The sequence below is a fragment of the Equus asinus genome, chromosome 4 (genome assembly GCF_041296235.1).
Source record: "Equus asinus isolate D_3611 breed Donkey chromosome 4, EquAss-T2T_v2, whole genome shotgun sequence".
NCBI lineage: Eukaryota > Metazoa > Chordata > Mammalia > Perissodactyla > Equidae > Equus > Equus asinus.
Genome location: NC_091793.1, coordinates 117,216,363 through 117,360,541, shown reverse-complemented (window position 1 = coordinate 117,360,541; position 144,179 = coordinate 117,216,363). Strand labels below are relative to the sequence as shown.

The window sequence follows — 144,179 nt, the reverse complement described above, 5'->3', positions numbered from 1 at the left end:
GGAATTGTGGGTTAGGTTTTTAAAATCTGAAGAGTATACAAAAATTGTCTTAAAACAGACGAAAGGAGCTCAGAGTTCCATTATAAAGTTGTTAATTTGTTCCATTTGTAATATAGTAGAATTTTAGACTTGGGAAAGATCTTAAAAGAATGCCTAGTTCAGCCAGTCCTCTGATTTATAGATGGTGAGACAGAGGCCCAGTTCAGTCAGGTGATTTGTTCAAGATTATTCACTTCATTAGGAGTCTAATGTGGGATGAGCCCCCAGTTCTGATAACTCTCATGTCAGGCTCTCTTAGTCTCATAACTCCCATAAAATAGGCCAGCTATTTTTTTTTTTTTAAAGATTTTATTTTTTCCTTTTTCTCCCCAAAGCCCCCCGGTACATAGTTGTGTATTCTTCGTTGTGGGTTCTTCTAGTTGTGGCATGTGGGACGCTGCCTCAGCGTGGTCTGATGAGCGGTGCCATGTCCGCGCCCAGGATTCGAACTGAGGAAACACTGGGCCGCCAGCAGCGGAGCGCGCGAATTTAACCACTCGGCCACAGGGCCAGCCCCTAGGCCAGCTATTTTTTAAAAATTAAACACATAAAGAGAAAAATGGAAATTCTTCCTTTACTTGACCCTTCATCTCACAACTCTCTCCAGAGTTAACATTTTGTTGCTTTTTTATTTTTTGCCCAGATATCTGTACTTCTCTAATCTTATTCAAAACTGTGTTATTCATCTGTAATTTATTTAATAAACATTCAATGAGCTGACTCTGTGCCAGCCATAGACAATTTGATTCTCTGGCTCTCTCATTGTTCAGCCTAAGGGGAGAGAGAGAATATTCTGCGGAAAGTACTATGACAGAAGTTAGATACAGAACTCGTGGGCCACATTTCTTGAATTGCAAGAAATCAAGTTTTCTAAAAGAGTGAAATCTCAACTGAGTCTCTTACGGGGCAAATAGAACTAAGGCAGATGAATAATGGCTGGTTGTTGTGAGAGCAACACAGCAAAAGCATAGAAGCATGGAAAATATACAGCGTATATGACTGGTGATAGGGAGTAAGGCAGGGAAATTAGTTTGAAGACATGGAGGAACACCACATCATGAAAGGTGTTGTATGCAATGCTAAAGATTTTGGATCTCACATGTTAAGAAGAACCAACTGGCAGCAATGTGGAGAAGGGATTAAAGGGAAAGAAGATAAGAGATGATTGCCGCAGTCCAAGGAAAAAGTGATGAGTGCCTGAAATATGACATGGGAGCAAGAATAGAAGCGGGGAGGCTGTCCTTTGAAGAGAGATGAATGTGGCCTAGAAGTAGGAGGTGAAAGTAAGGATGGAGAGTGGATTGGTTTGGGACTCCTTTTGGCGGTAATATCACAGGGCTTGCTATTGGACTAGATGGTATAGGTGCAGATAGAGAGGAAAGAATTCGAGATAACCTCCAGGTTTCTGGCTCAAACATCTAGGTAGATGACACTGCCCCATTCTAAGCTGCAGAGCTAGGAGACAAGCAGGAATAGGAAAAAACGTGTTCTGGACGTGTTAAGTAAGACATTCAAGAGAATGGCAAGGTTGATTGGATTATACAAGCGTTGACTGCAGAGGAGAGGTGTGGGCTAGAGATATGAATCTGGAAATCCACAGTATGTAATACAGATACTGTGTTTAAAGTCATAAAATGGATGAGATTCTCTCTGGGGAACACGCACAGAAAGAAGAGAAGGCTAAAGACACAGAATATTGAGGGCAGGAAAAGAAGAGGGAGCCAACCGAGAAGACTCAGAGCGGCCTAAGAAGGGAGAGTAATGTAGGATGAGAGCTGAAACGTCTACGGGATTTATCAACTAGGAGCTCAGCAGGGAGGAATGAACAGGAGATGAAGAAAAGAGAGATTCAGGAAAGACAGGAGAAAGAAGGGCAACTCTGGAGCCGGCAGGGAAATACAGAAAACTGGAGGCATGCAGTGTCACAGATAAACCTGACACAGACGGGCAGGAAATTAAGGGGTCATTTCTCCCTGAAAATCCCCTTTTCTCTGTAGAACAGAAGCAAGTTTGTCTTCTGAGGCAAAGAAGAAGGTAGCGTACTTCAAGAAGTTCAACTAGACTAATGAAGATTTACAAATAATGTCGTGGGGAATGAATGAGGGAGCCATCAACAGTGGACTCAGAATGATTGTCGTACACCATTGATGTCCCACCTAAAATGGGACTCCAAGATGTTGAGGGGGCACTGGGCCGTTCTTTACAAACATATATGAGGCAAACTTTGGTATTTAAACAAAGAGCTCATTTTTATAGAGAACGAATAAGCTTCTGGGCTAGTCTTTCTTTTGGTCAGTTACTCACACATCAGGTAAGGAATCAAGCAGTCATAACTCAAAACAGCACTATTCACCTGGCACTGCTGACGCCTGGACTGCCATCTGTGTGCAGAGGAGGAAGTAAGTCACCCGAATCCCATAAACCTGACGATTAAAGGTACCCAAGGGTCATAGCCTTAAGATAATATATTTTGTCAGATTAGACAATTGATATTTTTACCTTCCTTACTGAACACTGTAAACCCAAAATTTACTCACATGAAAATTCTTTTCTGATATTTAAGAAAGTTTCTGCTTGCTTGTTTTTTAGTTAAAACTACACTCAGGGGCTGGCCCAGTGGCGCAGCGGTTAAGTGTGCATGTTCTGCTTCGGCGGCCTGGGGTTCACTGGTTTGGATCCCAGGTGCGGACATGGCACCACGTGGCAAGCCATGCTGTGGTAGGCATCCCACATATAAAGTAGAGGAAGATGGGCATGGTTGTTAGCTCAGGGTCAGTCTTCCTCAGAAAAGAAAAAGAGGAGGATTGGCAGATGTTAGCTCAGGGCTAATCTTCCTAGGAAAAACAAAAAACTACACTCAAAGGACAAAACAGAGACATCAAGGAATGTAATAATGCTATCAGGCATGACTAGGAGGAGAAAAGTAATTGAGAGTGAGAAAGTTCACTTAAGAGAGAAATTTGAGACTGAATAAAAGGAATTCTTCAAATAAGACATTAATTATATTCCCCAAATTAGAATCAAATGTGTCAAAATCAGAATCTGTAGTTTATTGTTTATTTGTATAAGCTATATGACTATATATAGGTATGTTGTACTTATTATACTTCCTAATTACTTTGTAAGTGCTCAATAAATGCTAGCATAGACCTTTGAATTTTTTCCTCCAATTTCCGGATTAAACAATACAGAAGTTCTTATGTGAGAGGTGATATATTTTGAAACAAAGCAGATTAAATTAATTTGAGAAAATACATTGTGTTTATCAAAGAAAATATACTTTGATCTATGTACAAAAGGCAAGTATGCTGTTTCATTGACTCATTCAATATTCAATATTTATTGAGCAGCTACTATGAGTCAAACACTATTCCAGGTGTTTGGCACAGAGGACACATCAGGGAACAAAAATAGATGAAATTTCCATCCTTGTGTAGCAGGGGGAGACAGACAATAAAAAATAAAGATAATCAATGAGAAATTTTAGAGTGGCCAGGCTTTCAGTAGGGTGGTGACACATTTACCTTGTTTTTTAAAAGAGTCACTGACTGCTGTGTAACAGTAGGCCATCAAGAGCAAGAGGAACAGGGAGCCCAGCTGAGGGCTTCCGCTGCGACCCAGGAGGGAGGAGATGAGGCTCAGAGCACGGCCACAGCAGTGGGGATGGTGAGAGGTGGAGAATGTCAGGGTGTCTTTTGCTATTTATATATTCATCGATGAAGCATTTATTGAGTGTCTGCTATTTGCCAAGTCAAGATTGCTAACGGGGGCAGAAAAATGGTCAAGAATGTGGATAGAAAGATACATAGTAAAAATGAGGGTTGCAGAAAAGAAAAAGTGGGAGAACTTTTTTTCTTCAAAGAGAAGAAAATAAGAGAGAGAAAGGCTTACAAAGGCAGTGAAATGTAAAATCATTAAATGATTAGAGAAAAAAGTAATTTAATTAGAAATCTACTCGAATGCTAAGAAATGTATTTATAAGACAAGGAAGGATGCCATCCTGACTCTTTTCAGGGAGGTCTGGTACCACCCATTTCCCCTTACCTTTCAGCTTCTCTATTTGTTCCACTTAAAATGAAACTTGACATTTTACCCCCTCTCATGTCTAAAACATCTGGTTGCAGCATGTGAGTCATTTCAAAAGCACTAGAGTGGGGAGAGCTGAAGTGGGACAAAGGGCAAGACGTAAAGGAGGGAAGATGCGTAAGGAAGAAGGAAAGGAGAGCTACTTGCTGAGGTGGAGAGGCAAACAAAATTCATCCAGTCCCCCCGCCAGGGTCCACAAAACAAGCAAACAACTTGAAACTGCATTTAATCAGGGAGGAAAAGCAAAGTGGCTGTTACAATTAGGGTTAATAGCTACAATGCTTTAAAAGTACATTGTACTAATTTTCACAGACCACCGTAACAAAATGCCACAGGCTGGGTGGCTGAAACAACAGAAATTTATTTTCTCACAGTTCTGGAGGCTAAAAGTTCGAGATCAAGATATTGCCAGTTTTGATGTCTCCTGGGGCCTCTCTCCTGGGCTTGCGGATGGCCACCTTCTCTGGGTCTTCCCAGGGTCTTTCCTCTGCTCAGGCGTCCCTGGCATCTGTCCCTGTGTGTTCAAGTTTCCTCTTCTCACAAGGACACAATTCAGTTCATAACAGTACTTAACCAATTTCACTTAATTTGTTACAAAAATCTTCATATATTCCTTGCGTCCATGTTGGAGTTAAACTTATAACTTTAAAGAGAAGGCAAACTTATTAATGGTACACAAAGTAAAATGCTTTAGTCTTTAGTAGAATTACAACAAAAAGACAATAAACGTTATTTGAACTCACTGCCATTTCAATATTAGGAAACAAAAGTTTGATTAGCAAAGTGAGCCTTCAGGCCCTGAGTTACAACCATAAGCTTTTTCAGGTAAAATACTTAGGTTAATGAGCTCCTTCTATTGTTCTGTAAATAGAACAAAGATACAAGACCTATTTTAACTCAATTTTAACGATATTATGAATCTATGCATAAATCATGGGAAGCTAAATGCGTAAATCTTATTACGTGCAATGTGTTCAGTTAGGTTTCAGTTCTTACATTTTCTTAGGATAAAATATTTTAGACATATAATTAAAGAAGAATTTTCTACATTTTTGGTTTTAAAAATTCTTCACTGCTTGAGAGTAATAATTATTTGTCCATATTAAAAACTGGCTGATAGCGGCTGGTCCAGTGCCATAGTGGTTAAGTTCACATGCTCCACTTTGGCTGCCAGGGGTCTGCCAGCTCAGGTCCTGGGCACAGACCTAGGTGCCATTCATCAAGCGATGCTGAGGCCACATAGAAGAACCAGAAGACATACAACTAGCATATACAACTAGGTACTGGTGCTTTGGGGAGAACAAAAAAGTTGGCTGATAAATGGGTTTGGAGGGATGTTATTTTCTACTAAAACCAAAAGCAAAAAAGTTCATTTAAATACTGTGAGAGACCGCTTCATATTTCTTATCATATTTCACTCTTTGTGGAGCAGAGGAACTCTAGTTTGGGCTAAGTTCTTAGGCATTTATTACATTTCACGGAAATGGAAATGTGTGTTCGGGTATCTATTATATCTTCCGAAACATTTTTGTTCAAGTGCAAATAAATATCTCTCTCTCCAAATGACACTTGTTTCTCTTCCTCTGCCCTTCTTATTGAAGAAAATATAGATCACTGAAGATAAAGCAAAATCTAATGCTTTGACTTCACAGCTGTTGGAATTTCAGTCTCATAGCTGTCCTGTGCCCCTTTTAAATGTTTGCTCATAAAGATGTGTTCAGGAAATGGCTGCTACCATATGTTAATTTCACAGTGGGCCATGCTGTCAGTCAAGCAGATTGCCCCATTTTCCAGCCTATTTTTTCAAGCTGCAAATTCTAAATAAGTAATCTGTTCAATGATTTCACATAATTTAAAAATAGCATGTCATTACCATCAACCACCAAGTAGAATGATTTAATTTTAAAGCCTTTCTCCATTCGCTTACCAAAGAAATGGTTCTGTGATCAATTTGACCTTTTAGCAGCATAATTGCTAAATAATTAACAACGATAAATGATTGCCATCTGAATAGTTTTAGCTAATAGTTAAAGGACGGCATACATTTCATATGAACCGGGAACTATATATTTTCTATAAAATATTAGAAATATTTATCTCATTCATTCAACATACACTTATGAAGTGCCTACTATGTGCCAGAAACTGTCATCATGGAGTTTATATTCCTAAACTAAATAAAACAAATAAGTGATACACTATATTAGAAGGTGTTAAGTGCCCCAGAAAAAAAAAATAAAAGCAGGGAAAGAGAACTGGGAATATGTACGTGGAAGTAAGAGGGTACAATTTTAAATAGGATGGTCAGGAAAGATGACATCTAAGCCAAAACCTGAAGGAGGTAAGGGAATGAAGCATGTGGGTATCTGGAGGAGGTATAGGTGACCAACCACCCTGGCTTGCCTGGGACTAAGGGGTTTCCCAGGATGCAAGACCTGTGGTGCTAAAACCAGGGCAGTCCCACCCAAGGCAAACCGGGACAGTGGATCATCTTGGGAGAGTTCCAGATAGAGGAAACAGGGAGAATGATGGCCCTGAGAGGGGAGCATGTCTGGCAGTTTCAGGAACTAGTAAGGAGCCCAATGCACCTAGAGAGGGGATGAGGACAGTGATATGAAGGGGTTCCATCATGTGAGGCCTTGTAGTCACGCAATGGCATGCCACCCAAACCCTCTCCTCAGGACTGTGGCACACATCTCTAGTTTCTGTCAATTAGGCTGACTGTGTGTCTTTCCATGGTCCTGGCCCTTGGCTGCAGAAAACTGCCTCCCCTAAGGTTTCATCCCTTTCAGGGAGCAGCCCATGATTAATGACAAGCTAATGTGGGAATACAATGGCCCTGCCTGCTTCCCTCAACTTGTCCACTCCAGCTTAGACCTCCCTTTAAAATTGACTGGGGTCTTATTTGTAACCAACTGTAGTTCAGCTTTTTGCTCTGCCTTTTTTCTTTACAAGTATATTTTCTGAGAGCACTTGCAAGTAAACTTTCCAGATGCACCTCTCCATCTTGGTATCTATGTCTAGGGAACTCAAGCTAAGAGAGCCTTGAAAGTGATTTTGAGAGAGATGCAAAGCCTTTGAAGGGTTTTGAAAGAAACTAAATCCTAAAATAGCTTCTCTCTCTCTTTTTAGGCATAGAAAAATATAGAGCTTTCTTAGTTGCTTATTTCAGATTATTCTTCTGAACTTCATTGCAATTACTACATAGGACAAGAGAATTGGACTATAACCCAACAGGAAATTTTAAGTCTGCTGAATAGTTGGCATTTCCCCTTGTGTCTTAAGATGTGGGCAGTGCGTGGACCTACCCTTCAGCTCATGCAGGGAAGTTTGCATGTTCCTGGTTGAATTGCATCATATATTGAATTCCATTGTGTTATTGGGACTCCAGTTGTTGTTTTAAATAAAGTAAGTACATGAAAGTGCAACAAACAAGAGGGAAGTCCCTGCCCTCAAGGATTTTATTCTACTCTTCTTTGAGCCATTTTATGGAAAATATTCAATAATAAACGGCTTACTCCAGCATACCTCAGGACTTTAATTTCCTGTGGGAGCAGCATTTGTAGGTAGCGGTAAGGGAAATGAGGAAGCCTCAGATGGGAAAACAACCATCTCCTTCTTTTGAGTCACACACACCAACTTAAATGTTCAGCTACCCAGGACACATATCTGCTGCATTTAATATGTCCAGCATTTGCATATTTCAGGCTTCACTGAAGAGTTTCTAAGCAAACATTGGACTCCAAATTCGTGTTACTTAGGAGAACAATGAATAGGAAAATACTAAGTAGGTGGTAGGTCCACTCTTTATTATGTACATGAAATGGCTCTTTGTCCCTCTGTTCAAAATAGTGGTTTTGACAAACTCTTTCAGTGTAAAATTCTCCCTGACATATGAGCTTTTTCTGAATTTTCTATATGATTAAAATTTTCTAGAGACTAATATGATTAATTGTGTGCCTGTGTGTACAGTCTTAGCTGTTCAGATTCAGAAATTTTAAGAAAAAAAGACCTTTTTATTTGACAAAAATATTTAGGAAGCTGTGGAACGTATAGTGGTTTGAGAGTAAGTAGGTCTCAATTTATTCCTGACTCTAACACTGATTCCTGTGTGGACTAGAGTGACAGATCTTGGTAGGGGAGATCTCAGAACATGATGAGGTTCTAAAAGAGAATTCTATATGGACTTAATTTAAAAAGTGGATGGTAAGGGGCATGCAACTCTGAATTCTGGGGCTCACTGAACAATTTCACAGCCTCCAGTAAATCCCTTAATTCTTCAGAGCCTTGACTTCCTTATCAATGAGAGGGGATTGCTCTCTACTCTATCTCAGACCTGAGTACATGCATTAATAGATGTGAGCAAGATTTGAAAACCAGAAAGAAGTACAAGGTGGTTTTTTTGTTTTGCTTTTTTGGTGAGGAAGATTGGCCCTGAGCTAACATCTGTTGCCAATCTTCCTCTTTTTGCTTGAGGAAGATTGTCCCTGAGCATCCATGCCAATCTTCCTCTATATTGTATATTGGACATTGCCACAGCATGGATTGACAACCAGTGTATAGGTCCACACCTGGAACCTGAACCGGTGAACCCTGGGCTGCCAACACGGAGCACATGAATTTAACTACTGTGCCATTGGGTCACCCTTATTTTTCAACTTTTTAAAAAAAAATTTTCAAATGGAAATAAAAGCCACAAAATCTCTCCCCACATTAGAGCATAGTTTTGAAATTAACTGATGCAATATGTATGTAAAGTACTTTTAGAAAACATTTTATATTCACATAAATTCAAATGCAAATACACACACAGGTAAATATATCCACTAACAGAATCCTGTAACGTGCAGAGTGCGGCACATTTTAAGTGCTCAATAGGTTTTCGTTGAATGAGTGAGTGAGGGTAAAAAGCAACAGAGGATTAACACTTCTATTGTACTAAATCACGTGGCATTTTTTTAATGTATTCAAGCCAATAATGCCCACAAATAATTAACTGATTTTAATTTCTATAGTTATATTTAAATCTTATTGATGTAGCTTTACAAACAGAAACCTGGACTCACTCAGTGGTTTCAACCAAGTATCAGATGCTATTTAAATTACCTAATGATAATTCTTCAAAAAAGATCAAAAGAATTACTAAATATTATAAATACTTGGTTATGGAATTCGTCATTTTTCTTCTGCTTCAGAGATGAGGCTTCATTTCATGGTTGTCTTTTTCCCTCTTCCAAAACCAGACAGATCTCTGTTTACAGTCTTCAAAATATATCACAATTTCTCCTGATACCTGGGCCATCATCAGACACATTCCACTTTATCTTGACTATAAAAACATTAATTCAATCAATATTTCTCCATTTTATTGTCTTAAACGCTTTAGGAAATACAAAATCATGTCAGAATTGCTTAACATAATAATAGCTGTTAATGAACCTTGCTATATATCAGATGCTAGACCAAGAGGTTTATATGTGTTATCTTAATCCTCACAACCATCTTATAAGGTAGGTATGATTATTATCCTCATTATACAAAGAACATAAGGTTCAGAGAGGTAAAGAAGCTCCCCTAAGGTCACATAGCTCATAAGTGATAAAGTCATGACTTGAACCCAGGCAGGCTGGCTCTAGAGCCAGTGCTAAGCTAAAAATCAATTCTTATTGCTTTTCATCTACAGGGCTTCATCTTCTTAATTGAGTGTGTCATTCTTCACTTGCTTGGAGCTGCTCCATATAAGCCTGGAAAAAAGTCACATCTTACCAAACACTCTTGCAGATACACTACTAGGCATCTGCAAACTTTTTCAGTAAAGGACCAGAGAGTAAATATTTCAGGCTTTGTGGGCCATTCAGTCTCTGTCACAACTACTCAAATGTGCTGTTACAGTGTGAAAGCAGCCATAGACGATGCAAACAAGTGAACGTGTAAACCAATGGACGGGGCTTTATTCCAATAAAACTATTTATGAAAGCAGGCTTCCTGCCGGAATTTGCCCGTGGGCCATCATTTGTTGACTCCTGTTCTATCTTCTTACTCTCTTTCACTAGCCCAAGGACGTTGAGGACAGCTTTAGTTTAGCAGGAGATGGCTACTATTCCTTCTGGCGTGCCCAGAGAGCTCTCAGAAGAAAAAGACTCCTGTTTAGTATGTTTCTTATTCCACAGACTTTTCTTTGCCTTTCTACCCAATTCACTGTCCTTGGTTTAAACCCCCGGGTGTCAATTGCCCCTTCTCTTCAGAAAGGACAACCCATTTTTGTTAGCGGAGCTTCTAAAAGAAGCATTAGCTGTTGTCAGACATTTTTCTTCTCCACAGGTGAAAGAATACCATTTTGCTGCCTCAAATATAACAATGATTCAGAAAATGATCATCAACTGGACATCATCAGATAAAGAGCTGTTGAGGAAGAGGATAGTCACTGGGTCTCAAAGTATGACCCACAAGGAAAAAGCTTTATGTTTTAGTACCTTTCATAGCACTTTTTTCTTGCTTTTTCAACAAAGGGCCCTTTATTTTTATTTTGTTCTTTGCCCCACAAGCTGTGTATCTGGTCCTCAGTGTGTGTGTCTGTGTGACAGAGATAGAGAGTAGTAGAGAAGAAAAGAGAGAGAAGGCACACATCCAAGTGTTTCAACTCAGATGACATTTATAGACCCACTGTGTCCCAGCACGTGACCCTGTACTGGGCACTGCTAAGATACAAACCTGAAGAAGACAGATGGCACTTTGGCTAATGGAGGATGATGAGTCATATTTAGAATTTGTTGAGTTTAAAGTAACAGCAGAACTTTCTAGTGGAAATATCTAAAATACAGCTGCACATGTATTGTGGTGCTTCTAAAAGACATTAAAGTAGAGATATCAATTTGAAAGTGATTTGTATCCAGATGTAAGATGTTATGGTAGCAACAAAAACATGAAATATGTGAGAATCAACTTTAAGATAAATGCACATCATTTATACAGAAGAAACAAGAAAAGCACTGCTGAGGGACACAAAAGAAGACTTGAACAAATCAAAAACACATTATGTTCTTGGATAGGAAGACTCAGAATCATAAAGATGTCAATTCTTCCTAAATCAGTCTGTAAATTTAACTTGATCCTAATAAGCTTGACAATAAGAATTCTTAAAATTTAGAACTAGATATTCTAAATTTTCTGAAGTTCATATGTAAAAATACATAAGCAAGAATAGCCTGGAAAAATTCAGAAAGGAGAAATAAGAAGGAACTTCCTACTATGTAATATAAAATTGCAGTAATTAAAATAGGTTGGAGCATGTTCATCAATAAAACAGAATGTCCAGAAATTAACCACAAAACATAAGGAGGTGATAAAAATGGCACTTTATATTGAGGAGGAAACAAAATCATCCAACATAAACTAAAAATTAAGAAATAATATTTACAACATAGAAGCAAATTCTTATAAATTAATAAGAAAAAAGACCAACTATTCAATAAAAAATAGGAGGAGGGGGTCAAAGAATATTAAAAACATAGTTTACTAGAAGGGAAACACAGATCACTGTTTAATGTATAAAAAAGACACCAATCCTCACCCAATTATATACGACACTGAGATCCTATCTTTCACCTATCAGACTGTCAAAATCCAAAAGATTTTATAACACAATTACTAAGCATTGCTGGAGGGGCTGTAAATTGGTACGACCTCACTGAAAGGCAATTTGCAATAATCAATCATAATAATAAATGCACATATTTTTTGACCTAGCAATTCTGGTCCTAGGTACTTATCCTAAAAGTACAAAATGACGTCTATAATAGATTGTAATAGACTTGAAGCAGACTAGAGAGACAAGTTTAAAAAGTTATGATATATTCAAATCATGAAATATAATGCTGTCTCATGTGCAAAGATCACCAAAATCTATTGTTAAGTGGAAACAGTAATGTGTAGAACAGTGTACATAACGTGTTGATATTTATGTGGGGAAAATTATACATATACACCATCTCATATATTTATAAATGCATAGAATATTCTTAGAAGGCTCTACAAGAGATAATAATAGTGGTTGCCTCCTAGAAGAGAAATCAGATGGTTGGGAGTCAGGGAGAAAAAGAGATTCATTTTTCACTGTATATTATTTTGTACTTTTGAATTTCATACTATATGCATATATTACTCACTCAAAAATATTTTTAGATTAAGAGAGTCAATGTTTAAAAACACTGAAACCTTGGGAATAGATGAGATCTCTGAGTGTAAGTACGTTGACATAAACAGACCAAGAACTATGACAAATGTCTCTATTTGAAGGAGGAAAAAGTGTCAGCTAGACACCATCGTGAAATGGACTGAGAAATAGGACACGGGATAAAACAGTCACAGGCAGTGAAAGAGAAGCGTTGGCGAAGGAACTCAATCTTCTAAAGGAAAAGCTAAATACATTTAGCTATAATAATTGTAAAACTTTGTATATCAATATTTATAAAAAAGCACGGCAGACCAAAAAGATCAGTATACTTAATATATAAAAAACTAATAAAAATTAAGAAAAAACAACATTCTAACAGAAAAATGATCAAAGAAAATGCAAGGACAATTCCCAAAACAAGAGCATACAGATTTCCAATAAATGTATTAACCTGTAATTCAGGAAATACAAATTAAAAGAAGAAATCTTTGCCTACACACTTAGAAAAGAAAAAAATTTTAATGCAATTCTCAGGGCTAATGGGAACATCAATTGAGACAGTATATTTGGAAAGCAGTTTGTCAACATGGGACTTTATAATTGTTCATAAACTTGACACTGCAATTTCACTTGGAGGAATGTCTACCAAGGAAATAATCAAGGTGATCTAATGTTATATGCAAAGGTGTTCATCACAACGTTATATCAGATAGCAAAACAGAAGTCAATCTCAATGTTCATCAGTAGGTAAATAAAGTGTAGTTCATCCATAGGGTAAAACACTATACAGCCATTAAAACTCTATGTTCAAAGATTATCTCATTATGCAGAACAGTGCTCATAGTATACAATTGAATGTTAAAAGCAGGATACAACATTCTATGTAGGGTATGAAACAATTTTCTACAAATGTGCATATGCACATGGCTCACACTTTCAAATTGTTCTATGATCTCATTACCATCAGATCACTGGTGGCTTTTCCTACTCTTCAACATGTTTCAAATTATCTGCAATGAAAGGTATGTATTTTAAAAGGAGGAAAATGGTCAATACTATAAAATCAACAAAAACCAAGAAGGCCAAAAAGTAATTAATACATGGTCATCAATTTGAGTAGACAGTTTTTGGGATGTCCAACCAGCCCACACTCCTCATCTCTAAGAACATCCTCTTAAAATTGCTCCTCTCTCTCGTGATGGGACTGTCATCTGTCATTCGCCCGGTTCACCATCTCTCACACCTACCTGTCCCCTTCTTACTTCAGATCCTTACCCTCTCACTCAGAACTTAAAAGTTTCCCGAATGGTCCTTCCTCAACCTCTGTAGCCTTCCAATTAAGCCTGTATCTTCCTTGAGGAATGTTATTTCTAATTTGCAAATATAGTGAGAAGGAGAAAAAAAGGAGCCTTTTAGGACTTCATGTAGTGCCCATAAGATACAGTCCATACTCCTTTGAATGGGTTCAAAGCCTTCCATAATTGTTCACAGCCTTTCATTCTAGCCCCAATGCCCATCTAGGTTCTTTTGTCCCAAGCATATTGAGCTGTTTGCAGTACCCTCAACCACACCTGGATGCTTTATGCCTCTTACCTGTGCTTTCGTGCTTCATCTGCCTTGAATGATGCCATAGTCTTTGTGCATCTGCCTGGTCAACATGCACTCTCTTTCAAGAAAACTCAAGTTAAAGCCTTTCTGACTCCCCCAGGTAAAAATGGTTATTCCCTCACTTGTGGTTCCACTTTTTCTTGTAGTGCTTTATTTCACTTCATTGTGCACATGTCTTATTTCATAAGTAGACTGTAAACTACTTGATATCTGAGAACTATCTTATCTTTTCATCTCCAGGGTCTTGTTCAGAGACTAGTAAAAACTTAACAAACGTTTATTAATTAAAAGAAGCATAAAGAGGGAAGAGAGGAAGAAAATTCATTGAATACAGTAAGTAGTTATTGTTAGCTTTGAAAGAACTGTTTCAGTCAATGAAGTAGGGAGGCAGCAAGAAATGAATGACTGGTGAACAAATAATCATTTCAAGTCCAGAGGATTTTTTTTCCCCAAGAAATTTGTCACTGAATGGAAGGGGAAGGAGAAGATAATAGCTTGAAAGGGTGCTTTGAATTTTGGTTTGTATAAATAAATAGAAACTTAAGTATGTTTGTAGGCACAGAAGAAGAAACTACCCATAGGACAATTCTGATGTCATATGGCAAGGTGGGTTTACAGGAAGATTTTGGTCCCGTCTTAAACCATGCACGTTGTAAGTAATTCCACTGTTTATGCCTCACATTTATTATTGGTAACTAGGACAAAGAACTTCTGTTGGCTCTGCCATTTTCCCAATCCCCTCCCCAGCTTCCCCTAAAGGAGGAAACACTAATTAGATCAATCTAAAATTTGGTGGCACCTGGTCAGACTAAAGGTTGGTGTGTATGAACCCTGTGGGTTGTATCTTCTTCTCACCTACTCGGTGCTAGGCCTGTGGAGCAAACAGGCTTTCTCTTTCCCTCTTCCTAGTGATCTCATATGACTGTCGTCATATCAGTTAACTTTTCATATTCGCCATCTGCTTATCTTCTGTAGTGCATTCCGTATAATTTCTTCAGATCTGTCCTCTAATTTATCTTTATTTTTATGCAGCTGCAACTAATATGTGTTATAACCAATCAATTGAGATTTTTTTTAACAATTCTATTTTTTATTTCTAAAGATTTATTCGGTTTGTTTTCAAATATGCCTGGTCTTATGGAGAGTCTCATTGCTTGCTCATCTTTTACTTCTTTAAACATTTCATAATGGAGAGGATGTGGAGAGAAAGGAACTCTCATGCACTGCCGGTGGGAGTGCAAACTGGTGCAGCTACAATGGAAAACATTGTGGAGAGTCTTCAAAAAATTAAGAATAGAACTACCATATGACCCAGCTATTCCACTGCTGGGTGTTTATCCAAAGAACATGAAAATATAAATGTGTAAGGACACATGCACCACTATATTCACTGCAGCCTGATTCACAACAGCCAAGACTTGCAAGCAACCTAGGTGCCCATCAAGGGACGAATGGATAAAGATGATGTGGTATATATACACGATGGAATACTACTCAGCCATAAGAAACAATGAAATCCAGCCATTTGTGACAACATGGATGGACCTTGAGGGTATTATGCTAAGCGAAATAAGTCAGAGGGAGAAAACCAAATACTGTATGATCTCACGCATAGATAGAAGATAAAAACAACAACAAACAATCACATAGAGACAGAGATTGGATTGGTGGTTACCAGAGGGGAAATAGGAAGGGAGGACAGAAGGGGTGATTAGGCAAGATGTGTGGTGATGGTTTGTAATTAGTCTTTGGGTGGTGAGCATGATGTAATCTACATAGGAATCAAAATATAATGATGTACACCTGAAATTTATATAATGTTATAAACCAATGTTACCACAATAAAAATATATATATAAAAAATTTCATAATAATTTTTTCATATTCTTTGTCTGATAACTTCAATATTTGAAACACATGGGGACAAGATCTGATGTTTGTTGTTTCTGTTACTCTCATGAATTTGGTTGCTTATATTTTTTATACTCTTTGATTATGAACTTTCTTTTAGTTGACATTAATCTGTGGGAATCTTGCAGACTTAAATTGAGGATGTGTTTCTCCAAAACTCGTCTTCTGTGTGGAGCCGCATGCCCCATTGGGGACCTGGAATCACTGTCAGACCTTTTCAGGTCTCCAGCTTCATGAGAGTTCTGCTCTCCACTAGTCCCCATCTTGCTCCTAGGTTTCTCTGTGTGCTGGCAACCAGCATCAGGTCAGTCCGCCCTGGTGGCTTACAGCCCACTACTACATTTACTTTCCCCCATGTCCTGTGAACCCAGATGTGCATGGCCTTTTCAGTTTGCAGCAGAAGAGGCCCACCTCCCATTTTCTAATGGACCCCTCCCTTCCAATCAAGCTTTCTTCTCCCACCGTTCCATCAAAACTGTGCTTCCTAAGGTCACCAATATCCTCTATGTTGCTAAATCCAATGGCCACTTCTCAGCTTCATCTTACTTCCTGTGACAGTTAATTTTACGTATCAACTTGGCTGGGCCACAGTGCCCAGATATTTGGTCAAACATTTTTCTGAATGTTTCAATGAACATGTTTTTGGATGAGATTTACATTTAAGTTGGTAGACTTTGAGTAAAGCAGATTGCCCTCAATCATGTGGACAGGCCTTATCCATTCAGCTGAAGGACTGAATAGAATGAAAGACAGACATTTCGCCCAACAAGAGGAATTCTGCAGCAGAAGGCCTTGGGACTTGAACCACAGCATCAATCCTTCTTGGGTCTCCAGCCTGCTGGCCCATCCTGCAGATTTGGGACCTGACAGCCTCTATAATTGCTTGAGCTAATTCGTTAAAATAAATCTCTTTATGTATGCGTGTGTGTGTGTGTGTACATCCTTTGGTTCTGTTTCTTGGGGAACCCTAACTAATAAATTCACCCTCTCAAAAGCATTTGACAGAGTTGATCGCTCCCTTCTCTGTGAAACACTTTCTTTACTTGAGTTCCAGGATAACACATTCTCCTGTTTTTCTCCAACCTCTCTGGCTGTTCCTTCTAAGTCTCCTTTGTTGATTCCTCCTCATCTTCCCGGTCTCTAAGTGGGGGGTGCTCTGGAGCTGAGTCCTCAGCCTTCTTCTCTACACTTGCTCTCATTAATCTTACCGAGTCTCAAGGCTTTAACACTACCTGTACCCTGCTACACCAACAATTTCCAAATGTACATTTCTAGTTTAGACCTCTCCCTTTAACTCCAGACGCATGTATATCTGGCTGCTTATTCTGAATTTATGTTTATTGTCTGCTAAGTATCTCAAAGCTAATATTTTCAAAATCACATTATTAAGCACCCCCTTTTCTATTCCCCCAGCCCAAACTGCTCTCCTTCCCACAATTTTCCCCATAGTAAATGGAATATTACTGTTCTAATTGCTCAGACCAAAAACCCCAGGTATCCCTGGACTCTTCTTTTTTTCTGATACCCCACATCCAATCTGTCAGGAAGTCCTAGTGCTCTATCTTTAACATATAACCAGAATCTAACTACTTCCTCCCACCCCCACTGCCCCCACGCTGAGCCAAGCCACCTCGTGTCTGTCCTGAGTAGTAGCTCTCATCTTTCAGGTGGTCTCTGCATTTCTTCCCTTCCCCCAAGGCCTTCGGTTCTGCACACAGCAGGCACCGTGAGTGTTTGGCCTAGTGCTTAAGTTTGTGGCACTCTGCTTTGGCAGCCCACGTTCAGTTCCTGAGCACAGACCTATACCACCACTCATTGGCGGCCATGCTGTGGCAGCGACCCACATACAAAATAGAGGAAGATTGGCACAGACGTTAGCTCAGGGCAAATCTTGCTCAGAAAAAATAAAAAGTGAGTTTTAAGACTTAATAGTCAGGGGCCGGCCCAGTGGCCAAGTGCTTAAGTTCGCATGCTCTGCTTTGGTGGTCCAGGGTTCGCCTGTTCAGATCCTGGGCAGGGACCTAGCACTGCTCATCAAGCCATGCTGGGGCAGTGTTCCACACAGAAGTAGGAGTACCTACAACTAGGATATACAACTATGCAGTGGGGGCTTTGGGGAAGGAAAAAAAATAAAAGGAAGATTGGCAACAGATGTTAGCTCAGGGCCAGTCTTCCAAAAAACAAAAAGAGGCTTAACAGTCAGAACTGGATATATTTGGTAAAATAAAAGTATATTAAAAATAATAATAAAAAAATAAATAAAAATACAGACCCCCACCTATCACTCCTCTGCTCAAAACCATTCAAAGCTTTTTCAATTTTCTCAGAGCAGAACCCTCAGTCTTTCCAATTCCCTAAAAGGGCCTACAGGACCCCTTTCCCCCTCACTCCACTCCCCTTCACCTCCCTGCCCAGGCAGGTATGATCTCACCTCAGGGCCTTGGATTTATCATTTCCTCTGCTTGAAACGCTCTTCCCATAGATGTCTGCATGACTCCTGCTTTCACATCCTCCAGCCTTTGTTCAATGGTTACCTCCTTCCCCATTACTCTAAAATCCAACCTATCTCCCATTCCCTATTAGTTTTCTTTCCTTTATTTTCCTCCATACCATTTATCTGACAGCTACACATTTTATTTATTTATTTTGTCTGTCTCCCCCTCACTAGAATGTAAGTTCCATGAAGATAGCAATTTTTGTTTTATTCACTGCTGTATCCTCAATTCCTAGTGCAAATACCTCATAATAGAAGGCACTCAATAGATATTTGTTTAATGAACAAAAAATATTACTGTAGATACCCATTCTTGGCAATGGTGTGGGGAAAGAGGCAATCTCCCAGATTTTGGGAGGTGAGCATAATTTGGTGCAGTATTTTTAGAGGCTTTGTGCCCTCCAGTGAGCCATGGCTCAGGCAGTCACAGCAAATGCATTTGCACCTGGACCTGCTCAGCTTCAATCATTTTCGTTGGCTGCAGTAGGTTGCACTGGCTCCTGCAGGCTGTGGAATTTTCCACCCCAGCCCACAGGTTCTTCTCATTTTGATCTTCCCTTGCATGAGCCTCTCCTCATGTAGCCACAGCGAGAATAATCAAAATTCTCCTCCAGGTAGCATGTTCTGAGTACTTCTCAGCCACTGTATACACTCTTTCTTCTGCTTTTTCTCCCTTCTCCCAGCCTGGACAACGCCAACTCTTTCTTCTAGATTTAGTTCAAGTGTCAAACCTTCCAGGAAGCCTTCACTAGACACCTGGCAGTGACTCTTCTCTGGGTCTCCGTACCATTTTGTGTAGAGTTTAATGACAACTCTAGTAGGTACCACGTTGCATTGAGTGTCTGGTACTCATAATGTCCTCCTTGTTATCTCCACGTCTCTGGAGCAATGCTGGCACTACATTTTCAGTTGCATGAACAAATAAATCATTGAAAGATTTTCCCATGATTCTGTTCACTCTCACCTTTGTTCCAAGTAAAATGCTTAAAAGTTGGTCATATGACATTAAAATGACACATCTTCCTGGTTACAGCCAGGAACACAGAAACTCCAAACGCTGCTCCAGAGTAGAACACTCTCCCTAGAAAGGATCTAGGGACAATTTCTGTACAGATACGACCTCCAGAATTGTTCCTCGGGAGGGTAAGCTGAGCAGCAGCAACGGTTCTTGCCCCAAATTTGCTGACATCCTTTAAACGGAGAAGTCTAGACTATAATTTTTTTCATCTTTAGGAATGGTGATAGAATATATTTCTTGGTTTATTTGCATAATTTTTTATACAAAAAGTTAAGGTTTTGGAATAAAATGGTCAACTAGGGCCTACTTGGTGGTTCTCTTTCTTCAAGCATCCAAAGAGAAACACGATTTTCATTCGTTTCCTTCCCTAAATCTCAGATCGGATCAATGAGGCATGAAGCTAGCTTGTGTCCCATGTTTTGAGCGCACTGATCTACAGTGCCGGAATCAAGTAACTCCACACCCTAAGAAGTGGCTCTAACCCAGGATGACACAATGTGTATTTGTCAAATTGCCAATTTAAAAAAGAAAGAAACTGTTTAAAGGCTCTTTGTTACATAATAATGTTTTATTCAGAAGGAGAGGAAAAGTTGGACTGATACAAAAGGCAATTCTTTCCATTTTCCACTTTATCCCACAACCAAATCAGTTCTTTGCTTTTGTGTTGCTAGTGGCCCCTCCGGCTTTGTGCAATGGGACTTGTCCTGAGCGCCCATTCAGCTGAGGGGCACACACCTCTCCAGAGCAGCTGGAGAGAGTGACAGGGTGGAAGGAGCCTAGCAATGGGTGGGGATTATTCTTAAATGTAGTTTGTCCCTATTTTGTTCAAGAACACAAGATTTTTTAAAGATGTAGATAAACAAGAGAGCCATTTCTGACCACGAGAGAATTGGGAGTAGGAGGGAACACTTTACTCTCTGGACTCAGATTTTAAAAGTCGAGAGCAGAACACAGTGCTTGATGGCTGAGGTAAATGTTCTTGACCTTTGTATTCAGGCTGATGACTGGAACACATTGGAAAAACAAGAGTAAACCTTATGACTTGGACTAAGCTTGTTTTTAACATTCTTTTCTGTCTTACTAATAACTAGGACCTAGCCCCATATTGAAATACTGTGGAACAGAAACTAAAGAACTTTGTAATTTAACTGATAGCTTTAAATGAGACCCGAATATTTCACTATGCAGTCTGAATTTGACAATCAAGTTCTTTTACCTCTTCAGCTTTGAATAAAATATTTTTAGATCTAAAATTTTTAGACCTATAATGCAAGTAATAAGTATAAATGCTCTGATCAAGCAAAACTGCATTTTTCTATCATAATCATGAATAAATTGAAGGATTTTTCTAGGCTAGGGTTTTAAAGGAGCATCAACAAACCAGCAAAAAGGTACTTGAGTGTAGGTTTTTAATATAAAATGATGAGACTAGAGGTAATTTACATTATAATTTTAATATTTGAGTGGGTAATAAAATATTTCATAAAAATTGATTTTCTGGCATGAGGTTTCGAGAAGCATACATCTTACAGTGCATATCTATTGTTTTTGTGGGCCTGGTGCCCCTCTCTCCCCTTTTCCTGGTAATACTCCTCTCTCCTTTCCTGGAGACTCCCTCCCACCATGGGAACTGCCAGTTATGATACCCAGTCCTCCAGCCTCCAGGCCAATCTTGTTCTATTGTTCCAAGTGTTTGAACATTCACGTGACCCAAAATATCAGCCACCCCTGATATTTTTCTACATGAAATACCCATAAGCTGGAGAATGTACACCCAGCGCTCCCTGGGGCTCTGCTCCTTGTAGTAAAACAGACTTGTTTGCTGTTGGACAGATTAAAGACAAGTGAGAGAGACAGGTTTGAGACTTGGGTCTCTGGTTCTGATCTCTGAGGTCCCCAGAAATGCAATTCTTCCTTTAGGGCTCTTGAGCCACCTCAGTATTGTTTCAGAAAATCCACAGTATTGTTCCAAAAAACCCATCATCCTTCCACCCCAATCCAGTTCAAATTATTTTGGTATTTGCAACCAAAGAGTTTTGACTCAAGAACACCAATTTGAGCATATATCGTACTAATATTTAATGATACTTACTGGAAGAAAATTTATTGGAGAGAACTATAACAATTGGCATAGCTAGTTTACTGTACTCTATTATGTAATGTATTGTATTTTGCCAGAAGCATTTAAAACAATTTGCCTTTAACTTGGCCTCCTTTGTTAATCTCTATTACAAAGTTTATATTAATTAGGAGTGACAGCAAATTGATCGCTTATGAAATTAGGGACTTTTCCTTAGTCTGAAATTTTATTTCATTTTCTATTTTCAGAACACTTTTAAAGCACTATTGATGTTTAAGAGATAAACTTGCATTATGCCTAAATCATGCACCACATCTATTTATGCACATGCAGATGATACTGCAAATATTCATATCCTTTCAGCTTATATCAACTAGTATTCAGGAGGCCTGGATTCTAGCCTTTGATTTTTGTTAACTAATTCTAGAGTTGGGTATATTGCTTAACTTCTCCGGGTCACAGGGAAACAAAGATGTTGGAATAGATGGGGTGTATTTCAGCTTCAAAATCCTATTATTCCACAACTAGAAAAAGAAGTTAGTTTTGTTAGAAAAAACATTTTGCTGATTTCACAAAAAAATCTAACACTGCTTTTGCTCTTTCCTTTGGCGTGTTTACCAAAACCATTTTGTGAAACTGTGATTGGGGGCAAAAAAAACCCACCTGACAAGTGAATGCAAACTATGTTGGCCTTGGAAAAAGTCCTGTTGTCTAAAGGACTCTAAATACATCGGCCTAGATGATGAACTCATAGGTGGCCCAAAAAAAACCACACCCCTTAAAAGTTTTGCTTGTATGATTTCAGAACCGTAAAAGTATATTTTTTTAAAATACCAGATCTTTTCAACTGCCTCAGTGAAAGAGAATTTTTGAGCTTACAATTAAAATGTCAACTGTAAAAACTGATAAGTTGCATACTCAAGGTAATTTTAAATAAAATTATTAGATATTTTTCTTAAAAATTCACTAATGTACTAAATGCACATTATTAAAAGAAATGCTACACACTTTTAGATTTTAAAGTACAGCACTTTGACAATTTTGTCAAATACTGATTTTTGAAATGTTAAATACTCCCAAATTTCCATTTTTGTTTTGCCCCTAAAGGCAAGAGTTGCAGAATGAAGAATACCCGCCCAGTGCTCCAGTTTTGGCACCACCGTCTCACAGCTGTGTGACTGCTGTATATTAGGCAATTTTGGTTACAAGATATAGAAATTCAAACATGTGACCTCAGGGAATAGGGTGTTGGGGTTTGGTTCTTGTTCGTTTGGTTTGTGAACAATACACATGTAAATCAGAAAAACCGAAATCTCAGCCGTGATACCAGGTTTCCCAGCAATAACGGGAAAGTGGAACAACCAAGCCTCCCAGGAGGAGAGGAATGCAAATCGAGTTGGGCTTTCTGGAACAGACTTTGAAGGATGTTCAGAACCCAGGGCATCAGTAGGAGTCTGTGGATCTTTCCTCCAGAGCAGGAGTTCTCATCCTGCTGGGACATCCCAACCAGCTAGGGAGTGTTTTAAAAATACAGAGTTTGAGGCCCCACTGGCAAAGGCTCTGGTCCAGTACATCTGGGGATGTGCCTGGATCACTTTGTTTTCAAAAAGCTCCCAGCTAGATTGTGAAAGCCCTTCTCTAACTGTTGCCTGATTTTGCTATTCTCTTCGTGTCTGACTCGTGATCAGCCCGCTACCAGGGGGCTCCCTCAGCTTCTATTGTAGGTGTCCTTTCTTTACCACAGGCTCGCTGCCTCACCTACTTCAAGCCTTAACTCAAATGCCACCTTGATTTACTTATTTATTGCATTTATCGCCTGTCCCATCCACCAGAATGCAAGATCCATGAGGTAGAATTCTTGTGTAATTTGTCCATCCTGTTTCCCCAGCACCTAAAATAGAGGAGATGCTTCATAAGTATTTGTTGAATGAATGGGTGAATGGATGTTTCCTGCTTAGTCATTGGCCGACACTAACTCCTTCTAACTGCCATCTGTCAGAGCCCTTCTTGCCCATGGCCACCCTCTGTGCTTCCATTTGGATTCAGCTTCTCCAGTTGCTTGTCTGATTGGACCAGCTTTTCTGGAGTGAGTTTTTTTCCCAGGTCATTTTCGAATGGGTATGACTTGGTCATTTATAGATCAGATGCCTTCCCAGGGATAATCAGAAGTGATCCAGGGATTACACAGCACTAAAGAGTACTGCCTGGGGCCACCCTTCAACAAGAGCTATGGGTGGGGCAGTTTCTCCAAGAAGCAGATTCTGGTGCAGAGCAAGCGTTCAGCAAATTACCTAGCCCTGCCAAGTTTCAGTACAGTGGCATTAACAACACCTGTCTGTCTTTTACTAGACTTATGGTAGAGATCGTTTCGTAATGTACATAAATGTCGAATCACTATGTTGTACACCCGAAACTAACATAATATTGTATGTCAGCCATATTTCAATAAAAAAAGAAAGAACAATACCTGTCTGTCTTACCTCAGTGAGTTCTTCAGAAGTTCCTGTGAGCGATGTATGAGAAACATATGCACATAAAAGGTGTTTTCAACATTAACTTATAAAAATAAAACAAGATGAGTGTGAGAAGTTATATCATTTTGGATAAATACGTGCCTTTTAATAAGAAACCTAAGGGAAGTTGTAGGGGAGAAATTAGGATTTAGGAACTTGTTGCTTAAAGTGCCTTTGGGATCCACCCCCACCCTGCCACCCCTGCACACTCCCGAATGTTTTCTAAATGTCTTTCTCATTTCATGTTGATTTCTATTGGGCAGGGGCTCCTGGTACATAATTTCCAATATATATATTTATGCATTTTTGGTGAAGGAAGATTGGCCCTGAGCTAACATCTGTTGCCAATCTTCATCCATTTTTTTTCCTTCTCCCCAAAGCCCCAGCACGTAGTTGTATCCCAGTTGTAAGTCATTCTAGCTCCTCTATGTGGGATGCTGCCACAGCATGGCTGGATGAGTGGTGTGTAGGTCTGTGCCCAGGATCCGAACTGGAGATGTAAACCCTGGGCCACCGAACCTGAGCACGTGACCTAAACCACTCAGCCACAGGCCGACCCCTCAAAGTGATGTTTAAGATGAATAAATTCAGAGACCTGCACTTAGTCTCCGAAAACAAATTGTACAAATACAGGTTGGAGGAGATATTGTTTTATAGCTGTATATGTGTTAAAGACTTAAAAAAGATGTGGGGGTATTTTTCTTTGCTTTTATTTGTGAAAAACATGGTATTTATGAACAGTGTGAGTTGGCAGAAAAATATTAATGTGATATCAAGATGAATTTTCATAAAGGATGCAGAAAATTGTACTTCTCTATTCCTCTCCTTATACCTGGACTGTTGGACTCATTTCTAGCTGCTACATTTTAAGAGGTACAAGGGTATGTTTAGGGGCTGGCCAAGTGGTTAAGTTTGCATGCTCTGCTTTGGCAGCCCAGGGTGCACTGGTTTGGATCCTGAGTGCAGACCTACACACTGCTCATCAAGCCATGCTGTGGTGGCATCCCACACAGAAGAACTAGAATGACCTACAACTAGCATATACAATTATGTACTGGGGCTTTGGGGAGGAGAAAAAAAGAAAAAGAGGGATGAGGGTATGTTTAGGTGAAAGTGGATGGAGGAGAGGCATGGGGCATGCGAGGGAAGGGGGTGTGAGGAGGCACATGCTCTGGTTGCTAACTTGAAATGTTTACAAGGCTATGTATGGAAGAGGAACTGGCTAATCTGCACTCAATACAGTTAGTACTAGATTCAGATTCACTGGGCACTTCAATACACACTGTGTTAAGGTTTATCATAATGACTTAAGGTACTACTAGTATTATTTTCCCCTTTTAGAGTTGAGCAAACTCTGACTTGGAGCTGTTTTGTTCTTGTCCAAGGTCAGACAGCTAGGAGTTATAGAACTGGGATTTGCCACACCACTTTGGAGTTTAAATCCAGTGGTGTTTTCTACCAATACCATAGCTACCTACCGAATTTATAGGGAGGCACATTGCAGTTCAACGTGGGGACTAGAAGGACTGTTCAAGGATCAATACCATTGTGAGCTTACAAGAAGGTCCCCGTCCTTCAGAGTTCAAGCATTTGCTGGACAGCTGCTTTGCCAGGATCTGGTAGTTCCCTAAGTTTACACATAATAAAGAAGGATATGCTTACCTTAAACACAAAATATTAAAAATGAAGGTTAATTCTAGAGCCAAAGGAACTCCAGAGGTGAGGCCTAGTGAATTTAAGTGGCTGAGCCATGTACATTTGTTCATACTGGAAAACACGGCACCCCAACTTCGTTCTCTGCTTTTACAGTCCGATGTTTTCTCTGTAGCAGCAGTTACGCTTATCTAATAACTGGTTAAACAGTGTGGAACTAGAGGGTTTGGAAAAAGGAAGGGCAGGGATGTTTGGTGAAATACTATAATGGATTGCTTGGCATGCTCTTGCTTTATTACAACAAGCAAAGAATGTGAGTGGTGGGAGGAGAGGGTTTAAAGCGATAAACAGAGAATGCCACCTAGAAAAGGAAGAACGGAATACTGTGGAAGGCTAAGGAAGGCAGGGACGGTGGACTGTACCGTATTTCCCTCTTGCTGAGTATGCGCTCAATATCTATCTGTTGGAATGAATAATGACATCAACACTTCAACAAGTATTTAAAGAGAAACTTCTTAGTGCTGAGCACTGCGCTATGACTGGGAGCCAAAAATGAACTAGACAAAAATCTCTATCCTTTTAAGGAACTCACGGTCTAGTAAGAAAAGACCACCAAGCAAAGCAATGGGAAAAAAGAAAGGATTATCATAAAAACTAAGGATTATCACAGAGAACAGATAAAAGGTTCTATGAAAGCAGAAAGGAAAGATAATTCAATTCAGCCTTAAGCCTGTAGGGTGAGGATGTGGGTGTGGTGGAAGGAGGGGATGTCAGGGAAGAGTCCAAAGAGGAAATGAAGCATTATCTTTATTATCTTGAAGGGTAGTAGGAGTTCACCTGGTTAAATGAGGGATGGATTTCAGATGGGGGGAAATATACAAAGGCACAGTACAGAGCCTGTTGAATCTGAGTGCGACGTTTCGGAAGTTAGAGCTGGAGCTGATGAGCTCTAGGGATCAGATCATAAACGGCCTTGTATCCCATGGTAATTGGCTAGAGTCTGGTTGTCCAGGTGGAGAGCCTCTGAAGGATTTTAAAGAGGGAGGCTCTGTGTTTGGGGAGCATTCTCTGGCAGTCACATGGAACAGAAGCAGAAGTGAAATGAATAAGGCTTGACCAAAAGAGTGGCGGAGAGGTTGAAGCAGCAGAGACAGATTATTAGTTACAGAATTAAGAGAAAGAATTCATCCGTGGAATTTTAAATCAGAGAGAACTTCAGCAGAGAGAAATTTGGTTGCCTAGTTGTTGGAATGGCAAGATTTTATTAAAGGAATTAGGTGATACCGAAGCCAGTGGTGGAGTGAGTAATATGGAAGGCTCGGGATTAGGACCACATGGCTGCCCTGAGCTTGTGTGTATTAACTGATGACTCTTTTGAACTGAATTCAGGAAATGACATAAAAATGATTTGCGCAATAAAATAAGAACGAGGACTCTGAAGTCAGTACATCTGGAGAAAAATAACTAGGGTTGGTGAAGATGGGGAAGTAGCCATTATCAGAGGACCATTTGTGGATACATTTTGGACTGTCCCAGGGAAAGCTCTCCGAAGAAAAACAAATACCCTGAATCCAGCCCTTCCTCGCTACAACCCGTTCCCCTCCAGCTGCCTTCATTCTTCAGCCACACCACAGACTTGGGGGAGAGCAATCTCCAGTCATCTCCTGACACTGGGTACTTGGGGGCAAAGGAATCCCAACGAACCGAGGATGACAATTAGAATTTTGAAAATCTTGGAGACCATATATTTCAGGATGAGGACAGAGAGGACAAACGACTCGCAAGACGTCGAGTAACGGGGTCCTTCCTGACTCTAGGTCCAGTGCTCCTCCCACGACCCGGCACTGCCTGCGGGTTTGGGAGGTCGGAGCTCTGCGCGCGGGGAGGCTCGCAGGGTCTGCGGGGGCGTGGGCGGCCCCCTCCTCGCCCAGCCCCCACGCCCCAGCCCCGGGGGACTCTCCGCCCCGCCCCGCCCCCTTCCCGGCCGGGTGGGGTCGCTGCGCCGCCGCTCCCCGGGCGCGCGCGGGGCGGCGCGGACGCGGGTCGGGCCGCGGGTGGCGGGAGGTCGCCGGGCCGCCCGCGCCGCCGTCCCTCGCCTGACGCACGGAGGGGCCAGGACGCGATTTGAGCGAGTGACTGGAGCCGCCGCCGCCCGGACCCGCTCCGCCCCCAGCCCGCCTTCCTCCCGCCTCACCCTCCGCTCCGCCCGCGCCTTCCCGCGTCCCCGCGTCCTCCCGGAGCCGCCGGCCGCCAGCGCCCGCGCCAGCACCAGCCAGGTGAGTGCGGCCGCCGCGCGGCCCGGGCGACCCGGGCGGGAGGAGCGCGCAGGCCCCGCGGCGGGCGGCGAGGGCGGGCGGAGGCGGCGGCGGGCCCGGCTTTCTTCGCCGGCGCGGGCCGCGGCGCGGCGGGGCCGCGCGGCTGAGGGAGGGGCGCCCCCGCGCCGCCGCCGCCGCCGCCGCCGCCACCGCCACCGCCACCGCAGACAAAGCGCCGGAGGTGGGAGCCCGCGGGCCGCCCCTGCCTCCGCGCCGCCTGCCGGGGTGGCCGCGGCCCGCGCCTCCGGTCCCGGGCGTCCTTGTTCCTTTCTGGGTGAAAGGGACCCGCGTGGTGCAACAGGTTCGGGCGTTAATCCTTATTTTCCGGCGGCTCTCGTCCTCGCGGCGTGCGGGGACCAGATGTGGCTCCCGGCCCGGGACGAGTCCCTGCGTCCAGCGCCCGCGGCTGGTCCTTTGTGTGGCCGGGGTCCAGCCCTGCCCGGTGGGTGGGGGACGCCGGCCCGAGGCCCCCGGGCTGCGCCGAGGCTCCTGGCCGCCTCCCTCGCGGCGTGAGGCTTGGCTTTCCGAGGGCCTGCAGGATGTTAACATCCCTCCAGCCTTTGGAGAAGTCACAAAGGGAAGGGAGAAAGGGCTGGGCAAGGATCTCTGGTTATGTATTTATTTTTTCTATGTTAGGTAGACTTATATTAGAAAAGAGCCACGCACAGTCTGGCCAGCTCTTGAGGGTGCGGATGGGATTTCTCCCTGAGAGGCACGATTTGGACTTGCTGCTGCTGTGACAGCCCCCGTGGTTCTGTTGGTGCTTTGACATCTTTCTTACACAGACATCACCCGAGAAGTTGGAGGTGCTGTTGAGGGAGTAAGTCGATAGCAGCTGTTTGACAGGTCACCTCTTTCTTCACATTTTGGCTGTGCCCAGTACACCCACCGTGCATCCTAGCATAGGTTGGCAAACCCTCAAATTAAAATTGCCACTCAAAATACCCCCATATTGGAAAATATTAGTCCATATGGTTTTCTTTGGCTTGATAAACCTTATTTTCTTAGATGTGAGAAACTTTTTTTTCCTCCCCTCACAAGGAAGAACGCATAATAAAGAACAGTTTATCTTTGTTTACATACCTTGGGTCACGCTGTTACCTAGCTGGTTTCATTGGTATGCTATTTTAGTATAACAATACTAAATGGAAGGAAAATATCTTCCTTTTGCTTTGAGCAATAAAATGCTTCTTTGTTCTAGAACCAGGAAGCTTTTATACATAATACTTTGGACGAAAGTTGGTGACTGTCTTTACCCCATGACCAAATACATGAGAAAGCCCTGAAAGGACTCAGAAAGCATTACACAACTCTATAGATTGTTTTTCTATCTCAAATTCCAGGAAATCATTTTGCTGCATATTTATTCAGACAATCCACACTAAATTTAACCTTCAAAATTGGGCCTACTCTATAAATTCCCCAACATTAAGGAATGAATTGGTTGTATTTAAAGAGTTTACCAAGCATTTTCACCCCTGTGAATAGTAATTGGATGGAATAATTGATGGATGAGATTAGAAGCTGATGGTGGACCTGGAGATCTGGTAGCAGAATGCAGAACGTGGAAAGTGGTGGAGGTTGCAAAGTTCCCATCTGCATGGATTTTAGTTGGTTGACCAGCGTATCTGAAAACTAAATCACTAATTACAAAAGCAGATAATATTACATTTTGACCTGTTTTTTTCGGGTACTCTGTAACGACTCCTTGAAACTCTTTCTACTCCCTAAGAACAAACTTAGTATTAATAAGGACTTCTCTTTTGAAGAAATAAAATTATACCAAATTAATCTGACCTGTAGAAGGTTTCTCTGGCATAATTAGTAGTTTTACTTTGTTAAAAATACCATTCATCTGTGTAACATCTAACTTCAGAGAGCTTTCATAGCTATTACAAGCAACAGGAACAACCTCTTGACAAAAGTAGGATATTTAATAATGAAAAGTAGCCAAAACTTAGATTTCTATAATAGTTTTCTTTTATTGAGATATAACTCATATACCATAGAATTCACTCTTTTAAAGTGTACAATTCAGTGGTTTTAGTATATTCACAAGCTAGTGCAGACATCATCACTAATTCAAGAACATTTTTGTCATCCTGAAAAGAAATCCCATACCCGTTAGCTGTCAGCCCATTCCCCCTCCCCAGCACTTGACAGCCACTGATCTTTTTGTCTGTGGATTTGCCTGTTCTGGACATTTCGTATAAACGAAATCATACAGTATGTGGCTCTCTGTGTCTTTCACTTAGTATAATATTTTCAGGGTTCATCCATATTATGCATGTATCAGTACTTCGTTTCTTTTTATGGCTGGATAATATTCCATTGTATGGCTGTGCCACATTTTGTTTATCCATTCGTCAGTTGGTGGACCTTTGGCTTATTTCCACTTTTTGGCTGTTATGAGTAATGCTGCTATGAATGCTCATTTACAAGTTTTTGCGTGGACATATGTTTTCAGTTCTCTGGGTGTATACTGAGATGTGGAATTGCTGGGTCATATGACGACTCTGTTTAACTTCTTGAGGAACTGCCAAACTCTTCCATAGCTGCTGCACCATTTTACATTCCCACCAGCAAGTAGGAGAGTTCTGTTTTCTCCAGCATTTGTTAATATTGTCTTTTTGATGACAGCCATCCTAGTGGGTGTGAAGTGGCATCTCATTGTGGTTTTTATTTACATTTCTCTAATGGCTAATGAGGTTGAACATTCTTATTGCCCATTTGTATATCTTCTTTGGAAAAATATCTATTTAATTTATAGTAGTTTCTGAGTTTATGTTTTTCAAATGTATCTTCTCATTTAGTCTTTGCAATAATCCTGCAAGATAAATTTATCCCTGTTTTACTGCTAGGAAACTAAGCTGCAAAGAGGTTAAATAATTTGCTCACTTTTTAACCTTACAGGAGTAATAAGAGTCAGAGTCTGAATGTAAACTCAGGTCTTCCGACTCTGTTTCCTGCATTCTTTCCAGTTCATGAGGCATACAGAAGTTAAATTGTGTTTTCAAATTTGCTTGGCTAATTATTGACAAAGTAGGGGAAAAATAAATACGTAAAAAATTAAACCAGATAACAAAATAGCAAGCGTTGTGGCCACACTGCCTCATATTCACCAGATTTTGTTACGCTTTTTCAAATAAATTCTTTGTTTTCTCGTATCCTAATAATAATAATAATATCATTTCCATATTTCCTGTGGGGACACGGAGCAGTTAAACCCAGTAACAGCTTCTTAGTGGCGTAGCCAATCCTAAAACTCACTGTTCACTGAGATATTGTGCTTTCTAGTTCCCTTCTGCTTCCATGTTCTCTGCTTCCCCACTAATTTATTCCCTTTAACCTTAAAATAATTGAATAATTTAACATTTTTCATAAACATTAAAATTTTTCTGGATTAAACTTAACTTTCATTTTTGGACAGGGCAGTTTGCCAATTTCGTTTTGAAGTGCAGAATTACTAAGGTACTTATTTTGGGTTTTATGTACTTGTCTGTATCAGACATAGCACAGATGTAAAATTCTCAGCTCCTTGGTGGTAGGTAGAGGCCATATGCTGTTTGTTCATCTTTACGTGTCCATTGTCCAGCATAGAGCCTGACACTTAGCAACTATAACCTTTGTTGAATAAATGAATACAAAGACCTTTTTTTAATTGCAAGAATAAATAAAAATGACTTGGTACTCTTTTTAGAATAAAAACAGTACAAATTTCAGAAGAAATATATTTCTTATTCCTGGCATACAACCTAAAAAATAACAAATGATATAAAATAAGAACTTGACTTAAAACTCAACGCTATATTTTATGGAAGGAAGTAACTGTTGTTCCATCCTGGGTTTAAAAAAATAGGGTCTGCGTGTCCAGTGGCTGGCACAGGTGCTGGTTAGCTCGGTGCCTGCACATAGGAGTTGTGTCCTGAGTGCTTATTAAATGAATGCCCAATGAGTGAATAAAAGAAGTAGTTTTCACTATAACAAGTAGAGGAAATACGAGAAATGAATATTTAGGCCTTTTCATTTATATATTTTAATTGTCAAACATGATACATGTTAATTATAAAAATTCAATAATACATGGATATACAGAGAAAAAGCTGAAAATCTCCCTTTACTTCTTGTTGCCTTCCTTTCACTCTTAAGACTACTCTTGTCTCAGGTAAACTATTGTTAACAGTTTGGGGTTTATAGTTCCAAACCTATATCTTTGCATTTATGTGTAGGTATGTACAAATAGACATTTACATATCCAACTGTACCTACATACATACGTGTGTTTTCACAGTGTTTTTTTCCCCCACAAATGGGATCATACTACATATATTCCTTTGTTTTTCACTTAAATATATTAAGACTTTTGCATCTGTAGCCACAAAGGGTAAACATTATGTTTCCCTTTTAGTTTGCTGTCTTTGCCTGGTTTTGGTGTCAGGATTAAGCCAGCCTCTAAATGAATTGGGAAACTCTCCTTTTTTCCCCTGTGCTCTGGGAACAGCTTAAATGTCTGCCTTGTAAACATTTATTAGAAATCACCTGACAGCCTTGGGGGAGGAAAGATCTGAGACAATCTTTCTGATTTTTCCTGTTGTTATTATTCTATCAGTTTTCTGCCCTTATTTTCTATTACATTTTGGTGAAGGAATCCATCCACACACACACTTCCCTTCCCCCAGCTCTGATGAGTAAGTTAACAAAAGCAAGTGATTAAATGAATCAATGGATGCAGGAGTATATGTGCTTTTCTGTGAGAGATCCAGGCTAAAGTTCTACACTTAATAGTCGTGTAACTTTAGGCAAGTTACTTACCTTCTTCACACTTTGGTTTTCTGATCTGTAAAATAGTAATGATCCCTACCTCATCGAAGTCTTGAAAGTATTAAATATGAGCTAATATTTGAAAAAACCTCAGTAGTTGTATCTAGTAAAAATGAAATAACTTATAATGCTGAACTGTAACATGCTATACAAATGTGAAATTTGTCACCATAGTCATTATAAATTGTTTTAGCCTAACAAGAACAAATTTAAGGAGAAAGGATGGTGGAGCTAGGGACGTTTCCACTAATAAGTTGAAAGGATCTATAAAAATTTCTGGGCCATTAGAATTTAATTTTGACGGACAGTCATTTCTACCTCTACACTTTTGAGGCAGAATAGTAGGGAAAAGTAGTGGAGCACACCTGGATTAGTCCTGCATTATTGCCTTGTGACTTTGGACAAGTTAATTTCTCTTGGTAAAATGGGATAAATACACCTACTATATAGGATAGCTGTGTGGAAAGAGAGTAGTGTAGTGCCTGGCATCTAATAGGTATTCAAATTGTAATTTTTTTATTTGCATGTAATGAGTGCCCAATAGAGACAAACGTGACGTGTTGGGTGCTGCTATTTTAAGGCTGCCTGGTGTAATGGAAAGAATGTTAGGCCCTAAGTCAGTGTTAGCCTGTGTGTTAGACATACTAGCCATTGGCCTTGGACAAGTCACCTGCTCAGCTCCTTCTGTTTCCTAACTTATAAAAAGGAAGAGAATTGGGGCTGGCCCCGTGGCCGAGTGGTTAAGTTCGCGCGCTCCGCTGCAGGCGGCCCAGTGTTTCGTTAGTTCGAATCCTGGGCGCGGACATGGCACTGCTCATCAGACCACGCTGAGGCAGCGTCCCACATGCCACAACTAGAAGAACCCACAATGAAGAATACACAACTATGTACCGGGGGGCTTTGGGGAGAAAAAGGAAAAAATAAAATCTTTAAAAAAAATAAATAAATAAAAAAAAAAAGGAAGAGAATTAACACTTATTGAGATTCTATTTTTTTGTTTGTTTCTTTTTTGAGGAAGATTAGCCCTGAGCTAACTGCTGTCAGTCCTCCTCTTTTTGCTGAGGAAGACTGGCCCTGAGCTAACATCTATGCCCATCTTCCTCTACTTTATATGTGGGACGCCTGTCACAGCATGGCTGGCCAAGTGGTGCCATGTCCACCCCCGGGATCCGAACCGGTGAACCCTGGGCGGCCAAAGCGGAATGTGCACACTTAACCACTGTGCCACTGGGCCGGCCCCGAGATTCTATTTTATATGCATTTACAAATCTTACCTCATTTAATTCTCTCAATAATCCCAGCAGATAGAGATGATTGTCATCTCCCATTTTAATAGATGAAGAAACAAAGGCACAGGAATTGGATTTTCTGAGGTCCGTTTGTGGACTCCCCCAGTCCTGCCCATGTTCTTTCACTCATTACCACGATCCCCTCCTGGGGGTGATAGGGTGTGCCCTGTGTACAGGGAATACTAAGTGTATAAAGAACTAAACCAGTGCAGGATGAGACTACTTATTTATTGATTTCCATTAATAAAATACAAATAGAGGATGGTTAATGTATCCTAATGCCTATGCTTAAAAGTAGTAATTTAAGTTTTTTAATACTTGTGTTTCTCATAATCGCTTTAGCTAAATAATTTATTTGGATTCATTGCATTTCCAGTTTGACCAGGTAAAGAAGAGAGGGCATAGGTAGTGGCCATAAAAGGGAAAGCTTGTTTGATAGTGGGTTGTGTGCGTATGCGCACCTGTGTGTATGTGTGGAAGAGCGGGTAAGTACAGTTCTTTGGCAGTTTGGCATTTACAGAAACTAGATTCTTGGAAAGATGTAGGGAAAATCTGCTTTATAATTCATTGTCTTCTAGCAGACTTGCAAAGTCATTTAAAAAATGAACCTGCCTTTGTCAGCTGGTTTGTAAAGAGATATTGATTATATTCTTGGAAGATAGTAATGTTGTCTTTCTTTTGGTAGGGGTTGCCAAAGCTTTTGCTGTGGGTTTCATTTTATTTGATCGGATTCAGTGATATTGATTTGGCATTTTTGCAAGCCTTGTGCTAGGGGTATGCAAAACAAAAAACGCTATTGGGACATCACAAATTAAATTGTGATTCAGTAATACTATAGAACGTTTAGAAATTCTATCTATGAGGTGAGGCTTCAGTTACCATTTTTATTCTATTTAGTAAGAGTGGCAATTCCTATGTTTAGGTTAGAGAATTTTTATCAGAGTAGGCTTGAATTGCACTGTGTAAATTCTCACTGATATTGAAGGCTGCTTTTTTGCAGAATGCAAAGCATCGTGAGCTATATGTAAGAGTTAGAAAGCATGCTTCTTGTCTTCAAAGAGTTTATTTATATTTAGTTAGGAAGGCAGTGCTGGAGGAAACCAAGGAAAAGGACACAGCGATTCTTAAAGCTCGTGCCTGCTCTTTGTAAAATAATTTTGCTGCGTTGGGCTTTGTTAAGATACCATAGGTCTCTCCTGATGGATACTATCAGAAACAACCCAGCCCTTTGAAAACTGGTAGTTGTGTGTGTTGAATGTCTTATTCATTCTATAGTGCTCTCTTTGCTTTATAAAAATTACTGTTTGGTCTAAGTACCAAGAATAGTTCCTCTTCTGAGTACTTTTCTGTTTATCTCCTGTGTGTGGCCTGGGTTTTCGTTGTGTGATGGCTACTGGAAAGCCAGAGCCAGATTTGTGGCCTGCCCGGAGCAGGCATACAGGTATTATCTGCACATTTTTTAGCCTTTTTCTTGGCACCATTTTTGGTGTTTTCTTTGTTCTTTTGCTTTTATTTTTTAATTTATTAACTTTTTATAGTTCCTGTATTCTTGTAAGTCTCATTAATCCTTTTCAGAACAAAATAGGAGTATATAAAAATAAATATACATTAAATCCTTGGAGGAAAATATCAGGGCAAACAGATTAATATAGTAGAGACCAGATGTGGCAAACAGGTTTTATTTCATGGGCCAGCTTTGATTGATAATGGTGGCTGCGTGGAACTTTGCGTTAAGGAGTAGTTGGAGGCAGTGTGTGGATTTAGAGGGCAAGGCTGCTGTGATCATTGAGCAGTGTTGTTGTCATGGGTGTAGGAGTAGTGATGGCATGAGTGCCTGTATTTGCCATCCCTGTTATAGACAAAATATGCGGGATGCTGAATAGCACAATAGGTGGGTGGCTTTTTAAGTTTAGAGCTAGGTTTTGCTGGGAGAGAGGTGGATTTGGGGAACCAGCTGGTAACTTGTTGGGGTTGGCAGTCAGATTGGTTCAACTAGAATAAAGTGTCTGCAGTGCGTTAAGGGGAAATGAGGTTGGTGGAAAAAGTGAGGAAGGGGGTATGGGAAGCCTTAACAGATAGATGGAGGTTAGATTTTCTTTTTTATCTCCTAAAAGTCTCTCTGATTAATCCCCTATATTATTTCCGGTGCTTTGCCTTAGTTCAGGTCCTTGTCATCCTTTTCATTGTAAAAGTTAACTATTTTTTGAGTAGGTAATACATCCGTGTGTTTCAAAATGAAAAGGTGAAGGAGGACACATTAAAAAGTCTTCCTTTTATTCCTCTTCCTCAACTACTGAGTTCTCTCCGTCACCAAGTCTACCAGTGTCAGCAGATCCTTATATATTCTTCCAGAAATATTTTATGTATGCATATGTACTTTCTCATCCATTTTACACAAATGCTATTTCTATATCTGTGCAGATACTGTTTCTTCCATGCTATACATACTATGCCTAACCTTACGTTTTCCACTTCTTGGAGATTTTTTTTATATCAATACACAAGAGCTTTCTTACTTTTTTAAAAATAAGATTTTTGCTTTGGAATAATTTTAGATTTACAAGAAAGTTGCAGAAATAGTACAGAAAGTTTCCATGTACACCTCATTCAGTTTCCTCTAACGTTACTGTCTTCACTGTGGTGTATTTGTCAAAACTAAGAAACCGACATCAGACTTTAAACTCCAGACTTTATTTGGATATCACTGGTTTTTTTGTTATTGTCCTTTTTCTGTTTCATGATCCCATCCAGAATACCACATTGCATTTGGTTGTCATGTTTCCTTGGTCTCTTCTGACTCTCAGTCTTTTTTGTTTTTTATGATCTTGACAGTTTTGAGGAATATTGGTCAGATATTCTACAGAATCTTTCTCAACTTGTGTTTGTCTCATGTTTTCCTCATGATTAGAATGGGGCTGTGGGTTTTTGGAAATAATACAGTTGAGTTGCTCATCTCATCAAGTCGTGTGAGGGAGTACCTGATATTTACGTGACATCACTGGTGATATCACCCTGGTCACTTGGTTAAGGTAGGGTTTACCAGATTTCTCCACCATAAAGTTACTATTTTTCCCTTTCTGTGCTTTGTTTTTGGAAGTGAGTCACTAAGTTCAGCCTACCCTCAAAGTGGGAGGGGGAATTAAAGGAGCTTTCTTTTTTTTTTTTTTTTCTTTTAAAGATTTCATTTTTTCCTTTTTCTCCCCAAAGCCCCCTGGTACATAGTTGTACATTCTTCGTTGTGGGTCCTTCTAGCTGTGGCATGCGGGACGCCGCCTCAGCGTGGCTCGATGAGCAGTGCCATGTTCGCGCCCAGGATTCGAACCAACAAAACACTGGGCCGCCTGCAGCAGAGCGAGTGAACTCAACCACTCGGCCCCGGGGCCAGCCCCTAAAGGAGCTTTCTTTTTAAACGTGTAATATTCCTTTAGATGGGTGTCCCATGTATTTTGTTCAACTGTTCTCCTGTTGCTATCTGTTTAGATGGTGTAGTATATCGTGATGGTTCAGAGAACAGGTTCTGAAGCTACACTACCTGGGTTCAAATCCTGGCTCTGCACTAGCTAAGTGATCTTGGGCTACTTTTGCTTGGCCTCTTAGTTTCTCCGTCTGTACCATGGGGGTGTTAATAGCACCTACCTCATAGGATTGTTGGGAAGATTAAATGAGGAAATGTAAAGTGCTTAGAACAGTGTCTGGCACCGTACCAAGTGCTAGATAAGTGTTTGCTTTTATTGTTATTAATTTTTTGTCCTTACATTAATACTACAATGAATAACTTTGTATATGTTATTTCACACACACTGGTGGGGCAGGAGGGTATATTATAAGGTAAATTCCTAGAAATGGATACTTGCATTTATTATTTTGATAGATATTGCCAAATTTCCCTCCATAGAGATTGTACCATTTTGCATATCCACTAGGGATACATGAGAACGTCTGTCATCTGTGTTCCTGTATCCGTGTTACCAAAGTATTTGATCTTTGCCAGTCAATTGGTGTGTATTTTTTTTTTCTTTTGAGGAAGATTAGCCCTGAGCTAACATCTGCTGCCAATCCTCCTCTTTTTGCTGAGGATGACTGGCCCTGAGCTAACATCCGTGCCCATCTTCCCCTACTTTATTTGTGGGATGCCTGCTGCAGCATGGCTTGCCAAGCGGTGCCATGTCTGCACCCAGGATGCGAACTGGTGAACCCTGGGCCTCCAAAGTGGAACGTGTGCACTTAACCGCTGTGCCACCGGGCTGGCCCCTGCTGTGTATTTTTTATTATGAATTAATTTGAGCGTCTTTTTGTTGAGCCATTTGAGTTTAGATTTTGAAGCTGCTTTTGTGAAGCAACTTATGCTTCATCAGCTGGGAAGTGATAAAAATGTTATTTGGGGTAAATAATTATAGTAACTAGATAAGGAATAGTTTGGACCTGGCAAAGACCAGAAGTAGTTGTTTGGTTGCAAGATGGACAATCTGACAAGTGACACTAAGTTTCTGGCCTCTCTTCCGGTGTAACAGCATGGTGTCTTGGTAATTGTTTTTTTAAAAGTTTGAAGAGGAATCATCCTACATTTGCAGCTAGCAATGAATGAAGCTGCAGGGGTGGAGGTTGGAAGGAAAGGATGCGGCTGCCTTAAAGTAAAACTGAAAGTTGATCTAACACATCTTTTATGATGTGCATGTTTGTTATGTTGCATAACAGGCGGAAATTAAAAGCACTTCACATATATAATTGTAATTAACTTTAAGATCCAGTTTTAGGCGTTCTCTAGTATGTATAATCATTGCCAGTTGGTAGTTTTTTTCTGATATCATGTATTATGTACTGTTTAACAGTTTATCATCGTTAAACTGCCCCGCCCCCAAACTCCCCCAACTACACTGTAAAAAACAAAAGTTCTGAATCTTACTTTATATTGGCTGGATGGGGTTGGTAGTAGGGGTGATGGTGTTTTGCTGTTTACCTTAGTTCAAGAAGCCATGAGCTCACCCTAGCCACTCGTGAGGTACACACACCCTTCCCCCCAGACCTTCATAGTTCCTTTACCCCTCACATGCTGGAGGCTACAAGAACTCTGGGGCATGAGAACAGGTTGCTGGGGGTTGGAGGGCAGGAGGAGATGCAAAATGACCACCATTTTCAAAGAAGGAAAGGGATACCAAACCAGGAGAAGGATGTAGACCTGGAAAATGGAATCTGAATTCTTGGCTTCCGAATAATTAAGGTTAAAAGAGTGGAGGGGGCAAAGGGGAGTGCAAGTAACGTATTAACTCTTGACCCAGTTCCCCCAGGCGTGGTATTAGTACTAAGCACTTTTCCTGGTGTACTCAGTAAAATAAACAGACAAAGCTCCTGCTCCCTCAGTAAACCATGTCATCCCAAAAGGTGAACATTTCTCTTCGCTGTCTTGAACTACAAGTCTGTTAAAAGTGTGAGTCTGTTAAAAGACTTGAGTTTAATCCTTGTTTAAGTCCTTTTCTGTTTTGATGGGGGAAGCTGGAAGAGAGTCGTCTGCCCGGAGCAGGAGGTATCAAGCATGCCCTGGGGGTGGTAGAGAACTCAGAAGGCAGGAGAAAGGGAAACTTAGATGCAGCTGAGAAGACAAACGCAGATTTTTACAATTTTTCACCGGATTCTGGATTATCTTACAGACAAATAAAAGCTCTATTCCAAATATTTCCTCCCATATAGAATGAGCAGCTAACCAGACAGACGTCTTGAGTTATGGGAAAATGGAAGCTACTACTACTACTTTCTAATTTAAGATTTCTGTCCAATTTACTTCCAAAACACCTAAGAACGCCAAGATCAGAAATGGGATGTGGATGCTTTAGGGCATCTGAATTGAACAGATGACAACACTAGGACTATAGTTTAATTCTTTCTTAAACATACAATTTCTGTTAAAACGCCTTTCAAGTTAACCTGCTTTTGTACAGTGTGAGAATATTTAAGCCTACCAGTTACTTATACCTTAGTGTGACTCATTTAAGCAGATAATTATAGCTTTTCTCATTAATAGTTGGCTGAGATCAGATACTAAGGAAATAAGAATGTTGGTAAAAGAGGAGAGGTAATTTTGTAACTTCCATCTTTTGTGCCGCATCATGCTAGACATTGCAGTTGTTAACTTTGGGTGACTTTTTGTTGTTGTTGTTCTGAGGAAGATTTGCCCTGAGCTAACGTCTGTTGCCAGTCTTCCCCTTTTTTTGCTTGGAGGAAGATTAACCCTGAGCTAACATCTATGCCGATCTTACTCAATTTTGTATGTGGGTTGCCACCACAGCATGGTTGACGAGTGGGTTAGGTCTGCACCTGGGCTCTGAACCTGCGAACCCGGGCCACTGAAGCTGAGTGCACCCAAATTAACCGCTAAGCCACATTGCCGGTTCCAACTTTGGGTGATGTTTAAGAATTGAGTGCAGCCTGGTGAAGGGAAGCACAGGTGCTGGAGGCAGGATAAGTCTGGCTTAGCACAGTGCCTGGCCCTCCTTAATCCTTCCACATAGAGTAACTAATATGTCCCTATCCACCCCTATTTGATCATTCTTCTTCTAATTTATTATAGAGCACATCATTCAAAGATTAGGAAGTGGGAAAAGGTTTCAGCCAAGTTTCCCACCCCGTGTGTAGCAAGATATGAAGAGTTTCCTTTTGTAGGCACACCTTCTTCTTCCCACCTACTCGCTTTCTCCTTAACCCCTGGCAACCATTAATCTATTTTCCATTTCTATAGTTTTGTCATTTCGAGGGTGTTATATAAGTGGAATCTATAATATATAAACTTTTGGGATTGGCTTTTTTCATTCAGCATAATCATCTGGATATTCATTTAAGTTATTCCACATTTAGATAGTTTGTTCCTTTTTAATTGCTGAGTAGTATTCTGTGATATAGATGTACCACAGTTTGTTTAAACATTCATCCACTGAAGGACATCTAGATTGTTTTCAGTTATTGATAATTATTACTAAAGCTGCTGTAAACATTTTGTATAGGTTTTTGTGTGAACATGAGTCTTCATATTTCTGGGATAAATGTTCAGGTGTGCAATTGTTGGGTCATACGGTAGTTATATGCTTCTTTTCTTTTTTTTTTGAGAAATTGCTGTTTTCCAGGTGGGTGTACCATTTTACATCCCCACCAGAATGTATGAGCATTATGGGCTGAATTTTGTCCTCTCCAGATTCATATGTTGAAGCCTAACTCCCAGTACCTCACAATGTGACTGTATTTGGAGACAGGGCCTTTAAAGAGGTGATTAAGTTAAAATGAGGTCTTTAGAGTGGGCGCTAATCCAGTTTGACTGGTGTCCTCCTAAGAAGAAGAAATTTGGACGCACAACCTGGAGGGACTTGCACTCACAGGACAGACCCTGTGAGGACGCAGTGGGAACGTGGCCATCTGCCCGCCAAGGAGAGAGGCCTCAGACGAAACCACACTGGGTGACGCCTTGATCTTGGACCTGCAGCCTCTAGCACTCCGTTGTTTCAGCCGCGCGGTCTGTGGGGTTTGTTTTGGCAGCCCTAGCGGATTAGTGCAGTGAGTCATCAAGTTTTTTTGCATCGTTGGCAGCAGCTTTTTTTTTTTTGACTTTTTAATTTTATATTCTGATAGGTGTGTGGTGATGTTTGATTGTGGTTTTAATTTGCATTTTCCTGGGGGCTAATGATGTTGAACATCTATTCATGTGCCTATTTGTCATCTGTATGTCCTCTTTGGTGAAATGTCTGTTCACGTTTTTTCCTGTTTTCTATTTCAATTGGGTTGTTTTTGTTTTACTGTTGAGTTTCAAGCATTCTTTTATATATTCTTGATACTAGTTCTTTGTCAGATGTGTGGATTGCAAATATTTTTTTCTACTCTGTAGTTTGTCTTTTCATTCTTTCAACATGGTCTTTCACAGAGCAAAATTTGTAAATTTTGATGAAGCCCAAATTTTCTGTTTTTCTTTTTGCGGATTGTGCTTTTGGTGTTAAGTCTAGCCTAGCTCTAGATTCTGAAAATTGACTCCTAAAGTTTTAGAAAACTTTTTTCTAAAAATTTTAGAATTTTCTATTTTCTATTGAATTCCATGATCCATTTTGAATTAATTTTTGTGTAAGATATGATCAAACTTCATTATTTTTGCCTGTGGATATCCATTTGCTCCAGCACCATTGTGGGAAATGCAGTCTTTTCTCCATTGAATTGTTTTTGTACCTTTGTCAAACAATTGGGCATATTTGTGTTTTATTTCTGGGTTCTCTGTTTTGTTCCATTGATCTGTGTTTATCCCTCTCCCAATATCACAGTCTTGATTACGATAGGTGTGTAACAAGTCTTGAAATCTGGTAGATTGATTCTTCCTACTTCGTTCTTTTGCAGAATTACTTTAGCTGTTCTAGTTTCTTTGCCTTTCTATAAAAATTTTAGAATAATCTTCTCTATAACTACGAAGAATCTTGATGGCAGGGATTTTGCTAGGAATTTCGTGAAACCCATGTATCAGTTTGGGGAGAATTGACATCTTTACTATATTGAGTCTTCCAATCCACGGCCGTGGTGTGTTTCTCCATGTTTTATAGATCTTTGATTTCTCTCATCAGCATTTTGTAGTTTTCATCATGGAAGTTTTGTATATTTCTTTGAGATTTATACTTAAGTATTGCATTTTTTGGAGTGATTATAAATAATATTGTATTTCAGTGTTTACAAGTTCATTGTTAGTATATAGAAATACAGTTGATTTTTGTGTGTTATCTTGTATCCTGCAACCTTGCTGAACTCATTTATTAGTTCTAGGAATTTTTTGATAGATTCCTTGGGATTTCCTGCATAGACAATTATGTCGTCTGCAAAGAGGGGCAGTCTTATTTCTTCCTTTTTGATCTTTATGCCTTTTGTTTCTTTTTCTTGTCTTATTCCACTGATTAGAACTCCCAGCACTGTATTAAATAAGATTGGAGAGAGTAGGCATACTTGCCTTGTTCCTTTTCTTAGGGAAAAGCATTGTCTTTCACCATTAAGTATAATGCTAACTGTAAGTTTTTTTATACAAGCTCTTTATCAAGTTGAGGGAGTTCCACTCTATTCATAGTTTTCTAAGAGTTTTTATTACCATTGAGTGTTGAATTTTGCCAGTTGCATTTTCTGCAACATTTAATATGATTATGTGATTTTTCTCCTTTAGCCTGGTAATGTAGTGGATTACACTGATTGATTTTCAAATTTTGAACCAGCTTGGCATCCCTGGAATAAACCCTGCCTGATCGTTTTGTGTCATCTTTTGTGTATTGCTGAATACTGTTTCCTACTATTTCATTAAGGATTTATACTCATGTCTTTCGTTCTGGTGTCAGGATGCATCAAATTCTAGCTTCATAAAATGAATTGAGACGTGTTCCCTCCTCTTCTCTTTTCTGGAATAGATTCTGTAGAGTTGATATTAATTCCTCTCTAAACATTTGATAGACTTCTCCAGTGAGACTATGTGGGCTCAGAGATTTTTTCTTCTTTTTGAGTTTTATAAATTATAAATTTATTTTCCTTGGTAACCTTTAAAGAGTTATTCATATTATCTGTTTTATATCCAGTGAGTTGCGGTAGTTTGTGTTTTTAAAGAAGTGTCCTGTTTGGGGCTGGTCCGGTGGCGCAGGGGTTAAGTGCGCACATTCCGCTTCTCGGCGGCTTGGGATCGCTGGTTTGGATCCCGGGTGCAGACATGGCACTGCTTGGCAAAAGCCGTGCTGTGGCAGGCGTCCCATATATAAAAAAGTAGAGGAAGATGGGCATGGATGTTAGCTCAGGGCTAGTCTTCCTCAGCGAAAAGAGGAGGATTGGCAGCAGTTAGCTCAGGGCTAATCTTCCTCAAAAAAAAAAAAAAAAGTGGTGCATTTAGTCTGAGTTGTCAAATCAAAGTGTGCAGAGGTGTTCATAGTACTCCCTGTCCCTTTGCTCTCTGCAGTCTGTAGTGATATCCTTGTTTCATTCCTGATCTTGGTAATATGTGTCTTCTCCCTTTTTTTTTTTCTTTGCTCCTTTTTGCTTCTGCCAGCTTTGGATTTATTTTCCTCTTCTTTTGAGGTAGAAGCTTAAATTATTGATTTGAGATTTTTTTCTCTTCTAATGTATGCATTTAGTGTTATGAATTTTCCTTCACTGCTCTGTGTCCCATATTTTTTGATACATTGTATTTTTATTTTCATTCAGTTCCAGTGTATTTTTTTAAATTTCCGTTGAGACTTCCTGTTTGACCCACGGCTTGTATAGAAGTGTATTACTTAGCTTCCAAATGGTTGAAGCTTTTCCTTTTATCTCTCCAGTAGTGGATTCTAGTTTGATTCCACTGTGGTCAGAGAAGATACTCTGTGTGGTTTCAGTTATTTTGAATTTGTCAAGGTGTGCTTTATGGCCCAGGGTTTATCTTAGTCTATCTTAGTATATGTTGCATGGGCATTTGGAAGGAATATGTTTTCTGATTATGTTTGGTAGAGTGTTCTATAGATGTTGACTAGATCCTGTTGGTTGATACTGTTGTTGAGTTGTATATCCTTGCTGATTTCTGTCTAGTTCTTTTCACTTATTGAGAGAGAGATCTTGTCTTCAGCTATGATTGTGGATTTGTCTATCCTTTCACTTCTTGCTTTACATATTTTTCAACACTGTCATTTGGCACCTACACATTTAGAATTGCTATGCCTCCTTGACAAATTGACCCTTTTATCATTCTATAGGATACTTGTCTGTCTCTGATAATTTTCTTTGCTCTAAGTCTACTTTATCTGATATTAATATAGCCACTGCTACTTTCCTTCCGTTAATGATTACATGATTTATTTTTTTCCATCCTTTTGCGTTCAACCTGCCTTTATAGTTATATTTGAAGTGAGTTTCTTGTAGACATCGTATAGTTGGGCCATGATTTTTAACTCACTCTGCTAGTTAGACTTAATGTATTTAGACTGTTATATTTAATGTAGTTGTAGATGTATTAGGGCTTAAGTGTACCATTTTATTTTTTGTTTATCTCTCTTTTTCTTTTTTCTGTTTTCTTAATCTGAGTTACTTGAGAAGATTTTAGAATTCCATTTTTGATTTATCTATTGTGTTTTGGATGTCTCTTTGTATATCTTTTTTGGTGTTTACTATTGGTATTACTTTATATATACATTATTTATTACAGTCTACTGTTGGCATTTTACCAGTTTGAGTGAAGTATAGAAACCTTACCTTCCTTTATGTCTCTTTACCCTTCCTTGTTTGTAATTATCTGAAAATGTTTCCTGTACATACATTTAGAATTACATCAGACAGTTAAAACTTTTGCTTCACCTGTCAGACATAATTGAGAAAACTCAAGAGGACAACGAAAGCCTGTTGTATCTACCCATTGTTTTGTTTCCTGTTTTCTTTTTTCTTTCCTTCTACTCAAAAAGTATCTTCTTATCATTTTTTTTTCTGTTTAGAGAACTTATTTTTCTGTTATTTTTGGGTATGTCTGTGGATGACAAATTCTCTTACTTTTTCTTCATCTGAGAAGGTCTTGATTGATTTCCCCCTCATGACAGGAGGATATTTTTGCTGAGTACAGGATTCTGAGTTGACACTCTTTTCTTTCATCACTTGAGTTATATTGGGCCACTTCCTTCTGGCCTCCATGGTTTCTGCTGAGAAATCACTGTCATTTGAGTTGTTTTCCCCTGTGGGTAGAGTTTTGTATTTTTCTGAATGCTTTCTTTGTACTTAGTTTTCAGAAATTTAATTATGATATGACTTGACATAGATTTCTTTGGGTTTATCCAATTTAGGGTTCATTCACCTTCTTGAACCTGCAGGTTTATGTCTCTTGCCATATTTCTTCAAGTACTTTTGCAGTCTCCCTCCCTTCCTTTTCCTTTACTTCTGGGACTTTAGTGACATGAATGTTAAATCTTTTGTTGTAGTCTCACAGGTCCCTGAGGATCTCTTCATTTGTTTTTAAGTCTAATTTTTTTTTTAGGGGAAGATTTGCCCTAAGCTAACCTCGATTGCCAATCTTCCTTCTTTTTTTTTCTTCCTTTTCCCTGCTCAAAGCCCCAGTACATAGTTGTGTATAGTTGTAAGTTCTTCTTTGTGAGCCACTGCCACAGCATGGCTGTTGACAGACAGGTGGTGTGGTTCTGTGCCTGGGAACCAAACCTGGGTTGCTGAAGTGGAGTGCACATGCTAAACTTTAACTGCTAGGACATCAGGAATGGCTCTTTAAGTCTATTTTTTTCCTGTTGTTAAGATTGGGAAATTTCTATTCTCTATCTTCTAGCTCACTGTTTCTTTCCTCTCTCCCCACCGTTCTGCTTTGAGTCCATCTACTGAGCTTTTTAATTGTTATTGTATTTTTCAGTTCTAAAATTTCCATTTGGTTCTTCTTTATATCTTCCTTTTCTTTGCTGAGATTTTTCTGTTTCTTTGTTGAGGCTTTCTATTTTTCCATTTGTTTCAAGAGTATTCATAATAGCTCATGGAAGCATTTTTGTCATGGCTGCTTTAAAACTTTTGTCAGATAAATTCCAACATCTTTCCATGTGGTCTCACTGACGCAGCAGGGATAGGGGTTACTAGTATGTGGGAGCTCAGTATCAGCTGAAAGTCTTGGCCTTCTGTGACACCACCTGCTGGGGGTATTGGTGTGCCTCATTATATACTTGTGACGGTGGAAGTCTAGGCTCCCTATTCAGCCTTCCCTGGTATTGGTGGGGGGTGGGGTTGCAGTTTTTTGTGTAATGTTTGGTTAGAGTAGTGCAGTTATTGTCTAAAAGTTTTCTGTCTTGTTCCGCTGCCCTTCCTGGTCATTTGGTTAAAGAGAGTAGGCTTTTGTTGGGGCCTTTTGTCTTTGCCTGTTGGTGTTTAAAGGTTGCCATCTTTTCACTTGCAAGTTCGAGATATAAGAAGCAAAGAGAAAACCCAGAGAACTCACCAGTGAGTTGTTCCTTGGGTCCTGAGGTCCCTAGCCAGTCTGCCTTCCTCTCTGCGCCTTTCACAGACTTCTTATGTTTGTTTTATGTGTAATGTCTAGGGTTTTCAGTTGTGCTTAGAGGGAGGAATAGGATAAAGTACATGTACTCTGTCTTCTCAGAAGTGGAACATCCTGTCATTGCTTTTTAAAGAACCACCAGTGACTCTCCATTGCCTGTAGACTAATATCTAAGTTTCTTAGTCTGTCATTCAGAGACCATCTCAAGCTATACACAGTCTTAGCTTTTCTCCCCATTTCCAACTACTCCTGTTTGTCTCCATCACACCATCATACTAAATTTCCTCCTCTGTTCTACAGATTCTGCACTTCTGCTGTCTCTATACCATGGCCTTGATCAATTTGCTCTTTTGCCTGAAATGCCCTACTCCTTCATCTCAAATCTATAGTTCCCATCACCTTGTAACTTGCAAGCTCTGTTAGGTGTTTGTATCATCGTTTGTTTTGGAAGATTTGAAGCTGGAATTTTTGTAAAATGTCACAATCATATATTCTGTACTACGTTAAATGCCATATTCCTTGTAAAGGAAGGTAATCATTATAATTTTAATTGTTAAAATATCTGTATCACCAGCAAACGATTGTGGAGGATCTACTCCTTGTTGAGTAATGGACTTAAACACTGGAATACTGCTTGGTAGTTTAAAGATTTATATGCGGTCAAATGACAGTTCTTTATTCGGGTATTATTAGTGCTAAATGATATCTTAACATTTAAGTCTCTGTTAATAAATGTAAAGACGTGGCCAGTCATTTTGAATCCTAGCTGCACGTTATGGTCAGCAGGGGAGCTTTGAAACAATTCCTATGTCCAGGTCCAAACCCCAAGATTCTGATTCAGTTAGCCTGGAGTGGATAAGTTTCAGAAGCTCCCCACGTGATTCTAATATGTAGCCACGTTGAGAACCACTGGTCTAGAATTAGACTGTCAAAAAATATAAGTGAACGGGGCCGGCCCCGTGGCCGAGTGGTTAAGTTCGCACACCCCACTGCGGCGGCCCAGGGTTTTGCCGGTTCGGATCCTGGGCAGGGACATGGCACTGTTCATGAGGTCATGCTGAGGCAGCGTCCCACATGCCACAGCTAGAAGGAGCCACAACTAGAATATACAACTATGTACCGGGGGGATTTGGGGAGGAAAAAAAGCAGAAAAAAAATGTATAAGTGAACACCAGTGATTGGGGGTGCTTGTAAGGTTCTGTCCTAGAATACTTCCAGCTGTGCAGCTTGGAACTTTGTCTTTCAAAATTTTTACCTTAGCAGATTGTTTAAAACCATGTTGTAAATCCTGCAGATGACTCACCCGTGTGATTGTAGCATGAAACATTATACGAAACATGATCTGGTTTGCAAAGGGAAGACGACATTTTGTGAAAACATTTCTTTAGGCTCTTAAAATTACTAAGTCTAAGATTATTCTTTTGAAGAATTTTTTAAATTAGCTATTGATTTTTTAAAGATCATTGTAGGAACAGTATAGATATTATAGCATCCTAGTATACAGTCTATTTATGCTATAATTTTTTGTTAAATTAATAGTATTAATCTGACTTTGAGTTATTTATTTTTCGTCAAACATTATGATACGTAGTAAGAATGCAGTGTCGTAACTAGTTGTAAACAAGGAATTTGCTACTAGAGCAGAAAACTCAGACGTTGGTAGTGATTATAAGTACCGCACTCTTGAATGTCTTATAATAAAACTGGCATAGGCATTCGCCGTGTAAGTAGTTAGTGTATTTAACTTAAGGGGTTGACAGGACTTTTAGTTTTAATAATCAAAGTGGTTAGGGCTAAGGAAAGAAGGGCAAGTCAGAGGAAGAAAAAAGAAAAAAGAGATCAGTTAATAGAGAATGCAGAGAAAAAAATAGGATCAAAGGCAAGAATTCAATTAACTTTTGTGACAGTAAAGCGTTTCCTCTGAGGAAGAAGAAATTAGGTGCTCTAAATTAGGTACTCTAGTTTGTTCTTTGTTTTAGGGACACACTTTCTGTTTGGTTTATTGTGTATGACCTTTATAAGCAAAATACACAAAGAATTTGAAAATGACACTGACTTTTTTCTACAGTCAGTAATTTATTAGGTAAAGTTTCTAGCTTCAGATAGAAACTGGCCTGACTGAAGGGACTACTTCAAAAGAACTGTTACTTTATATTCAGTTAATTTTAATGAATGATGGTGAGAAAGTTATTGGATCATTGTCAAATTTTTCTGTTTTTCTAAATGTAATGTATGCTGTAAGTATAATGTTTTATTTAATATGTGTTTTTTATGGAATCTAAGAATTTTGAAGGAATTTAATTAATGATCATAGGATCTTCTAAGGAAGATCAAGAGAAGGCATTAATTTTTATTATGTCAACAGTTTCCTTGGGGCTTATTAGTATCAGTATACTTCTAGATTAATTTCAAAATTTGTATGCCTTGGTTGTATCGCTGTCCTTCTGGCAGGAGATAAAGGTGCCACATCCCCTAAACTCTTGTCTCTGGTGAGCAGGGTCAGAGGAAGTCTCTGTGCTCCCAAACATTGAGGAGAAATTTTGAAGTTACCCTTTATGCTACTAAAAGTAGGCCTATTGCCATTTTTTGCACACACATGTGATTACCAGTGCTTATTCTGGAAAATAATCACTTTCTTTATTTCTAAAGAAAATAAACTAAATCCTTATAAAAATTACCACTTAAAATATCTCCAAACTAACTCAGCCATTTGTCTTATATTCATTGTCTTATGTTCCTTCTCTGCTGTAGACACTGTACTTGGTACTCGAAGGGAAGGGGCAGACATACAGTAGAAAGTAAAATTGGCTCATCCCTGACCCTCTGGGAGCAGATACTTTTAACAGATGCTGAATTTTATGCTTGGAAATAGAGGCTATGAAAGAAACATGTAGAAAGAGCCAAGTAAACAAGGGTCAGATACTCGGTCCCTCAAAAAGTCTGAGACAAAGTAATCATCAGAAAGCCATCAGAAAAACTAGGAGGGGTAACAAAGGCATCAGTAACAGGGCTAATTTGTATAGTTATGATTTTGCATATTTGTATGTGATAGCATTTTCTTCATGGAAGCTTTCACATGGATTATTGTTATTAATCACTTAAGGATCTGTTTCTTAAGTTTGGAAAATAATTTTACTTATCCCTGTTGTGTATATATTGGAAAGAAGGGCAGGTGTAAAATTTGTAGTAGTTTCCTTTAAACTTTTTTTCTGATAGAAGATTATATAACGGGCTTAGTTTTAGATCAAGAAAATAAGATGAGGCTGTGATTAGATTTTTTGTATAAAATTCAGTTTAAATCAGGAATTACTGCTTTTAAAACACTTTGACTAAAAACAATGGTTCTTGTACTTAAGTATTATAAAATAAAACTACTTCTGGTTTTGTATTATATCATGTACATAAATTTGTTTTAGTTTTAGTTTATGATTTAAAAGCCTTTGAACAACATAGTGTTCTTAATTATCAAACTGTAGAAAATAAAAATTGAAAAACTATATTAGATTGTTTTCTAAAGATGAGTGCAAAAAGTTAAGTCTAGGGCTTTCTCTAACATATTAAACAACAAACAAAAGCATTTGTCATCTCCCTTGTGAAATGGGTATTGGTCTTAAAACTATTTTTTCATTTTCTTATCTTTTACTTTTCAATATGTAGATTGAGGCTTTCTTAACATTTCTCTACCCTTTACGATATGGTTATATGGTATATGTGTATGCATAATTATTCACACTATTTGAGGACCTGTTGTATTCTAAGTAATTCAACAAATAAATTTGAGTTGGTTCCTTCTGTCATTGAATCCCTATTCACCTTAGAATGAGAGATAGTTATACTGTGTTAAGTGTGTTAGAGACGGTGTCAGATAAAATAGTAGCACCGAGGAGGAGGGAATGGTTACTCATCCTCACAGAGTCTTGTGTCCGGAAGGTTTCACAGAGAAGGTGAAGCTAAGATAAGGTTTAAAGAGTAAATAGGAATTTCTTTGACTAGATAGATATCCATATTTCAGCAGAGATAGAAGCATTCGCCAGAGCACAGACAATGAAACAGCATTTCAGGTTCAGAGAACTGCACTTGGTTTCCTGCTGATGAGAAGGACACGAAGAGGAGAGAGGCAGGGGCATGATCTGGAAGAGACTTCAGTCTGTAAGAAGAGTTGGCCATAGAGGACTCTTCGGGATTTTAAAGTAGTATACTGAGGTAGTTAATTTTGCAAGTGTGTGAAAGAGGAAGTCTGGAGTCAGGAAATCTAACAGAGGTTATACAATAATTGAGTCAATAGTGCTGTTGAAGAGAAGAGGATAGAGTTGGCAGGTTATGTATTTGTGTAGAGGATATAGGAAGAGAATAACTTGAAGGCCTCTCTTAGGCTTTTTGGCTTTGGTCTTTATATGTGTGTGGGTGCATGCATATGTTGGGGAATAATGTAGGAAAGCTTATTATCAAATACTATTGTAATTTTACCTAATTTTGAAATAATTTCAGACTTACAGAAAAGTTACAAAAATAATTCAGAGAGGGGCTGGCCCCGTGGCCGAGTGGTTAAGTTCGCGCGCTCCGCTGCAGGCGGCCCAGTGTTTCGTTGGTTCGAATCCTGGGCGCGGACATGGCACTGCTCATCAAACCACGCTGAGGCAGCATCCCACATACCACAACTAGAAGAGCCCACAACGAAGAATATACAACTATGTACCGGGGGCTTTGGGGAGAAAAAGGAAAAAATCTTTAAAAAAAAAAAATAATTCAGAGAATTCCCATATACCCTTCATTCCAGATTCCCCAAATGTTAGCTTTTTGCCACATTTGCTTTTCATAAAGCAATAAATAAATATTATTTTTTTTCTGAGCCATTTGAGAGTAATTTGCAGATATTATGGCCCTTTGCTCCTAAACACTTCAGTATGCATTTCTCAAAAAACAAGGATATTTTCTTTTACTATAACCACAGTACAATCATAAAAATCAGGAAATTAATATTGATATAGGACTCTATTGGCTTTATTCAGATTTTGCTAAGTTTCCTAATATCCGTTTAAATAGAGGAGAAAGTTTTTTTTTCTGGTATAGGGTCCAGTCTAGGATCATGTGTTACTTTTAATTGTCATACCTCTTTAATCTCCTTTAATCTGGACACTTCATTGGTCTTTCTTTGTGTTTCATGATGCAACATTTTTGAAGAATACGGGTCAGTTATTTTGTAGAAATGTTTCACCATTTGGATTTGTCTGACGTTTGTTTCCTGCTGCTTAGATTCAGGTTATGGGTTTTTGGCTAGAATGCTGTGGACATGTATCAGTGTGTTGAAGCTGGAGGCCCTCACTGTTGTTGCTCCATGACAGGTGGGGTAAATTCTTACCACTTGGCTATGGCGGTGGCCTCCAGGTTCCCTCCCCACTGTAAAATTTCTGTTTTTTCTTTTTAGTTAGTAACTATCTTTTGGGGAGATAATTTGAGACTCTATAAATATCCTATTTCTCATAAAAAATTTTTCTCACTAGTTTTAACATACAATAGTAATTCTCAGCTGAATCAGTCTGTGTTGTGTTGACACGTCCCCATAAATCTTTGAGGAGTTCCTTCTATTCTGGCAACAAGATGTTCCAGAGTCAGCTCGTACTTTCCCTGCCCAGCCTTTGAATCTGCCAGTTTTTCAAGGAGCCTCCATTGTTGTTAGTGACTGAGATCCGGGCGGTTGTGCTCATGAGTCTTTTTTATGAGCTGTATTAAAAATCACTTTCTTTTAATGACTGTTGAGTTTCATTTCAATTCTGTCATATTATTTTATAGTATGTGTGGTGTGTGCGTTATATTTTTCTTTCTTTCTTTATGATGTGCTTTCTTTGCACTTCATTTGAAAAAATTTCTTTGGATGTTTTGGATTTGTTGTTTTTTGTTACTATTGTAGTAGCTGTGTGTGTACTTACACCTTTTTTAAATGTCTTCAGTTTCTTGTTTTCTTATTTAACTTTCTGCTATCCTTTATTTTAGTTTTTAATGGTGTGCTTTGATTCTCACCTATTGCTATTTCAACAATCAATGAGTTTACTCTACATTCTTCTTTTTCTCTTTCTCCCATGTTTTCAGTTGCATTGTATCTACTTTATCTTCAAATCTTAACTGCAACTGTTTGCTCTTAGTTCTACAATTAAATATATTAAATCTTTACCATAATCCTTTGCTGAAGTTTCCCAGACGCCTACCGATTATTATATATAGCTCAGTTTTTAGTAATTTCTTAAGAAGAGTTCATGGCAGTTTTCCCTGAGTTCTTGCGTATTTTTGTTGTTGGCGTTGTTTTCTATAGCCTTGATACTGCAAGGACAGCTTGGTCAGAAATAAAATCCTTGGTTATGCTTTCTTTCCCTGTTTACCATCTGGCCTTGCTTTATATGTTGTTTTTGTGAAGTCTGATGCCAGTGTTAATTTTCTTGCCCCTCTAAGTTATTTGATCCTTTTGCTTGGAATTCCTGGTTTTATTGTCTCTTTTATTTTTAAACTGTGATAGTTTTACTGAGATATGTATTAGAGTTTATTGTAGCAGGTCAATTTTTGCTGTTACCTCATGGATCCTTTTAATATGTAGGCTTGGGTCTTTTGTTTCTGAAAAGGTTTTTTGGATTATAGTTTTAAATGGTAGTTCTATTCCAGTGTTTTTTGTTTTGTTTTTCAGGGACTCCAGTTATCCATATCTTTTTTGTCTATCTTCCATTTCAAAAACTTTCTCTCTGCATATTTTTACTTCATTATCTCATTGCCATTCTCTTGGTTCTTTGACTGTTTTCTTCAATACCTTTTATTAAGTTTTTATTTGAGTTTTTTCTTGAGCACCTTGTGATTTAGTCTTCAATTCTGATGATTTTATCTTTTTCTTTTATTTATTACCTGAGTTCGGTCACTTCTTCCTCTTTCTTTTTTGCTTTTGTCAGTTCTGTTTTTAGGTTTTAAATTTCTGATCCAAGGTGTTTTTTTCTTATCCCAAATGCTTGCTTCAAGCGATACAATTCAGTTTGGAATGTTTATTGAAGTTTTCTGCTTTGCTGTTGTTTTTGAGGGATACTTTTCATCAGCTTAATTGTTCTGCTTTCATTTTTTCTAGTAGTTTTATATAGATGAAGATTGCTTATGCCTCTACATTTCTGGGAGCAGGGCTGATGTTTTAGGGGTCTTATGAGAATACTAATTCTAGAGTACACTCCTCTGTCACTGTAGCAAAGTAGTTTGTTTGTTGGATGTCTTTATTGCCTCTTGTTGGGGAAAGGATTGTGTATCTCCCGTTTGCCTCAGTGGTCGATAGATGCCAGTAGATTCCTGGGATGGGGAGGGTCCATAGGGAAGGGGGTCAGAAAACATGATCATCTTAGCTCTAGTCTCTTTAATTTTAAGCACTAAAGCCATTGCAATTAGCTTGAGCTAAAAGGGATTAATGAAAGAATTCTGCCGTATCACCCTCCACAGAAAGGCAGCTGGGCCCTCTGAAGGTGCTGAAACCAGGGTGAGAGGTACAGCAACTTGCTTAAGGTCACACAGCTAATAAGGGGCAGAATTAGGATTTGGCCCCAGGTCAGTCTAGCTCTAGTCTTAATCGTGACCCCCTGCTGCCTCTGCTTGTTTCCAGGGGCTCCACAAGCAGTGCAGAAGTCATTACAAACGGGAGGTGCTGCTTCGGTGCCTCCTGCATAACTGGTATTACGTACTGGAAGCAGTGGCCATTTTAAGAAAGCCCTTTTAAACTTAAATCATTTTCTTCTAAAGTAAACAATTGCCATAGTTTCTCATTTTAAGAAATTTGATTTTGTGTGTTGCGTATTCCTACAAAAAATATTTTTTCTAATCGCGGTTGCCACAGTCTCACTTCTAGAATATAGTATTAGTTGATGGCAGAAATGATATTGCCTCAATTATTAGAAATACTTGCCAGCAAAAACTTACTTTTGGCTGTCCAGAGGAATCCCAGAGTTTCCCCTGTGGTTCTCTTGTGGATTCTAAAGATCAGATAATCTGCCGTGTGAGATGTGTGTGCTAGAGTCAGGAGCCATCTAAGTATGGCAGGAAAGGTCTTGGGGCTGGAAAATATTTGTAGATGGTGAAGTGAGAAAGTGAGGTGGAGGAGCAGGTGATGGTGAATACTGGAGTAAAAATGAAGATTTAATTTCAGGAAACAGAAAAACGCTCGTGTTAAAAAGTGACTTTTTCCAAGTGTTGAAATACAGATAATGAAGGCTCACTTAAGGCTGTAAAGGTAGGAGAGTTAAAAAGCCATTTCTAGAGCCAAAGTTAGAGTTGGCTCAGCACAAAGAAGGCTTTAAAAAATGCCTCTTTGCATTCATGATCCTCATGGGCCAGGTCCCAAGATGTTTCAGTAAAGGTCCCTGAACTATGTAATTTAATATTCTTTCAAAGTAAATGCCTGCTCTGTTCGTAGTGCTTTGTCAAGTTTAAAATTATCTAAGCTTGTTTTTCCTTTACTTTTTCTCCTGCTTCCGAATTATTCTGCCGAGTGGCACCTCACTGAGGAAGCTGGCAGGATCCTAAGAAGGGAGTTTATTCAACGAATATTTATTGTGCATTGGTTGTGTGCCAGGCGATGTCCTATTCAAACAGAAACATTCAAACGACTGAGCCAATGCCTGCTTTAGATTTCAGAAATAACTTTTTTGGCTCTATTGACTATATAGGTAAAATAAATTGTTACTAAATTTGGAACATGTTCCTAAGTGTTAATATGTGTTACATGCAAAATCTTTGGATTCTCTTTTCTGGGTCAAAGAATATGATACTCAGTTGATTCTTCACCTAAGAGATCCGCCTGGTCTTCTGACCAACCACTCCTATCCACACATCACAGGGAATGCACTTTGTGGACCTAAACTTTGCTTTTCTTAGTAATTTAATCACTTGAAAAAGAGTATTATGTGGTGATACTGATAGAGTGAGAGGGAGACTGCTGAGAAATTGACACCTAAAGAGACAGGGAACAGAGTCGCCAGCGCCAACAAAGCGGCCAAAGCAGGGCCCCTGCCTGCTCCTGCTGCCTTTTATCCTGTGTCACTGTGGTTGTCAGCACTGGTCTCCTCCCCAGCAGTCTGCCATGGGGACCAGATACTCAGATCCTTCTCCAGAAAGAGGCTTAGAAATGGTGGTGAACATCTGACTATTTTAGGATTAGATGTAGTCTATTTCCTTTCTCTTCTTAATTTTGAAGTAAAGAAAATATTGCTAAATGCAAAATAATTTGAAGGATTTTAGCTCCCTCTTTTAGATATTGGTATATTTAAAGATTTAGACTTAATTTTATCCTGGACATTTTCAAATATACAAAAGCAGAGAGAATAGTAAAATGAACCACATTTACCCATCATCTTCTTTCAACAGTTATCAGTATATGGTCAATTTGATTCCACATATATCCTCCCCTCCTCATTATTGACACCAGTCCCAGGCATTTTTCATTTGTAAATATTAAAGTATATGTCACTAAGAGATAAGGAACTCTTCTTAACAAACATAACCTTGATGTCTTTATATCTAAAAAAATGAACAGTTCCACTCGAGAGATGTTAAAGACCTTTATTATTCGTATTATAATAAAGGTTTACTACATTGAACCAGAGCATGAGAAGTAAGGTAACGCAGGCGTTGACTCAGCCTTAGGTTTAAATGCAGTTTTTCTGCTTATGACCTATATGACCTTGGTCAGGTTAACCTCTCTTCATCTCACTAAGCCTCACTTTCCTCAGCTGTTACACGGTGACACAAATTTCTAACCTGGGAGGATTGTTGTGAATTATAAATGAAATAATGCACTTGAAGTGATTAGGATCCTGCTTTATACATAGAGCACTCTCAGTGATGTTATTCTTATTTGGACGTATAAGGAAATATATAGATAATTAGTTTGAGATTTCACCTCTTAGTGTAGGGGACGTTTTTAAGTGATTTGCGTCCAATGATCCTCTAAGCCTTTGATTTTTAGAGAATACAGAAGTCAGTCGTGTTTTAATTGAAAGACACATTTTATACTCTTTTCCAAAGGCAGACTTGATTTGTTTTAAAACATAATACTAATTGAAGAAATAAATATTTAATTTTTAATCAAATCTTGGATGTCTCTGTGTGTTGGTATGAAAACTTTGAGATATCCTAAGATAAGACCTTTATTTATAAATCTCTCTATAGGTTAAAAATGAAAAGCGAATGTTAGGTCCCTTTGTAGGACCGATTTATTTAGAATGATAGTTTGGGCAGCTATGAACATAAAAGTAGTATCCACGTTATTGCTTATACTTTCCTTTCTTGCCTCTATTTACTCTGGTGAATCTTTTTTTCTTATTGTTTTAGCCCATCCAGAATGTACAGCTTTGAAAGAAATTTGGCTTTGCAGCTGAAGTTCTTTCGTAGCAGTGTGTTCTAAGTAGTGAAAGTCAGGGGCATAAATTGCTCAGCATGTGCAATCCATTTTACAGACTTTCTGAACGTGCTGCTTAGTATTTTTAGTTTTTATTTTTTAGTACTTAAAGTGCACATCATTTTCGTCTAGATTTTCCTGATTTACAAAATGGGCAATTCTGTTTATTTTTAAAATTATTTTTTGACAGCTTTATTGAGGCTAAATTTACATGCCATAAAATTCACCCATTTTAAGTGTACAATTCAGTGATTTTTAGTAGATTTAAAGAACCATCACCACCATTTGACTTTACATTTCTGTTCACTCCAAAAAAGAATCCTTGTGCCCATTACCGCGCAGTCCCCATTCCGACCCCAGCCCTGGACAACCACTAATCTACTTCTGTCTCTATGAATTTGCCTGTTTTGGATATTTCATTTAAATGGAATCATACAACACGTGACCTTTTGTGCCTGGCTTCTTTCACTTAGCATTGTATTTTGAAGTTCATCTATGTTGTACTATGTATCAATACTTCATTCCTTTTTATTGCCGAATGGTATTCTATTATATGGACGTACCAGGTTTAGTTTATCCATTCAAAATTGATGGACATTTGGGTTGTTTCCATATCTTGAGTGTTATAAATAATACTTCTATGAACATTTGTATATAAGTTTTTGTGGGGCATATTTATTTATATAGAAAAAATTATTAACATGTATGAAATAATTGTTCTCTGCTATTCATGTATTTTTAATTTTGATTTTATTACTTGACAACATAATATAGTGGAGAGAAACACTGTGCAGAGTTTTAGGAGCCTGAGTTTCATCTTGTTACTGTCTTGCCTCTGCAGCTTTAGGAGGGTAGATCCACGTCTCCAGATCTCAGCTTCTGCTCTAGATTGAATGTTTGTGTCCCCCCCCAAATTCATATGTTGAAAACTAATCCCCAATGTGATGGTATTTGGAGGTGGGGCCTTGAGAGAGAATTAGCACTTTTATCGAAGAGACCCTGGAGAGCTCCCTTGCCCCTGCTGCAGTGTAAGCACACATGTAGACGATGCCTTCTGTGGACCAGGATGTGGGCTCTCACAGACACTGAATCTTGATCTTGGACTTCCTAGACCCTGGAACTGTGAGAAATAAGTTTCATAAGCCACCCACTCTATGGGGTTTTTGTTATAGCAGACCGAAGCGAACCATGACAAATAAGTTTCTGTTGTTTGTAAGCCTTCAGTCTGTGGTATTTTTGTTATGTTAGCTGGAATGGACTAAGACAGTTTCCTTATCAGTAAACTGAAAAAAGTTGGAGTAGGTATTCTCCATGGTTCCAAGTCTGTGATTTGTAAATCCCTTAAGTTCTGCATGACCTTGGGCAAATTACCTAACCTCTGTGTGCCTCTGTTTTCTCATCAGAAAAAAATGGAGCTGTTAATAGAATTGTTGTTTTGAGGATGAAGTATTGTTTTTGGAACATTAAAAAATGCCAGGATGTGTTGTTACTTGTAATAAGGTTGTGACCATTTTAGTATGTTGGACCAAGAAGGCTTTAGTGGGAATGCTCTGGCCGTGGCCTCAGTGAAGAATCAGTGGTAGTAAATCAGTAATTAGTGGAGGAAGGAAAATTTAGCTGCTAAAAACAGATGCTATGTATTGAGTGCTTACCATCCCGGAGTATACTAAACACTTGACATATATTAGCTCACCTAATCCCCGGTCCTGTGAGTTAGCTTCAGTGATTATGCCTGTAAAAGAAATTAAAGGAATTGCCCAAATCACCTAGCTAGTAAGTGTCCGCCTTGGAGTCTCACCCTGGCTCCAAGGCCATGATCTTTACCACTGCACTAAGCTACCTTTCAGGGGGAACAGCTCTTTGGAACAGAATCCCATGGCAGAGAGGTCTTCAGTGGGCAGGTCTTTGCGTGGGAAAGATAGCTAGTATTGCTCTTATGAGGGATCATTCTAGAAATAGTTTTCCATGTGTCCTATATTATTTTGTCCCATGTGATAGTGAAGTGACGTTTCAGTTACTGAACAAGTTAAAGGATTTGCAGTGTGTTCAGTATTGTTTTTGAAGTTTTACCTCAAAAAATACGTTACGATACACATTTTTTTTAAATGGGACTTTTAGTCTCATGGAAACTAACTCTCTCACATGTTCCACTAGCTTCTTTCTGCATACTTTAACAATTTCCATTTTTTGAGCAATTTTCCATCTTTTTAGTTGACTTAAATATTTTTTAATTGTTTTTTTTTTGGTGAGGAAGATTTGCCCTTAGCTAACTTCTGCAGACAATCCTCCTCTTTTTTTTTTTTTTCTTGAGGAACACTAGCCCTGAGCTAACATCTGTGCCAGTCTTCCTCTATTTTGTATGTGGGATGCCTCTACAGCATGGCTGGTGAGTGGAGTTGGTCCATGCCCGGGATCCAAACCCTCAAACCTGGGCCACTGAAGCTGAGCATGTGGAACTTTAACCACTCAGCCATGGGTCCGGCCCCCTTTGCCTTTTTCTTAATACTGTTTTTTACTTTTTTTCCAGTGTGGTGTGTGGTACATACCAAATATTTACATTAGATAAATAAAAAAACTTAGTGCCAAAATCACAATTCATGTTATATGTGTGTTAGCTCATTTGAACAAAAGAATTATTTTATAGATGTGTGGTATCCAACATATAAACAATTGGATGCTAAAAATATTGGATTTAGTCTGAGATCAGCTCAATGGAAGGCATGTGTGTCTTTGCCAAGGATAGAAGAAGAACACTTCTTTCTAGGATACAAATCAGGAGAGAGGAGGTTTGGTGATGATCCAGAGAAATTCTGAGATGAAGAGGAGGACAGAAGACACCTACATAGCAGGTGAAGAGCTTTTGAGATCTAGAAATTAGACCAGGAATCTGTAAAGTTATTATAGCTGGACCTTCTTCCTCCTCTGGTGAAGGAGGGAGACCTCAGCAGTCAGGTGAACTCAGTGACACATCCATTGCTCTGGAGAAGGAAGTGGCCCAGGATTCCTGGAGCTCAGTGCAAGACTCAGATTGCAGAAGCCATGCAGGTGGAGAGCTGGTCTCAGAGAGCTCTGCCAGCAGGTGAAGAGGCTCTAGCCATGAGGCACTCTACAGCTGAGGATATCTTTACCTTCCTGGAATTTCATAAGCCTGATTCATTTCTGTGAAGCAGTATTCCCTTTTCCTTTTGCTACCCCACTTTTGGTGAAGAAGCTGCCAAACTCCTGAGGATTTGTCAATAAATTAACACAGACAAGAAGAGCCAAAGAGTTGAAAAATTCATATAGTTAAGGAATTTTTGAAACTGGACCTTCAAAAATGGCAGTTAGCAGCTGCTAAGGGTTTGGTAGAATAGCTAGAGGGGTGTGGAAGTCCTTAAGGAATTGACTTCCCTCTGCTTCTGACTTTGTAAATATCAATGTCTGTGGCTCATGCCAAGAAGGGGCAGGGAAGGAGGGTGGTATAGAGGTAGTTGCTTATATTGTAGTTTTTGAAAGGGTTTTTAAGTGGTGGACTGTCATTACCATTAGCAGTAGACTTTTGAATTTTTGAAGTTTAAATACAGTATAGGACTTTTAATGTCCTCCTGGATTCCTTAATATAGAATTTTCTTGTCTGTAGATCATTGATATTTTCATAGAAAAGTCAAAGTCTTTCTCTTTCCCTTTCTTTTCTCCCTCCCTCACTAAATAAACTAGGTCATGATCCATCTGTAAAAATGATATAATGTGGTGATGCTTTAGCTTTGAATTTCATTTAGAAGAATTACAGTTTGGGATAGATCTGTGTTGTGGTAAAAGTTAACTATTTATCATTTTCATTTAAAATCTATCAAAAAGGATTGTTCTTTCATTAAGAACTGCCGATATTGTTGTAAAACCAGATTAATAATCATAGGCAAGCACCTGCACTAACAAAAAAATTACATAAATTTTCAACTGTTGATCTGCTTTACTTATGTATTATTCTGAAGTTGAGTAATGTTCATTTCTGTGTAATTTAATATATGGATGTGTAGAGTGATGAACCCAGTTATGTAGTAGTGAGTACGTGTATATGTATTCATTTGTTTTAATCTCTAAGATTGCTCTTACTTCGAAACAACAGTTGAAGGTATTTCTGACCTGAATTTAAGGACAGCTATAGTATTTCTTCTGAAAATACGAAGCTAAAGAGCCTGCATTCTGATTTTGTTCATTGCCCTTGTGTGTCTACATGATGTAGACTTATTAGAGATGATTGAGTTAGCCTCAGGCTGTCCTAATGGGTTTTCACTGGTTGTTAAAAATGCTCTTTGAAGAATCTAACTAAATTTTCCAAATAAACTGGTTGATTTATACTTACTGAGAGAGGAGTTCCAGTGCACCCACTCATATCATCAATTACAATATGTTCTGAAGTGTAATTTGCCTCGTGTTGATTAAAAGGCCTGTAATGATCTTTTCCTGCTGCTCAACACATCCTCTGCTGCCCTCTAATGGCTGCCCATTGGTAGCACCCATGGATGTCCATTTTACTACTGTCGGGGACCTGCTTTTCTCCGGCGTCCAGCCATTTATGTAGCTGCTGGGTCTGTGGGAGACTATCCCAGTAGAAAGAAGCTGGGAGGAGCTGCTCTGAAGGAAAAGCTTCATGTGATCCTATGATTGCACCACAAGATGTTGACATCAGGTAGTTGTGATAATGTTAGGATTCCTAGGTAAGTGTTTTACTTTACTGTGTCGTATGTTTGTTCATTTGTTCGTTCATTTATCTATCCATTTATTTATCAGATATTTTTTGAAGGCCAGGTATGTCCAGTACCTAGCCTTGCCTTGATCTAGTAGGCTCCTTATGGCTTTGTTAAATGAGTGAATTGATGAGTGAATAAATACAAAGATAAATAAGACTTAATCTCTGCTCTTGGGGAGACTAGATACCAGTTTAACTACTTGGTTGCCTTAGTTGTCCTCTGACTCTGTAAGATCTTGAGAAAGATGTTCAGACTAGAAGATGGTTACAATGTCAGTTGAAACCTAGCCTCCCCATATTGCTAGTCCTCAGAATTGATCATCCCTAACTGTAGAAGGGCTCTGTTTTAGGCAGGATTTATTTTGTACCTAGAAATGATAATTACTTTGGTAGTTCTTGGTTTTGGTGGAAGGTAACATGCAGTTATGGTTGCACATTTTTCTTTATATTCTCCAGTCTCCAAGGCAGTGCATCTGCTATAAACTCTGGCTTTCTGCCTCCTTTACATTTAATAAATTGTGACTTGAAATAGGTCGTTTTAAATGACCATATATGAAATATGATGTTTTTGTTAAGCATGTTTTGAATTGTGTAATTCTTCTGCTCGTAGCCTGCTTTACTTGGCAGGTTTTTTAAAAAGTAAATTTTCCCTGCCACTTTTCATTAATTAATATCAGGTAAATCTCCATCGTTGGCTTCGTTCCTTGTTTGAGAATGTAATCCACTTAGATATATTTAGTTTGAATAAGTTTCTTCTTGTCAAAAACAGTGATCTGTATCTATCCCATGGGAGAGGAGCATGAGTTGGTCTTTGTGTTACTTAGCATTTTATTATGGTGATGGTAATGGATGGTTGTATTTTGCAAGATTTGTTTTGTACATTATTTTAACTATTCTATGAGATATGTAAGATAACTAGAGATAAGCAAATTTGTTTTTTTATGGCTATGCTAACAACTTGAAAAACCTAAAACAAATAACTTTTGACAAACTAGATGTAATTGGAACTAGTGGTACAGTAATCATTATTTTTTATCACCCGTCTCTTTTATGACAACAGTGAAAGAGATTGATGGAAAGGAGACTCTAGAAGGGAGGAAGATATAAAGAGTAAACATTACAGCTTTCATTTCTTCATTGCTTCATGTTTTACCAGTCAGTTCTTTTGATCTTGGCCCACACACCCAAAAACCTATGTTTCTCATTACTTTAAGTTACTTTTTCATCACCTTCAAGATGTTCTTAAAAAAAAAAAGCTGTTGGATTAAAAAAAAAAACAATTTAGTGTTTTGCTGTGCTGAAGTGGTTCTGTAAAGTAATGGGAAGTTTGTATAGAGCATCTGTCCCTCAGGAGACAGTGAATAGTATAAGATTGCTTCTGGATGTCATAGTTTGCCAAGGTAAGTCTAGACCGGAGACCGAAGCCATCTCCTTTTTTTGCTTTATGTGGAGAACACAATGGTGAAAAATTTGGCACTTTTGGCATAAAGTCAGTAACCTGATGTGTAAAGCTTGTACAACACAGATATCACTCCAAGGGTCATGTGCGCTAATTTCTTATGCCTTGAGGGATCCTGGGAGTTCCAGATGTTCTTTTCTCTTGGGTGCTGGCTAACTGGGTTTTATTGTGGCAAGGCTTCAAACCTGTGTGTTGATGGGCATTTTCATTCAGAATAAGTGGCAACAGGTAAAAGAAAGAAGCAGCATTAAGTGATTGCAGACACGATCTCCTAAACTCTAAACTGCAGCTTTGCTTCCTATTCCAGTCAAGTTCCTCCACTGCCTAAAGAGAAGCCAACTCCAACTGAAGCAGAAAAGGGATATATTGGAAGGATGTTGTATAACCCACAGAATTGATGAGAAGGATGGAGAAGTAGGCTCAGAAAATAGGAAGGAGCCGAAGGCAGTTGAGAATTTGTCCTCATACCGTAGGAAGAGTCTGGTTAGGAAGTCTGTTCTGTTTCTATGACTAAGTTGTTCTTGTATCTGCATTACTCTCTCAAGGTTGAAATTCTTTTGTGAGAGCATCCTATTGACAGCCTAGATCAGGCAGTTCTCTTGTTTTTAGATTTCTGGGGGACTGTGAGGACAAAATTATTTTTATGGTAATTCTTAGGTATTATTTGCACCGATGATGCAAAAGCAATGGTGGGTGAAAGTGGTGGTGCCTTAAGCAGGAATCAAGGCAGTGGCTTGTATACATGTGTATACTCTGCATGTTGTCATTTTGCATATAGTCTAGGGCCCTGTCTTGTTCAGTAGGCCAGATGTCACTGCGTATTTTCAGAGCTGTTTTGTTGGTAAGCCAATAGTGCCTTGTGAGAACATCACTGCTGGAACAGATTGCCTGAGTGTAAATCCTAACTTCCCCACCCACTAGCTGTGAGATGCTGGGCAACATTTAACCTCTCTAAGCCCCAGTTAACTCTTCTGTAAAATTGGGATAATAATAGTACTTACCTTATAGAAATATTGTGAGGATTAAGTACGTTAATACAAATAAATCATTGAGAACAGTACGTGGCTTGTAGGAAACACTTAGTACATGTTAATTTTCATAATCATTATCATCATCATTATCAAGCTTTCCAATCCAGTCTCTGATAAGCTGGTCACAGGAGAAGGGACCATAGACGTGAATCTGAACTGTCTGGTTCTTGTAGAGCCGGATAGCAAAGTCGTCAGATCAAGGTATTGAGATGGAAACATGAAGTGCTGCTGGTTTTAGAGTAAAAATGTAAGATGTGCACTTTTCCCTCATGCTTCCTACTAATTGTATGTTCGCCCGGGCTGATACAGAACAAAAATGAATGGCCAGATTGCAAACAAATATTCAAGTATAAAACTTGAATGGGATATATCATATTGAGTTTGACAGCACGTTTTCTTTGTAGACAGGTGCAAATAGCGGTGATCGTTTTTTTTTAGTTGTATACACGAAAGCTGTAAAATAGTATACTTGTTTCAGTAGTCTTGCTTTGTCATTATCTGACATATTGAGACTACATCTTTTTTTTCTTGATAGCTGGGTTTTTTTGGTTTTTCTTTTTAAAGAATACATTTTTTTCAAGGCAGGGCTTTGACTTGAGTTTTTAGCTCTGGCTCACAGAGCCTGAAATCGACAAGGTTCATAGTAAGTGTTTGCTGAATAATATACTTTCATATAGAGTCACATTTTCTGCTCTGCTGGAAAATTATTTTTAAGGAAGTATACTTTCTGGTGACTGTAGTTAATAATATTATATCGCATATTTGAAAGTTGCTAAGAGAGTAGGTCTTGAAAGTTCTCCTCACAAGAAAAAATATTTTTGTAGCTATGTATGGTGACAGATGTTAACTAAACGCATTGTAGTGAGCACTTTGCAATGTATACAAATATCGAATCATTATATTGTACACCTGAAAATAATATATATACATTTCAGTTGTATCTCAATTAAAAAAAAGAGGCTGTTAAAGAAAAAGAGAGTATGCTTTCACTAAATACAATGCAGTTTCATGGTCTACTTGAAGGAATGCTCGCTATATTATAATGGGGGGTGGGCTTGAGGTGGGACGGGAGAAGGAGGGATAAAATGTGGTGGAGAATACTCTCTCAGACATGAAACTAAGTATAGGTGGATAATATAATTAAACATTTGATTTTCTTGTTTTGTTTTAAAGGTCCTGCTCTCCTCAAAATCCCGTGTTGGTAATATACTGGGCTGGCCAGGCCTTCAGAGGCCTGCTGTGCTAAAGCTCCCTTCTCAGGGAAACTGTCTGCCTTTAGCCCTTGCTGTATGGATAGTTCCGTTTTGTATTTAGCCATAACCCTTCCCTGTGGCCGGGTGGGCACTGGAAAACCAAACTAAGAACAGTGAATTATGGCTTGATACAAAAAGATGAACTGGGTTAATCAGATTTTTCCCTGGAGAATTTGAAAATACAAAATGTGGTGAGATGGAGGCAGTTACAGCGGGGGCAACTAATGAAACAGTCTATTAGGAAATATCTTGAAGCAAACATGAGGACAAGATATGTTACCATATGTCATGGAGAAGCAAAAATATGAGAAGTCAGAGAAAGCCATTGGAGTAGTGGAACTGAAAGAATCAGGTATTTGGAATTAAGCTGTGTAATCAATAAGGAGAGCAAAGGAGAGAAGCTTGCCTGTTTGATTGATTCCTTTACTCAGCAAATAATTTATTGAGTTACTGCTATGTACCAGGCACTGTTTTAGCCCAAGAGTATTGCTCTGAAAAACAGTTAAGCCAATGATTCGCAAATGGCTGTAATTTTGCCTGCTAGAGGATATTTGGCAACGACTAGAGACGTTTTGGTTGTCACAGTTCCTTACAAAAAAGAACAGTTAAATCCAACTCAAAATGTCAGTAATGCTAAGATTGAGAAACCCTAGGATAAGCCATCGTAAGTATGTATTTTCATAGAATGATTATTATCTTGTAGTTGACATTTAACTTTCTGTTTTCAGAAGTGAGGAAGTTTGCTGGAATAAAATGGAGGCTTCAGTGATATTACCCATTCTGAAGAAAAAACTAGCCTTCCTTTCGGGTATGTTTTCTTCTTAAAATTGGAAGTGTTTGATGTGTGAACTTGTTTAAACTTTTTTCTTTGATAAGTTTGACAGAAACGCATTTCATTTTTCTTTGAAGGTTTTGTTTCAAAGGTATTTCTGAGATAAAAATTTTTTACTCAGAATGGATGGTGATGTGAGCCAACTCTGTCACTGTTGGTACTTGGCCAGCCAATTTTTATTCTGTTCTATAATTTTATTAAAGTGACCTTTACAGGGTAGGGGTCATGACATCTCACTTCTTACATAAAAATGAAATAATTATGGGGCCATCCCAGTGGCATAGTGGTTAAATTTGCACATTTGCTTCAGCAGCCCAGGTTTTGCAGATTTGGACCAACACACCACTCATCAAGCCATGCTGTGGCAGCATCCCACATACAAAACAGAGGACGATTGGCACAGATGTTAGCTCAGGGCTGATCTTCCTCACCAAAAGAAAGAAAAGAAAAGAAAAACAGATAATTGGGCCAGCCCGGTGGTGCAGTGGTTAAGTTCGCATGTTCTGCTTCAGTGGTCTGGGGTTCGCCGGTTCGGATCTTGGGTACGGACATGGCACCACTTAGCAAAAGCCATGCTGTGGTAGGCATCCCACATATAAAGTGGAGGAGGATGGGCACAGATGTTAGCTCAGGGCCAGTCTTCCTCAGCAAAAAGAGGAGGATTGGCAGCAGCAGTTAGCTCAGGGCTAATCTTCCTCAAAAAAATAGAGAAAGGTAATTAACGCAGGCTAAGAATAATTGGCTAACTGACGTCTAAATAATTGTTTCTGAATTATAGATTGATTAGTTTTTGTGATATCCTGCATCATAGCTTTTGTTTTCCTTCTTCCTGTGAGAAAGTTTCAGTGTGCTAGAGCAGTTATGAAATATCAGTTACATGGTTTTCACTTTTAACTGTTTGAACTTAGTTATACAGGCTTGAATTTACCTTCAGTTATTAACCCAAAGTCTGTATCAGCTAAAAGTCAAAGAGAAGCTGCAAGGTATTTTACTAGAGTGAGAGCAGTGGCCTGATACCTTGGGGGTAGCAATTTTCTGGAATTTTAGATTATTGCGTAAATTTGCACATGCTTTAGAATAGGTACTGTGGCCTGCCTATTTAGGATTATTTGCACTATATTACTTTGGTTTTTCTTCCTTATTCCTGAATTGTTTGATGTTTAGGCTACTAATGTCTTTTTTTCAAAGTATATTATATCTCCTTAAATTGGCATGTTTTTCTAGTGTAGATTTTAAGGACAAGTAAGGTATTGAATTCCACTAGTATTATTGTCTCCTTATTTAATATGTGTTTCCTTTTTTAAAAAACGTCTTCCCTTACCCATTGACACTGACCTTTTCTCCATTATTTTCTTGTGTGAGTGGTGAAGTGGTGTTGTAGGAAACCTTATTCGTAGCTTTGTGCATTTTTTACAAGTCCAGCAGTATATATTCCTATAAGTGAAAGTGTTAAAGAGAATTTACGTTTAAATTTGTGTTAGGTTTTGTCAGATTGCCCTCTAAGAATATTATTTCAATTTCCGCTTCTCACACCAGTGTATGAAAATACCTATTTACCCACACTGTTGCCAAGAGTAGGCAATATTATTCTTTTAAAATCTTTACCAGTGACATTTTGCATTGTTACAACACTTGTCCCTGTGCAGCACTTGACCTTGTTGACCATACCTGTCTTGAAAGTCTTTCTCCTCTTGGCTTCTGCCCTCTTTTGCGTTTACACTGGTGATTATGTTATGGTCCCTGTGGAAGGTGAGGGCACGAGGTTAGATGTAGTCCTGAATCTTAGACTTGGCCTCTAACGACAATTCCACAGTGGGTCAGAATGTGACAGTCCAGAGAGAAACCTTTCTGTGGATTTGGTTTAATGCAGGCATAAAGCTTAGTGATTTTGAGGAGCAAATGAAATTTTTCTTAGCCTACTCCTCTTGACTTCTTTTGTTGACTGTTAATTATTTCAACCAGTAATTTCCAAACTTTTTTAGTAATAGAAAAAATCTTTTCAAAGCAACAAGATCGGGGGACAGTTTGAAAACTATGGTGCAATCCATTTAACAAAAAATAAAAACCTAGGGGCTGGCCGCATGGCGTAATGGTTGTTTGTTGTGCTCTGCTTCGGCAGCCCAGGTTTGTGGATTTGCATCCTGGGTGCAGACCTACACCACTCATTAGCCATGCTGTGGCGGCAATCCACATATAAAGTAGAGGAAGATTGGCACAGATGTTAGCTCAGGGTGAATCTTCCTCAGCAGAAAAAAATAAATAAATAAAACCTATATTCTAAACAAAAAATATGCAATTAAAGTCATTTATCTATTAAATTGAACCATTTAAATTGCTATTTATTGAGACTAAATAAAGTGGTTGAATATTAGTCATTTATATGGTTAACTGAATGAGACAGAAGATTATGATTAGTACATCATGAATTGCATTCATGTCACTCATAGGTGTTTTTTTCACTTCACACCTTTCAGTTTTTGGCTAAGATTTATAGAGATCATATAGAATTGTTCCTTTATTATTTGCTGGTTTTTAAGCTTATAAAATTGTCATAAATGTCAGTTGGGTCAGAAGATGGGCTGCAGCGTGAAAGTCCATCATGTGGGGAACTTTCAAAGAAGCTGTGTATAAAATAATTAGTTACATTTTAATGCTTATGGAAAATTGAAGAGGACTTGAACATACATGTGATGTAAGTGCATTCCACTACCTGGCTTTCAGGCTTCATTAGCTGGGATCCATAATCTCAGCTTTCTCTTTATTGCCTCGTGAATTAGAATGCCTCTCTGACCTTTCTGAGTTAATTCAGATCTTTCCTTGTCACAGAATGCTCTTTTGACTTGGTTTATAAATTCTACCCATTTTTCTTATGTCTTAACTTTTCTATAAAACTTCTCACATTTATCACAGCTCTTATCATTTTCTCCATTTTCTTTTTTTTAATTATGTATCACTCACTGACAGTGATAGAAGATATCTTTCTTATTTTTTTGTTGTTATGGAAGATTGGCCCTGTGCTAACATCTGTTGCTGATCTTCCTCTCTCTTTTTTTTTCATCCCCAAAGCCCCAGTACATAGTTGTATATCATAGTTGTAGGTCATTCTAGTTCCTCTTTGTGGGATGCCACCACAGCATGGTTTGATGAGCAGTGGGCCGTAGGTCCACGCCCATGATCTGAACTGGCAAACCACTGGCTACTGAAGCAGAGTGTGCAAACTTGACCGCTCGACCATGGGGCTGGCCTGTTCCATTTTATAAAGCCCTTTAAATAATATTTTATATATTTTGTGCAACAGTCTAGAAAATAAGCTGTCATATTTCATATTGTTATTTCTTATAACTTAAAGCTTTTCTTCTTAGGTGGATTGGAAATTTATTTTACTTGTAAATGCTTATCGTGCTAGGCACACAATAGGTGCTTGATGAATTGATTATATTAAGAAGAGACTAAATGGAAGAAAATTAAACAAAATGATAATTGCTATGTTTATGTGTAAATTTCATGGGTGAAATTTTTCTTATTTTTTCAGAATTTTGTATGAATTTTTTCAGAATTTTCTATACTACTTTTTTACATTTACAATGTATAAAATAACATTTACAATATATAAAATAAACAACCATTAGTTTCTACTGATGTCTTAAACTTGTAATTGTTTTAGTAACATTAGATCTAAATATATATTATTCATTTAGTGCTTTACTATCTATTATGTGTTAAATTTATATATTTTTTCTCTAATAGGAGGAAAGGACAGACGAAGTGGCCTCATTCTGACAATTCCATTATGCCTCGAACAGACAAATATGGATGAGCTGAGTGTCACCTTAGACTACCTACTCAGCATTCCAAGGTGACTTTAAAGGTGTCTTTTCTTAAGTCTCAATATGTTTTCATTCACTTACTAATGATTCCTGCTATTGTTAAAATATACTTTGCTATCTTGTCTGCTTTTGTTAGCAGTGAAATTATAATTAAAAACTCTGCAATCAGTAATATGTGCTACTTATTTTGTGCTCTTCTTGCACTGAATAGCAAAGATACAGATTTCCAAAATATATCTACAGTCAATTTTTAAGGAACCCAAAGATTGAGCATCTATATACCATGCAACTTGAGAAAAGTTAATTCAGTAGAAAGCATCTTTTATTTATGTAGCTGTTTCACTAGATATAAATATGTTTGTAGATTTTAATATATTGAGTGAAGACTATTAGGAGTTTAAAAAATATTTTTCTTTTAAAAATGAAAAAAATGTTTGTATTTTAATACAAAGGTCTTGGATTTTTAATTTTTCTATTTCTTGAGTCAAGACAAAACTTAAACCCCTCTGTTTGCTCAAGCTGACTCATCACTTCAACAACCAAAATAAAAAGCCCCTCCCTGACTTCTTCTCCCACATGTGATATTTGGGGGCTGAAGTGTGACTGCACGGGAGAATCATCTGGGAATTTTTTTCAAAATCTAATGCTTGAGATCTGCCTCCAGAGAGTATGATCCAATTGCACTTGGGAGGCCTGCTCATCAGACTTTTTTTAAAAATCCTTTAAGCTTCCCTGATAATCTAATATGCAGCCAGATTTGCACACCACTGCAATAAAGCATGAGAATGAGGGCAGGTGTTTTTGTATGTTTGTAAAATATAAAAGTGCAAAAGGAACAAAAATTATCCTTTATGTAATGCTCTTAAGTTCCGGAGAGTAAATTTTAAACGTTTTAGTCAGAGCAAACAATTCTTTGTGTCTTTTTATTATATTTGCATTTTGTTGACATGATAGATTATTTCATCTTATTTTTATTTTATGTTATTTATTTATTTATTTTCAGGGGAAGATTCACCCTAAGCTAGCATCTGTTGGTAATCTTCCAATCTTCCTCCTTTTTTTTCCCTTCCTTTCTCCCCCACAAAGCTCCAGTACATAGTTGTATATAGTGGTAAATTCTTCTGGTTCTGTGTGAGCCACTGCCACAGGATGGCTACTGACAGACGAGTGGTGTGGTTCTGTGCCTGGAAACTGAACCTGTGCTGCCGACGCAGAGCATGCCAAGCTTTAACCACTAGGCCATCAGGCTGGCTCAGATTATTTCTTTTTAAACCACGTTGCAAAGTGCAGGGTTAAAACTATATCTTAGAACAATTGACTTTAATCACACCTACTTTCAGTATTGGTCTATAATTTAATGATTCTTTTGCTGATTCTGTTTTTCAATATTGGGGAAGTAGAGGCCTTCAGGGGAATACTTTCAACTTTTTCACTTTCTGGAAAGGAAAGATATTAGACCTCACAGTGTAATGGTTTTGAATAAACTTGCTAATTCTCTGAGCTGCTGATGGCTAATTTGTATTATTCACCATTAGATAACAAACTGCTATTTAGGTGAATAAGACTAGCCAGACATATAGTTAACAAATTGTGGAAAAAAAAAAAAATCACGGGTTTATAATGGTTACATGTGGTGAGGGAACTTAGAGACCATCTGAACCACCTGTTTTATTTTATAGTTGAGAGAATTGAGACTCAGAGGTTAGACTTACTTGCCCAGGATCGCACAGCTAGTCAGTAGAAGAGCTAAGACTAGAATCTACCATTCCTGACACCAATCCAGAGCTTTTCATACTTCAGGTGAACAGAGTATAGTGTAGTTGCATCTTGTGTCAAGTGAGATTCTGAAGTTAGAATGTAATGCAGAAATTATTGGTAGTCAAAATTACCCTTGAAAAATGCCTAAGGAAGGATTAGAGACTCATGTACTAGTTTCCCATGAACATGCTAGATTTTCCTCCAGCATTGGAACATGTCATTGAGGCTAAGGTCCTGAACACAGTTGGCTTGTGCTTAGGTTTGTTGTGAGAAAATGCACGCTTGTATATACTAGAATCATGCTCAGCCCAGCAGGATACTCACACTGTGAGAGTCACTGGGTAACAGGCAGGCTAAGAAATCAGAAGTTTCACTCACGTCTCCTGTCTGTCCACTCTGGGTGTGCAAGCAGGAAGTAGTACAGTGGAGGGCAGAATAGCCTACACTACTTAAATTTTCTCTCTCTCTCTCATGTAAATATTCATAAGATGCTATTCTAGTGTAAATTGTGAATCAGTTTCTGCATATCCCCAAGTACCTGCCAGCCATTAGAGAAGATATAAGTTGAAGCAAGATGACAGAACTTATTCCAGCAAGGCAAAATAGATACCTGGATACTTTATTTTTGATAATTGTTTAAAGTTTGGCCTTATCAAATATTTGTAAACACTGAATTGTTAGCCTTCTGTTTTCTTGGATCACCTGCCTATATCTTTAGCATTTAAAAATGTTGGCAGCTCTGTATCGGTAATTGCTGTTTCCTTAGAGAGCTAGAGTGTTTCTGAGCTCTTCATTGCAAATCTGGGGAGCAGTTTATTAGGTGTGGTGTTACCTGATTTTTCTCCTTCAGAATGTCTACCATTTAAAACTGCTTTTAAATTTTAATCCCCCCCCTCAACATTTTATTATGAAAATTTTCAGATATACAAGAAGAAGTTGAAAGAATTGTACAGTAAACCCCAATATGCCCATCACTTAGAAGTCTGCAACCAGCATTGTACTTTATCACGTATCTATTCATTTATCCACCCCTCTTTCTGTCCTAGAACTGTTTTTAAGTTTACCCTGTCAGTTTGGGCTCAGCATGTGTCTAGGAGGTTTTTGCTTTTTTAGTGTGTTCATTTTTTTCTGTAACCTGCTTGTGTCTCCCAATCTCCTACTGTTAAAGTTTAGCTCCTCCAGCTGTGAATGTCTCTGGACAGTTCTAGCAGTGTAGTTAACTAATGTGGTCTCTAATTCCTTACGGGGATGTCCAAAAGTGGTCTCTTTTTGCCATGAACATGTTAACATTTTCAATATAATAATAGCTTTTTAAAAGTTATGTAGGATGTGAGGGTGATCTGGCTGTGAGATCTGTCACCCCATTGATTCCAGGGTTGATTCGGCTGATCTGGCTGACTAGATGGGTGTCCGCTTCCTCCCTCACTGCTCCATGTATGTCCCTCCTGAAGCTTCACCCTTGGTCCAAGAAGATGACCTTCCCTGATAGAGGAGGCCTGTTCTTCAGTCAAGGGAATACGAAAGCTGCGCTCCCCTGCTAGCACCTCCAAACAAGCTCTCACGGTCCCTTTGTAGGAGAACGGAGGGTAGTCAAGCTTCCAAGACTCCAGACACGTCCAAACAAGGCACTTTACGTGGCAGTCTGCCTTGCTTGTAGAAAAAGAAAAAGATAAAAATAAATAAAACTTATGTCAAAATGAAAAGGAACTATTTAGTTTCTTATCTGTACGTGATGCTTACTTTTAATGACCATGGACAAGGAGTGATATGTACCCATTATACATGGGTAACCCAGCACCGTTGGGAATGGGGGACTTCCTGATTCCTTTTCACAGAGGTTGGCCCTAAACTTGTTTTTTGTTTGAGATTCTTGAGTAGAGCGCTGAGAAGAAAGGAGAGGGTCAGGTTAATTGTAGCCTGACCTGAATACTGAGTTTATGTTCAGGTAACTCCTCATGTCCAGTCCTATGTGGAGTTCAAGACTAATCATTGCTGCCCCATTTTCTATAAAGGACCCGTCATAGGTTTTAATAAAGAACAATAAAGACTGACAAATTTGGGCCAGCCTGAGTGTTAAATTTTAGGAGAGGTAAATGAAATTTTTCTTTTGTTTTCCCAGCTATTGTTGTACATTTTAGACATAAACAACAGGATCAGAAATTATGAATTGATGATTCAGAAAGCAGAATCAAATTCAAGATTTCCTTGTGGAGGTAAAGACAAGAAATATAAATTAATCTACAAATTTTTTGGTTAAAAAACGAAATACTGAGATTAGCACTAGCAAAAACCTCATGAGTAGGTCTTTATCTCATTTTATTACATATTTCAAAATTTTAAATCAGGAGCATATCCACATTCAATGCATAGAATGAGATTTGATTTCAGTCTATTACATGAAGCGTGATTATAAGATATTGAGATGACCTGCTTTTGAAAAACACGTGGCAAAACATACGTCACTGTTTTTCAACCTTGTCTTCATTATTACCTTCGTGAGGAACCCTTTTAGACAAGTTTTTCTATTCACTTCCACTAGGTGCTATAGTAGTTTATGGTTGAATTTATGAGGTCCTTGAATGCAGAGCCACATCTTATCTGCATATCCACAATGACAGTAAAAAAGGTTTGGAGACTTTGGATGTTCATTATATGCATATTGAAGGAACCAACCAAACTTGGCAACAAAGTCATAGAATTGACCTAAAATATATCATGAAAGGAAATATAATAGCTGTGTAGTTCTATAATTCTTTAAAATGGTGAAATTATCGTTTGAATGTGATACACAGTTTTGTAACTGCCAGTATTCAATAGGTAATATTCTAGGCATGAGTATATTGAAAATATTCTATATTCTGTTTGTTTAGAATTTTTAAGTCTATGGGCATCTTTGTTCAAAGAAAATTTTACACAGAAGTCAAATACAGGTGGTCCTTGACTTAGGATGGTTCAACTTAGGATTTTTCTACTTTACAATGGTGTGAAAGCCTTCAGTAGAAATGCTATTTCGAATTTTGAATTTTGCACTTTTCCCCAGGTAGAGATATGTGGTAGGGTACACACTCTTTCATGATTCTGGGCAGTGGCAGCAAGCCGCAGCTCCCAACCAGCCACGTGATCATGAGGGCAAACAGCCATTCTGTTTCACTTACCTCCATTCTGTACTCATACAACCATCTGTTTTTCACTTTTAACACAGTATTCAATAAATTACACAAGATATTCAACACTTTATTATAAAATAGGCTTTGTGTTCAATGATCTTGCCCAACTGTAGGCTAATGGAAGTGTTCCGAGCATGTTTAAAGTAGGCTGGGCTAAGTCGTGATGTTTGGTAGGTTAGGTGTATTGAATGCGTTTTTGACTTAACGATATTTTCAATTTGTGACGGGTTTATCGGGTTGTAACCCCGTTGTAAGTCAAGGAAGATCTGAATATAAAACAGAGAGAAGTGGAGCCCCACGGACATGTCTGCTCATCCCCATCTTCCGTTCTCCTCCACCGTTAAGGAGCCTCTTTGGAGCTTATTAGAGCGGTTAGCAGATAATTTGAATTTGAATGTAACAGCTTTAGTTGCTCTGATTTGTCTTCTTAGACTTCAGAAGGTTCAGTATAGTCAGCGAGAGTGTGACTGGGATGGCTGTTCTCTGGTTTTTTTTTGGTACAATCTTCCAAGGAAGTCTGAGCCGGTGCAATTTTTCCTTCTCAACAAATGCACTTTCAGCAAATGGAGGGATAATTGCATTGACCTTAGAGTTACTTCAAAGCACTGTAGTAAGTGCTCTGAACGTGCTTCATGCTGTTGACAAGTGATTTTTAATATTCATTTCATTCGTTCAACAAAAATGTATTGAAGATTTATAATGTGCCATTTAAAAATGTGACAGCTAAGCAGTATTTCCTTTCTCTGCTGTGTGTTTTTTTCCTGTCCTTTCTGTTCCCTTTTCATATGCTTAAGTTCGTGTTGAGGGATGAGTGAGTTGTCAAGCTGAACTGGTACAGCAATAGCCATGCTAATTTCTCCGTCCCCATGGTCTCCTCAATTTGCACATAAGTTCAAGAGTAATTTTGCTAAAACAACAGTTCCGTCATCCCTAGTTTTCTGTGACCTCCTCTCCTTCTTTGTACACAATGAATTCAATTCAGTAGCCATTTATTTTGCTAATCCTAAGTGCAGATGCTGTACATTGTGCACTCTGAAGACAAGAAATACTAGGTCTTTGCTCTCAAGGACAGTCCTTCAGCCTTCCTAACTGCTGTGCCAAGAGCTTGTATGATTTGACTCATCTTTTTCAGTTAATATTTCTTGAGCACTTATCATGCAAGTCACTTAGTTTTGAGTACTTGTATTAACTCAGTCTTCAAAATAACTTGGTAAGGTAGATACTTTTATTTTCTCTATTTCGTAGATGAAAAGGTGAGGGCAGAGAAATTAAGAAACTTTCCCAAATACATAAGTAGTTGGGGGTGGGGAACTGGAGGCAGCCTTCCCTTTTGCCTTAAGTCAGCCATCCTCTAGTAGGCAGGATTCTAGTGGAGGGGCATCGAGAAGGCGGGGGCACCTTCCAGAGCCCCTCCCCTCTCTGATTCCCTGAAGTCTGGCCCTGTTGGCTCTGCCACCACCTCGCCTGTGCTTGTCCCCTACCTTGAATACCTACCCTTTCAGACTCCCTGAGACCTGCATTTCTTAGTCTGGGGAGAAAAGCAGTGGTGTTTTAGGCTCCAAATGCTGTTTTCCCAGGAGAGTAAGTGAAAGATGGTACTGCGCTGCAGGGATGGGGTGGGAGAGCGTGCCCAGCAGCGCCACCCTCTGTGCTGCAGGATCCCCAGGCTCTATGAGCCAGTTGCAGGATTTGGTGCTTCAGAAATGTAACTTTGCTCATATTCTTCCTTTATCTGTCCTTTTACATTAAGTTGCGTTAGCTCCTTTATATAGATAGTTCCCAGATTCCTCCAGCTGTTCTCTAGACTAATAGCACTTGCTGTTTCTGGCTCTTTAGGCATGTAATCGTGATGTGCTTAAGGATAATTCTTGAATTTTTACATTTATTGTTTGTCTTACATGTTTTAAATTTCAAAGGTGTGTGTTGTTTCTCTAGTAACAGTAATAAGATAACGTCTGTGAATATAAAGCAGACACTAATTAAAATACTTTTTTCCCTACCTCTTCACCTTTCTAAATGATGCTAAGCTCCTTGAGGGGAGAAACTGTATCTTATAATTTGTGTTTTTCATAGCCCCGTGCAGTTCCTCATACTCAGTGATCAGAAGTCATGGGTGTGGGTTTCTGCCCTTTGTTTTGTTTTGCTACTTTAGTTTCTTCGGAGCTCTGTGTGCTCAGATGTGGGCTGACTGAACCTGGTAACTGACCATTCTCAGAGCATCTTAGATTTTGTTGGAAAATCAAATAAACATACAATGTTGCTGGCTTAGTAGAAGCTGGGCTTGATTTCCTTTTAGGACTTTAAGTTCAAAATGGACCTGAGATTTACTTACGGATGATGATTGGGAGGCATATATTAAAAGAATATCCTATATTTAAGGAAATAATAGATAACATTAAGTCATTTAATTCTCATAACAGCCCTGTGAGATTCGTACTATCATCCTTATCCCCATCTTATGCATGAGGGAACTGAGGCATAGAAAGAGTGGGTAATTTAGGTATCTTGACCAAGAGCATGTGGCAGACCAGGGCTGGGCCAGGGGTTTGAACCTGTGGTCCAGCTCCAAGCCTGTGTTCCTAATCACTGCATTGCAGCCACCCCTCTTATAATCACAGTGCCATGTCTAATGATGACTCCTAGTGTTCATTCACATTTAACCTGGATCTATCACAGCTGATAATTGACATAGGAAAATAACTCTGGTGAATATAGTATTATCAAAGAAATATTGAAAACTTTTTTTATGTTTTAACATTTTCTTTCAACAGTATATTTGTGTTGTCCAATTATAGAATCATGGAATGTCAGGATTGGAAAGTACCTTAACAATCATCTGGACTAACCACCGTCTCCATTCTTAAATCCACTTTATAGAAATACTGCCAAATACTTGCCCAGATTAATCTTGATCAGATTATTCTTGATTCTATAGAGATTCAGTATTTATGGAAGCTACCTTTGCATTGTTTTCAAGTTTTGATTTTTTTTTAATTCAAATTTGGATTTTAAGTCAGTTCTTCCTAATTGTAGAAAAACTCATTTATGTTATGGAAGACACATCAGAATGCAAAGGTTTAATGACTTGCCAAAAATCACACAGACATTAAGGTCATAAGTTTTCACTAACTCTGTAAATACATGAGATCCTATGATAAGCTCCTCACTGTTCTAGGTGCTGAGGAAATGAGTGAACAAAGCAGACCCAGTTCCTGCCCTTATGGGCCTCATACCCTACAGATCAAACAACTAGTACAAATAAACACCCCGTGTATTGGATGTTCATGGGTGCCACGAAAATAGAGCATAAAAAGAGTCGAGAGAGGGGCTGGCCCCGTGGCCGAGTGGTTAAGTTCGCGAGCTCCGCTGCAGGCAGCCCAGTGTTTCGTTGGTTCGAATCCTGGGTGCAGACATGGCACTGCTCATCAAACCACGCTGAGGCGGCGTCCCACATGCCACAACTAGAAGGACCCACAACGAAGAATATACAACTATGTACCAGGGGGCTTTGGGGATAAAAAGGAAAAAACTCAAAATAAAAAAAAAAAGAAATTCTTTAAAAAAAAAAAAAGTGTCAAGAGAGGGATGGGGTGTGAGGTGTGAGGGGGTATATGGCAATATTTTACAAAATGATAAGATAACATTTTACCTGAGATTATTGACGTGTGTGCCAGGCCTTACAGATACCTGAAGAAAGGGCATTCAAGACAGAGGGAGCAGAAGGTGCAAAAGCCCTAAGCATGTTGTGGTATCAGCAAGGAGGCTGGTGTGGCTGCAGCACTTTGAGAAAGGGACAGTTCTGGGAGAGCGAGCAGAGAGGGGCTGGAGACAGATCATAGAAGACCTCATGAGCCGTGGTAAAGGCTGGGATTCTGAAGAGGCAGGAAAGCTCTTGTCACATTCTGACTGAGAATGATGTGATGTATATAATTTAAAGCACTGTGCTAGAAGCTGCCAAGATATCAGTAAAGTAATATTCTTGCTTTCTGGAATCATGCTATCTAATGAAGAGAGATGGTAAATAAGTAATTATAATAAGAACATAAGTGAAATTAGTGCCCTTATGTAAGTATAAGCAGAGCTCTGTGAGTGGAAGAGAAGGACCCCTTGGTTGTAATCAGAGAAGTTAGTGAAGAGCTATAGAATACCGAACCCAGGAAATCCATTGACAGTCTGTTTCTAGTCAAAGTGAGAGAGCCTATTAAGGAGACTTGCTTGTTTTACATAGCTGTTCCCCCTCGACCCCAAGTTTGGCCGTGAGCTAACATTTGTTGCCAATCTTTTTTTTTTCCCTTCTTCTTCTCCCCAAAGCCCCCCAGTACATAGTTGTATATTCTAGTTGTAGGTCCTTCTGGCTCTACTATGTGGGATGCCACCTCAGCATGGCTTGATGAGCAGTGCTAGGTCTGCGCCCAGGATCTGAACCGGCGAAACCCTGGGCCACCAAAGCAGAGCATGCAAATTTAACCCCTAGTCCATGGGGCCGGCCCCTTAGGTAGCTGCTTTAACTCAGCACCCTCACCCTTGAAAGGCTCTAAGGGAGTAGCAACAAGGAGGCAGGGTCTTCATAGATTTCTTTATTGGTTATTGTTCTGAAAATATAATTATAAACATTAACAGTAGTATAGGAATTTATTAATATAGCACTTGAGCTCCTCCAACATGCCCTTTATGAAGGGCGTAACATGCTTCTAAATTAATATGTTATTGTTGTTAAAGACAGTTTAAACCATCACTCCACTTGTAGGAATGAAGGAAAAAACAACTATTCCTCTCAAGTAGTTGAAAGACCACTTGGTCTTGCACTTGTCAAAGAGTATCTTTAGATTGTGTATATTTTCATTATCTGGCTTAGTAAAATGTGAGAAAATTTTGATTAGTGGTGTTTTTAAGTACTCTTGCAGATAAATTTAGAGTTATTTTATGCCCTCGAGATCACTGCAGATGATATTTTCAAACTTCATTAGTTTCTTAGTCTTAATGTACAGATTAATCTAATGTACAGATTGATTTAGTGTAAAATTTCTTTGTTCAACAAAATGGTTGTATAACCTGTATCTCAGAGAGGCACATGCTGATGACCTGAAAGTACCCAATTGTGGGGATGGCACACTCTCTTGGCTTTAGTCCCAGTCCACGGAAGGCTTTCCACTCCACAGCTCTGTGTGTCGTAGTTCCCCCTCCTGCAAATTTCCACAATGCATTGCGAGAGTCCCTGAGTTGCTGCCATTTCCCTGAAGACCACTCAGTAGCAAACTAGTCTGCTTGGGCTGTTCTATCTTGGGCTTGTGTCCTGCCTAAGTCAGAGGGGTCTTCCTAGATGTCTTGTTGGGGAACTTCAGGAATTTCCTCCATACCTGAACCCACAACTAGCAATTAGAGGTCAGATTTGCTTCCCCCAGCAGGTCTTTATATGCTGTTTCTAATCCAGAAGCCATCCTTGTATTGCCACCTCATTTTTTTAACCCCAAAGAATACTTAGTGGATCCTTTATTTTATAATGCAAAATCTAAAAATAGAGTACTTAAACTTTGTTGTTAATGAGATATAATTTACGTACCTTAAAAATCACCCTTTTAAGGTATACAAGTGGTTTTCAGTATATTCATACAACGTTCTGTGACCATCATGCTCTCTAATTCCAGAACATTTTCATCAGCTCAAAAAGAAACCAATATGCCCATTAGGAGTCACTCCCCATTCTCCCCTCCTCCCAGCTCCTGGCAACCACTAATCTGCTTTCTGCCTGTATGGATTTGCCCATTCTGGACATTTCATATAAAATGGAATCATACAACGTGTGGCCTTTTGTGTCTGGCTTCTTGCACTTGGCATGTTTTCAAGGTTTATCCATGTTGTAACATGTATCAGTTCATTCTTTTTTTGTGATTGAATAATATTTCATGGTATGGATAATACCACATTTTGTTTTTACATTCGTCAGCTGATGGACATCTGGGTCAGTTTGACTTTTGGCTGTTGGGACTTAGGCTGCTGTGAACATTTGTGTGCAGGTTTTTTTGTGTGGACATATGTTTCAGTTTGAACACTTGAACACTTCCCCGTTTTCTTTGGAAGCTCAGTTTCCCTCGCTCCCGCAGAGGTTGCATGTTCTTCCAAATCTTTAGCAATATCATTCTCATTCTTGTGACCTCCTTGTTCCTCGGTAGAATTGGATGTCACTTCTCCAAGAATGCTGTTGAGGCTAATGGGAATGCTTGCAGGGAGGCGGGGAGGATTAGTAAAATCCCCTGGTGCGCTGGAGTTAACTCCCAGGAAGAGGTCTGCTGTTTCTCTTTCCTGCGATTCACGCTGTACGTAATGGGGAGCACTTTGAGTGGGGGAGGTTTCACTGCCAAGTCCTCCCTGCGAAGCCCAGCTGCAGTTCCTTCCACTTACCGGAGGGCGGGCGGTTGAGATCCTTGCATTAAGTTGATTTTATAAATATAACAATAATAGCGATGTGGTTTTCATCTTTAGGATGGAGTTTTCCCATATAGTTGTTGGATTTTACTAGGGTAGGCTTCAGGGAAGTGTTTCATCAATACTTGAATGACTGAACATAATATATAGCAATAACCCATTTTCCAAACACTCAAGATAATATTGTGCTGATCAAGTGACTGAGAATGCAAAAGTGAGAGCAGCAGTGGGTCAGACGTGTGTGCACCAAATGCTACTTCATCTCGTTAAATTTCTCCCCCAAAACACCAAGAAGCCCATTTTCAGTGGTTATTAAGCTTACTTTATTTTCTACCTGTTTTAAACTCTTCCTTCACAAGCCTTGTACTTCTGTCAGGAAAGAGAGACGAGAAGTCCAGAAGCGCTTTGTATCACCTGGGGTCCAGGTGAAGAAGTGGAGAGGCTGAGACCGTTGGAATGTTGCTTTGATTTCTTCTCTTTCTAAGGCATTGACTTTCCCTGTTTCTACAGCAATTTTCCTGCCAAATTAGCTTGTAAATTGTCAACATTTCCTGAAATGAGAAAAACAAATTGCTTGAGAAAACTGAAAGGATACTGTGAAGAATTTTGTTTATTGACCAAACCAAACCAAGTGAGATTAATGCTACTCCGCATATGATTAAGCTATAAACCCTATTTATTTAGAATTATGAAGAATAAAATATCAAACTTGTTTGATACTTTGTTTTAATACTTTGTAATTTTGTTTTGTTTCAGTGAAAAGTGTAAGGCTAGAGGATTTACCGTGATTGTGGATGGCAGAAAATCACAGTGGAATGTGGTCAAAACAGTAGTCTTAATGCTACAGGTAATTTTATTTCTGACTATGAGGATGTGGTTTTGTTTTGCAGCAACAGATCAAGATGATAATGGCAAATGCATTTCCTTTATTGGGCTGTGCTCAAACTTCTCAGCAGTGGCTAAGCTTTGAAATGCACAGATCACTATTAGATTGTTTAAATTCAGTTCTTATAGGTTTGAATTTGAGTAGTAAAAATAAATTTCAGACCTATTCTAAAGGTCTGTAAATGATTGAAAATAATACATCATGTGTAAGTAATCTAAGCCAGTAGGCCAGTGAGTCTAAAAGTGTGAAGGCAGACGTTATCGGGCTCCCTGGGAGCTTTTGCATGCTGCAGTGTCTGCATGTCCCCATGCCGCCCCATTCTGATGCTGCGGGAGCAGGACTGGGTAAGTCTAGTCTGAAAAAGCTTCTCAGGCTGCTCTGATTGGTCTCTCTCGTCTGTTATCCTTTTTCCTCCAAAAAGCACCAAGATTCATGATGGTCTTATTTATTTCTAACCCAGACGAAATTTACTAACAATTGTGTCCTCAAGCACTTGAACAACTCACAAATTAGCATTTAATAAACACCTGAGATTACAAACTCCTTGATCTGATCTCAGGCTCGTGTTTGTATTTCCTTGTGTTCCTCACAGAATGTTTCTGTGACCCCTTGCATGTAGTAGGTACCTAGTAAACATTTGTTGATTTGTTATAAGGGTGTTGAGGATATTATGATCTGAAATGAAACATTTGAGTGATTGAAAGGGGGCATATTGCTTACATCTTCTTGGGTTTCCTTAGAAGGGCTTCTAGAGAAGGTAAACGGAAGTTAAATAAAAGAGATTATCTAATTTAAATGAAAGAAAGTGAAAGGGCATCTCTGGCAGGGACACTGACTCAGTGATAGCTTCCAGAACTGAAGCAAACACACGGAAGGGAGCTGATGGCGGGCCAGTTAGGGGAAAATATAAGTTGGCAGTTATGTGGGATAGTGAACATTCAATTAGGTAAATATCAGTCATATTGAAAGAACAAGAATTTTAAATGAGGGGCGGGCCCCGTGGCCAAGTGGTTAAGTTCGAGTTTCACCAGTTCAAATCCTGGGCGCGGACATGGCACCACTCATCCAGCCATGCTGAGGCGGCATCCCACATGCCACAACTAGAAGGACCCACAACTAAAAATACACAACTATGTACCAGAGGGGCTTTGGGAGAAAAAGGAAAAAGAAAATCTTTAAAAAAAAATTTTAAGTGAATTTGAGGAATAATTGGTAGCTGCTTTAGGGTTTTGAGGAGAGGAGTATATTTAAAAATTTAAATAACTAAGAATAATTCTTAATTTTTATCTTTATTTGGGATAATTAGGAAAAAGAGATTTGAGGGATGGGAACAAGGTGGTAATTTTAGTTTTTAGTTTTAGTGCTTAACGTGGTTCAGGTACTCTGCTAAGCTTGCTGTATAAATTGTCTCATTTAATTTTATTTTCATAACCTGGGGAAGCAGGTTCTCTTATCCCCAAAGGTCAGCTGAGGCTCAAGGATTTTAAATAACTTAGTCAGGTTCTCGTAGTGAACATGACGAAGAGTCAGGATTGGAGCTTGGCATGGCCTAAGTCCCAGGTCTTGGCTTTATCATTAAAAAGTGTGTGTTTACCAGTGGGATATGTGAGTTGGTCCCCAAATGATCTACCCATTACCTTATTCTTTCTAAATGTTTGGCCTAAACTTTTGATCATTAGATCACTCTTTTGGGTTGGAAAGGATATAGCCTCCAGAGGATCAGTTTTTAAGGGAGCACAGATTGGTGTCCCATAATAACTTTTTCTGTCAAATATGTTCCCAGCGCTTTTATATTCCAAACCCTGAAGATAAACTCTTCTCTGTAAAAGTTGTTAAAATAACTCTTAGGTGAGAAATCCATTAATTATGTCCTTGTGTTCTTCGTTTCATCCTGTCAGTCAACTGTGTCACAGGTGAGCTATTTGGGACTTGCTGTTTGAACTGGATTTTGATCAGTGGCAGTTTTGAAGAACAATCAATGGATGATTTAATCCCCTCTTGTGATTTCTTTTCTGATAGGTATTTTAACAACTTTTGGATTTATTAATAGTTAATATTTTCAGAAGTTGCAATGGCCTGTTGTTACTCCTAGTCAAACAGTTTCCACATACAGAGTCGTCATTGCTTTTATTTCAAAGGTACTGGTACCAGTCGTTTGGCAGCCCCGGGCTTAGTGCTGCCTCTGCCTATAACTAGTGTTCTCTAAAATGAGTGGCTTGATTTCTCTTGTTTCTCACAGCTTTAATAAATATTCAGTGCTTTTGAAATAATCATCTTTCATAAATCAGTGTATGAATCAGCCTCTATCTACCCTAAGTTTCCCAGCACCTCTGGTAAAAGTTTTGACACCGTTGAATTTATTTTACTTACCTTATTCACAGCCGAGTCATTGTAGGGGGCACGAGGTTTGTGATGTGCCTAGTCAAAAGGTTTTCTGTTTTCCCCTAAATAATAATAGTAATAATTCGGTTGTGCCCTTTATGGTCTAGGACAGTGGTCAGGCCCTAGAGTTTGTAAATGAAGTCTTACTGGAACTCAGCCACGCCCATCATTGCATTGTTTATGGCTGCTTTCACTCTACAACAGCATAATTGAAGGAGTTGCAATAGAGACTGTAGACAAGCCGAAAATATTTATCGTTAGACCTTCAGAAAGAATTTACTGACCCCTGGTCTAGAACGTATGAAATGATGTGGTAGAACTTTAGAGTCAGACAGACCAGGTTTCTCTTCTAGCACCATCATTTTTTAGCTCTGCTATCTTGGACCAGTTACTTTAGTTCTCTGAAGCTCAATGTATTCTTCTGTAAAACTAGGAAAAAGAGATCCACTTGTGAATACAAATTCATTTATTCAACAAATGTTTATGGAGTGACTTCTATATGTCATGCACTGTCCTAGGCACTGGAGATATAGGAGTGACATGATAGATAAGGTACCTGCCATTGGGAAGGTTATATTATGTTTGAAGAGTCAGACAATAGGCAGTTAAGCAAATTAGTAAATAATATAACATCAGATAGTGATAAATGCTATGAAGAAAAGTACAGTGGTAAAAGGAGACTGAGTCAGAGGGTGCTACTTTAGATGGAGTGGCCGGGGAAGGTCTCTTTGAAGAGGGAATATTTGAGTAGAATCCTAAATAAACTGAGGGAGCACTTCTAGGTGTAGGCCTAAGAACATTCCAGGCAGCAAACATCAAGGGCCAAGTCCTGAGATGGGAACAGAGCTCTCGCCTTCTAGGAACAGCAAGGTCAGTGTGGCTGTGGGAGAGTGAGCTAAGAATGAGGTCTGAGAGATCGGCGGGGCCCTGAGTTTGGAGGGCCTTCTAGGCCTAGGTAAAGGGTTTCAGTTTTCTTCTGAGCATGAAAAAAGATGAAGCAGGAGGCCTGTTAAGAGGATATTTCAAAAGACTGACTAGTTTGGGGATGTTAGCAATGCAGGTGGTAGAAACTGTGAGATTTAAGATGTATTTTAAAGATATATTCTACGGGACTTGCTGATAAAGTATACATGGAATATTTATTAACTCAGTAAATGTTCATTTCCATTCTTCTTCAGGTAATATGAATAGTCATATCTAGTAAATCTGAGATTGTGTTTGTCAAAGATTAGCTTTGTCCTTTTCTTCAAGTTAATAGTCATGCAGAATCTTGACCTCTTTGTATAAGGGCTAAGAAACTTATTTTGTGGGAAAATTGATTTTACATTATTTGAGGAGATTCTCCAGGATGATTGTATTAGAAAAAAATTTTTCATGTCATAGAAAAAGCAACCAAATTAAATAATTTCTCAACTAAAAATTGTCTTGTAGTTTAATCTAAACATATTCCTAGTAGAGAGACTTAATAAAACACAAAAATATTCACCTGTACTGTTCTGTATTTCACTGTTTATTTGAAATCTTTTCTGAATCAGCTTGTGTTTCAAGTATTTCTTTATTGCCACGTCTGTTTTGAAGTTTGCATTATTTCTTATAATTTATTATTTTAATTCTTTTCCAAAGGTCTCTTGATTACTCAGCCTAATCATGAATATCTAGTAATTTATAACTTCAGTAAATTATTCACTTTACATGTATAATTTGTAATTATTTTTCTGTATTTTATAGAACGTTGTTCCAGCGGAGGTTTCCCTTGTTTGTGTGGTGAAGCCAGATGAATTCTGGGATAAAAAAGTAACACATTTTTGTTTTTGGAAAGAAAAGGATAGACTTGGCTTTGAGGTAAGTAAACTCTGTAAAAAAACAGAAGTGGTGTGTTACATCTTTAAAAGTAGCATTTTGCTGGTATTATTTATTTGTCAGGCATTGGATACTAAGCAGTGCCAGAGCAGTGATTAGTACATAGCCGGGGTTCACATACTTGTTGAATGAATTGTTTCTTTGTCAAAGACTGCAAACACTTCCTTGTTTTCATTTATGTCATTCTTTGTTAACTCCTTTGTATAAGTGGAACTTTTTTATTTAAAAAATTTTTATTGCATTCCTAGGAGGGCATTTAAGTAATACTGGGAAATCCTAGACATTTTGAAATTGACATTAGAGCCTATTTTGTGATCTGTCATAATTATTTTTTAGTAGCTGATTTAGTTTTGATACATGAACACAGTTATCCATCCTTTTCTATTGACAATACTCTCTCCCTCCCACTATTATTCTGTGAAATTGTGTCTTATTGTAGATTAGAAAGAAGTCCTAAAATGGAATACTAATTTAAACAATTCTGTTATTTATTGCCCTCCAAAACCTGTGAATCCCCGCTTCCCAGTAGAAGAGTTGATGATTCTAACCTTTAGATTGGTTAATTAAAGTGTGAAAGCATTGAAGGGTATGAAGGCTAACCCAGCCCTGTAACATACAGACCTTTAGGATGCTTACAGGAGTCAGCCAGTGTAGATTCTTTTTGGAGCTTGCCGTACTAGAATTAGTCACTTTCATTTTCAATAAAGTCAATGTCAGTGTATTTTTGGTATGGAGGACAGGTCACCAAGGTGTAGAAGATAGAAAGATTTAAGAAAGCCTGGTTTCTTAAGTGAGGTAGCTTGAAATTTTTTCTTCTAGATGACCTTCCTCCTGTCCACTTCTCTAATGTTTTTCATCAGCCGTTGAAAATTCACCTCTCGTTACTAACCTAAACATTTCTTCATGTGTCCTTCCTATCTCTGAAATAAGTACCTACCTGTTCAGTTTCCTTTTTAGCAATTCAGTTACATTCAAGTACTTTCTCTCCTTCAACAGCATTATACCTGGTGACTTTGATAGCTTTTTCTGGTTAGATGATAGGATCTATAGTCTATGTAATGATGAGATAAAATTGAAGTAGTACTGGCGTTAATCTTGGCCTCAAATTGAAGACTAATGATCAAAAGGATCTCACCTTCTCATTCTCTCTTGTCACTCATGAGAGTAAAAGTGTGTTTACTGGTAATGATAACCAGCCACCATTCTAAATTGTTTTCTTCTCTTCTCTATTCTTCTTGTTGCATATGACCCTGTTCTTTTTTGAGGCTGTACTAATGTTAGGATCCAGAGCCAAGGACTTCTTTCATGTTCCTCTGTCAAGAACACCTCTGGCTCCATCTATTTTGACTTCTTTCCAGTTTTTGTGGAAAGTTATTTTCCCTTAGTGAGAAATATTCCCCAACAAAGAGATACAGACAGACATACACCTTGAAATAGTATGTATTTAAACACATAGACATATGTGAATTTGTACTAAGCATGCAAAGAAGCATTTTCATTCCAGATCTTGCACACACATTCTTAGCATAAATCAAATAAAAAATAAAACATCTGAGTGCTTGCAGAGTGAAAGGTTCAGTGTTAGGTTCTTTGGGAATGTTTTATTAGGAAAGGATAACTGTTGTAGTTATAGATAGCAGAGTAGGAGTAAGGGAGAAACAAGTTTTGAGTTTTTCTATGTTAGATTCCACACTAACGAAAACATTTACAAGTGTTTTGATTGAAGACCATATAGTAAATATCTTTCTCTTCAAACTTGTTGAACATTGGTATGTGCTAGTTAATAGAATATTATGGTTTAGTCACTTAGTTGTGGTAAGTCATTGTTGTCTTAGTCCCTCTAACATATATAAAATAAAGGACAAAGTAATATTTATGTAGGCCTTTATTATTTATTTATACTATTTTTTAATTTTTAAAATTTATTTACACTGTATCCCTTATTATTTATATTATTGAAAAAATTTCATAGTTTTTATTTACTTTGAAAGGACTTGACAAAAGTTTGAAAAAAACTCATGTAGGTAGTGATTTTTTTTTCTTCCTTTTTGTAGTTCTACTGTTTTATTCTGGTTCCCTTTGTGGTTGTTATTAGGTTTCACATTTCCTTGGAGATAGATCTGAAATTTAGTTTTCTGCTTAGTAAAATGATAGCTGCTTTGAATGTAACTGTGATAAGCCTTTTCTTTCAAAGTTTAATGGTATCCATACATATTAGAATATTCAGGGAGATGGATATTTGAAAATAATTAACCATTATTTAGTTAAGTTAGATAAAGATCAGACTGTGATCTCCACCATATTCCTGAGTAGATAAAGCCTATGAAGTCATGACTGCTGTGCAAATGTAAAATAAGTGTAAGTCAGACATACTGTGCGCCTCATTAACTAATCAGGTTCTCAGTGATTTGTGAGGAGTGGTTCAAAGAGCATTTGAGGAATTTAGGATTTTTATAGGCAGGTAAGATTGCCGAGTTCGATACAAGACTGGTTGATGTCTTACAGATTGATAAATTCTAAATTTTGAGGTTGCTTGTTGCTCCACCGGATGAAAATTTATCAGTTCCACTGGTCATAAATTATTTGTTTCTTCTGGATGAATTTCTCAAGTTACCCTCTGCTCCTGCAGAGCTTGGTGCCTAGTGATTAGTCTATAGAAAGTCCTTCAGAGGTGCAGCCAGCACTGCATGAAAGAACACCCAGCAATGTCTTTTGCGCATTCCTAAGATTTAGATAGTTATTCTGACACATGAATTATACTTTTTATAGGATGATATTTTTGTAAAGTTTGAATTTGGACATTAATGACATAGTGAACATTCATATCACTGCAGAATTATAGAAGCTATTTTCTGAAGTTTGATATTTTGATTTTCACATCCGTCTCTCTTTAAGCTTTGTATTCCAAGCCAAGACTAGTGTTTTTTAGTGTTTTCCTTCATCATTTTCCAAATTGTTAAGTCCTTAAAGGAAGAATCTTTTTAAATATTCCCCTTTTAAAAAATATAAGCAATGTTTTTTCACTGAAAAATATATTAGTTTAAAATCTTTTTAATATTTATCAGTTGACTAGTTAGTGGGAGATCTGTCAGTCACTGAAGATTTATCCCTCAGCTAGAAATCATAACCACTATGATGATTTTATTTCAAATGAAACACTGGTCAATAGAAACCATGACATTCACTGCTCCTTGATATATAACAACTTAATAAGGAGCATAAGAATGATAATAGTCCTGAAAATTTGCCTCAAGATAATTATCTCCAGATGTATAAATTGTACTCATTTCATCAGAATTGTTATTTAGCATATCATGATGTCTTTAGTACTCTAAAAATTGTGGTAAAAAGGTAGTATATAGTGTGATTAAATCAAATTTGGATCTTCATTTATAGAGAATAAAAGACTTTCTACACAAAGATTTGTCTACCAAGCCAGGCTTGCAAACCTTTTCTCATATATAGTTGTTTAAAAAGAAATGTAGAAATTTTAAAAATAAACCAGTTGGGTTTTTTTTCAAAGTATAAAAGTTAAAATTTCAAAGATCAGATTATAAAAATAGTTTTTCCCCTCTATTTTTGATGGCATAATACCATTTTTCATCGTAATTTATATGTAGTCTTAAAATCCATCATGAAAGATAATTTTATAAATGATTTATAACTCATTCTATCTCTTAGATAACGATTTTAAAATTAAAGATCATGGATGCCATTTGTTAGATGGGAAAAGTCAAAATTGGTCTTTCTTTTTACTTTGATATAATTATGTTAAGATGATATTATGAAGTTTACCTTAATTCAGTATTTTATAATATTAATAGTTTAGTAAATCCTTTTTTTAAATTTAAAACAAGCTCATCATGAACTACTTCTATGTGATATTCTAGGGAAAATGATCAGATGCTGTAGGATGTTATAGAGAGTATTCATGAGATTTCCGTAACTGTTTGGGAAATACTTCTTTAGAGTGATGCAATGGGCAAGTCTAAAGAAATGCGTGAAACTTTTGGAAAAATGTACTTTTTTAAATATTTTTGAGAAATGAAATGTTTAGTTTGTGGTTCCATCTTCTCCACAGGCACGGAATTGTTTGATTTTTAAGAAAATTTGCTTTTAAGCTAGAGTGTGGTCTTTCTATCAATCACTTAATTAGAATAGGTGACAGTGTCGGTAAATATTTGAAAGTTTTGCAGAAGATAATAAAGAGCTGACTATAGTATGTTTAATTAATATTCTAATACAATTATATAAATCTGTGTCTTTTTGTACTTTTTTTGTTTGTTTGTTTACTGAGGAAGATTCACCCTGAGCTAACATCTGTGCCAATCTTCTCTGTTTTGTATGTGAGTTGCTGCCACAGCATGGCTGCTGGCGAGTGGTGTAGGTCTGTGCCCTGGAACCAAACCCCAGCTGGCAAAGTGGAGTGGGCTGAATTTAACCACTAGGCCACATGGCTGGCCCCTGTACTTTTTAATATTTTTGCTCTAATTCACAGTTCTTTCTTTCTTTCTTTCTTTCTTTTTTTTTTTTGGTGAGGAATATTGGCCCTGAGCGAAGATCCGTTGCCAGTCTTCCTCTTTTTGCTTGAGGAAGATTGTCCCTGAGCTAACATCTGTGCCAGTCTTCCTCTGTTTTGTATGTGGGATGCTGCCACAGCATGACTTGACGAGCAGTGTGTAGGTCTGTGCCCAGGATCCAAACCAGCAAACCCCTGGCTGCCGAAGTGGAGCATGCAAACTCAACCACTATGCCACCAGGCTGGCCCCTCACAGTGTTATTTCTTATTCATTAAATAGTCATTTGACAAAAGAGTTTGACAGCTTTTTCTATAGCTTTGGAAAATATTTCTTTAGAATTTTCAGCAATATGTCCTTATTTCTCTGTTTTCATATTTAGAATCAGAGGATGAAAAGGGATCAGACATAATACATGCGACCTAAATATGATGTTTGGGACCATATTTTCTAATTTTGCTTTTAACTTTGGTGATGATTGCTTTTTGAGACTGGACTTTTTAAAAAAGAAATTGATGATTTTTTTCTCTTTCCCAAGTAATAAAACATTTCCCGTAAGATAAAATGACCCCTTGATTTGCATTGCTTTATATTTGAACTTTCATACAGGTTTGCTATATTAGTGGTCTCTTTAAGGACTGTAACAGAAAGGAATGTAGGAAATCTTACCAGTATTTTGTAACTTGAGAAGCTGTAATGAGTACTTCAGAGAAAATCGCCTAAGGTGGGATTCTAAATTTGTTTTGCCACATTGACTCTGAAATATGCCAGTTTTCTCTTTTTTTCCTGTAGATTATTTGCATTCTAATCTGTTTCTGTGCTTTTCTGTCTTCCAGCAATCTCCTTCTCTATTCACTTTCCTTTTTTAGCACTCCAATTTTACTTGAGGCCTAACTCCCCCACTCTCCCATCCCCAGGAAAACATGGTTTCTTATTTTTGCTTGTGCATTTGAATTTGTTCTTTTTGTGAAATCATATCCCTCTGTGATGTTTGCCATCACTGGAGTGGAGTTGAACTGTCTGCTCCTTCAAACTTGGTTTGCCCTCTGAGAAGCAGTTGTCTGTAATTTTTATGTTGCGTTCTGGCAAATGGTGTTTTCCAAAGACTGGGCAGTTACTCACGTTTTGAAACAGTGTCCTTTTGCTGTGCGCAGGGACGAGGGCTTCTCTTTCCTCTTAAGGGTGCTGCTTCTACTCACTTCAAAAGGTGATTCTCAGGTGTATAGCATTTTCATACAGGAAGATTTTCTCCTACTATTGCAAACTCTTCTTAGATGTTTTTTCCCTTCAGTCTTTTTGAACATACATTATCTAATAAAATAGAAACAATTGTTGCTGTTTTGCCAGCCTTGTCTCCTCTTTCTCCTTGCCCTCACTCTCTTAAGTGAAGATGAGATTATTGCAGTGGGAGTGGAGTTGTTTCATGACAACAGGTAGTTCTCTAAATTGTTAATTTGAGACGATCATGATTTTGAGTCTGCTGATTGTTCAGACTTGCTTTTTTTCATATGTATTATTTAGCTTTGAGATACCTTTGGTATAATATAGTTCTGTATATTTAGATGGTAGATCTACTGTTTTCACTTGAACAGCCATCAGTGAATTTTATAAGTATATAGATTCCATAACATGTTTTATAATGGAGAAAATGAGTTTTATGCAGGTCTGCATAATTGTGACATTCCCTTATCAATGTATGTTTTGCATAAGTAGAAATGTCCTAACGGGAGTAATCTCAGCTAATTTTTTCCTTTAAATTGTTTACTACTAAGTGATAGTATACTCTTAAATATATTTTATATCATAAAAAAAGTGAAGCTGTACTATTTACATTTAGGTTGATTTTAGGAAAAAGCTTTTAAGAGAACTATTCAAATGCAGATAAAATGTTGCCACATATAACTGAATAACTGCAGATTTTCCCTTTGGCTTGTTAAACTTGAAATTTGTTACCAATAATTTTAATGTATTTAGGAACTGCAAAATGTAGAAAGGTGTGTGTGTGTGTGTGTGTGTGTGTATAAAAATAATATAACCAGAGTAGGTGGCAAGTGACAAGTGCTCTTCTTTGGGCAAGGCAGGTAATATGTTAGAGAGAGTGGCCCAAATTAAATGTATAGGATGACAACTCATTAGAATTATGTCCTCTTAGAGCTTAAGGAGACATCATAGATAATTCAACGCAGCTGCCTTCTCTGGCAGATTGGGGAAATAAGCCTGGAGCGAATTCCTTCAGGTCGTGTCTGCAAGGTCAGTGAATTTGTGGCAGAGCTGGAACACAAACCTGGAATGATTGGCTCCTAGCTCAGTATCCTTCCAATTATAATATAATGATGTTTAACCTAAGAAGGAAATTTGGAAATCATTTGATATATTCTGGTGAAGCTTTTGGCTCTCTGTGCTATTATGACCTAAGGGGCAACAACGTTTGGGTTTATTTTGAGTATTTTCATCAAAGGCTTTAGAACCAAACCAGAAAACTTTAATCTACTTCTTTTTATGAAAGCGTTGCACAACTGTCTCTAGAATAGTACAGAAACAAAAAGCTCGTTTCCTTTGTAGAAGCATATCTTATTTATCCTTATATTCCCAGCACTAGAACACACAGCTTTTAATAAATAAATTTAGCTGTTCTTTTTATTCTAAGATGTTTATTTTAAATTAGCTCCCATTATTATGTAAACAGGAAAACAGTGAAATTGAGATATGCTAAACTCCTCATGTTAGGGATAGCTTTAAATTGCTGTTTAAAATAGATGGGCATAATAAGTTTGCTGTTATTAAACTAACCAAAAATGTTATTTAATGTTCTGTCTTATTTTATTTTTTTTAATGAAGAAAAGAGATGCATGAACTCCCTCAGCTTCTCTGTCTTTACCACCTCCAAATGTCCTTTCTTCTCCCTCTGACCCCCTTGCGTGCTGCCTCAGAGTTACCCTCTCTTCAGTCTGAGGTGGAGATCTCATTGTGCCCCTTCTGTCAGTCATTCCCTTCTTTTGATTTTTTTCTGTTTTTAGTTCTTTAATATGGTGTTTGGTACGTATTCTTTAAAAATGTATGTGTATACATGAAGCTTAATAATAAAACAAACTCTTGGGTACCCACTACCCAACCTAAGAACCCAAGTATCAATACCTTTGAATAAGTCTGAGAGCCCCTCCCTGATCCCTTCACCTACCCCTCAACCCTTGACACCTAATTTACTTGTCTTTATCCATCCTTTGTTCGTGTTCTCAATCTGTGTGTATGTGTGTGTGTATTAAAAACTTAAATGTGAAAGATGAAGTCTTTAGAAGAAAATAATGGTGTGTTTATCTTTTATTATTCTTTTATATCTATATCTGCAGAGTTACCATTTAGAGATATTATTTATTCCTAAAGAATACAGTTTCACTTATTTTCTGAGCTTTATAAAAATGGTATTGGGGCCGGCCCCGTGGCACAGTGATTAAGTGCACACATTCCACTTCAGCCGCCCAGAGTTCAAGGTTCAGATCCGGAGTGCGGACATGGCACTGCTTGGCACGCCATGCTGTGGCAGGCGTCCCACATATAAAGTGGAGGAAGATGGGCACAGATGTTAGCTCAGGGCCAGTCTTCCTCAGCAAAAAGAGGAGGATGGGCAGCAGATGTTAGCTTAGGGCTAATCTTCCTCAAAAAAAATGTTATGATTTTTGTCTTCACTGACTTACTTTTTCTCACTCATCATTATATGTCTAAGATTCTTGGAGTAGATATAGTTGATTCATTCTCCCTGCTGAATGTTATTCCGTTGTGTGATTTAAGCAGTTTAATTATTCCCTTGTTGATGGACGTTTGGGTTGTTTCCATTCTTTTGCCGTTATGAATGTTCCTCTAAACATTCTTGCATATGTCTCCTGATAAACGTGTATAAGATTTTCTCTGTTTGTAGAATATCCAGGCATACATTATAGAAATGTTCAAATTTACAAGATAATGCCAAGTTGTTTTCCAAAGAGGTGTTCCAATTTCTGTGTCCACTTGCAGTGTATGAGAATTCTGGCTGCTCCATAGTTCTTCTAACACTTGATGTTTGCTAACACCTGATATTTGCAAGTCGTTATGGTCTTGTCTTTTCTCACGTTATCCTTGGTATTGGTGTTGTTAGAGTCTCATGAAATGAGTTGAGAGCGTTCTCTACGTTTTTGTTCTCTGGAAGCCTTTGTTTAATTTTGTTTTTTAGCAAAGCTTCTTAAGACTGTCAAGCTCAGCAGGAAGCTTATAGATCATCAGGACAAATGTTCTGATTTTACAGAGGAGGCCATGGAGCTCCAAGGCCTTGTAGGACTTGTTAGAGGTCTCAGGGATAGTAAGGGGCAGAGCCAGAACTGGAACTAGTTTGAGGCTAGTATACCTTGCACCATGACACACAAACTCTCACAACATGATGAGTTCATAAAGAATTTTTCAGATACTGAAAATCTCTTCTTTGATTTTTAAAACTCACTTGTAAACTGCTGCCCGGTATTTTCTTTGTGGGAAGATTTTTTTTAAAAGAGAGATTTATATATATATATATATTTATTTATTTATTTATTTATTTTAGATATTTACTGGTTTTGTTATAAAGAATTATTAACACATAAAAAAACAAACAGAATATTATAATTAACTCCATGTATCCGTATGCCCAGTTTTGACAACCATTAACCCATGGTCCATTCTGCCCCATCCTTACCCTTAACCACTTTCCCCAGGGAAGACTGAGGTTATTATAGTGAAGGAAATTGAAGACATTCAGTTTATCTGTAAATATTTTACTATGTGTCTATAAAACATAAAGATTCTTTTTAAAAAATGTAACCAATACCATTTTGCCTTAAAAAACATGGTTCCTTAATATCAAAGAGCCAATTGATTTCAAATTTATAATTATTTGATAAATGTTATAAAAGGATTTAGTTATATAAAAATGTTACATATAAATATTTTAAAATTTACTTGTAAATTTATATATAAATTATTCACACACAGATTAATTGATTTGAATCAGGATCTAAATAATGTTCACTCATTATGATTGGTTGAGATGACTTTCCAATTGGATAGGGTTTTAAAATGTTGTTAATGATTTCTGATTTGACTAATTATTGATTTCTGACTTAATTTCACTCTGCTGATAGACATGTTATCAGTTAGTTCCTTTGAAATGTACCAAGGCTTTCCTTATGGCCTAATACACAGTCAAGAGTTTGAGGTTTTCATGGTTGCTTGAAAAGAATATGTAATTCTCTTATTCTTGTTTGTAGGATTCTGTATTAGTCCATTAAATGAAGCTTTTTAAAGATTTTATTTTTTCCTTTTTCTCCCCAAAGCCCCCCGGTGCATAGTTGTATATTCTTCGTTGTGGGTCCTTCTAGTTGTGGTATGTGGGACGCCGCCTCAGCGTGGTTTGATGAGCAGTGCCATGTCCACGCCCAGGATTCGAACCAACGAAACACTGGGCTGCCTGCAGTGGAGTGCACGAACTTAACCACTCGGCCACGGGCCAGCCCCTAAATGAAGCTTTTTAATCTTAATTTTTCTTTCTCCTTTTTTCTCCCACATTTTTTTCTCAAGGTTACTAGGTGGTTTCTATAGAGATTTTCATAGTCTGCATATTGCAGAGAGCATCCTTATGGTGTAATTTAACCTATTCTTGTTAACATATTAACATAGTCTTCTGCCTTTTCAAATTCTGTATTTCCATAAATTGATAGTTGGGTTTAGACAGTTGGTTAGATTCAGATCTGATTTTCTTTTTCCAAGGCTCTTTATTGGTGGTGATGTGTGTGTTCCTTTTTTGTGATGTTAGCAGCCGTGAATGTTCAGTGCCTAGATCTCTTCATTTATTAAAGATTTTAAATGGTGATATTCTAGTTTTATTATTCTTTCTTCTTTCACTAGCTAGAATATTTCTATAATGAAGAACTTCCCTTTGTTATTTATTTACTCAGTGGTACAGTTTGTATATGAAAGATGAGATAAACGCCTATTTCCCTTTATTTGCTGGTTTTAAGTAAAGTAAATTTGTTCCCCAGCATAGTCCAATTGTGATCATGTCTTTTGTATTAATATGAGCTCATTGAATTAAAGGTACTTCATATTGTACAATACGTCATTTATTATTCTTATTGATAGCAAATCGTTACATTTTTGGCCAGTGGAAGCCTTTTCAGGACCTTTGGGCACAACCGTAGCAGTCTTTGATGGTTTTCCTGATATGTGGATGGGAAGATGCTCCAAGCTCATCACGTGTATTTCCAGCCCCAGACCTGGAATAGGGCATTTCTCCGGGGACCCTTGATTCCTTTTAGTGGGGAATGGTATTTGGAGATAATTTGAATGCTAGCAGTGTGCTTTTCTACAGAATTGGTCATTATTTCTAAATGTTTCAGTGGACAGAACTAGAAAATTTATGTATGTGAGTATGTGTGTTTTTATTTGAAGATGAAATACATCATGAGTTTAAACTGTTACTTCCAATTCAAATTGAAGACCAAAAGGGTAACTTTTTCCCTCTCACTTCTTCTTTCCCAAGAATTCCATTTTCTCAAGGACATCAGGGATGGCAGAATTGGAATATCCCATCTTAATCATTTGCTTTCTTCCTCATCAAGTAATCTCAGAATAGCAATACTATAACTACCAGTAACAGTATGATTTCTGAAAATGGAAAGAATCTAGTGATCCACTTCACTTCATTGATTATAAGTGTACTGTTTCTTCTTATGTCAGTTTTGATAAATTACAATTTTTATAGGAATTTGTCCATTTATTCTAAATTAGCATAATTATTGGCACAAGATTGTCCTGTGTCCATATTATCTCTTAAACCACTGCTATCAAATGTAGTCGTGTTCTTTAGTTCTTACTATTATTTGTTTGTGCCTTTTCTTCTTCTTGCTTTATCTTATCAGAAATTTGTTGATTTCATTTTAGTCTTTTCAAGGAACAACGTTTTCAAATTTTATTTTTTATTTTTTTATTTTTTTGAGGAAGATTAGCCCTGAGCCAACATCTGCTGCCAGTCCTCCTCTTTTTGCTGAGGAAGACTGGCCCTGAGCTAACATCCATGCCCATCTTCCTCTACTTTATATGTGGGATGCCTGCCACAGCATGGCTTGCCAAGCGGTGCCTTGTCTGTACCCGGAATCCGAACCGGCAAACCCAGGGCCGCCAAAGCAGAATGTCTGAGCTTAACTGCTGTGCCACCAGGCCGGCCCCAGGAATAACTTTTAGCTGTATTAATTCCTTAATTTCTTACCTCCTTTCTGTTTTCTTTGGATTTATTCCATTGTTTCCTCCTTTTCCCACCCCCCAACTTTTTAGGTATGTCCTGTAGCTCATTATTCACCAGACTTTCTTTTCTAATAGAAACATTTAAGGCTCTTAATTTCTATTTAATGTATTGTTATCTATAGCAATTTGTTATAAACTCTAATTATGATAGGATCCATTGGATCCATTTTTATCTGATAGTTTTATGAACTTTTGATACCATGTTTTTGGTATCTTCCTAAGGATGATTTTTACTGCTTTTAGCAAAACAGTTTTCAATCTTGGTCATTTGCTCTCATTTATTGTTTACATTATAACTTCAAGTATACTGTGGCTGTATCTAGTTTAGCATATTGGGTGTTTTCTTTTCCTTTTTTCTTTCTCTGGTAGTTCCTCCACAAGTCCTCCTTATTTGTTTTTCTTTTTTTTTTGGAGTTAGATTTATTGAGATATAATTTACCTGCAGTAAAATTCATCTCTTTTAGCTTACAGTTTTATGAGATTTGACAAACATAGTCATAAATCCTTCACCACAGTCAAGATATAGAAGAGTCCCATCATCCCCAAAATTGGCTCGTGCCATCTTGTGTCGCTCCTTCCAGCCTTCTCTCTGGTGCCTCTCTCTCTTCACTTTCAGGCTAGTTGGTTTCTCTGTGACCTCAGCTCTCTGAGGAGTTCCAGAAAAGTTTTAATTTTGTGGGTTATCTGGCCTTTGTTGTTGTTAGAGTGGCAATAGTGCTCTTCCCAGCTGGACACATTTTTCTTATCAAGCCATTTTTTTTTGGTAAATTCAAACCTACATGTATCATTTTTGCATTAACACTACCATTTGAATATCTGTGCCACAGCTGTATTTTCTTTTATAGTCATGTATATCTTCACTGAAATTTTATTTAGCTCTACAATGGTCTCTTAGGTCTTTCTATGATTTGTATTTGAAATCTTTTAAAGTTTAGAGTTAAAAGATTATCATTTTAATATCTAAATTTCAAGTTTATGAATTCTCTGACCTTCTCCCCACTTTTTAGTTCTGATTTTCAAATTAAATATTAGTATAAGTTATTCTGAGTTTTACTCTACTATTAGAGGACATTTTGTTAATATATAATCAAAGGAATGTTAGAGAAACTTTGTGTAATTTTTTGATTGTCATATTTATTATTCAGTTGTGCATATCATTTTAGTGTACCTAGCTAGTTTTAAGGCCATATGAAATTCTTTGCTGAATGCGTCATTGTATTAAAGAAATTGATTTTTATTACCAAGAAATTATTGATCTTGATAAAATTTGGAAACTATTTCAACCGAGCTGCTAATATCTCTTGTTTTTTAAAATGTGGTATTATAAATGTTTTACGATAGCTTATTTCCAGCAGATATCCACTTCATTGATTTTAAATGCTGTTTTAATTAAATAAATGGTAATATATCATGTTAGAAACAATATTGCATATTTAACCTGATTTTACCTCCTCATTACTTTAATGGACATTAACAGTGGCTTGCTAAATGTTTCTTTTCTTTTTACTTTCATAGGTTATTTTAGTGTCTGCCAATAAGTTGACTCGTTATATAGAACCATGCCAGTTAACAGAAGATTTTGGTGGGAGTCTCACCTATGATCACATGGACTGGTTAAATAAGAGGCTGGTTGGTATATTACAATGAGATAAAATGTTATTACGTATAAATAAGACATTTTGATTATCATTTTAATCGACTAAAATGTGGATTGTTTTCCTTTTTACAAAAATGAAGTAGTATAGTGTATGATGCTCTAAGGCAAATACTCTGAAGTCAGACACTCAAGTATTGGCTATTACTTTTGTCATTAGTAGCAGTATTACTGCTAGTCCAAGTTGTAAATCTTTTAAGAGAATAACAGAGTAGCATAATATCTTGAGAGGTAATCTAGTTGATGCACCAGTTTCAGAGAGGATATTTAAACATCATCTCTGAAGTTGAAGAGCAGTTTGACAGGTTAAGATTTTCCTTTCTGAAAAATGTATCTTCTTTGTCAGACCAGACTTCTGAAATCTGCTACTCTGTATAATCTGACATTGTTTAATCAAATTGCTGGGGACTGAAAGAACAAACTTCACATGAACTCACTTTAGATAATATGCTAATTTTTTTGAAGAGTGGTGAACTTTTGGTTATTTCAGAATGGATGAGCAATTCTGTTTCCACTGTATTTGAACAATGATATCAGACAAATGAGTGTCCACTTTATTACTTACGTTTAAACAGACTTGCCCAAATCCCTTTTTAGAAATATTTTAATAACTCATGTTAGAATTATAACTAATATATTTTTATGCTACATGCTTGTGTGTAAAACTCTATCACATGCAACCAGTGTGGAGTGGTGATAGAATGACATAAAGAAATGTTCTATAACTGGTAGAGGGTTAGAACTGGTCTAAAAACATTCTTGTAGTTAAAACTGTTATTGGTGCAGATGTTTCTCAGAGAAACACAGGAATAAAGATAAAGTTGGCTGAATGAAGAATAAAGATAAATTCTTAATGTATTTAAACTTTAAAAATTTAAAAATTATCCGTTGAAACTATTTATTGTTTTAGGAAGCGATTTTGTCTTCTCTCGTGTACACTGTTGTGCTCTGGTGCTTGAATTGTACTAAGTGACTCCCAGAGAGGGAAAGGGAATTCTGCCTCGCTGATTCTATTGCTCTTAACCGAAAATCCTTATGTACATATTAACTTTTAAGATTATCCTTAATATGTTAATAAAATCTCATATTGTAGGTTTTTGAGAAGTTTACAAAGGAATCTACGTCATTATTAGATGAACTTGCTTTGATTAACAATGGAAGTGATAAAGGAAATCAGCAAGAGAAAGAAAGGTAGGTGACTAGTTCATCTAATTTTACTCTTGCACAGCTATGATTAATCTGATAAAAGACATCTCTATTGTTAATACAAGCTAAAAGAATTAAGGTGAGCAAGTCTCCATTCAGTCAAACTTGACATACAAAATTGAATTAAAGTCATTTTTTAATTTGTGAGATATTGATTTGAATCAGAATTTCTTTATAAAAGACTTTTTTTGGTACATTTACCTTTTTCTGACATTGTGTAAAATATTCATTTACAAGGACATGTTTTCAAAATGAAACAATTTTCTACCTTAGAGTTCTACTTCGCTTGTAAAGATACGGAAAAGGTTGCAGCTTGAAGGAAAATTATTATAACCTTTTTAAAATACGTTAGCACTTAAATGCCTAGCTTGTAGAACTCCTCTTGTCCTTATAAAATATGTGATATTCATGAGTTCAATTTGGAGAATTTAGTGTTTTATGACACTGGATGAAGTAATTATTCAGTTGTATTACCTAAATGTGACTACTAGATTGATCCTTTTAACAGATTTCCGTTAAATTTTACAACTTTATCAGTTTCATGTTTCTGTTGGTAGGCCAGGTCCCTCTTTCCAGGTAAAAAGCACTTTAGGAAGCGAATTAACCCTTTCTGGTCTCTCAATAACAAAGTAGTCACTAGAACAATAATTTTTCATTAGGAAATTTGAAAGAATTAGCACTCATCCTTGTCTATGTCTTTTGAATCTGACCTTAAAAGTACAGTGAGGGGATTAGGTTAAGGTGGTCAGAAGGTAAGGTATAAACTTCTAGTTATAAGATAAATAAGTACTAGGATGTAATGTACAGCATGATGACTATAGTTAATACTCTTGTATGGTATATTTGAAAGTAGTGAAAGTAAATTTCATCACAAGGGAAAAAACCCATCTTTTTTCTTTCTCTTTTTTTAATATCTATATGAGATGATGGATGGTTAACTAAACAAATTATTGTGGTAACTATAGTATGTATGACATTGTACTCAAATCATATTGTACACCTTAAAGTTATGGAGGACTTTATGTCAATTATATCTCAATAAAACGGGAAAAATAAAATGGAACCTTGATAAAATGCAACTTGTTATTCTGTGAATACACATATAGTCACATATCAATTAAATGAGCTAATAAAGTAAAGAGGGATATGATAAGGTCATAGTGTAACACCAAATCTTGATTAAAACCAAGTAAAAATGTGAAAACAAATAGTTTAAATGTAAATCTAGTTAAAGTTACAACAAACGTTTAGGAACATAACTATCCTATAGATGCTATATAAATATGGAAAACGTTAAAAATTTACATATAAGTAAATATGGGGGTGTGTATCTTTGTAGATATCACATACACTTATATGCTATGGTTTAGGAATTGAAAATATTACATAAGTTACGTGACAAAAATTAACTGAACCTCTTGATTTCTGAGTAGTCCAGCAGAGTAGGTTTGATGTTTCTTAAAGTCATGTTCCTTGGGAGAGACATCCTAAACCTGTAGAATATGAATTCATGGTCATAGAGTTTAATGCTGTTCACTGTGTGTTACCCTCTGTAAGAATGACTCTGGACATTTAAAGATTACTTCTGAGAAAGCATTGCGGTAAAGAAACTGTTTAATTGCTTCCTAAGAACTTCTATACTTAGATGCCAATGGGACCCCTTTTTCTCCATCTAATAATATTTTGATCAGTATTTTGGGAAACACTTTGGGAAATGCTGGCTTGTATGCCTGCATGAAGTATCAGATAAAGTCTTGTATTTGCCATCCCTCCCCATGGAACTCAAGTGTTAATTGTTTAGGCTCTTTTAAACCTCAGATGATAACGTCCCTTCTCTTGCAAATTTTCATCACCTTCTTAATGTCAATTCTCAGGAAGCATTTAGGCTACTCAGAGGTGAGGGCCTAGATCAATTGACAAGAGTGAAAGATTTAGAGCAAGACCTGTCAGTTACAGCAGCATGGATGATCCTAGGCTTTGATTTGCTGTGTACCCTCTTTCCTTTGTCTTCTACTTCCCATATGTGTTTATGAAAATAAAGGCCGTAGTCCAACTGCAAAAGAAGCATAATTAGTACAGGGAAGAGAGTACAGCTGCTACAGGACTTGCATACACGTGCGCGCAGACACACGAATATCAGAGAATACTTGCAGCTCTCAGAGGCTTGCTGTAGAGACGTAAACTTTTGATTGGAGGATGGCTGCATGCATTTTCAATGTTTATTTTCTGGGTTCTTATATAGTTTCAAATTTCATTTTGAAACAGATATCCAGTGGAAAAATACTGAAGTGGATTTCTTTGATATATCTGAAATGATATTATAGTTAATAATAATAAACTATTTTTTCAAGCAGTATATTTTGTAATTTATCATATAGATATTTCTTTGGCTACTAGTATTTAATTATCTCTGATGGACTTCCTAATGCTTAAGAGAAATTAGCATGGTAGAATAGTATTCTTCAGATTTTCATACTTGTGTGCCCCTCTTTTGATATGTATATATAAAGAATTTTCTTAAGTTATGTGGATAGAAGTATAACTTTTAAAAATTGCTCTTTTGACGCTTTCCAGGTCTGTAGATTTAAACTTTCTTCCATCGCTTGATCCTGAAACAGTTCTTCAGACAGGTAAGACCAAAAAAATGTATTTATCAGTGATAATCATAATCCAGTAATCATAATCCAATCAATATGATGTCCAATATATGATTGGTTTATGAAATAAGCATTGATTGAGCAAGCATTACTTGGTAGAAACTTGAGGGGGAGTTTTTCAAACTGCTCTTTGATTTAACCTAACAGTGTGTTAATGTACTCTACAATATAAAACAAAATATTAATAATGATAAACTCTCTCTCCCTTGAAATACTTGGATTTATTTCTTTATCTGTGAAATGGAGATAAAAATTTCTATTTCGTTGGGTTGCTATGAGGATTATTGATTACTCTTTATGTTCTAGCATTGTATTTTTATGTTATTTTCGTATTTCATTCTCCTAACAACCTCTTAAGATAATTAGTATTATTTTCTCTGTTTTGTACGTGAGGAAGCCAAGGCGTAGCGATATAAAACACTTGCTCAAGATCGAGTGACTATCAAGATCTGTCACCACAGCACTAAAAACAGGCCTAAATCCGAAGCCACAGGCTGTACTGTTTTACAGTCATCTGTGGAAGACCCCTTAGCACCTTGCGGTGGCCTTGCACATGGTGCGTGTTCAGTGCTGCACAGTGTGTATATTCCAGCCCAAATATCTCAGGTCGTGGTTTCACAAATTCTGGGAAAACACATTGGAATTCTTTTAAATGAAAATACCTTAATTTCTAATGTATTTTTCTAATAATAGCTCATAATTCTGATCCCACTGTGTACCAGGCACTGTTCTGAGCCCTTTCCATGTGTGAACTCATTTATCATTTACCACATCCCAGTGAAGTAAGTGCAGTTATCATCCTGATTTTAAGATGGGGAAGGGAAGGCATAAAAGGGTTCGGTAACTTATGCAGGTTACACAACTAGTAATGCTAGAGTTGGGACTTGAACCAAGGCAGTTTGATTTCAAAAGATGGTCTTTGAAATCGTTTTATGGTGCTCCTTCTCTAATGGAAATGGTATCCATGAGGAAAACATTAAGGGTAACAGTTGTGAAAGTAGAAAAAAAGGAATGTGTTCCTATTTTAATGACTTTTATGAATATATATACACACACCTGTTGTGTATATATATATAGACTTTGCATAAGTCTTTAAAATAGATGTTCTTCCAATTATAAAATATAATGAAGAGTGAAGAAATAAATTCTTTGTATATCTTCATTGTAATTGATTTAGTTGTCCTAAGTTTTATCAGTATGATACAGATTTTATTTCCTTAGAGAGCAAAGAAATAATTGTAATCTCTGAATTCCTACATGTTTAGAAGGTATATTGCATTACATTTAAAACTTAATTCCATGTTTAAATTTAATGTTTTGAAAGCTGCTTAAGCCACTGAATTAAGAAACTTTTTAAATTTGTAATTCAAAATTAATTTTATATGCCAGTAAGTCCTTTTTTATATGCTATTAACTCTTAAAGTAGAGAGAGAGAGTATAAAATAGAGAGGTTTAGAACAATCTTGGATATTTTTTAGAAACTGGAAATAACTCCAAATCATAATAAAAATTCTGTTTCTGTATATTGAAAGCCATTTAAATTTAGAGCATTTTCCTGAATAAATATGAAGAGAAGAAAATTTAAATATCTGCATATTTTTTGGTCCCTAAATAATAATTGGAATAATATTATCCTGGAAAAACAATTTGCAACTTATTCACTTTTAAAATTGTTAATACACTTACAGCTTTAGATGTTGCACATTCTGCAATTTTAATTTCTCATGCATGAGTGGATTTTTCTATTTATTGCTGTCATTGAATAACATTGGATGCATTTCTTACACTAGTATGGGCCCTCATGATTCACAGTTAATATGTTTTAGAGATTCCTATAAATAGAGATTATTTAGATATTATTTTGTAGCAGTAATAATAAGACCTTCTTCCTTTAATCCTACATTTGTTAGACTGTCAGTTTATCTTTTAGGTGCTGTGATTAAGGCTATGGATAAATACTGAAATCCTACAGCATATTGCTCACTATTAATTAGTACCATGAGACAGAACATACTAATTAGGACCATCAGACAGAAATCTCAGAGTGTCATTGTGCTTTACAGGGAAAGAAGATTGGTTGGCACAGTATCTTGAGTAATGGGGACAAGAATATGATAAATAGATATAGAAAATATATATACACCATATATACTATATATTTATTATATAGTATAGCGTATATAGTATATTAATTTATGGTACAGCATATAATTATGCTATGTAGTATATGTACACATGTATGCGTACATGCAGTTTTTTTATTTATCTCTATATAAATTTAAACACTGCATTTCAGTGCAGGCATACCTCAGAGATATTACGGGTTGGGTTCCAGACCACTGCAGTAAAGGAAATACTGCAATGAAGCATGTCACACAAATTTTTTGGTTTCCCAGTGCATGTAAAAGTTATGTTTACAGTATACCATAGTTTAAGTGTGCAATAGCATTATGTTTTAAAAAAGTTTACATACTTTAATTAAAAAATACATTATTGCTAAAAAATGCTAACTTTCTTCTGAGCCTTCAGGCAGTTGGAATCTTTTTGCTGGTGGAGGATCTTGTAAAAAATGCAGTATCTGCAAAGAGCAATAAAGTGAAGTGCAGTAAAGTGAAGTATGCCTGTCCGTATGACCTGGTAGGTAGGTAGGTAGTCATATAGGAAGATGGATTCTAAAAATAAGGGACTGGAATTGAGAAGAATTGTATTTCTTTATGGATATTAATTATAAGTATCTTTCATTCATAAAGGGCATGAATTGTTATCCGAATTACAGCAGCGTCGATTTAACGGCTCAGATGGAGGAGTCTCGTGGTCTCCTATGGACGATGAACTGCTTGCACAGCCACAGGTTATGAAATTATTAGATTCACTGCGAGAGCAATATACCCGCTACCAGGAAGTTTGCAGGCAACGTAGCAAGCGTACACAGTTAGAAGAGATTCAGCAGAAGGTCATGCAGGTAGGTGTCTGATCTGAATATGTTTAACTCTTTTTGATTCTAAATGTTGGGGTTTTTAAAAAATAATTTCTACTCTGTAACTGATTTTATACTAAGCATTATTTACACAATATAGAGAACCTTAGACATATTAGACCATTTTTAATTATCTCTATTTTTTACAAGCAGTATTTCCATTAAAATTATTTCTACAGTGATGGCATTGAGCATTTACCTCACTCTATCAGAATGAACTTCAAAAATAACTAGTTGTTGGAAATATCTGTCTTCTCAGTGTATGCTTGCAATAAATAACATTGATATTTGATTTATTCTTAATTTCTGATAACTTTTTAGGTTTTTTTTTGTTAATTTGGGCATTATGAAGAGTTTTTCTATCCTAGCAAAATAATAACACAAATATAAGTAATTACAATATTAAATTTCATTATTTTATGATACTGATAGAAAACTTTAAATTTATTTAATACATATGAATTTTTACTTCCTTTTAAACTGAATTTTTATAAGAAAAGTAGGCTAAAAATACTAAAAATAAATACTAAGGAAGACATCTCTGTTATTTAGACTACATTCTGGATTTTCATCTGTTGAGTGATTGAGAAATCAATCTTAAATATTTTATTTTAAAAATGCAGATGAGAAATGTCTCAATGTTTTTATCTAGGTTCATTCATTCATTAGATAAGTGTTTATTAAGTGCTTGTTATATAGAAGACATTCTGCTAGGTTTTTGACAGGATATAAAGGTAGACGTGGTTTTTGCTAACATTCAGCCTCAAGAGAGGAAGTGTTAAGTGTGTCTAGGCCGTGACTGAAGTGCCCTGGACATTTATAGAAGCAGTTATTCCTCTGGTTGCAGGTGATCTAGGAAGACTTAGTGGAGGAGGTAGCACTTGAGCTTGTCCTCCAATAATGTATAAGATTTCCCTAGAAGGTGCCTTGTGAAAGGAGAATTGGTGTTTTGTGAAGGAGAAAGAAGAGTGTGAGTAAGCACTAGCAGCATGAAATTCCAAGCTCTGTTGAGTAAGAAGGAAGCAGTAGGCACCATGGAGAGTTTCTGGCTTTTGAGTCATAGAACATGGCCAGTGAGCATGATATGAATCCCACTTCCTCCACTTATTTACTGTGTGATCATGGTAACATTATTTACTCACCTGAGCCTCCATCTGACTTCTGTCTTCCTTGTTACCCTTCCTCTCTTTCTTTCCCTTCCTTCCTGTTTTATTAACTAAAACAGGGGTAACAACACCCCTTTGAAAGGTTTATTGAAAGAACCCAGCACTTGATTAATGGGAGCTATTATATTTGTTTTCATTGAAGTAGACTCTAGTCTAGAAGTCTAGTTCAGTTGTTGGCAGACTGTAAATGTTTTGGCTTTGTGGACCATACAGTTTTTCTTGCAGCTATGGCTGTTTAACTCTGCCATTGTAATGCTTAGATATTATGTAAACAAATGTATGTGACTGTGTTCCAATAAAACTTTATTTACAAAAACAAGTAGTAAGCCAAAATTGTCCTGCAGGCTATTGTTTGCTTACCCCTGACTGGAGCATCAGGGTGTCATGGGGAAAAAGTCTTGAAAGGAAGGAAGGAATTGGATCATGGAAGATCTTGAATTCCAAACAAAAGGATTTAGGCTTTATCTCATCATAACCACATATAAACTGAAGACTTCTGAGCATATGTTAATTATGTATAACTTCTTCTATGTAATATATTTGTAAGTTAAAAGATAGCTTGTATTAAACCCAGGTAAGCTTTAGCCAAGTAGCTTGAGAGTATCTTTGAAAACCATAAAGATGGAATAGCATAGTGGTATACAAATCACCCAGATAATCTACTTCCAAGTTGTTTATCTTGGGAAGGAAGTATAACGTCTCCATGCCCTACCTTCCTTCTTAGTAAAATGAGAATAACAAGAACAATAATAATACTTAATAGGGCTGTTACAAGGATTAATGAAGATAATTTTTATAAAATGTTTAGTGCTTGGCACATAATGAGTTTTCTGTTACTGTTGTCTATTATTTGCTCATTCAAAAAATGAGTATCTATAATGGTGTGTCATTATGCTAGGTGGAATATAATGGTAAGAAAAATTGACAAGGTTCCCACTCTTATGGTGCATGATTACATAATTACACAAATAGTTGTAAAATTGCAACCATGCCTACTCCCCAGAAGGAGAGTAGTGAGAGTAAGGATGAGAAAAAAGAAATCAGAGATGAATCATTTTTCTGGCTTGCAAGATTTGATGGATGGTGGTGTTAGCCAGTTAGGGAACACTGAACAGCATTTGAGTTTAAATGTGAGTGGAAAGGGGTGTGGAGAATCATGAGTTTGGTTTTAGACATGTTGAATTTGAGGTGACTTGGAGATATCTAAGAGAAGATATAGAAGGGTTGTCCCGAACAGGTCCAGAAATCAGAGAAGTCTGGGTTTGTGACATATTTGTTTGTAATTTGTGAATGAATGGTGATTAAAAGCATTGATGTGGGTGAGAATTGGCCAAGGAAAGAGCTGAGAGTAGATTAGAAGAGGGCTTTTTAACTGAGCTTTGAGAAACTCCAGCATTTAATGACAAGATAGAGGAGCGTACTTCTGAAAAGAAGTCAGTGGAGGATTGACCAGAAATGAAGGAGAAAAGTGCGAAGAGTTCTGTGTTGTGGAAGCCAAGGGAAGAAAGCATTTCAGAGAAGGAGTTGGGAACCTTGTCAAATGCTACTGAAAGACTGAATAAGAGAGAGACTTAACATGTCCATTAGAATGCACAAGATCAAGGTCATTGGTGATCCTAGGGCATGGAGTGGCAGGGCCAGAAGCTCACTGGAGTGAATTCAGGAATTGAGAGTGAAGTGTGGTGAAGGAGACACTGAATATAGACTACCCTTTGAGAATTTTGTCTCTGAAGGAAAGATGAGAAATAGAGCAGTGCCTACGAGTGGTAGAAGAGAGGTTGTATTCATTTAGTAGGGCTGCTGTAACAAAGTACTACAGACTAGGGGGCTTAAACAACAGAAATTTAGTTTCTCACAGTTCTGGAGACCAGAAGTCCAAGGTCAAGGTGTTGGCAGAGTTGATTCCTTCCGAGGGCAGTGAGGGAGGGATCTGTTCTGGGCCTCTCTCCTTGGCTTCTCGATGCCCACCTTCTCCCTTTGTCCTCCCGTCATCTTCCTTCTGTATCTGTCTGTGTCCAGATTTCCTCTCCTTTTGAGGATAGCAGTCATCTTAGGTTAGGGCCAACCCTAATACCCTCATTTTAATTTCATTGCCTCTTTAAAGACCTTATCTTTAAATAAACATGGTTACATTCTGAAGTACTGAGGGAACTTCAGCATATGGATTTTGTGGGGGGACACAGTTTAGCCCACATCAAGGTTCAAGTGTAGATTTCTTCTTTAATAATATGAAAAACTGTAAGAAGTTTAAAGGTTAGTGGGAAGTATCTGTTTGGAGGGAGGGATTGAATATACAAGAGAGAAAATATAATTAATACTATCAAGTTCCTGACCAGGTGAAGTGAATGGACTCCAAAGCACAATGGAAGGGGTTAGGTTTGGAATGGAAGAGGGAGAACTCCTCCTTTGTAACAGGAGGAGGGAGGGGTGGGATGAATCCAGAGGTGCCTCCACATATTAGTCAGGCATCAGGAAGATGGAGGAGTTCCTGTGTGTGTGTGCGAGTTTTTGTGTAAAGTCAGAGACAAAGGTCGTCTGTGGGGTGGGGCAGGTTTGGAGGCAGGGTAGAGGTGTGGTGGTTGAAGAGAATTAGAGGTTTGAATGGAGTGAAGATGATTCAGAATTTCCTTTGTGGGGATTGGAAAAGTGAAATTACCATAGAAAGGTAGTTGTATTTTTAGGTAGTGTTGATCTTGAACTTATAGTGGAAACTTTCTGGCCTGTTGTGTGAGCCTCTCAATTCATAGCTGGTCGTTGAGGTGCAGGCACAGAGAAAGAACACAGGTGATGGGATTCATCCAGCATTTGTGCTTTGCTACATGGGATCAATAGGTATGATAAAAAGACAGAGGGGCAAGGGGGTTAATGTATTGGCAAAGGCGTTTTTGAAATGATGGACCAGCTCAGTTGGATAAAGAAGAAAGAAACTAGAGAAGCAGATGATAATGAAGATATTTATAATGATGGTGATGATGGTAATGAGATTATTGTTAAAAACAAATAAACTTTATTACAGTTCAATTTTCTTTATGAGCATTACTCATGAATTGGTTAGAACACTAATATTCATCATGGAATGGTTCCTGCACTGTTTTTCACAGTTCACATTTTAGGGAAAGATGTATTTCCCTTGCCAAAACGATTACCTAAATTTGGCTATATAGTAACATATATTGATCATGTCAGCATACACAGAACATAAACTATACTGTCTTCAGTCCTGCAAATTTGGGGAAAATGAAAAAGATTTTTTGTTTATATAAAAATAAAATTGACTGTCTCTGCTTATGTTAAATTAGTAAAAATTGAATTTTTCAAATTTCTTTTTCTGTTGACTTACCGCTAAAAACATAATGAAAGAGAAATCTATAGCTTTAATAAATAAACTATATAAGTAATGACGATTATAGTTATCAGTCATTTATTCCCCACAGTTCAGATCGGTAGCATTAGACGTCTTGTTGGTACGCAGACCATGCTGCTGCTGCTGCATTTGGACCTTAGATTTCACGTGCTTCTGGGTAGGAGACATACCACTTCACTGAAATATGCGATCGTTATTCTCATCATTTATTGTGGCAGTAATTACTGTTGGCATTGCAGATGTTATTTCTAGAATCATCCATGAGCTTTTCTTCCTTTGTAGATAGGAACCATAGATGCAAAATAGGATATACTCTGAGTTGCATAAGTGTACAGCTGGAGGCTATGTTCCCAGTTCCCCAGATTCTTTCTCTGGGTTAAATGCTTGACATTTGTTTGACATGCCCCTCTGCCTGGTTTGACCTCACATACTTCCAGATATTCTCTTGTGCTGTCTTTAGAAATCAGCCTGGTCAGGAAAGAATGGTGGATAGTCACAGGCATTTTTGGCCTCTGCAAATATTTGTCACCTTAGATTTTAAGAGCACATCTCCAAGGTTATCCTGTGCATGTAAATGTAACCATTTGAGGGGTCATATTGATATGGATTGGGCATGGAACAGTTTTTGCAGTAAATTAATATTCAGATTGACTGAGCAAGATGTCTTGATTGAAATTAAATTTTATAACCTAGTTTGACAAACCACCATCATTAATGCATTTAAATAGACTTGTTTACTGGGGCGTCAACCTCAATTTGCATCATTTTCACTAGAAATAGTCGTACATTTACTGTGTCTACATTACTGATGTTGCATACTAAGGGAAGTTACTTTCAGCATACATTAAGACTATATGTGCACTTGACCACGTGACTGGTTTTTTGTGCTAAGGAGGCGTCTTTGCATAATTTAAAATTTATTTTCAAATGTATCGTTCCTCAAAAGTTTCATGAATTGTTTTTCCCCAGTTATCATGATTTCTATTAACCTGCTGCTTTTATTTCTAGAGTAGTCTAAAATCAAAGTTTAATGTTGTCTTAGGTTTTTAAAAATAATATATCCACTATTAATTAGTTAAAAATTTTTGAGATGCTTTCATTCCACCCGTATTTTTTAGAATTCAGATATTTCTAGTGAAATAATTAATTATATTAATCATTTAAAATACTTAAAAGCCACTTTGTATCTGTTTCTATATCCATATTCATAATACATAATAATAAATGAGAAGCAGTTAAGTCCCAAAAAGGAAATGGAAGATTGTTTCAAAATGTTTACATAAACTTCCTTAAAACTTACTCTCTTTATTTCCTTTTTTAAAAAGCGTTGAGGGCTGGCCCGGTGGCACAGCGGTTAAGTGCGCACCTTCCGCTTCGGCAGCCTGGGGTTCGCTGGTTTGGATCTCAGGTGCAGACACAGCACCCCTTGGCAAACCATGCTGTGGTAGGCATTTCACGTATAAAGTAGAGGAAGATGGGCACAGATGTTAGCTCAGAGCCAGTCTTCCTCAGCAAAAAGTGGAGGATTGGTAGCAGATGTTAGCTGAGGGCTAATATTCCTCAAAAAAAAAAAAAAAAAAGTGTTGAATAATGGGGCCGACCCAGAGAGGTAGTGGTTAAGTTCGCTTGCTCTGCTTTGGTGACTTTGGGTTCAGAGGTTCATAACCTGGCCACAGACCTAGCACTGCTCATCGAGCCATGCTGTGGCAGTGTCCCACATAAAATGGAGGAAGATTGGCACAGATGTTAGCTCAGGGCCAATCTTCCTCAAGCGGAAAAAGGAATATTGGCAACAGATGTAGGCTCAGGGCCAATCTTCCTCCCTCCTTCCCCACCCCTACAAAAGTGTTGAGTAAAACAGTTCAGAGACTTGCTTAAGAAACACAGGACTCTTACTGTAAAATGCAGATGTGAGACCAACTTTATAAAGAGTGAATAGACAGAAGGAGCTAGGGTTTTTTTCTTCAGAACAAGTGAGGAAAGCAAACAGGCTAACAATTATTAGTATCATCTGCTGTGCTAAGTGTCTTACATATAATGACTGGTATAATCCTGACAACAGTCCTGTACGGTAAGTAACATTAACACCATTTTAAAGATGATGGGCCAAAGTCTTTCAACTAGTAGGAGCAGAGCCAAAATTCAGACCCACTAGTAGGAGTAGAGCCAGAATTCAGAATTGACTCATGCCTAGTGCTTTCTCCAGACGTAACAGCTTATCTGACTCTGCTGTGAAAGAATGATACTTTCCACAGGCCAACAGAGAGAGACAAGATCCTAGTACCTTGCTCCTCCAAAGACAGCTCGTACAAAAGATTAAAGCACAAAAGTGGAGATGTTGAGGAACAAAGCATTGCATTCTAAAGAACAGCTGACAACAGGGGTTTGCAGATGAACTTAGGACTCTGAAAACAAGAGTTTAGCAAAGAAAGTTATAGCACAAGGCTATTCCAGTGAGTCAAAAATAATATTTTGACTTTTTTTGGTTTTGAGTTTTTGCTCTCTAGTATTAAAATCTTATAAAGAGAAGGTGGAAGCCAAGAATATATTAATATTTAAAATACTAGGACATAAATGGGCAAAAAACATGAAGAGATAAATCACAAAGATCATATACTTTTAGTAAGCAAACATTTGCAATTTATTCAATCTCACTAATATTTAAAATATGACTGGAGAGATTTCTATTTTTTCAGTTGGCAGAAGTATTTTAAAAGCAGTAGTCAGTTTGTATACCTTGCAAAGGTTATTCTCAGTTAAAACTTTCATTACTTGGCTGTTTAAAATAGAAAAGTGTTTTAGACAGCAATTTTATAGTGTATGCTAACAGCCATTAACGTTATATCATCATTGAACCCAAGATCTCAATTAAAAATCTTTCCTAGGAAAGCAGTGCAGAATTTCAGGGAAAAAATGGTATATATAACTGCTACATATATGTGTTCATCTTAGAATTACTTAGAGTTAGTGGAAATTTTAAGTAATTCGTACCAACAATAGAGAATTGGAGTCTTGAAAGCAGGCATAACAGTTATTTGAGGTAGTACATGATTTACTTAGCTCCCAATAAAGATGGGTGGGTTGGTTGGTTCCTTTTGGACAGACGGGAGGGAGGGAGGAAGGCAGGCAGGCGGGGAGGTTGGCCTTCTTCAAAAAGAGGTTTGAAGCCATTGAAAATTATAATAGCTACAGCCACGTGGAAAATCATGATAGTATTGTAGCGTGATGTTAAGTGAAAAACACAGAATAGAAATTACTTGTACTCTGAGAATTGGCTGTAGCACTTAAATCTGGAGTAACATCTGAAGATGCAATGCGTATGAAAAATTAATGGAAATATATATGTTTTTTCTCTATGATGTGGTACTTTTAGATAATTACTAAAAACTACATGAACTGTCTGATTTTAAAATGAATATCTTTTCACCTGGTAGTAACAGAAATGCACTATGGGTCTGTGATGCTCTGTTATAAAGTTCTAAGGTAAGCCTGTCTGTCCACTGGTTCTATAATATTATGCTGCAGAGACACCCTCATTCCCTTCTTGGGAGCTATCCTAAGTTTAGATTTAGGGCATAACTGTACATCTGTTGTTGAATTCTTTATTCTAGTTTAGTAACATGTAAAGGTTGATAATACTGTTTTTTCTCTTAAAATTACTTCACTCTGTCTATGTAGTTTTAGAATGTATGTGTCTGTGGGTAAAGAGTTAACGAACCCTTTCTCCTTCTGCATGAGAATTTGATCTTTGCTTAACTATCTAGCTTTGTTCCCCTGAAAACCTGATAAAAATTGGAATGTCAACTGTTACTGGACAACATTGCTTATAGTAAAAATTATTCTAGGTATGGATTCTGAGACCTGTTAATACTTGATGGAAGGCATGACTTTGGGCATCCTTGAGTTCAGTGACTTTTATAATGAGCACGGCTCCTGTGGGGTAGGAGGTTTTGATGCCAGAATGTCTCCCATATCTGTCTTTGTGGCTCTCATCTCCTTACACCTGAACTGTTGGGCTGCTTCAGGGACTCAGCAGAAGAGAAACACCCAGTGCTGCTGTTCTGGCAAACTAGTCCCCACCCTACATCCTTCTCAGTAGACTTGGTGCTAATGGGACTTCAGCTGGCCTTGTGGGGCTGGATGTTTAGTTGATCCTAAGAAGATCCCTAGAGGGTATTGCAGAAGTATAATTCTACAGTTAGTTTTTAATTTTCTTTTCAAAGTGAGAAAAATACCGTTTTAACTTTATATTAATCAGTTAATTCATTCAGTTTTATCAATGCTTTGGGAAGAACATTAGTCAGGACACGTGGATTTTAGTCTTAGTTTATAATAATGGTTTATGTTACCTTGGGCAAGTCATTTAATCTCCCGAAACTCAGTTTTCTTAAGTGTTAGATGAGAAATTTGACCAATGTCATTTCTGATGTCCCTTCCAACTCTAAATCCTACAGTTCTCTGATTTTCTTGTCATTGTAAGTTAATTTTTAACCTTCTTTTTTAGGAGCTTTCCAGATTTCTTGTAGCCTGCAGGTGATCAGATAACCGAAAGCCTAAGGTGCTATAGTGTGCCTTCTTTCAGATTTAGGTTTTGGAAAAGTTGTCACGTTGTAGCTGTGTGGTTCCGAAAGAAACATCTACTGCCTGTGCAATAGAATTTGAAGAATTTAAATTAAAAATACTTGTGGAACTTTGGAAGGGGAAAACTAATTAGAATGAAAGTTTGAAAAGCATTGGATTATTTTAATATTTCATCTCAACTTCCCTTTATAGGTTGTGAACTGGCTTGAAGGGCCCGGATCAGAACAACTGAGAGCACAGTGGGGCATTGGAGACTCCATTCGGGCTTCCCAAGCCCTCCAGCAGAAGCATGAGGAGATCGAGAGCCAGCATAGTGTGAGGGCCTTTTTCCTCTGCACGTTACAGTGCTCTTGTCAATGTGCATAATGAGTAGCATGTGTGGTACTAAGTGATAAGTTGCTGTAAACTTTGGTACAGAGGCATAAAGTACAGGATGTTTAATGTTCAGAGGCCATGAAGTACCTTTTGACCTCTTAGTACATATTCCTTAGAAGTTTGGTTTTGGTTTGGTCTCCAATACAGTTTAATTATATATAATTTTTTTTTTTCCTGAGGAAGATTCACCCTGAGCTAACATCTGTGCCAGTCTTCCTCTACTTTGTATGTGGGATGCTGCCACAGCATGGCCGCTGACGAGCGGTGTAGGTCCACGCCCAGGAACTGAACCTAGGCTGCTGAAGCAGAGTGTGCTGGACTCAAACATTAGGCCACAGGGCTGGCCCCTAATTATATATTTTTATAGAAACACAATTTGTGTGAAATTTAAAAAACTACAGTGACAGAAGAGTGATAGTATAAAAACAGAGCCTTCATCTATAGTCCTGAGACAGAACCTGATTGTTCAGTTCTCGGAAGGAGGCCTGTCCCTGCTTTGTTGAGAGCAAACAGTATACTTAGTGCCTGAGAGTAATTCCAGAATTGTTGTGTTAATCACGGCTGAGGGAGACTGAGTGCACAGGGTGCGGGATATCTTTCCATTCTTTGTGCATCTAGAGGTTTGCATTGGTACCAGTCAAGGGGATAATCAAATCACAGTTATGAAATTGGGAAATAGATTAATCCGTAGGCAGATTATACATCATAATTGTTCAAGAGGGCTTAAAATTTAACAACTTGTTATATGGAGGAAATTGATACATGTTAAGCTCCTGCTATGTTAGAGTTAACTCTTCATTATTGAGAAAGTGGTCATCCAGTTTGTGGATCAATTAGCTCACCTCTTTTTTCCCCCAAGTCATATTACTTCTTATGGTAATTTTAAATAGATTGACTAGAAAATTGGAAAAGTAAAACTCTAATCCATTAATTTGTCTCCCTAGATTGTCTTAAAAAATTGATCAGTTTCCACACACACACACGTAGTATCCACCATACACATAATATGAGGAATAAAACATCTTCCCCATGAATAGGTAATGAAAGAAGCCAGCACCCTCCCCCCCAAAATGTAACTCCAGATGATCAGATACACTGATTGGATTTATGTATTAATTGAAAAAAAAAATCATGTGTTCAAGGGTGAATATAACATACATCCTGACTTCTAGGATATAAATGGACAACAGTAGAAAACTGGAAAAAAAGTTGTTCAATTATAATGTTAAACTCTGGTCCCAGCTGAGATTTAAAGATCGTCTGACATCTGATATTTTTCTTTACCCTTCAGTTTCCCCAGTTGAAATGGTAATTAAAAGTTGGATAGTATTAGTAAATGTATATATTAATGAATATATACATATAAATGAAATTAAAGAATAAATATTGAATATTCTTTTCTCAGGAGTAAATTTGAATTGTTGACCAGATGTTATTTGCTCTTTACTAGAGATGTATTTTAACAATATCTGACATTATTTTCCTTTTTAATACGTACCATTCCGTTTAGTTTCCTTAATGTTGTTTTCTTTATAATGTTCCACAAATGAGCTTTAATAATCAGCAATACTGGTAGATAAAATACACAGTGTACCCTATGGGAGTTGTAATCTAGCTGAGAGAATAATATGTAAGCAAGAGGTATCACAACATTTGGACTCATCTGAAGATAGTATGTACACTATCTCTGCAATTGTCCTAATTAGTACTTGTAAGAGACTTAAAAATGAAATCCCGCAATGGAAAGATCAGTGTGTTTTATACATTTCACAGGTTCCAACATAACGGTTTTTCCTTTGATGGTAAAAAATATATATATATATTGAATAATTTGTTTTTAACATATAACCCCTGTTCTTGAGGTTATAATCTTTTAATTCTCTTGATGCTTTCTAAATAACTTAGTGCTGTTGTTATTTTGACATAGACTGTGATTTATTTGAACCCTGTGGGTTTTTCTGGAGCCTCTCACTATAGTGTAACTATATTCTATAATTTGTTCCCTTTTGAGTTCTTGAAAACAGTATTTGCTGTAGAACATTCTAGACTTCATCTAGAGGATCTAGTTGTGAAAGTATCCCAGAAGTCCTTTAAGTAAAGATACATAATATGTGAGAATTTAAAGACAAGATTTATCTGTATTTTATTATTTTTGAAAGATGTCAATTGGAATAATGAAGTTCTCAAAAGGAATTAAAAAGTATATTTTATGTTGCATATAGTATGGATGAAATTACAAATGGTATATGTAGAGATTCCTGTGTTCAGATGTTTGTTTTTGTATTTTTATGAAATTTATAAAGTTTTAAAATCAAAGAAACAAGTTGGCCCTTTCCATGTGCTTAAGTTTACTTATAACGTGAAATCAATATAAAATTTCAGAACTTTTGATTTGGGAAAAATCTTATAATTCTAATACCATCACCTTATTTTATACATGAAGAAATTGGGAGATTACATTTTTTGATCAATGGGTCACTGACTAAGGTTAAAACACCAATCTCTGATACTCAGATGAGATCTCCCACCCCAGGGAAAGCTACTAAATTTCATGCAAATCCTTAAGATACAGCATTTTTTTTTCATTCCTTATGCTTAATACTTGAGGACATATGCACATAGCACTGACGACCGCTTTCATAGACCTGGTGCCCAAAGAAAAGAAACATTGATGGCTTAACATGGATCTCATTTCTTGAAATGATGTGTGATTTCTGGGATTTGTTTCAAAATTGGGAGGTGGGAACAGACTGCACAAGAGGGTACATGAAACAGGATTGGCCATGAGTTGGTAGTTATTGAAGATGGATGGTACACGGGGTTTCATTCTGTCTACTTCTGAATAGATTTGAAATTTTCCATTCTAAAAGGTTTACAGGAGCGAATTACACTCTTTTGACCAATAGGTGGCACTGCATTTTCACCTTGAGAATAGATTGTTTGATGCAGGATGAGTATATTAGCTTATGATGTTTAAGAATACTCTAATTTTTTATTAAAAGCTTTCTTTTCTCTTTGTAAGTAAAAGTCAACACTTTAAAGCATGTATTGGAATTGTTCAGGTCTTAGAAATTATGACAAATTTCTAGTATATTGATTGCTTAATAGGGGTACAATTTGGAAAAACTTTTAACAAACCATTCTGTATTAAAGCACTCTGTCAAGACTTAAATTTTAGATTCTTCCTAAAAGCATAATTCAAAAATAAAGCTAAAAATAAGCCTAAATTTATTAGGATATTCAATACTAATATATGGAAAATGAAAATTCTAATATGTAGTTCTTTGTCAAAGAGTATCAATAAGAAGTTTCTTTAGTTTTTGAATACTAGCTAAGCACAACAGAAAAGATATTAAGTATATTAAAATTATTATAGTAACTTAAAATAGATTTTAAAGTATTTTAGTTCAATAATAAATCTTAGTTTTATGGATGGAGGTAGGTGGGTGGTAGAAAAAGCACATGGTAGGAACGTGCAGAAGCATCCCTAAAGCTGCTTATTAGGATTCTCTTAGTAATCCACCATCCTACAGTGCTGACGCCTTGTCTCCAAAGAGAATAATTGTGTATTATGTGATTTTGGCCCCCAAAAAGGAATTTGAAGTTTATTTTAAATGTTATGTGAAATCATTGGAGAGATTTTTGAGCAGAGAATTGATTTACGTTTTTAAAAGATCACTGGCTGTTGTATGGAGAATAGGGAGTAGGGACAATGAAATAGGAAGGCAGGAGGCTAATAAAACGGAGGCAGTAGAAGTGATGAGAAGTTGTTAGGTTCATGAGGTTGAGCCAGCAAGACTTGCTCTTGGAGGAATCAGGCGTTTGTCCTAAGCAACTATGAAGATGGCGAAGACTGGGAGAGAAGCAGGTTGGGAGGCTGGAGAATCAGTATCTTTAGGGGCAGGTTAAGTTTTAGATACCTAGTAGTCATCCAAATGAAGAAAGCTAGTAGAGAGTTGGGTATCAGTACCTGGGGTCAAAGGGAGGAGTCAAGGTTGAGGATATTAATCTGGGAATTATCAGCCTGTAGATGTTATTTAAAGGCGTGGGACTAGATGAAATCATCCAAGCCTGACGAGTATTAGAAGAAAAGAGCCCTTGGAAAGCTGAACCCTGGGTCACTCCTAAATTTAGAGGGCAAGAAGAGAAAGGAGAGCCAGCAGAGGAGGCCAAAAAGGAGATATTGTGTTTCAGGAAACATAAGAAAAAGCTATTTCAAGGAGGATGAAGTGGTCACCCTTGTCAAATGTAACTGAGAAGTCCAATAAGATGAAGACCGAGAATTTGATCAGAGTGGGATGGACAAAATCCTGATGAGAGTGGATTAAAAAGAGAATAGGAAATGAGAAGATAAAGTGAATGTAAGAGAACTCCTTTAAGGGAGATTTGTTTATTGATTGAGGTTTAATTTATATATAGTAAAATGCACATATCTAAGTGTATATTTTGTTTTTTAATATAAGGTACTATATAGCTTATTTGCTGATGGAAATAATCCAGTTGAACAGGATGAATTGATGATGGGAGAGAAGATAATTGCAAGAACAAAGCCTTATATAGGTAACAAAAGATGGAATAACACACAAGTGAAGCAGTAGGCCATAGACGCAGGGACGGTTCATACGTTATTTTAGCAGGAAGGGCAAAGCAAAGGCCTATTGAAGCCGGGAAGGCCGTAGATTTGTCAGTGAGAAGATGAGAAGAGAGCGCTCTTCTGATTGCTTCCTAGTGAATTAAGAAGTTAGATTTTTGGCTGAGAGTGAAGCAGTGAAAAGGGAGTTGAAGATTTAAGGGATGAAAAAAATCCATAAATAATCATGAGAATGGGAAAGTGAATTGACTAGAGAAATGTAGTAGGATTACTGAAGGCCCATTTGAGGTTAACTCATAACTTTAAAAAACCACCTGTCCGCATAGTTGTTTTTATCCAGCCGTGGTCAGCTACTCTGGTCTAGGTACACAATAGGCAGAGAAACCAGGTCTCAGGTTTTGATAGATGAATCTGCTGGAAGGAGGGAGAGCAGGGCGTGAGCGTGGATTGTGGCCCAGGTGGTGGTTAGAGCCTCTGACCAAGGATGTGAGGCTATGCTATGTATATAGGATATGAGGGCATGAGGCTCCTGAGTGCTGGGCAGCAAAACATGCTGAGGTCACTGGATTGGTGGGCCTCCTGGGGTGGTAGGAGTGACCATGCTGAAGGATGTCAATTGAGAGTCAGTAGCTGGTGGTCAGAGAATGGGATTCTTGAAATTAAGATTTTGGGGCTGCTTCATAGTATATGATAATGGCAACATTTTATGTCTGTTGGAGTAGGTAGCTGAGGTGGGGTGAGGACGAGATAGTTGGAAGTGAGGGAGGGAATCAAGGAACTGAGAATTCAGAGTGTTGGGTGGGTGTCTATGTCATGGAAGTCTGAAAGAAGGCTGGCAGTGAGATGAAGGAATGGTCTCTGCCGAGCTCCATGGATGAGGGCATGCAATAGGAAAGGGTGGAAGGATGTCATCTGACAGCGTGTACCTCAAAGGAGATGCAGTTTTCAAGAGAAGAAATGGCCTGGAAATAGTAATGAGCAATGAGGCAGCCATCTCCCCAACCTCCAGGCTTGTGATATATAGGCTGTGGAAACAAAAACAGCAGTTATTTAGGAGGGCTGCGGGCTGACTGTTCTCTGAGGGTGGCTTGGGTTCATGCAGAACAAGAAAAAGAAGGGAAAATTTCGAGGCCAGAATGAGACTGTAAGAGGTTTTACTGTTGGCAGGAGCAAGTTCCAGGGACCACAATGGAAGGGTTTGGCGCATGGGAACTTCTTGTCTTCAATTTAAATAATCTTGCCTTAGAAAATTCTCATATATGTTACTTAGTTTATCTGGGGAAATTATAAAATATAATACAGTTCTTTGGGAACTAATTTGACCCTTAATTTACTTTACAACATCTCTATTGCAGGAATGGTTTGCAGTATATGTGGAGCTTAATCAGCAAATTGCAGCACTCTTAAATGCCGGGGATGAGGAAGATCTGGTGGAACTGAAGTCGCTGCAACAACAACTTAGCGATGTTTGTTATCGACAGGCCAGTCAGCTGGAATTTAGGCAGAATCTCTTACAAGCAGCTCTTGAATTTCATGGTGTTGCCCAAGATGTAAGTGTCTACTCGGATTGCTTGCTTTTCTTCAAATTATCTGAACACTTATCTGCACATAATTTTTGCAGGTTTGCATGTCTCCTAATTATTTTTCTGGAACAGTAAAATAATTTACTGGTGGGGGAAATGAGATAAAATTTCTTGATTTTTAAAAAAATGTTTAAGTCATTCTGCATGCAACTAAACCTTTTTTTTGTCTAAATGGAATGTCCCAACCTGGCAGATAAGTGTCATTTTGATTATTTCTCCATGTTTATAACATAGATTGAAATGGACGTTTCCATGCTCTTTTATGTCCTCCTGGCGTGGTTGCACATCTTCGTCTTCCTGCTGCATGCGTCTGTGTTCTGTCTTTCAGATAACATGTATTCTAATTAGTCGTCCTTGTCTTTTAACAGCATAGTCTTTTTCAACTATAATTGTGATAACCTCATTAGCTATAAACCTCATTAATCATTAAACACTTTAGATACTGATTCCATCAGGGTTATCTCTTTGGTGTCCCTCTGCTTTAGTTGTCTCAGCAGTTGGATGGCCTGTTAGGGATGTTGTGCGTAGATGTAGCACCAGCTGATGGAGCCTCGATTCAGCAAACTTTAAAACTGCTTGAAGAGAAGCTGAAAAGTGTTGGTAAGCAGATTTTAAAAATGCGGAAACATAAGCGTTCTTTTTTAAAAAATATCGTTACTATGGTTAGACAAGTCAACTTATACTGAACTAATTATAATTGTTTACAGGGAATGCAGGAAGAATTAGTATAAAAAGGGCACTCTTCCTGCATTGAGCCCTTAGCCGTTCTTGTTTCCCCAGCCATATCCACGGTTGCTGTGTCTTGCATATACTAGGAACAGTTACTTGTAGTGCATGCATAGACTGTAATTAGCTGTGAAGTGTTCTGTGGTGAACCCTGTATGCCCAAGACTGTGTTTTATGCAATGATTTTTGTTGTTGCTATATCCTAACCTTGTGAAAAAATAGTTGGTTTGGTTCTGTGCATTTGTTTCTCCAAACTGGGAATATTGCCAAGGTTGCATACTCTCCAAGGGGAGGATGGTCCAATTTTACTAAGCTGGTTCTCTAACTTGCCACCAGTGCCTTTTAAATTTTACTACAATAGGAATACAGGGAATTTCCCTCGGTCGAGGCTGGAGAGGTAGATAGTGGATGTAAAAATGGGAAGGGGGCTTGTATTGAGTGGGACAGGAGGCCAAAGGGGAATGGAGGAAAGGAAGCAGAAACTTAAGGGAGAGATTGAGTAAAAAATGGTGACACATGATTGCACCGAATTAATTACTGAAAAGGACTTGAGGGAATGGGTTTGGAAAATCATATTTGTATTGGCCTTTACCTGCTTGTAGCCTTTGTTATTTTAACAGATGATATGCATAGTACATATTTAGTATTTAAATACCAAATGAAATTTATTTCAAAATGTCAGAAGTTTTCTTGAGCCATACTTTTCGTTTAAAAAAGGAAAAAGAATTCTTGTATACTTACGTGATTTGAAGTATTGTAAACATATCCTAAGTGTTGCTTCCTTGGGTGTAAACTGGACAGTGCCTGTGCCCAAAATGTTCAGCATCTTTTTATAGTGATAGTACGTTGCTGGAGAGTTTTGAAGTCTTGCAACTCTTATACATTTTTTTGAACAAGGTATTTGCCTTGTTCTCCTAAAAACTGGACTACATAAAAGCAGAAAGGAAAAAAATTGAAAAATCTTACTCATCAAAATAGAAATTCTCACACTTTGTTCCTGCTTTCAGTTTTGAAAAGTACTTATTATCTATGGAAAGTCACCTTTTGGAAATTCTCTTTAGGGAGAATTTGGCATGATAGGGAGCCCCCAGTTTGAGGCACGTTTAAAGGGATTTTTTTGCTTGAAATGTTCAGAGGACTCCATCCCAAATGTACAAAGCTGTTACACTTGGAATCCAAGTACAGTATCTGCTGAGAGGACTTACTTGAGGGAGGGAAAGCACCTCCATTGTTTCAGAGATTAAATCTAGTAACTTTTCTTTTAGATGTAGGATTGCAAGGTTTGCGTGAAAAAGGTCAAGGTCTTCTGGATCAGATCTCCAATCAGGCATCCTGGGCCTATGGAAAAGATGTAACCATTGAAAATAAAGAAAATGTGGACCACATACAAGGAGTGATGGAAGATATGCAGCTTAGGAAACAAAGGCAAAGTTTGATCGTTAATGCTAATTTTTGCTAAGACAATATTAATTAAAATAAAAAGAGTGATATAATTTATATTTTCCATACAAAGTAAAAGTTCTTACCTGTTATATATTGGGTGTTTAGTAGGTTTGGTGAATGTAATAATTACCATATATAATTGTACTAACAAATAATGACAATGTGTTCAGTTAATGGGTACCTTTCCCCTTTTTTAAGGAGTAGTAAAAATTTCAGTTACACTGATGTATTTCATATTCCATATCCTCAGCATAGCTATGACTCTTCTGTCTTTTAAGATAACCCTTTTTGGAGAATTTTGCTTTTCCTTTCATTTGGTTTAGAGTTGCTATTAAAGCTGTCATCTACATTGATTTGTTTCTTCATCTAAACTTCATATTCACAAATTGTTGCACATCCATTGTTCTCATATTTACAGTAGAAGGATTATACAGTAGACTCTGGGTAAGATAATGTTTAAAAGGTTTCATTTGATATAGAACTAGTAATTTCAAGGATTCTTTGAAAATTCAATTTGCAATAGCAACTGCAAAGTATTGCAAAGTAAAGGATTAAATTAATATGTGCAAGAATACACAGTCTAGCGTAGTTGTATGAAATTTTGGCACACTTAGAAATTTTAAGGTCATTAACAAAACCTCACAGAAACGCTCCCTCTGCATCACAGAGAAAACAATCATTAGGCAGAAGTTTCATCTGCCCTCATATCTGCAAACTTAGGCATTTCATTATTTATTCTTATCACAAAGGATGATATAGCCCTGCTCTGATCAGAGCCAGTCTTTCCATGTACCCTCATGTCTCCTCACTGTCAATTCCCATTCTCTACTCTGATCCCTCCCCCTAATTTAAATGCTTAAATGTCTCCTATTTAAAAAAAAAATTAATTACACACATGCATATACCTTCCTCTTCAACCATTTCTTTGTCTTCTAGCCCTGGAGCTTTCCCTCCTGACAGCGAAGTCATTTGAAGGTCTAGTCTGCACTCATACCACTTCCTCACTACCTCTCTCCACCTTCCTCAGTCTGACTTTTACCCTCTCCATTTCACTGAACTTGCTCTTAGTGATGTCATCAGTGACTTTGTAATTGCCATATGTAGTAAATGCTTCATCTTGCTCAAAATCCAGGGCGTGCTTTTGGTCCTGACATTGCTTGATCACTCTGAATAGCATTAGACACAACTGACTTTTGCTTTCTTCATGAAATTCCATAACAACTTTGTCTTCTTTGAAAACACCCTCACGATCCTCCTCCTGGCACTGTTTCGTTGTTTTCTTCCCTGCTTTCTTGTCTTCTAGCTAATTTTGCTGCTTCCAGGGTTTGTTCTGAGGCTGACTTCTCTTTTCACACTTTGTGTTCCCCCTTCACGGTCTCACTACCTCAATGACTTTCATTAATATGATCATACTTGAGTAGTTGTGGCTCTGGCCTGGACTCCTCTCCTGTGCTTTAGACCTGTCATTCCACTTGCCTACTGAGTATCTCCACCTGGATGCTTCATACGCCCCTCAAACTTAATATGTCCAGTTGGAATCATTCTCCCCCAAAACTTGCTCTTCTCCTTTCATTTCCTGTCTAGGTCAAAGTTATCATTAGCCACCAAACTTGGGATTTCTCCTAAAATCCTGTTCTTCCTCATCCCTCACAGTCTAATCAAATGTCCAAGTTCTGCTGTCTCTGCATCCTGAACAGTTCTCTGTTCTAGATCTTCTCTCTTAACTGCCTCTGGTCTTGCTCCTTGCTAGTCTGTTGTACATGAGAGAAATATTTGTAAAGTGCACATCTCATCACATAACTTCCTTGCATAAAACCCCTCTCAGTGACTTCCTGTTTTCTCAGATGAGGTTCAGTCTCCTTGGAATAGTGAAGGAGACCCTTCATAATCCAGTCCTGCATGATTGTATCCCCTGTAACTTTCCCACAAAACCACACATTTTCCACTTTCCTGAATGCCGTGTTCCATGAGTCTTTAGGTACTTCTTTCCTCGTTTTCTACCTAGTGGATTCCTATTTATTTTTCAAGACTCAGGGATGCTTATCCTTGGAAGTCTTTTTAGATTTTTAAGGCAAGTTAGTCACTTGTTCTTCCCTACCCCCATAAAACCTTTTACACAACTCCACAGTAGTGTTTATCATATTGTTTATTTGAGTTCATCTCCTACAATGAGACCATCTTAATAGTAGAGACCATGTCTTATATTTTTCAGGCACGTTATCTACTTCCTGACAGTATGTGTTGAATATGTGTATATCATCTTCATTAAAAAGTCTTACATTGTTTTTTAGCTTCAGATTTTAGAAATAATCATCATCACTTTCCTTCAGTCCCTTGTAGAATTACTTTAACCAAGTTGCATCTTAACAATGTATTATGGGCTTTTACTGAGGACGTCCTTATAAAAAATAGCCCTGTGACCATGACTGCTGTGTTGTTATTGAGCTTCTTTAAGAGCATGAGCTGTCATGGAGCCAGTCCCTCCTGGGTCACTTGTTGGTGGTGTTTGCGTCTGCGGGGAGCTTCCCCCTTTTCACCCAAAGGACGTGGAATGAAGGGACTGGACCAGAGCTGAGTTAGATCGAGTCCCCTTAAAACTTTAATCTCTGTGTTATCCAGGCAGCTGCTGGTGAAATTAAAAATACTCTTAATTGTATTTCTCTACACCCAGAGATCAGTAGAGTTTTTTTCTTCTTATAAAATTAGGTGGAGTTTTTTTTTAATGCAATATTAGATATTACTCTGGGCAATGTAATATGAAAAGTATTAATTTTTTTAATTTCCTTGGAGCATCATCCTCTAAATTAGTGTTTGAGAAACTACATTTTTATTTTTGAAGCTCGTCTAATGCTAACTGGCAATGGAGATTTCTTTGGGTTTTAGTGTACTACTGTGTTTATGCTTTGCTTCAGTATTTTGCAGAATCCATGCTATCCTCAAGAGGGTTTCTGATTCAGTTATCATTCAGGTATTTTGAGGTTTTGATGTAACATAGATATAGATATACTTAAAATTCTTACAAATCAATGCAAAATAGTTGCAGTCTTCCTAGTGTGGACTAAGTATTTTAGTATCCTATACAACATGTGTGCCAGATGATGACATTGTAATAGTTATCAACCAAACTGAAATGATATCCTGAATTTATGTTTGGGTTTATTAGATGTGAAGACATGGTAGATGTGCGAAGGTTAAAGATGCTTCAGATGGTGCAGTTATTTAAATGTGAAGAAGATGCTGCCCAGGTAAAGATCAATCAGGCACATTATGTAGTTGTCTTTTCCTAGAATATTGACTTCACCTAACTGTAAACAAAAGTGTACTTTTCATGGCCGTAAGAAAGTAAATTCATTAAGTCAGGTTCTAGTTTATACTGTTGAAATAAGAAAGTTTTGTATTCCCAGTTATCTTACTGGTCTCATTTGACTTATCTTGTCAATGAAATCCTCTGTTGAGCTAGAAATTGGGATTATTTATTATATATTATCGTTAACTTAATTGTCAGTTACATCCCAAGATAAAGAGTGGTGTAGCACATTTCTTTTTAACCCACAAGAAGGTTTTTCAACCCGATAAACAGTTTCCTCTCTTTGTGTATTTAGCATTAGAGAACATTGTTTCAGCTTGACATAGAGGAAATTTATGATTTTTAAATAGTAACATAAATCTGTAATGAGATTCCAATAAGATCTATATTACATAAACATGATCTTCTATTAATATAAATCGTGATATTAATTTTAAAAGAGTGCTTCTCTTTAACAGGTCTTTAGAGTTTAAAAGTTTTAAGGGGGTGGAGTGGTCATTAATTCATGTAGCTTGGTATTGAATGAAATAAGCTATTAAGGACTTAGGGTATAATTGATGGATTAATTAATTGTATGATAACAATCTTTCTTTTTACAAATATGATGTTTTGATATGATAAGTAAAGAGTTATGGATCCAGCTTCACTGTTACTTATTTTCATTTAGGCAGTAGAATGGCTAAGTGAACTTCTGGATGCTCTGCTTAAGACCCACATCAGATTGGGCGATGATGCTCAGGAGACGAAAGTTTTACTGGAAAAGCATAGAAAATTTGTTGATGTTGCACAGGTGCAGAACTGGTTATCTTCCTTTTCTACAAGCTCAGTGTTTGAATAGCTTTCTGCATGATTATAATGTAACTTAACCCTCCAAGTCCAAGAAGGTTAGTTATGTTATTCCAGAAATATCACAGAACTAAGAAAATGTCAGCTCTGCATCAAAACTAGCCTGCATAAACTTGAGAGGGTTTATGTTTCCCTGAATACAAGGTCTGTGTGCTCTCTCTGATTTATGTTATATGTTATGGCATTTTTTAGGCATTCCAACTGTTCACAAAAGTTAACGTGAATTATACGTTAATTATATAGAAATTAGGACCCCCAGTTTCTGCATCTCACCAGTGTTAGTGTAACCATACAGACTTTTTTTGCATATGAAAAGTATCTTAATTTATTTCCCTAATAATTGAGTTCACAGTGTAACAGTTGTGGTTTCTCATGTGGAATATAAAGTGCCCATTTTCACCCACTTGTTTTGATTCAGTGAGCAAACATTCTTTTTGGCTGGTGGAATTGGGCAGACTGAGATAGGGAAAACCGTGAGAGAGGGAAGCGTAACAAGAAGGAGACTCACTAAAAATTCAAGAAAAGTATTGCTTCTCCTTCATTATTTATACATGCAGATAATTTGTAGTAATAAGTGCCAGCGGAGTCATTCAGTATTGGTTTCTAGTAGTGTTACTTAATTGCAACCACATTCCTCCTATACACTTTCCTGTCCCTCTTCTCAGAACTCTTTAATTATAATTTCAAGTTTACTTTTTCTTTTTTAGAGCACTTATGACTATGGAAGGCAGTTGCTACAGGCCACGGTTGTCTTGTGCCAGTCTTTGCGCTGTACCTCTCGGTCCTCCGGGGAGACGCTTCCTCGACTGAACAGAGTGTGGAAACAGTTTACAGTAGCATCTGAAGAGAGGGTGCACAGGCTGGAAATGGCTATTGCATTCCACTCAAATGCCGAAAAGGTTTGCTTTTTTTAAAGTGTAGTCTCAATAGTTTTATTGTGTATGTTCAAAATGTGTTAATTTTATAATGTAATTCTGTGATCAGTCTGGGTTTTTTTTCAAATTTACGTTAATTCCATTGTTTAAAGTTTGTTTGCATTTAATATATTATCTTAGAGAGTTCATTCAAATTCTCTTAGTAATCCACACCAGTGCTGGAGTCCTGAGGTTGGAGAAATCCAGAACCATCCAGGAGTCCTCTCTCAGCAGTGCTGCTCTCCTCGCCAGACCTGATGCCCAGAGTGTGCTCTTTGTTCTTCAGGGTGTTGTAACTCCCATCTCATTATACCAGGAAAGGAAGCTTTGCTTTGGCAACTACTGCTAATTTTCCTGAATTTTTTAAAAGGGCACTTTGTAATTTTTTAATATTTAAAGTAGAGACTGTCAAACTGAAACAATGAGAAGAAAGATAAAAACAAAACTCTTTTCTCATGTGTTGTCTTTAAAGATTCTTTCTAGAATTTATTATTTAATGAATTCATTAGTCTCAGAAACCAAAAATGAAACATGCAGTGTTATTTGGGCAAATTTTCAATAGAACCTTTTTCTTAGCTCTGCACAATGAAAATTTATAGCACCTAAGCCTTACATTTCCACTCTGAAGAGAAGCTTTATTACGTAGTTAACTTTGTTTTGATCTCTTACAGTGAGAGTTTATATGTAGGGCATGTTCAATACTATTTAAGTTATGAGAAACCTGAGATGTAAATGTGATAACCTAGCGTGGAGAACAAAAGAGATGTGGCCAGGAACCTCAGGAATCAAGCACTTTCTGTCTGTGTTATGCAGTACATCTGTTGGGAAAGATCCACAGTTAACTCTTTCTGAGCTGATCTCTGAACTCTGTGGGTCACTGTCTTAGTTTAAAATGGGCCTGATGATGATAAATGAAAGTATACAAAATGGCTTAACTTGTTTATCTACTGATTGTTTTAATGAAAAACTTTTATTGAAGTATAATATTAACTTAGAAAAGTACACAGATCATAAATGTTCTGCTCAATGAATTTTCACAAAGCGAACATGCCTGTGTAATCAGTGCACTGGTCAAACAACAGAACGTTACTAACCTCACAAGCTCCCCACCCCCTTTTAGTCACACTGCACCTGCTGCCCCTCCCTCCTGTACGGAGGTGACCACTGGCCAGATCTCTCACACCACCGACAACTTTTTAGGATACTGCTTTTAAAATGTGGCTACAAGGACATTTAAAAATCTAGACCTCTATAAGAGGTCATGTAAAATAAATACGGTTGAGAGTATTTTTATGGAAAGTTGATGTTCCTATTTTTTCTGCTATGTGGTCTTTATCATGCTTATAATAAACTCGATTATAGGTTATTTTACTGTGCAAACTTATGTAAAGCATTTTATTATCAGATTTTATTTTCCTCTTGACTGTGTTCTGTTTCATATCAGTAAGCATAAATATAACCAGAACTATACGCAAATTGTATAGTATGATGATTGAGAAAATATTTAAACTGAATCTAGAATCTTAGAGTATAAAATATCCTTTATGAGCAATGCTGAAATAAGCATGATTGGATAAGTAAAGTATAATGTAAAAAAAGTTGCAAAAATAAATACTCCTTTTTCTTCTCCATCCCCCAAATTTTGCTTTTTTTTTTCTTGTAGTTAAATTTATTATTTTTTTGTTATTATTTTTTAATCTGGTGTGTATCTTAGACTTAGAGCACATCTTAGTTTGGACTAGCTGTGTTTCAGGTGCTCACTAGCCACATGTGGCTCCTGTATTGACTAGTGCCAGTCAATACCTGTAGACTTAACTATTAAAAATTATAGCATTTTTCCCCTTTCTTTTCTTTTGTAGTTAAATTTAAATGGTAATAGTTAAGGGAAAAAAATATCTTAGGAAAGACTGTAGAACTTACTATATTTGAATTATAGCCTTATCAGTTTACATCAGTTAATTCGAGTCAACAGATCAGTTTTTTAAATAACTATAAAGTGTCCAGCTAGGTCCTCACATCAGTTATGTGTTTGTACTCTGAGTATGTGTTGTTTTGTATTTATATCTTCTTTCATATTTGAAGTCTGTAAACTCCTTGAGGTCAAAATCTGTATTTCATTCGCATCCCAACTTGCTAAATAAATACATAGTAAGTGTTTAATAAATAGTTACTTTATGAATGAAAGCATACTTCTTAAGCACAGTTTGAACTTCCTTTCCGAATAGTAGTCTACTGTTATTTTTTCTTGAAAATCACTGTAGACTTTTTAAAACTCCAATTATATATTATTAGTAGGGATTATGTATTTCATTTTGTTTGAATTGCTTGAGCCAGCCTTGCCTGTAATAGGTCACTTTTGTATATTGGTGTACATGAAGATCCTAAGAACAAAACAAAAGCACTTTCAGTCTACTAAATTTGCATGAGCTTGATTCCCTTTCAGTGTCTTGATTGATGCTGCCCTTTTCTTTGTTGCAGATTTTGCAAGACTGTCCAGAAGAGCCTGAAGCTATTAATGATGAGGAGCAATTTGATGAAATTGAAGCAGTTGGAAAATCACTTTTGGATAGATTAACTGTTCCTGTAGTTTATCCTGATGGGTATGGTGCATGTTCTTATAATTCTGTCTTTTATCAATGAGGTCTTAAAGTGAAATCATTACGGGAGGAAAATCTGCTTTTTAAAAAGCTAAGTAAATTAGCTTTGGTCCACAATTCCTACAATAAATTGGTTTAAAATAAAAAGAGATAAAAACTCAGCTTTTAAGAACAGTAGCAGTTGGTACTTGCTGCTGTCAAACATGTTACTTCTTGACAGCTTATTGTAGAAGAAAGATCATTGACTAGGCTGACATCCTGGGTTCTGGCCTTGGCTGTGATGATAGGGAGTAGGGTGACTTTGGGCTTCGTTCAGGAAAGGGCAGGGGAGGGGAAGGGGCACATGTTTAGTTTAGTAAGCTCATAATATATACCAAGCACCAAGTTAGACACCTCACCTTCATTATTTTTGACCAAAGAGTGTTAGGCCAGTATAATTATTTTCTCATGTACTGCTGAAGAAACTGAAGCTCAGAAAGATTCAGTAAGATGCTCAGGAATTCACAGTTTCTGAGTGGAATTAGGATAGTCTCAGGTCTGTCTGGCTCCATACCTGTTCTCTTTGCACTGTGCTATTTGAAATCCTCATTTCTCTATTTGTAAAGTGATGGGGTCCTTCCCACATTCCTTTCCTTTTCAATTAGTTGATGATAAAATAAGAAATAATCTCATGTAAATAAATAAGTAAATGAATCTCAAGGGGCTTTACTCCTGAGGATCCAGACCTTCTTGGTGAAAATAATTGAGAGGTAATCCAGAGGATGTTTAATTCAAACAGTAGAGAAGCCAGAGCATTGAATACAACTGTCCTTACCTTGCAGTATGGTGTAGTGGGTAGGATTGTGGAGTCTGGAACCAGATTTCTTGGGTTTAAATCTCAGCTCCACCACTTACTAGCTGTAACACCTTGGGTAAGCCACTTAACCTCTCTGTGCCTCAGTTCCCTCATCTTAAAATAGGGATATGGTCTTCATAACTCCTCAGGTTATGGGGATGGGGGAATTACATGAGCTAAATCTATGTAAACTACTTAAAACAAATCTGACATAGTAAGTGCCACTACTACTGTGTCATGAACTTAAAATGATTATTTGGAATTAATATCGAAAAGACATAATTTTATTTCCTTGAAAGGATATTATTCATAGTCTATGCTTAGATAATCTCTAGTCATACCTAAACTTGAACAAGCAGAAGTAGCCTATAGTCATGTTATACACCTGCAATGTATAAAAGAGAATAAAATCCAAAAATTTATAAATTCAGCTAGTAACAATATTAGAGGGCCGCTTATGGTTGTTCCATTCCAGGACACTCCCCCAACCCCCCGGTCTACATTTTGCAGCCAGTTGTCACAGTCTCCCATTCTACTCGGTCAGCCCAGCAGCATCTTCCCTTGTGTTTTTGCTGGCTTCTTCTCCTGTGTTCCACAATAGTCCCTGTGTCATTTCCTCATCTTAAGATAAAAGAGTAAGTTAGCACTCTATATCCAAATTTCACAACCACCGCCTTTAGTATTTGGAATTATGTTATTCCATTTTATATGATAATCTCTTTATGCTATGTAAGTTTGTTTGACAGTAAACTTATTCACATTCATCTTTTGTAACATTCTCCTGGGCAAATAAATTAGCTGATCTCCCTGGATTCACTGCTTGAAGACCCCGGTTCAAATTCTGGTTTTTCTGCTCTGTGATCTTGGTGAAGTTATTTATAGGCCTTAGTTTTCTGATCTAAAAAATGAATTGCTTACCCAGATAATTTCCAAGAACTCTTCCAGCTCTAAGATTTTGTGACTCTGAGTATGGTATCTTTGCAAGTAGGATAAAATGAAATGATTTTGTTAATGTCCCAAATGATGCCTTAACATTAAATAGATATTTTACTTGCCAGCTGTATTAGACAGTTGGTGTACATAGCCCTTAGCAGTGAAGTACACAAACAAATTTTATATTTGCGTATCCTTATGGACCCAAAACTGAAAACCAGAATATCTCCAGTGTTACGTTGTTTTGTTTATTGTTGCATTGTTTGATTTCATTCTTTGGTTTATTGAGATTATCATAAGTACGCATGATATGAAATTTATACCATTAATGTATTTTTCTCAACATGTCTTAATGTATTTTATGCCATTTAAAAAAAATGTTTCTCCTATTGAATTACTACTCAAAGATAAATGATATGGTCTACCAAGGAACTAATGCAATGTCACATAGATAATTTTTATGGTAATTTTTGCTTCGTTTTGCATTCACTACAGGCAATGGATTTGTATTAATCTGATTGGGGTTTTTCTGTTTGTTTTGACTTTTAGAACTGAACAATATTTTGGGAGTCCAAGTGACATGGCTTCTACTGCAGAACACATCAGAGACAGGATGAAACTAGTTAGTCTCAAAAGGCAGCAGCTGCGACATCCTGAAATGATGACTGCAGAGAGCTAATAGCTACCAGCTTCCCACAGATCTGCAGTTCATAATCCCGCATGGCGTCGGCACACTACCGCATTAGCACAATACGTTAAGATACATTTCACAGCCAGAATAAGCCTCATTTCTTTCCATTACACATTTCTCTCTACATGTTAACATCATGCAACTAGCAAGGCATAATTATTTAACACGCTTTGAGAACATAGACTCCAAGTATCTTAAAAGAAGGAACTGTAATCATTGCACTGAAAACTTGCTTTAAAGCTTTACCTGACCTGTCAGTTGGTAGATGAACAACTGCTAATAAGCTTTGAATGGTGCTAATAAGAGTTTAGGGATTCTCTCTATGGAAAATGGTTGCCCTTCCTCCCCAGGTGATGTCGTGAACTTAGGCTGTAGTTAAACTGTTGTTAGTAGACAGTGACAGTGGTGTCCTTAAAATTTTACTTTGTGATTTTTCCTCAGAATGGATTATTTTTATTGTGTCAATACGAAGAAAACCTTCAGATCTTTGATATATCATATTCATTAAAAGACATTTTCCTATTTGTATTGATAATGTATTAAAAGTTGTTCGTGCTTAATAAAAGGCTTCTTTTAAACATCTTATTTAATTTGGTGGTTATATCCTATTTTTAAACGTGAGTGCCTTGTTTAAAAGGGCATTCTTAGGATTGTGAGAATGGTTTAATATTTGTTTTTGTCATGTGGGTTGCATGTGTTTTAGTCAGGATATTCATATGTAAGCATGTGTATATAATAAATAAGCATGTTTTATCATGAAAAACAATTGTGAAGAACAATTTAGATCTTTAAGAACCTATGAATAGTGGAATACTATTTCTAATTTTTTCTCTTCTTCAACTTGAAAAATATTATCCAAATTATTAACTATCCTGAAGATACTTTGTCTTTAGGGGAGGAGGGCTGGGAAAGGAGGTATACATAATAAGTGTAATCCTTTATGTCAGAGTAATCTTTCTGGAACTAAAATAGCAGCTGTTAATAAAATTTAATTTCTCATGATACACTAGAAGCAAAATTCTCAAGTAGTCTAATAACAAAAACTGTACAACTCTTTTAGAAATAAAGTTTATAAAATGCTAATGCTTTTAAGTTTATATTAAGTTTAAATTGTAAAGTACATATTTCATTTTTGTGCTAATTTTTATTTCAGAAAATGTTTTTGAAAAAGATTAGAAATAGTTTTTTAGTCTGTGATCAATACAAAATTATGCAAAGAATTGTATGCTGGTTCCTTTTCATGGTCTACAAAAATGCTTATGTATCCTCCAATGCAAAAAACTCCTTCTGAACCTGCGGGTCTCTTCAGCCTCCTTCACTGCCAGACTTCCTGTAGAAATCCCCCTCCATTGCCCCGCATCCTCACTGCTCGCTGCTCAGTGTCTTGCAGTCTGCTGTTACACAGCGCTAGAGCAAAACTGTTCTCAGTGGGCTTCCAGTTACTGAACTGAGTGATTTTTTTCTCAGTCTGCACCCCTTGTCCTTCTGTCTCTGCAACACGTACACCATTGAGCAGTCTCAATCTTTTATGCTGTTTCCTGGACAGTGTCTCCTCCCTTGAAGATGTTGTCCTCTGCCATAACTGTGAGTACAGTCACATGACTCTTATTTAAAATATGTCTACTAGAATGTGTTCTCTCAGATTTCCTTCTTCAGAATGCTTCTGGAAGTATCTCATTCTTAGGGTTTCTATTTTATCCCAATGTTCTGTGTTATGTATCTGGTCCAAAATTCTAAACCTGTACTTTGAACTACCTACTGCTTGACATTTCAACCTAGATGAAGTTATTCATCATAGTTTTCACCTTTCTCTTGTGGCAATTTTGGTTAAAGGTGCAGCCTTTTTTTCTAGTCAGACATGCCAGAAAATCTGGCGGCAAGATTCAACTGCTCCCTCTTGTCTTATGCTGCCACTGCTTCTGAGAACATCCAGAAAGTTCTGTATTATCTGATAATTCAGTCTTTTAGGGCTTAATTTCTATGAGTGAACCTTCATGATTCTTTGTTGCGGTCTTCCTGATGGTGCTAACTAACCACATGCTACAATTGTTTATGTCTGTACCTGCTACATTGTAAGCTCTTTCAAGGGAAGGAATCTCCTGGGACTTTTGTTCCCAGTCCTTTGCTCATGCATAGTAGTTGTTCACTTCCCGTGTATGTGAATGGTCTATGGTAGCATCAGTAATAATCCCTCTTATATTGTAGTCTGAAGTGTGTTTCTAACATATTTCCTAAAGTTAGGAGTGAATTAAATTATAAATGAATCTACTCATAAGGAAATCATTTGGTATTTTGGATACTTAAATATTACCTAATTTAGATATTTAGTTATACTCAATATCTATTTCTTCTACTGAATTTCAGAGTAGTTAGAATGCTTCTATTAAGACTTTGCTAGAAACTAACTAGATTATAAGTAATGAGATTCAATTCTACCATCAATTCACCTACTTATTGTCAAATGAGTTAATTTTTATATGCCTTAAGCTATCCTGCCTACAGCAAGAGTAAAATAAGATAGTATCTGGAAATGTTATTTGTAATTTGAGTATTTCAGATGACGCTGAATATGCTTTTAATAAATATTGTTGCTCTTTATTTGTAAATTTGCTGCTACTTTCTATGTGTATATCTGTATACACACATACAGTTGTGAGTGAAAACCCAACAACGCTCTAATGTGATTTTTTTTCATAGGGTTGTAGTTCGCTTAGAATACATGTTAAGGAAGTGACTGCAGTCTGTTTGCAAGCCACAAACTGTTTGTACATCATAAATTAACATTGGCCTGCAAATGTAACGGAGAAAGAACTATCATTTCCAATTGGTGTATGCCACAACTTTCCACATTACTTTAGCCCATCTCAGGGAATTATTGAAGTGTTAATTGGGCTAGTTTCATTTTGTTCTGTTGGTTTGGAGGATTTACTTTTTTCTTTTGCCTTCTTATTGTGTATTTGTTCCTTTGTAAGCTCAATGTATGATGGCAGTTTGAGCATCTGTTCTTCACATATGTCTAACCCGGCAGAGTTATGATGCAAGGATGATAACTTCATTTCAGATACAATTGGCTTTATTCCAAGTCTTCATTGTTGGTGACCTTATTCTAATAGGATGACTCATTGGTGGTGATGATGAAACTGCTCAGCCTGCCAGCTGGGATGTTAATGGCAGGTCTAGGCTTCATTGCTGTGTAGAAGGTTGGATATTTCTCTTACTTTGTAGGCGTTTAAATTGGCCAGTGTTCCAAAGTGTTGCCTCGTATTAACATGTTTGTTGTTTGTTTCATGACCCCATCAGTTGACATATGGTGTGGTATTTAGTTTACTATTATTAGTTTTAGTCACATACTCCTTGATATGAACGTGACACTTTTCTGGCAGTGCTGAGCAAACCATGCTCTCTGATCTAAACCCATTGTAACCGGTGGCATGATTGTGAGATTAGCTGACCCTGTATCACTGTACAGTCTACATTTGGAGAAAGAATTCAGCATTCTCTACTACATTGTAAGTTCCTTGCCAGAGACATTGGATATTACTGTGTATTTTTCCCATCCTCATAGAACCATAGTAAAGTACTATGGCTACTAAAAACTAAACATCCCCTGGTTGCTAAAGTCCTCCACATCTTGAGCCTGTTGGAAATGGTACAGGAAACTAAGATCAGTATCATCAGTGACAAGAGTTGTGTCATTGGGGTGTCTTTCCTTAAACCTGCAAAGGGAATATTTTCTAGAGTTAAAAAGATGGGCTGGAACATAGCTGGACAGTTTCCTAATTGGCAAACTTACCATTGTTGACATTCAGTTCTCAAAATAAAAAGCTTGTCTTGGGAGTAGAAAATACTCTTCTGATATGTAGAGCAATAAATACCTTGATGAAGCAAAATGAAGATTTAACACCTGCCATTATCTGACTTCAGTGTATGCTATGAAAAGTCTAGGTTAGAATCATAAATAATGGCAAGAATAGTAGATAAAAGATCATAAAAGCCAATATAAGAATTGTAGTGAATATAATGGAAAGAGTTTGGAGTTTGAATATCTGACTTCAAAACCTGGCTTTGCCATCTACTGGCTGGTAAAAATCACTTATCTTCTCTGGGTTTGTAAAACAGAGAAATCATATCAACTTTTAAGAATGAAATACAATCCTGTTAAAAAAAAGTGTTGAAAATTAAAATGTTATCCAGAGTGGAAGGTATTATTACTATAGTTATCCTTTCAGAATAGAGAACAGAGCATTCTTTAATCCTACTCGTGTCTCAGAGGATACGCATGGGGTCTGGGGGATATGGCACATTGTTTATGCTCACCACCCTAAGCTCCATCCCCTTCATTCAGAATTACGGACTGAAAATACTGAGGGTGGAGAAGGTGAGCTCATCAGTAAATAAGACTTTTAAATCTGATAAATGAACTGTTATGGTAGGACGATAGGCCAGCAAGATGGAAGACAAGTGAGGAGCATCATCTGCTTCAGGGTTGACAAGGCATGACACAATTCCATTAGTAAGTAAGAAAGTAGGTAAAAGAAAGTCATACTCAGGTCTTAGTGAGTCAGCACCAACCTGTAGCAACAAGAGCACAAGTCTGTTAAGATATTTATAAAGTGTCCTAGGAATGAGGTAAAAGACATGACTTGTGACTCTGCTTAGTGCTGTTGGGAAGAAAGCAGTCTTCGTAAGCTTGGACAGTGACAGTAACAGAAAAGACTGGTCCTGTAATACGGAGTGACAGAACTAAAGATGCTCCATGAAGAAGCATAAATTCAGGGGAATGTTTAAGACTGAAAAAGGTTATGGATATGACACCGAATAGCATGACTAATATGTTAAAGCAAACTTGGACAACGCTAGTCTGTGTGCTTCAAGAAAAAGCAGAGCCAATACTAGAACATGAAGACCTTAGAGATCAAAGGAAAGCCAGGACCAAGGTTAAGTATTTTGAAAGCAGTGAGCACGTTTTTACAAGAATCAAGATTATTTTTGTTTAAGAACTTGTGTGCAGCAATACATATAATACCTATATATAATAATAGAAGATTTCTTAGCAAATAACTAAAAATAGTTGCCAACTGCTACATATTAAGAGCAGTGGTGTTACAGATTTTAAGTCAGGCATGTGGAAAACTGTTTCTGACAAAAGGCTATTGAAGTCTGAAGCCATTCTTAGTGAATCTCAAGGAGTCATCTTAGTATTTCCAAGTCAAATGCCATCTCTTTAGGGTGTCCCTAGGTGCATCCCTCAGAGAAAGACAGGAGGAGGATTCAGATGTCCTTCCCTTCAGACCGCAGGGGCCCATTTGCTATAATCAAGCCTCACATTGTGTTTTGGTCCTAAGCATCTCTATTAGTTTCCCTGGTTCTTTTTCAGTTTAGAAGTCAGAGTAAAAACAATTTCTATGCTTAGTTTCCCTCTTAAAAATGTTTCTTCATCTTACTTCTTACATTAGGCTACACAGCCAACAAATTTGCTCAGAATACACCAGCAGTATATGCATTGTGTTTTTTTTAAGGCATGAGAGGATTGTAAAGTCACTTTGACAGTTTTGAGCTAGAATAGATTGGAGAACTGGTTGCTCACCTCACACTCAGGAATCTCCTTTCACACGTTCTTAAGTTTCTAAATTGACACTGATTAGAAGAATTTGGTGTTTATGTTGCTATGAGATCGGCAATGAAGTTCTCAGCGGCATTATTTGGTAAGCATTACACGCTGGATTCTTTCCCCCAATAATTTTTAGTAAAAACTTTCAAACATAAAAATATAAAGTTTTACAATGTACTCACCACCCAGATGCTACCATTAACTATGCTTTTGTTATCACATGTCCATCAATTCATTGATGCAGATTAGTTTTTGGTACATTTTAAATTATAGACATCGATACACCTCCTGCCAAATACTTCAGCATAAACTAGAGTTCAACGTTTGCTTACATTTTTCCTTTTATGTAAAATTAGCATACAGTGAAATGCATAGGGCTTAAGTATGCATCCCCTGAGTTTTGGCAAATGTGTAAGGTGCTATCAAAACATAAAACGTTATCAGAAAATTTCCACATGGCCCTTTCCAGTCCATCCTTGTCTTCACACCATCCCCTAAAAGCAACCACTATTTTTTTCCTACTATAAATCAGATTTGTCTGTTCTAGATTTTTGTGTAAATAGTCACACAGCATGTCCTCTTTCTAGAAGCCTTCCCTTACCATGTTTTGGAGATTTATCCGTGTTGTTGGGTGTAGTAGTAGTTGACTCCTTTTTATTCCTGAGTAGTATTCCATCGTATGATGACTTTGTAATTTATCTGTTTTCCTATTTGTGAATACATGAGCTGTTTCCAGTATTGGCAATTATAAATAAAGCTGCCTTGATTATTCTTAACATAAGTCTTATGTGAACATAGCCTTTCATTTCTCTTGGGTGAATACCTAGGATTAGAATTTCTGTGTCATAGGGTAGTTTTAAAAGAAACTGAAGTACCTTTTTCCAATGTGGTTGTACTGTGTCTTGGATTTTCACTATATTTTGGATGTGTAGAAAGCTGTGAACTATTTTTGTGATCCATATTTGAAATATTAGAAGTGGGTCTGGGATAGAAATGGCATTGTTCACAGTAGGCAGTTGGTGTTATTTGAGGGAGGCAAATACCTGTCTGCCCAAAACAGCTCCCAGAGGGGTTCCTATGTCTGAAATTTTTGCATTATTTTCACTCCTTGAAAGATGAAAGCACTTACCCAAGGCTGGTGATAGATTAGCTAGAAGAAACGGCACTGGTTTGTCTATGTTACTAACTTTTGCCACCCGTTTTCAGCAGGTAAAATAAGAATGATAATTAAACATTAAAGACTTTCTTCAATGGGGGTAGGAGGGATAGTAAGAAACATACCACTAGTTAGTCCCAGGTACAGCAGTGTGAGAGAGGACCATCTGGACAGGGAAGTCCCCCAAATGGTGGTCAAGAAACCAGAAAACGGGGTGGGAAGAATTCTACCTCACAGTTGTGCATAGGAGATAGCTATGTTTTTGCAGGATGTTTTTGCCTTTAAAAATCATATTTTCAGTGTTGTCTCTTTATCCAGTACCACCCAGCTACAGTTATTTCACACCCTAGTGACTTTCTTAACCACTGTGTTTTACCTTTCCTGCCTGTTCTGTTACATGTAGCAGTTACTGTATTAGCCTGTAAAATTATAATCGTGTATGTTTCCAATGCTCGTGTTCAAAAGTATTTATGTATGGTTCATCCAATCTTTCCTATTCGATTTCTAAGGGCTGGGATATTTGGCTTCTACTGTAAATCCTTATAATGTTCCACACATTGTAAATGCAATAAAAATGTTAAAAACTATAATTAATGGCAGCAGATTTTGATATGTATTTCTTTGATATGTTATCACTTTGGACAATAAGTTTGGTTTCTCTCAATAAAGTTTGTTCATAAAATCTAGGGATAATTAAGTCATACTGGTCTCTATAACATAATCTGATGAATTCTGCATCTTTGTTCAAATAATTTTTGGTGAAACTTTAAATTTTTTCTGATGGTATTTTCTAAAATCTTTGATTAAAACAAAAAATATGACTTCCTTATTCTGAAATAATCTGGAGTCTTGGAAGACAGAAGCTAAATACCCTTTCCCTTCACTTGTGTCTCTCCTTCCTTCTCCAGCAGCTCCCCACCCCCTACCTGCAGGCTTGGCACACACATTCAGGGCTTTCTCTAGGTCCTATATTGTGAGAAATGGTTAGAGTCTCCTCACAGTGGGGAGTGGCTAAATTTCTTTTGTTCCTACCAGAAAGGTCATTTTTAAGACTTAAAAGGTAAATGTATTTGGGGCTGAGGAAAGCGTATTAGAACAAAGTTAGCTATATTTAAAATAAAATTATATTGTGTTTTAAATAATTGCAGCTTCAGAATGACCACCAGGAATTTAGAATTGACAGGATTTGGAAATTGGCAAGCCTTGTACCTTGTCCAATGAAGTTAAGTACATTTGAGTGACAGTTCAACATACAAGCGACATGTATAAAAAAGGATGTACCTTTGTTATTAAAAGACATTTTTATTTTAGTAGTTACAGTATCCACCCCAATCTCTAGATTTCCCATTAGACATGACGTATCCACAGAGCTGTTCCACCTTCTGCATAAAATCCACCCAGATATACTCCCGTAAGCGTAAACGCTTATGTGAAAGTCAAAATAGGCCCAAGAAATAATCCAGTTTTTGCCAAGTCTGGAAGGAAGTGAATTACAGTGATATAAAGAATCAAAAAGTTTCTAACAAAAAATAGATAGAAAAACTGGAAAAGAAGTGAACAATAAACATAAAAGCTAGTTTGTGACCATGATTAAATAAAAGGTAGTGGTTAACAAACCATACTCCTTTATTAAATAACCTTGCACTGCACCGAATGAAAACTTAGCTACCTTTGGAAGTTTGCCTTCCACTTTAATTACTTTGATTTGATAAAAGAGTCTAGTCTTGATTTAGTTATAAATTTGTTTATAATAACAAAAAATTGAGAACCCAAATGTTGGAATAAATCTATCCTGACGATTGAAACTGTTGTTGTAGAAGTATATTTATTGAAATTGGTTGTCTATTTCTTGAAAAGGAGAGATTTATGATATTGAGTGAAAAAAGGCAGATTCCAAACTATTGGAATATTATTCATTTTTAAATAAAAATAGCTGTTTACAGAACTTCAGTATGTTATATTCAAGATGTGGGATTAATAGATCATTGCAGTTTTCTTATATCTGTTAGTTTTATTCTCTTTCTATTAAAATGGGTATTTTTAAAGAGCTTCTAAATATAAAATGCCTAGCAAGTATATTCTTATATTCTGAAATATCTGTTGCAACAAGAATTCTCAAAATGAAGTAGGAAAGAATACATATGAAA

The 144,179-nt window shown here is 37.5% G+C and overlaps 1 protein-coding gene across 3 annotated transcripts; it reads left to right on the top strand.

Moving 5' to 3' along the window:
• Nucleotides 1-27,582: 27,582 nt before the first annotated feature.
• SESTD1 (SEC14 and spectrin domain containing 1) lies at nt 27,583-138,949 on the top strand. Of its 3 annotated transcripts, none has more exons than XM_044768635.2 (18): nt 27,583-27,851; nt 66,594-66,673; nt 70,445-70,553; nt 82,629-82,719; nt 86,869-86,982; nt 100,335-100,448; nt 101,567-101,664; nt 104,254-104,309; nt 107,087-107,298; nt 116,617-116,739; nt 122,746-122,940; nt 123,459-123,573; nt 124,965-125,124; nt 128,306-128,387; nt 129,117-129,239; nt 130,003-130,194; nt 132,688-132,809; nt 135,124-138,949. In XM_044768635.2, the coding sequence occupies exons 2-18, from the start codon at nt 66,619-66,621 to the stop codon at nt 135,251-135,253; spliced, it is 2,091 nt and encodes a 696-aa protein (XP_044624570.1). In that variant the 5' UTR covers nt 27,583-27,851; nt 66,594-66,618; the 3' UTR covers nt 135,254-138,949. The 3 variants fall into 3 exon arrangements, with proteins under 3 accessions (XP_044624570.1, XP_044624571.1, XP_070364297.1); XM_070508196.1 differs by lacking the exon at nt 27,583-27,851 and adding an exon at nt 28,024-28,191; XM_044768636.2 differs by lacking the exons at nt 132,688-132,809; nt 135,124-138,949 and having other exon boundaries at nt 129,117-129,333; nt 130,003-130,139.
• The last annotated feature ends 5,230 nt before the right edge of the window (nt 138,950-144,179 follow it).

What these genes read in the sequence shown, in the direction of transcription:
- SESTD1 (XM_044768635.2), top strand. Translation starts at nt 66,619, where the DNA reads ATGGAGGCTTCAGTGATATTACCCATTCTGAAGAAAAAACTAGCCTTC. An exon ending in AGATCGAGAGCCAGCATAGT is followed by an intron (nt 116,740 to 122,745) that starts GTGAGGGCCTTT and finishes TCTCTATTGCAG; the next exon opens with GAATGGTTTGCAGTATATGT. An exon ending in TTCATGGTGTTGCCCAAGAT is followed by an intron (nt 122,941 to 123,458) that starts GTAAGTGTCTAC and finishes CCTCTGCTTTAG; the next exon opens with TTGTCTCAGCAGTTGGATGG.